Source organism: Cryptomeria japonica, chromosome 5 (genome assembly GCF_030272615.1).
Source record: "Cryptomeria japonica chromosome 5, Sugi_1.0, whole genome shotgun sequence".
Lineage (NCBI taxonomy): Eukaryota > Viridiplantae > Streptophyta > Pinopsida > Cupressales > Cupressaceae > Cryptomeria > Cryptomeria japonica.
Window position 1 is genome coordinate 325,386,864 of NC_081409.1, and position 144,179 is coordinate 325,531,042.

A 144,179-nucleotide genomic window follows, 5' to 3' on the forward strand; every position below is an offset into this window, starting at 1 on the left:
ATGATAATATTGTAATCCTATGATGTTTTTTTGTTCTTTATCTCCCATTTTCATAAAAAAAAAATTTGTGGGGGATTAGATCGTATCCATTGTTTGATTTTTTAAATACATCAATGAAATATTCACATTTTACCCCAAAAAAGTTGAATTTTGAATTTGTTCTTATAAGTTATTGGTTAGGTTACCGAAAATGTTGCAAAACCTAAGATAGAAAAAATTAAGTGTGAAAGATTATACTCAAGAAAATTAGAAGTTGATAATAAGAGTAGGTCATCACGAAGTTAATAAAGATAAGGTATCTAGATATCAATGACCTAAAACAATCTATTCAAGAAGAGCCAAGTATGCTAATCACCCAATGTGTTGATCAAACATATCAATTTTCTTTTAGATCAAAAAATAAACTAAACTGCACATTTTAGAATAGGAAAAGAAAGAGAGAAAGAAGTGAGATTTTTAAGAGGCAAAAAATGAAGGAGGTGGTAGAGGATCTTACAATGAGTGTACAAAAGTAAAACAATCCAATGAGATTTAGTATAGTAATAGATCTAATTGTCACAAAGGTAGTGGGATGCCATTTCAAGGAACTTATTTTACATGTGGTGGTGAAGGACATAAATAATTTAAATATATTCAATCACACAAAGGATATTATAGAAAATTTGGAAGGACCACGAAGAAGGTACATGTTGATGAAGTTTCTTTCAATGGTGAACAATAAGTATGCTAAAAAACAATGAGTCCTTATTGTTGATTAAATCGTGGAAGAGATATAAATGAACCAATGCAAAGGAAAAATTTATTTAAAATAATGTGCAAGTTTGAAGGTAAATATTGCAAGGTGATTGTAGTATTGATAACCTAGTTTCAAGTGAGATGGTGGAAATTTTGAATTTAAAGAGTTGAAAATCTCAATAATTTTAAAGTGTCCTAGTTAGAAAAATACTGTAAATTTTTTATTAGTGAACAATGCCTTTTAAAACTCAAAGTCAAAATTTATGATGATGAAATTTTGTGTGATATCATGCTAATGGATGTTTGCCATATTTTATGTTTCTAAACTCTTTTTACAGGAAATGATGTCTATATATAGATAAATTACAATGTTCACCTCAAATGATTATTTACACTTGTTATTTAACGGTATAATCTTGGAATGTGGCTAAATTACACATACTTTCATTCATACAAAAAAAAGAAAAGGTAAATATATAATTTGATTTAAAAACATTTTAGAGAAACCATTGAAGATAATATGCCTCTTGATGTGGAATATAGCAAATATGAATGAAAGAAATTGATGTTACATGGTCTAGAAGGGAAAATAATCTTCCCAAGACAATATCAATTCCCTTCAACTATGAGATTGATTTATCTATGAAGAGACCTCCTTACAAAATCCCCTTTTCTTTCCCTTTGATTTGAAGTGGCATAAACATTTATTAAAATTGTATCATCTTTAATAGAATCAACTTTGACACATGTCTAAGGCTCTTCATCTACCACACATTTTGATTTGATTATACTAGAGGTATTTTCCATTGAAATACTAAAAAAAAATTGTATTGAAACTTTGAACATGCCTATATTTCTCCTCTAGATCAAGATTCAAAACTCGACAATTGTAAAGTTGGCAATACTCTTTATCTCGACAATTGTAAAGTTGGCAATACTCTTTATCCACTCTTAATTTTTTATCTCCTAGAATGACCAAACCACCTTTGAAGGATTTATTCATCTTTTGAAGGCATGTTTGGGAATATGCTAATATTCTACCCCTTTTATGAGGTGGGCTAAAATATGTCCATGGTACCAACAAGTATGAATCATATACAAGAAGACCCATATGATCACCTTAAAATATGACATGTATTATCATTCTCATTTGTTAATGAACTCCCTCTATATTGTTATTTGTATAAAACCCATGTGATATCATCTATAAGTGCTTGATTACATCAATTTTAATTCATATTACTTTCAAACTAATGTATGGTCATATTTACTAGTCTATTGCTAAGTGCAGTCATGTCAACTGTATTTCATTATATTCATTAAGGTAAAAAGTAGGTTTTTGAAAGGATCTAAACCTTTTTATAATTTAAATGCTAATAGATAGTGTAGACACCTAAAATTGTTCTGTTTAGTTAAATAAATATTTTATTTATTTAATTATTTTATCCTAATCTTTCTATTAATTAAATAGATTTTTATTTAATTAATTAATTCACCTAACCTTTTCTAGCCTTTCCCTATTTAAATAAATATTTTTTATTTATTTAAATTATCATTTTCCCTAAATTGAATAAATATTTTATTTATTTAATTGGTCCCACTTCCTCTATTAATTAAATAAATCTTTATTTATTTAATTATTTCATTTTCCCTCTATGACACATGTCATTTATCTTTTAATTTTCTTCTTCCTACGCCCTTCATCTTTTATTATTTTTTTCTACCTAACTTTTAATCCTGGTTGACCATTTAACTTTTCACTTCTTAATCTTATCCCTCCATTTTCTAAAGTGTCTTCTATATAAGAGGATTCTTTCATCCTTTCAATTCTAATTAACTACCAAATCTTAATGCAGTCCAACCTTCAAGCGATCAGGCGACTTCACAACCACAATCCATTCTTTGTTGAACTCTTGTGCACATACAAAATTTGAGAACAAATTTATCAAACAAGATCAATGGAGATAGGAGACAATGGATATCAAACCCTACTTGGCATGTGAATGGTAATATTCTTTCATTTATTGATTTGCATGTTCTTAGGTTTCTTCGTTGGTGTATGGTGAATGCTTTGTTGTAGAACTAGGTTTTGTTGTGGTTGGATCTTTTGTAGTTTTGCAATAGTTTTTCATCATCATTTTTCTCCTCACATAGGTAGAAGAGATGGGATCCATAAAATGTGGGACTTAAACAAATCCTAAAGGCTACTAGGAACGTAAATCAATAAGAGAAACAACAAAAAAATATAATAAAAGAGAGAAAATCATAACACAAGATAAGCCTATTTATGATTAACCAAATTCTTATGACCTAAAGTTGTTGCCACTAGTCGGTTGTGAAATTGGCCTATTCTCCAAACAAGTTTTCTAAAATTTTATTTTAAATTCAATGATAATAGGCCGAGGGTTAGACAATTCAGTGCTAGTTTCATTGGTTGACATATCACTAGTTTCATTTATTTTCCTCTTGTCTAGTTTCATTTAGAGGACAATTAGGCTATTTGAGAAATTCTTAATTGTGTGTTTGTTGAACTTCACAATTTTGTAATATTTTTCTTCAAATCATCTTTGATTTTTTGGGGACACATTCATCCTTTGGGATTTTCCCAATCATCAAACATGATGGAGAACTTGTTTCCTTCATCACATAAATCTTGATCATAGGCCACTTTTCTATTTCACCTTCAGTATTCTCCTTCTAGTAAGAAAATTAAATATCTTACATTTCAGTTATGAGATTCTTGAGTTTCCAAATAACCAAATTCAAAATATTATTTTGGAGGTCACAACTATCCTCAAGGGCTTTAATCCTTATTTGATAAAATGATTGTAGCATTAGGGTTTACCTTTAAAATTATGATCATTTTTCTATGGCTATGTTTTCTTAGGAGCATCTTTTTACTTAACAGGTTTGTTGTAGTCCAATTGATTATCAAGTCTAGTGCTAGCATTATAGTTGGAAGAAGTCCCTTTTATCTTAATACATTTACCTTTTTCTCTCCCAAAACTAGAATTAATAATATGGGTTTTAATAGGTTTAGATGTCTTGTGGGTAACCATTGAATAACCCTAGATACATATTTGATATTGGGTTCTTGTGTCTACATGGTGACCTTGCTAGGGTTATCAATGACAACAATTATCAAATTATCATGGAGAGAATGAAAATAAATGGAGAGTATTGATCATAGTTGGAGAGATTTTAGAATCTAGAACAAAATGGTAAGCATCAGTGGAATGAGGAAGAAGGATTGGCCCACTTTAGGAGGAGATTTAGATGGGTTGACAATTTTGGGGTACAAGGTAAGGGTTGGGGTCTTCACAAGCTTACAGCTAAACAAACAATAAATTATCCCTCAATGGGTAGGCATAACATCCTTTCCCAACAATACATTAACCACCAATCCTTCTAAAGAACGTAAAAATAAAATAAAAATAAAAACTCATTCTAATTAGGTATCTAAGATTATTTAGCATTCAAAAGTGGTAGGAATAAACCCTCTTGTACCTTCCAATATAAATTATCTAATGGGAACACAAAATACTTCATCTCATGGTATGGGAAGTTCATCCTTGTTATAACCATTTAAAAATATACCATCCCCTTCTCCTTTCAAAGGAATATATTTCTATGCTCCTAGTTCCTTATTTTAATGTCCTTCTATAACTTTATGCATTCTTTCTTAAGACTCCTCAGTTGAGCTATTAGCTCTTTAGTAATGAAGAAAGAGATACTCCTAACACAAACTACTCTAGCCTTTTAGGACCTAACAAACACATTTAATAGTAGAGGTTCAAAAAATGTTGATGGATTCCAAACAAGAGGATAGATCATAGCTTCTTAAGATGTTCCAATTGGTGGTATTCTTGTGTATGAGGTCACAAGAGGAAGGATCAATTTTGGTTGAAATTTCATCCATTCTCATAAAATTCAATGAAACCTTGGTATTAATTTTTACAACCTAAACTTTAGTAATCAAACAAAAGACAAGACTATACCTATTATGAGAGTTAATAAAATATTTTAACTCTATCCCCTTATAAATACTAATAAAATTTTTGTGGTACTTTTATAATTTTAGCTCATGATATTCCATATCTTCCTCCATACAAAAGGTAGTTTGGGATCATGATTAATTATTCATTTCATGTATAATTAAATATTTTATATTAGGAGGAAGGGGTTCAACTTCTATCCAATTACTATAGTCATTACTAAAGAATCCCATGTTAGCTAAGAGGTCTGCCACTTGGTTTCCTTCTCTATAGGTATGCATAATTTTAATATTCCTATTTTTTAAAAAGGTATTAATGTCTTAAATAATATTATTAATGGCACAATAGTCTGAGGGTTTAGAATTTCAAAGAAGTAATATTATTCTATGAATCTCCTTCAATCACTAAGTTAGGAATGTTAATATCTTTTACTAACTCTATTTCAAGAAGATAAACATAGCTTTTTGCATTTTAGTTTTAACACTCATTGTTTTAGAAAAAAGTAATAATCAACTCCTCCTTGTTATTCATAAGCACTCCCTCTCCTCTTTCCTACCTAGGATTTCCTTTAGAAGAGCCATTAAAGTCGAGTTTAATCAATCTCATAACTATGGGGATCCAAATAATACTTCTTATTTTCTAAAATATAACAAAATTAATACCCAAAGTGAATTTGATTTTCCAATTCAAATCAACTTCATTTTCAATAGTCATAGGGAATATTTTGGGCCTTTTTATTTGGGAAATGTTAAACATTTTTCTGAATGGCTTGGAAAATTTTCATCATCACTACAATTTAGGGCCTGCATTTGTTTCTTAAGATATTTTTATTTCATTCCTTCCAAATTCCCTATAAGATATGTGGAAGGGCTTGTGACCAAATTTTTGTTTTAGTAGGATGAGTAAAGGGAGAGACCAAACTAGTCACCGAAAATTGAATATCTTGAGTCCAAATCGATTGAGGTTTGAACTTGTTTAAGATGGTTTGGCTAGTATTCTAGGTGAAAGGGAACTAAATTAATAATTGGTTGATGATTTTGTTATCCTCTACATAAAATGGACTTGTTGGCAAGGGAGAAACCCCTATTCTCAAGATTTTCAACAATGAGGATCTTGCCATGACATGAAGGCCATTGAAATAATTAATTTTGGGCATGAGATTGTGATTCCATATATGGAGTTATAGTTTAAATCTATTACGAGAACCCAATAATCATATTGATTCCAAATTTGATTGAATAATATCTTTTATCTAAGAAAGAGACTTGATAGTCTCATCCTTGCATACTTTATCATTACTTTTGATTGCTCTATATTGTTATTGTGATGACTATAACAAAGATAAGCCCTTTTACATGTGACTCTTATTTTTAGATACTTGATTGTACCTTTTTAGTTTGAAAAAATAATTAATTTAAAGAATAAAATAAAAAAATGTATGTTTTGGTGAATGATTATAGCCATTAGATACACCCTTAATCATAAAGTGTGCATAGAGTTATGAGTAGTCAACTTGTGGCTACCTTAGACCTTAAATAAGATAATTAATAATTATTGTACTCGTATTTAGATAATTAAGTCATAATAGATGTTATATTTAGGTATCTAAGTCACGTTGTGTTGCATCAAAAGCTTAAGTAGGGTATATATAGGAACTAGTGGTTCGTTTATTAGTTGTTAGTTTATCATCTTGATATTATGAATTTTTATATTCTTAGAAATATCTAGAGGTTTTAACCTTCAAAATGTCTTATTATTATCAATTATTTTCAATTATTTGTAACATGTTTCCTAATATACTTGTTTCTTTTCAAGATTGTTTCATTACAAGTGATATCAAAGCGTGGTCTTAGAATTTAGAGGGGAAGAATTAAGGCAAAAAAATTTAGCTCAAGAGGTCAAATTGGGAACTTTATATCTTTCTCAAATCGGTAAAAAAAAAAATTAAAGAATTTTATAAGTCCATGTTGAAGCTAATACAACTCATATTTGAGGTCACTTGTAGAAGAATTGAATGGGTTATTAGGCAATTAGGATTTCTACTCAATTTTCTCCCAAGACTACAAATTAGTAATTTTAATAATTTCTATAGGTCTGATCAAGGACTTGTTGAAGTTGATAGAGTCTATATTTAAGGTCATTTGGATTACATTTGAGAAAGTTATTATAAAAGTAGGGTAAATCCACTATTCTACAAATCAATAACTTCTTGAATTCTTTTTTACAAGGTGAGATCTAGATCTAAGAAATTTACAATAAAAATTTAGATCAATTAGATTTATTTTGTTTTATTTATTGTAAAATTATTTTTCCATAATGGCTCCACAAGAGGCAAAATAATACATTCACTCTTAGAAAAATCTTGGCAAAGAGAATCTTGTACTTGAGGAGAAGAATACCACAACTGATGAATACATGATCAAGATAGAGGAAATCAAGCAATAAACCAAGATGATGATGAGGGAAAATCGGGGAAGAAACTAACAAAATGAAGGAACAAATATTGTCAAAGATTAATGTGGAAATAGGAAATCTCATGGAAATGATTAGACAAATAGTTTCTAGCCATGGTTCTAGATATTCCAATTATATGGAGCCACAAAACAAGACATGGAAAGACAATGAGTCTTCCAAGGGGAATAATTCTTTTCATTTTGAATTAGATCTAAATATGAATCATTACCCAAGTAATTCTATGGCTATCCATTTTACACCAAATATGGATATGCAAAGTTTAATAGTAAGGACCTACCTAGTTGGAATTTTTAAATGAAGTAGTTCTTTGATATTCATCTTGTTCCTTGTCAACAAAAAATTACAATGGAATCCTTATATATTAGAACCAAACAAATTCATTTAGTATCTTTGGATATGTGAAAAGGAGAAAAAGAAGCATTTCTAAAGAGGAACTTACTAAACATTATGTTGATAATCTAAGGAATAACACTTTTCAACCAACTTACCAAAATAAGGTAAATAGGTATAGTCAATTTTTTTTTTTGATAGATAATAGGTCGTAGCCGAATATTTTTATTAATTTAAAAAATGTTTTACACCCTGGTTTAGTGTGGGCACTGGTAGGAAAGAACCGGGTAAAGAAAACCTTCAATCTTGCCCAAGGAATTTCTTCCTAGCAGAAATATTTACAGATGATACATGAATTTCTTTAGGCTTTATTGCCTAACACTAGTATAGATAATACATGGCTTTACCAAGGAGTTTCTCCTCGGATACAACATTAAAAATATATATATTACATTGTATTATGCTTTAAATACATCTCCTATTACAAAAGCAAATACTTCGTTGTCGGCCTCTAATTTCCTTTCATCCATCTTCTCCTATCCATGTTCCCCCATCTGTCCTCGAGTTAACACCCATGCGACTCATTCTTCAACCTGCAATGCTGCCCTAAAATGTTGAAGTCACTACACTACTCCAGAACTTGTTAGACAGATTAGAATGTAGTAAATAATAACTAGTGCCCTCTTTTCTATTACATATCTTAAGGAATTTATTCCCTTACTTAGACCTTAGAACAACAAGGAAACTCATTATTCAAAAGAATGCTACTTACAAGAGTTCAACTTCAAAAAGAACTAATCATTTGCCCCTTACTAGTGCATTTAAAATATAGAAGGAAGAAAGATCATAATCATGCTGATAGTGAGAGATTATGTTTCAAAAATGGATTGGTATCTATAGTCTTAAAATTCTCAAAAGAGAGGGAAGCTAAATTTAAAAGAGCTTCATATCCTCATCCTGAGGCCGAGGTATAGTCAAATATTATATTCATTATTTTTGAACATTTTTTCTAAGAGTGAATAATGTTGTAGAGGAAAATTTGAAGAAAGTATTCCTAAGGGGTAAAGGATCACATCAAATATGAGGTGTATACATATTTTATCCAAATTATATATCCCAAAGTAATGATTACAGAGGAAAATTATATGGACAATTAAGGAAAGTTCTTGTGAACATGAGAGATAGAAGCACTCATAGACATTCACTTCCTTAACTTTCTAGGTTGACTCCACAACAAATTAAAGAGAAGAAAGATGAAGGGTTGTGCTTTAACTATGATAGCAATAAAGTTGAGGACATAAATATACTAAAAAAGAAATTATTCTACATTAAAGGGATGAGTAAGGAAGTAGAGGAGGAATGAACAATGTTAGAGGAAGAAATTGATATAAATAAGGAATGAAGAGATATCAAACCAAATATTTCCTATCATGCAATTTTTGGAAGTATCTTGCCGTAAACTCTCAAGATATTAGGCTTCTTGAACAAAGAGAGGGTAATAATGCTAACAAACTCAAGAAGCATTCACACTTCATCAATAAGTGTTTTTTTAATAAAATTATTTATATATCCATCTTTAGAATTGTAGGTCGTAAGTATTGTAGATACCTAAAATTGTCCTAGCCTAATTAAATAAATAAATCTTTATTTATTTAATTAATTCACTTAATCCTCTTCTAGCCTTTCCCCATTTAAATAAATATTTTATTTATTTAATTGGCTCCACCTCTTCTATTAATTAAATAATATGTATTTAGTTAATTATTTCATTAGCTTTTTCCCTCCATGACAAGTGTCATTCATCTCTAATTTACCTTTAACCACCTCTCTAATATTTTCTTATTTCCTATACCTACACTCTAATTTGAGTCGACCATTTATCCTTCCACCTCTTTGGAATGGTGTAATTTGGAACTAGGGTTTCACCAAGTAGGATAAGACCACTAATTAACCAAATTAGGCAATACATTGAAAGAGGGTTGAATCTAATAGATCTAGCCTCAATCCAAATAAGTCCAAATAAGGAAAGGGCTAAAATTTTGATTAAACTCACTGGTAAGGGTTTTGTTCCCTCTTTCTAGATTGAAATGGATTGTAAATTGTTAAATTAGGGTAAAATAAGGGATTATTGAGGTAAATCAATAGAAGCAGTAAGCTATAGATTTGTTTCTAATTCTTTTGGATTTGACCGTGTAGTTTTTTTATGTTGCCAATGTTTCGGATCAAACACCATGATCCATCATCAGGGCAAGAGAGCAAGTGAGAGAGCAAGAGATCCTACTTTCTGATCTCCTTCTCTCTCACTTGCTCTCTTATCATGGTGTTTGATCCAAAACATTGGCAACATCAAAAAGCTACACGGTCAAATCTAGAAGAATTAGAAACAAATCACTATGGATTGTGGAATTTTGATTAATTTAAGCTATAGATGTCCCACAAAGCCACCAACTGAGATCTGAGCAAAAAAAAAAGTTTAGAATAGGTCCTCTGAATTTCTCTGTCAAAAGTTGACCTTTTCATCACTATTGACTCTGTCGAAATTCCTGAGTACAACTCCTAAACTGGTTTCGTGCACATAGAAAGAGAAGGAGAGATGTTGGGGATAGGTGTTTGCCTAAGTCAAACCTCGGTTTAGGAATTAACCTTGAATGAAATAACGCAAATACTAGAATAAATGTTAAGGAGATATACCTTAGATCTACAATTATTGATGATGATGCAATTCTCTTTGAATGTAATCACAAATGTTAAATGTAATGGCATGACAAACACATGAACATGAAAAACCCTAATCACACACATCTGCTTGCATGAATATTGATGTAACTTTTCTCCATAATGCTTGAAGGATGAAATGCAACCTTGAATATCTGAGAATGCTTGATGATGAATGCTTCACGATTGCACAAATAATAGGGTATATGATTGATATCAAATAATAGGGCTCCCTAGGTAAATTATCGATTGGTCTGACTTCCAATGTTCAAGTGTAGCCCCGAGAATCGAATGCTATCGGGGAGATATAGATCCTACCCCATTTCAAATTGGGACCCTTTTGAGAGGGACCCAGGAGTTTTGAGCTGCATTGGTCCCATGTTGTCACAACCCTTAATTATTTATATTTATTTAATTGATTTATTATATATATATATATATATATATATATGTTTATTTAATTGATTTATTAAAAATAAAATAAAATATTGACACATAATTATCTAGAGATTTTAAATGAATATTTATTTCAATGGGTACTAGACAACTGATTTTTATCAAAAGCTATAGTTGAATTTTTTTGTAATAGACAAGTATGTTAAATATGGAAATATACACAAGGGCGTGGACTATTGATAGAACATTTCTCTAAGATGATTCTACCTCTAATTCAAACTTTCATGCCCAAACTAAGCAAGATCTAACTTACCTAGAACACCCATCAAGGTAATGACCATTGCATCGATAATAATTGGTCTTAAGATCTATACATATATTTATGACAATACAGATAAGTTCACTTATGAAGAAAGTATAGTCTTTTTGTTACATCCCACTTGTGCCCTATTTGTTAATATGCAGTATTCATGCCCTGATATATGTTTGCCCTAGTGCATTTATGCTATACTTATTGGAGTTGAGAAAATACAACACCACATGAGCCCAAATGATCTCTGCAAGCTGAAAAACCTATTACAAGGAGAAGCAAGGAAGCAAATCACAGAAGAAAGAAATACACATAAAATATGCTAAAAAAGAGAGAGCTCAATATTCACAAAATGTGTAATGTAAAAAACCTTCTTCTTCATACAATGAAAAGAAAGAACTTAACCTTTAATAGGTCAAGAAACCCTAAAAAGGGAAAACCTAGGTTTGCACATAATAATTAATAAAAGAATTAATTATTATGCACCTAAAGTTAGCTTAAGTGTAAAAGAGATAAAGGGAACTTAAATAATTAAACAAATATTGTTTAATTAATCAAGTAAATACCCGAATACTCTAACACCCCCCTTAAGCTAGACTTAGGAAGAAGCTAAAACCTAGAATAACTACTAAAAGCAGAAAAGATGGGTCCCAGCAACAAGGCCTGATCAGGTACCCAAATACAATGAAATTTCTATGAACTGGAGAAATAGAGAAAACCACGTGGGAACAAAACTCTACTCCAAAAAGAGATGGAAAAGAACACCATTGAAGCATGAAGAACCTACAAACTCTGTCGAAGAATAACTGCTGATCTGAAGAACCTCCACTGAAATAGAACATGACCAGGTAGAGAAGACTATAATCTGCATGAGTGCCCTCAAATGACACTACTCGAATCAGAAGGCAAACAAGGCAAACAACTGAAATTGAAGATATAGATGGCATGAAAACACCAAAGCTTGAAGAGCTGATCAATTGAACCACAGAAGCATTAGAACCAATAGGACAAACCTCCCAATAATGTGGAAGTGGGAGAGGGACAGGAACACTGAAAAGAACAACCAAGAAGAACTATATGACGAAGAATCATGAACATCAAAGGTGCTGAGAAAAGTACAGGTGTCGTGGAAGGAACACTCACTTGACACACATCATGAGGCGAATGTTGTGGAAGGAACACTCATTGGACAAAGGAAGATGGCAAACAACAGGCAAACATCAACCCCCTCATGGCACTTTATAAGTAGTGCATGTACAACAAAGCACAAGATATGCAATATTCCAAGTAAACAATGCATGATGGCACTTTATCTCAATGCGTTTGCATAAATACAAGCTACAATGATAAGAAGACTGGAAATAGAAACGTGAACCAAAATAGAGACATCCTACTCAGAGAAGAGGTCCCAGGACCTGAAACAACCATGATATCCACCAGAGTGCTGAAAAGCAAAAAACTGAATAAAATATGCATGGAGCAGAATCTGGAAATAAAACTCAGATGGCTGGAAAGTAAATAGCACATGCTTTCTAAAAAATATAAACTTTTTGAAAAACGGAGGTTGGATGCTCATTCTATGGCTCCCAGAGTGCAAAAACTAGACCTCACTTTGACTGGAAAAAAACATAGTCAAACAACAAAATTGGAAAAAAATACCATCATGACGAGGTCCAACTCGGAACCAGCTTTCCGACGCCTATTTGTTTTGGAAAAAACGACTCCGTATGCCCAAGATATGGCCAAAAAATCAAACCCCCCCTAAAAGAGGCAAAAAAGGTAGTTTGGTGGCTGGGTGGTGCTCCGGTGGCCAGTGGGTGGCGCTCCGGTGGAGGCCTGGTGGTGGTCCGGTGGCCGAGAGGAGCTCCGGCGGTGGGGGCCAGGGAGGAGGCCGACGGCGGGAGTAGAGCTGGCGGCTGGCGGCGCGGGGGCTGAGCACTGCGGCAGGCGGCGTGGGAGCTGCTGGGCCGCAAGCAGGAAGGCCGGGGGCCAGCAAGGAGCTGGGGCCAGCAAGGAGCCGGAGGCTGGAAAGGAGTTGTAGACGAGGCCGATTCTGACAGGGCGACAGGAGCAGCAAGTGGGCAAGGGGGCCCACGGTACCCTGCGTACCGTGGGGATCCCCCCCCAAAAAAAACTTTTGCAAAAAAAAAATAAAAAATTTCAAACCCTATTCTTTTCTTTTGATTTTTTTTTAAGATTTTTTTTGATAAAAAATCAAAATCCGGCCTGCATGCCGTAAAAAGGCAAAATATTTTTATTTTATTTTTTTGAATTTTTTTTCTCGAATTCTGTGCCAGGGTCGTATGACCTGGATCTGAGAAAAAATACTCCCAGAGGCTCAGGAACCAAAATAGGTCAAATTTTATATGACCATAGGGGTTTTCGGGCCTTTTGAGCACGATGGTGAGGTTCATTTAGGCCCAAAGTGCTATGAAAAAAAGGTCAAACCCTAGGTACATAAAAAAAATTCCTGAAACCCCAAATTTACTTCCAAAGCAAAAAAATATCAAAACAAGAACAAGTAGCTCCAGATATGACACTCTAATACCATATAGGAGTTGAGAAAATACAACACCACAGGAGCCCAAATGATCTCTGCAAGCTAAAAAAACCTGTTACAAGGAGAAGCAAGGAAGCAAATCATAGAAGAAAGAAATACACAGAAAATATGCTCAAAAAGAGAGAGCTCAATATTCACAAAATGTGTAATGTAAAAAAATTTCTTCTTCATACAATGAAAAGAAAGAACTTAACCTTTAATAGGTCAAGAAACCCTAAAAAGGGAAAACCTAAGTTTGCACATAATAATTAATAAAAGAATTAATTATTATGCACCTAAAGTTAGCTTAAGTGTAAAAGAGATAAAGGAAACTTAAATAATTAAACAAATATTGTTTAATTAATCAAGTAAATACCCGAATACTCTAACAATACTTGCAAGATGTTTAACGTGCCCTAGTTTTCATGTTTAATTTGAATGAATGTGCCCTAGTTTTCATGTTTAAATGGAATCAATGTGCCCTATTTTTTCATACTTTAATTGAATGGATATGCTAAGATGTTCATGCATATCTGAATGATGTCAACTATGCTTATAATGATGATTTGATAAATCTTAATTGGTAAATTGATGAATTGATAGTTAACATTGTGACATGATGTTTTACCTTTGTCAATGAATTATGAAATGTCAGAATAGGACAAGATTTTGGATCTAACTAGTTTAATTGGCCAAGTGTGTGCAGGAGATCGTCGTCCTCTGCGAAGGGAGGGAAAGTATCATTAGGCCGAGAGGTAAAGGGAAGAAAGAACTCGTGCTTTTTGGAACTCTAACCTTGAGCCAGGTAGACTTATGATTCACCTTGTCGAACCTTGTTGGTCATCGTGTCAAGTAACCCTAGATGGTCCGCGCAAATATTTTAGGGTTCACAACCCTAGGTTTTTGTTTACATTTCCAGGTAACTTGTTATTATTATTTTTACGAATTTTTAATTAATTAGTTATTATTATTTTAAGGAATTTTTAATTAATTATTACTTAAATCTTGCAGAGGCTCATGTTTCATCGGGTAAATATATTTATGTATGTATATATATCAATATATACATCTTAGGCATAACATGAATATGAGAGTATGTACACCGACAATATACGTGCCCCATAGGCATGCATACCTAAGGCGTATATATTCATAAATGTAAATAAATGAATATATTATGCAAAATTCTTGAAAGGTTAGGTAACCTTAAAAAAAAATAATAATAAAGGAAATGGTAAATATTATGTTATTTATTTAATTATAAAGTGACCCATCGTATTGTCGCTAAAGGTATTAGTGACTTAAAAGGAAGGACTAGTGAACAAGACATTTTCACCCCCCTTATTCCTAGTGCTATGCTCATTTACACTAATATTATTTGTTGAGCAAGTTATAATTTTTACTAGGCAATTGAATAAAGGGACAATAATATATTATCAAACACTTCATTATTTTTATCAATATGAAAGGAAGTTTTCTTTAAAGAAAAACGTAATGCATATTTAACAATTATTATCGCATAACCTTAATATATTTTGGGGCATAAATGAAATTGAATATATTCATTTATCGATATGAATAGAAGATATTTTCTATCGGGTATTTTAGCGTGAGCCCAAGAAGCTTCTCCAGGAAGCTTGAGATGTAAAAAAAAAACACATGAAGAGAATGAGGGATTTTTGTGTGACTCTTGGGGGCGGATTTGAGGAAATCTGCCTGGTATTAGGGTGTATGGCAGGAGGAAAGATGTTTTTCGAAATGCTTAAGCCAATGTGGAAAAAGAACGATTCATTATTCTTACTCTGGTAGCCATGGAACTAAGGTTTTATGCTCTACGAATTTTATTTTCTGCTTGGCGTTTCCAGGACAGAGGGTTTGTAGTGTGGAACGACTCTAGGAAGAATTTACCAGACATTTCATCTTCTATAAATCAAACCAGGTCATGTTAAGGCTTAAACCCTAACACTATAGTGTTATTATGCCATTACATTCAACATTGAGAAATTAGAAAATGGGGTTTCTAAATTATAAGCAGTTACTGTTCTTCTATTTTTTTTACTTGAGTTTTTGTTAAAGGAAAATAGGAAGTTAATTTTATTCTTTCAAATATACTCATAATCAATGAAGAAGGGTTTATATAGTTTTGACTGTGTTTTTTATCTTACCATGTGGAGATGTAATAGGCATACATACATACATACATACATACATATATATATATATGTATATGTATGTATATGTATATGTATATGTATGTATATGTATATGTATATGTATGTATATCTATGTATATGTATATATATATATATATATATATATATATATATATATAAAGATATAAAGATATATATAAATATATATGTATAAATGCATATACATCAGAGGATAACTTAACTGTCTTTGCAAGTCTAATTTAGAATGAGAAAGTATAAAAGACCCTGTACTTCTGATTTTGGGTAAGGGTTTGAATAGTTTGCAAATTAGAAGGAAATTTATATCTTATTTTCTGCTATGACTCTGTTGTGTTGGTAAACAGATTTGTCACTATGATTGTTTACTTGAAATTGACCCTGTTTGCCCAAAGTGCAGTGACAATCATGCCAACAGTTGGAGAGATTGTGGTGAGGCCACAATCTTCCTCTGTGTTTGGTAGGAGCAACTCCCTCGTATGATGGGGGATTTTTGTGTACTTTTGACCTAAAAGTACAAAAAGGAAGGAAAACACAAAACTAAAGAAAGATTAAAGATATAAACCCCCACAATAGACATATAGACATCAGCTGAGATTTCTCAACATACGTAACAAATTGCAAGGGGAGTTTATAACATAATATGTTTAGCCATGAGATGATGATAAAGAAGAATGACAAATCTCGACATACACAGAGATAAGATACTTTAACACATTCAAACTAATATACCAAAGGTTGCTTGTGTATCATCACATCAATTGTACACATCACATATGCATAAAAAGACTACCAATTTGACATACTAGAAATCAACAATGATAACACATGAATGCATTTAGAACACACGAACTAATATGTATTCTTCATTGTCTTTTTGGAAATATACAAGTCCAAAATCCTTTCTATACATAGTGCAAATCAAAATGTCATTACAAGTTTCTCCTAGAATTTCAACAGAGTTTCCCTTTGTAAAAAGACTCTTTTACAATGCAAAATCCTTGTATTTATAGGCATCCCGCAATAACTAATTCATATCCACTTTTGGTAACCACTTAGTCTAACCACCTTGTGTAACTACTTAGAATAACTTCCTAAATAGCCACTTAGGATAACCACCTAGTGCAATCATTTAGGATAACTACCTAAGAGAATCACTTAAAATAAGTACCTAAGTTAATCACCTAGGATAACTATCCTTTACAAATAAGTTAGGATTTACCTAACTTTTACAAAAATGAAGCCCATTATCTAACTTTAAGTGACAACAAGTGACATAAACCACTTTTATAAAGAGACAAATTAAAATCTATACCCTTGGAAGAACAATTTGTCATTAGGAGATTTCCATCATAGAACAACTTTGACTTTCATGGTTACTTGATCTGTCGGATGATGCTCGAGATAATATCTCTTTGAGGCATTTTATCAAACGATTTGGGTGTGAGTATATGATTCTAGATTTTTGCATGTATATTGACGAAAGCACTGCAACTACAAAATCTGATAAAAATCTGTTATTTCTTTGTGCTTTGATGTTGTTCGAAGTCTCTCACTTCTTCACATTCGCGTAGGGAAGGATTTTGACAGAATTTGGCTCTACACCCACCAATTGCATTTGTTTGAAGGTTTCTGAAACCGTCTTAACTCGTCCATTATCGACAAACCCTCATACTCCAAAAGGCGACATTTCTCTAAAATAGTCGGGTAGAATTTTCACGTGCACTATCTATGATTCCATAACTTGAATGTATGGTGCTCGAACAATCACCATTATATCAACCATTATCTGGCTCCCCTCTACTTCATTGGTGCATTATGTGAAACAATTCGACTATGATTTGACATTTCACAAACATGCCTATAAGAGCATTGCAAACAATAATATCTGACAAAGAAATTTCTACCACCCTGGCCGTTGCGTTTGCTACATATTTTCTAAAGCATTTTCAACAAATTCACTTTGTGTGTAGCCTACGATTATTACATTCCACGAGATGGAATCATATGGAACGGTTTATAAATCTTGTCTTGATTCCCCATTTCATACATATCTAACTTGAACATCTGACAAAAATCCTTTGTTTGTAATGCTTTGCTAGGCATGTCCATAAACTATACCAAAGCTTCCATTTTAGCATTGATAAAGGAGGTATGGGAAAAGGTGATGAATTTAGCTTTCACACCTGCACTTGAAAGTTTTTGAAGCCTTTTCGACACCTCCATTTTATGCTTAATCTGCAATCATGGCATGTTATGGGATGATCTCCCTTCGTAGCATTTTGTCACAAAGATCCTACATTGGCGTGGGCTGGTATGATGTTGGTAAGAACCGTGTAGATGAACTTTTGAAACAATTCAAGAATTAGTTATAATAACTAACTCTATGAAGAAGCATCAATGTTTTTGCCATCATGAACAACTCACGATAAGAAAGTAAAACTCAAACAAGTTGCTTCAAATAAAATGAATCAGTCTTTTAAAACTCGCCCAAGTTGCCGATAAGAATGGATGGTGGAGTAAATTGATCCTTATTCCCCTTAATATCTTTATCGGTCCCTTTCAAAACTAGAGTAACTCACAGTGGTCACTTTGAAAGTGGAACAACTTGATAAGTTAATATACATCGACCTCTTTATAAAGTTAACCAACTTGTCAATGTATCCAAACTATTGATGAAGTCTTCCACATAGGTAGTTTTAGGTATGCTTGTGAGTTGATTAAATCGGCTTCTTTTATTCTTTATTCAACTCAGCAGTAGGCCGATTGGAGTTAACCTTCTCTTGCTAACAACATTTGATGAAGTTTCCACAACTTTCGTTAGAAACTCGAGCCACTTTGGCAACAAAGTTTAAAGACCAATCCAACATACCTTTGTCCACGTTTGGAATTGACTTCGCAAGTACTTGGAGTGGAACATTGTCTTGAATGAGATGGATACTCATCACCTCAATTTATACCAAAATAAAAGTGTTTATTTTTGGCAATTATTTATATCAGTATCATTCCATTCTAGAACGACAGGAAACTAAGCATTTTAGGATGATAGGAAACCTTCTAAACCAACGATTATCGCACACAAGATGCAAATATTTTAAAATTTGTCGAATTCAAAAATAGGGGCTATCGTGTTGTTAGCTCCTTCTTGAACAACAGAACCCCTGTTTCCTTCATAAAAATTTGTAGGCAATCTATAGTTATCTGAGTTCTTTAATAGAACTCCTGGCTCTACATTTATATCTATGTCTAGTTGTAAAATATATTCTCACTGTTATGAAACCTTAAATCGTGGCAACAACCTTTGTGAAATTTAAGTAAATTTATACGAAACCTCTGCATAAGAATAGTTTGTCACGTTTCTTTTAAGTAAATATAATCTAAAATCTAAAGTATCTAGTAATAATTAACATATATGTGAAGGTATGGATACTCGTGTATACTTGTATATGTACATTGACATATATCGGTAAGTGTATATCAGTATGGTTTATAACTAGTAATATTTAATGTGTATGTGAAGGTATTTGTACATGTGTATACTTGTAGATATACATTAACATATACTAGTAAGCATATATTAGTATGGTTTATAACTAGTAATCAACAGAGTAATCTAGTTAAAGATTTTTAACCATACCTCTCAGTTTAGAGAGGATGCTCTTCCTAAGACTTGAAGTAAGAATATTTATTACCTCCTTATGAGCATTTTCAGATTTATCTAAGTATGAAACACATCAAGACAATAGCATAAAACAACCTAACTAATTGAGATTATCATCTCTGGACTATGCAATAAACTAATGCCCCAATTCACACTAGACTCATAATGTCCTCATATCATTGGACAAGTCATAGCATTACTAAGAGACAATCCACAGACAACAAAATAATAGGAGGTGAATCATATCCCATCCTCACCTTTCTAGTGAAAGACATCCTGGAGATAGAATCTCTAGTCAGAGACATCCCGGAAAAGCTAAAAAACATGTCACCAAAAGATAAAATCAAAAGAAAACTAAGACTTGACACCAACATCCACTGTAGTCCTTAGGTTTAGTGTCTCTTGTCACTTGTATAAGTCTATTTGATTGTGGTTACAAAGTTTTCGTTCACAAAAGGATAGATAGCACTCAACCATAAAGTTGTCTGAGTTTGTTGAAAGATTTGATTTTTTGAAGCCCATTGCTGTTGTTACATCTCATTTGAAGCTAACTGAATCCATGAAATTGATATCTTATTGCGGAGAAGACGAAACTTAATTGCAGATATGTGATGCAAGTGTTGCTTTATTGTGGATTGTGCACGGATAGACTGTAGAAAACTGAAAGAAACTGTACTCCTCGAAATGTGTGATGCTCTCAGTTCCACACCCATTACTAGATGTAGGATTTACCTTAGCCACAGATAGGAGCTGATTTATTATGGATGGAAAGGGTGAAAAGGAGGGATTATTATGAATGGCAAAGCAATCTTAGGTAGATCAATAACAAGCCATGATGGGATTGGGAAAGTTTATTATGAATGGATAGGTTGTGAGTGTGTGCAAGAGTGAAAGGATGAGATTCAATCCTGAAGGAGGGAGGAGCAATGTCTCTACACATGGCGCCGATAACCCGGTTTTCACCATGGTACTTGCCCAGGGCGCCACCGAAGTGGTTTTCACCGTTGGACGAATTTATCTCTTTACTTTTTTTCGATTTTTCAATTTTTTTTGTGTCACAAGGCGCCTGTTTGCCAGGTTTTCACCAAATAACGATTTTTTATGTTTATGATTTTTTGTATTTTTTATATTTTTGATTTTTTTTGTATTTTTGATATTTTATTTTTTTTGTATTTTGAATTAGGATATGCTGAAGAGCTATGTGTAAAACCTGCGGAGGTGCATGATGTTGATTGGATCTTCCAAAGGTTCTCCATCTGGTGTTGAGAGCTGATATGCACCTGATCCATAGACTACTGTAATGATGTAAGGACCAAGCCAATTTGGTTCAAACTTGCCCTTCTTCTCTCTCTTACTGATTTTTAGGATTTTCCTTGAGAACTAGGTCACTCACCTCAAATGTGTGAGGCTTTACCTTGTGATTGTAACTGCGACTCATTCATTGTTGATAAGCCTTGAGATGATTAAAAGCAATTTGTCTTCGTTCATCAATAGTTCTAGTTCTTGTAAGCGAGAGACCCTGTAGTCTTCATCACTGATAATGTTGTGCAAAGAGACTCATAAAGATGGTAACTCAACCTCAATAGGCAGGATAGCTTCGACGCCATAGACAAGTGAATAAGGTGTGGCTCTTGTAGGTGTGTGAACACTTGTACGATAAGCCCAAAGTGCGGGATTAAGTTGGATATGCCAATTTCGGCCAGCGTCATCGACTATCTTTTTGAGGATTTTGAGAATGGTTTTATTAGATGCCTCAACTTGACCATTACCTTGGGGGTAATAGGGAATGGAGAAGCAATGGGTAATATGCGATCACAAAGTTCACTAATATCCTGGTTTTTGAAGGGACGTCCGTTATCGGTGATGATGGAAAGAGGAATACCGTATCGACAAATGATATAGTTAAGAATGAATGTAGCAATCTGTTTTCCAGTGACTTGTGTAAGACGCATGACTTAAATCTATTTTGTGAAATACTATGTGCTAGTGATAATGAATTTGTGGCCATCGGAAGGAGGGTGAATCTTGCCTATGAGATCGAGTCCCCACTAACAAAAGGGCCAAGGAGTCGCAATCGATTGAAGTTCTTGTGCTGGCACATGAATAAGGTCTCAATGAATTTGACATTGCTTACATTTATTGACAAATTGATATGAATCTTTTTCCATACTGGGCCAGTCATATTGAGTTCTGATGAGTTTCTTGGCTAAGGTAGGACCACTAGAACGTGGACCACATATACCTTCATGAACTCCGCATAACACAATTTGAGATTCGTCCCCTTCTAAACATCTAAGAAGAGTGCCATCTAGACCTCGACGGTATAGGATATCGGCTAAAATGACGTATCAGGAAGATTGGTGAATGAAAGTGCGACGTTGGTTGTTGGATAAGTCAGGAGGAAGGGTGTTGTTATGAAGGTATGTGAAAATGGAACCGTACAACTAGGAATCAGGACCAACGATACATATCATCTCAGTAGGAGTGATCTCATATGAGGGAACCAAAAGGTTATCCACCAAGAACTCATAGCAGGCTTCATTCTGCGGTAGATCAATCAGTGAGGCAATAGTAGCCATGGCATCTGTGACTCGATTCTGCTCTCTTGGTATCTACTCAAAGGTTATCTTTATGAAATATTGCTTGAAGTCATCTACCATTTTCTTATAAGGCATTAATTTTTCATCCTTTGTTTGGTAGTCATCAGTTGCTTGACAAATTACAAGTTGAGAGTCCCCCAAAACATGAAGTTCCTGGATCTTCCACTGAACTGCAATTCATAATCCAGTTGTTAATGCCTCGTATTCTACTATGTTATTAGTGCAAGGAAATGACAATCGGTATGATTTGGGAATGGAATCCCCTTGAGGTGTGATAAAGAGGATCCCAGCTCCTGCAGCATGCTACGTGTATGAGCCATCAAAGTATAGTTGCCAAGGCTTTGTGTGTGATACCGCTAAGATGGATTCATTTGGAAATTTTGAAATTAGAGGAGCATCATCTATCATGGGTGCATCTGCTAACTGATCTGCGATAGCTTGTCCCTTTATTGATTTTCTATCCACATATTCAATGTCAAATTCACTCAAGATCATCACCCATTTGGCTAGTCTGCCAGTAAGCATCACCTTATTGAGAAGATACTTCAATGGATCGATCCTTGCGACCAACTTAGTTTTATGAGTTAGCATGTAATGTCGTATTTTCTACGAAGCAAAAAATACAGTGAGACACGCACGCTCAATTGGTGTGTAGTTTATCTCATAACCGACCAAAGTAAGACTGATGCAATATATTGCCTTTTCTTTGCCTTCAGCATCTTGTTGTGCCAAGAGTGCCCCCAATGCTATTGGTGTAGCTGATATGTAGAGTAACAGGGGTTGTTCTGGGACCAATGGCATCAAGACTAGTGGATTCAAAAGATAATCTTTGAGTATTTGAAAAGCCTGCTGACAGTTATCATCCCATTTGAATTTGATGTTTTTGTGTAGCAAATGTTAAAAAGGATGACATTTATCCGCAAGTTGTGCTATGAATCTTCGTATGGACTGGAGTCTTCCTTGTAAGATTGAAGTTGACTGATATTTCTTGGTGGTGGCATTTCTAAGATTGCTTTGACTTTTGCTGGATCGACTTCAATTCCTCTTTTTGAAACAATGTATCCAAGGAGCTTCCTGAAGGTTACTCCAAAGACACATTTCTTGGGATTTAGTCTTACTTTGTATTTTTCCAACCTATCAAAAATGACTGAAAGGATGTCCAAATGTGTGTCTCTGTCTAATGATTTTCCCAAGAGGTCATCAACATAATCTTCTATAGTTACGTGCATAAGATCATGAAAGATAGTAGTCATGGCTCGTTGGTATGTAGCGCCTGCATTCTTTAGCCCAAAGGGTATGACATTCCAACAGAAAGTTCCCCAGGGACAAGTAAAAGTTGTTTTGTGTTGATCCTCGGATGCGATTTTTATTTGATCGTAGCCAGAGAATCCATCCATCAAAGATAACATTGCATGACCTGCTGTGAGATCTACGATCAGGTCGATGTTTTGCAATGGAAAGTCATCCTTAGGACAAGCTTTGTTGATGTCTTTGAAATCTGTACATATTTTGATGGTGCGATCTGACTTACTGACTGGTACTAAGTTGGAGATCCATTCAGGATAATCAATTGGTCGTATGAATCCAACATCCAACAATTTTTCAAGCTCCACCTTTACTAATAATGTCACTTGTGGATGCATCTTTCTTAATTTTTGTTTCATTGGCTTTGCTCCTGGTTTAACCATCAAATGATGCATTACTAAAACCGGATCCAGTCCAGGCATATCAAAATATGACCATGCAAAATTGATTTGTCACTCTGTGAAGAAACTTATGAAGTTAGGTCTTTCTCTCTCTATCAAAGATTGTGCCAGGAATATGTTTTGCGAAATCTCTTCTGTACCGATGTTTGTTTTAATGGTCTCCTCTACTAACATGGATGATTTTTATTCATATGATGCCAGGAGAATGTCGAGCCTTCCTGTTAAAATGTGGTGACTGATTAGAAAAGTATTGTACACTCAACACGTATCCTCGCTGGGGTCCGGGGCCGGGTTGGGCCTCGGGCAGGGGTTCGGGGGCGGGAGCCCTCGAGAAAAAAAAAATTTGGTTTTTTTTTTTTGATGAAAACCGACATTGTAATAAAACCCTAAAAAGGCAGACTTTGTTTTTGCCCTAAAAACGCATGTTATAAGCGGCTGGGATGCTTAAGGCATTGCAAGGTTGATGTATTATTTTTGCTGGATAATAAGAAAGATTGGACGGGTGTGTATGGTGGACGTAACCCATTCTGGGTGAACCACATTAAATATCTATGTTATCTGTGTCCTCTTTTATTTCTTTATCTTTTGTATTTAAATCTGCATATAGTTGTTAGTTCATATTTGCTTCGGATCTACTTGAAACCCTAACAATTGGTATCAGAGCGAGGTTTTCTGTAAATTGGCAGGACTTTCAGATTTGAGTGGGAGCAATGGAGGATTCCAAATTCAAGGTCGAAAAGTTTAACGGCCAAAATTATCAGTTATGGAAAATGCAGATGGAGGATTACCTGTATCAAAAGGATTTGTGGCGGCCATTGGAAGGAAAGGCAAAGAAAGCGACCATAATGTCAGATGAAGAGTGGGACATTTTAGATAGAAAGGCACTAGGATCCATTCGATTGTGTCTTGCACCGTCTATAGCATTCAATATAACAGAAGCAAAAATGACTGTAGATTTGATGGCGACATTGGCTAAGTTGTATGAGAAACCCTCGGCTTCGAATAAGGTATTTCTTATGAAGCGTCTGTTTAATTTGAAAATGAGTGATGAAGAATCTGTAGCAGAGCACTTAAATGAATTTAATACAATTACCAGTCAATTGTCTTCGGTAAAAATTACTTTTGCAGAAGAGGTTAGGGCTCTCTTAATTTTATGTTCTTTGCTAGAAAGTTGGAATAGCTTGGTTATGGCTGTAAGTAACTCTATCTTTGGTAAAAATACTTTGGTATTTGATGATATTGTTGGTGTTATTCTAAGTGAGGAAATGCGAAGGAAAAGCACAGGAGAGACTCCAACATCCTCAGGTAGTGTTTTGAATGTGGAGAACAGAGGAAGATCAAAGGAAAGAGAAAAAGGCCCTGGGAATGAGAAGTCACGAGGGAAGTCAAAGAAATGATGCTCTCAATCTAGAGGAAAGAAAGATTGTTGGTACTGTGGAAAGCCTGGTCATCTAAAGAAAGACTGTTGGTCTCGGAAAAACAAAGAAGGAGACAAAAATGAAAATGATAGTAAGGAAGCTAATATTGCAAGTAATACTTTACAAGATGTTTTAATCTTATGTTTGGATAATGTTAATGATTCTTGGGTAATAGATTCTGGGGCTTCATTTCATGCTACACCCCATAGAAAATATTTTCTAGATTATGTTCAAGGTGATTTTGGATAGGTATATTTGGGTGATGATGAGCCCTGTCAAATTATTGGAAAAGGAAAGATAAAGATCAAGTTGCAGAATGGAAATGACTGGTTTCTGCAGGAGGTAAGACATGCTCCTAACTTAAGAAGAAATTTAATTTCTGCAGGGCAACTAGGTAGTGAAGGTTGCATAGTTACCTTCTCAGACAGTATCTGGAAGGTCAGTAAAGGATCATTAGTAGTAGCTAAAGGTGCGAAGGTAGGCACATTATATCTGTGTACTGGTAACACTTACTCTACCTTAGCTGCTACAGATAAAGTTACTGCAGGGACAACCAATAGATGTTACAAGAACGGATTCGATAATGTGGCACCATAGGCTTGGGCACATGAGTGAGAAAGGGATGAAAATCCGTCACTCCAAAAATCTATTGCCAGGACTAAAGAAGATTGATTCAGAATTCTGTGAAAACTGTGTTTATGGCAAACAAAAAAGAGTCAGATTTCTCAAGGTTGGGAAAGAGAAGAAGAGTGAGAAGTTAGAGCTTGTGCATTCAGATGTATGGAGATCGGCTCAAGTATCATCTCTTGGTGGCTCTTGTTATTATGTTATTTTTATTGATGACTCAACTAGAAAAAACATGGGTATATTTCCTAAAACAAAAATTAGATATTTTTGAAACTTTTAAGAAATGGAAAGCTTTGGTTGAGAATGAGATAGGAAAAAAGTTGAAGTGTCTCAGATCGGATAATGGAGGTGAATATTGCAGCAAAGCATTTGAAGATTACTGCTCCTTAAATGGGATTCGAAAGCAGAAGACAGTTCCAGAACTCCACAGGAAAATGGTGTGTCAGAGAGAATGAATAGGACTATCATAGAATATGCGAGGAGCATGAGATTGCATGTTGAATTGCCCTTACATTTTTGGTAGATGTTGTACATACTGTTGTCTATTTGATAAATAGAGGACCTTCAACCCCTTTGGATGGTGGTATTCTAGAGGAGGCATGGACTGGTAAAAAGGTAAATTATTCTTTTCTAAAAAATTTTGGTTGTAAAGCTTTTGTCCATGTTGATAAAGAAAATAGAACCAAGCTTGATGCTAAATCTCAGAAATGTACCTTTATTGGATATGGGATAGATGAATATGGCTATCGGTTATGGGATTTTGAAAATAAGAAAATAATTAGAAGTAGAGATGTTATATTCAATGAGAAGGTTATGTATAAAGAACAGATGCAAAAAAAGAAGCATGAACAGGACAAACAAGAATATGTGGTGTTGGATGAGATTCCTGAAAATAAAATGCCACAGGTATCTGATGCTCAGCAACAACAGATTGTCCCACAAACTCCTGTAAATGTTAGACGTTCTACGAGGACAAGTAGACCCCGTGAAATATTTTCTCCTTCTTTGTATTCTATTTTATTAACGGATTCTGAGGAACCAGAAGAATATGAAGAAGCAATGCAGGTAGATGCCAAACAATAGTGGGAGCTAGGCATGAAAGAGGAGATGGACTCCTTGATGAAAAATAAGACTTGGGACTTAGTCCCTTTACCTGCAAAAAAAAAGAGCCTTGCCTAACAAATGGGTTTATCGACTAAAGGAGGAGAAAGGAGGTCATAAAAGATATAAGACCAGACTTGTGGTAAAAGGTTTTGCACAGAAAAAAGGGTATAGATTATGATGAAATATTTTCTCCAGTTGTAAAAATGACTTCAATTAGAACTGTACTTAGTCTTGTGGCTGCAGATGATTTACATCTTGAACAATTAGATGTCAAAACAGCTTTTCTCCATGGAGATTTGGAGGAGGAAATTTACATGTTGCAACCACAGGGATATGAGGTCAAAGGTAAGGAGAACTTGGTGTGCAGGTTGAAGAAAAGTCTGTATGGCCTAAAGCAAGCACCCCGACAATGGTATTTAAAATTTGATAGTTTCATGGCTGAACACGGTTATCATAGATGTCATTCTGATCATTGTGTATATTTTAAGAGGTTTGATAATGGAAGTTATATTATCCTGTTGCTTTATGTTGATGACATGCTTGTTGCTGGGTCTAACATGCAACATATAAATGATCTTAAACAAAAATTAGCCATGTCATTTGTTATGAAGGATTTGGGTGCAGCTAAGCAAATTCTCGGTATGAGGATTACATGGGACAGGAAAAATAGAACCTTGAATTTGTCCCAAAGTGAGTATATAAAGAAGGTGTTGAAAAGATTTAACATGCAGGATGCAAAAGCAGTTAGTACACCTTTGGCTAGTCATTTCAAATTGACTAAGGAGATGTGCTCAAAGGCACAGGAAGAGGTTAATAAAATGTCTAACATCCCGTATTCATCCGCTGTTGGCAGTCTGATGTATGCAATGGTATGCACAAGGCCAGATATTGCACATGCAGTGGGAATTGTGAGCAGGTTTATGAATAATCCGGGTATGGACCATTGGAATGCTGTGAAATGGATTCTTCGGTATTTGAAAGGAACTACTACGAAGGCATTATGTTTCAAAGGATCTAATGCTGCTCTGAGTGGATTTGTTGACTCTGATCTGGCGGGTGATATTGATTCACGGAGGAGTACTACAGGGTATGTTTTTACTATAGGGGGAACTGCAGTCAGTTGGATTTCTAGGCTACAAAAGGTTGTTGCACTTTCAACCACTAAAGCTGAGTATGTTGCTGCTATAGAAGCCAGCAAGAAGATGATTTGGTTACAATGTTTTCTGGAGGAATTGGGTTAGACACAAGAGGATAGCCCATTGTATACTGATAGCCAGAGTGTCATTCATCTTGCGAAGAACTTTGCTTTTCCTTCAAGGACAAAGCACATTCAGCTCAGGTACCACTTCATCCGGACTATTTTGGAGGAGGGTCAGTTACGGCTTGAGAAGATTCACACAAGTGAGAATCCTGTCGATATGTTCACGAAGGCAGTTCCACAGGAGAAGCTGATTTATTCATCAATTTCTGTTGGTCTTCTTGATTGATAATTGTGGAATTTATACCAGTCAAGTCCAAGTGTTTTATCCAGCGGATGTTGCATGTACAATGGTGTCATGTAGTATCAGTCTCCAAGTGGGAGATTGTTCAGTGTGGAGCCTGATCAGTCTCCAAGTGGGAGATTGTTGAAATGTGGCGACTGATCAGAAAAGTACTGTACACTCAACACGTATCCTCGCCGGGGGTTTTTTTTTTATGAAAATCGACATTGTAATAAAACCCTAAAAAGGCTGACTTTGTTTTTGCCCTAAAAACGCATGTTATAAGCGGCTGGGATGCTTAAGGCATTGTAAGGTTGATGTACTATTTTTGCTGGATAATAAGAAAGATTGGACGACTGTGTATGGTGGACGTAACCCATTCTGGGTGAACCACGTTAAATCTCTGTGTTATCTGTGTCCTGTTTTATTTCTTTATCTTTTGTATTTAAATCTGCATATAATTGTTAGTTCATATTTGCTTCAGATCTTCTTGAAACCCTAACACTTCCATCTTCGAGTGCCTCAGAGAGGTTTTCACCCTCAAATATGTCCTTTCTTTTTACTTTTTTGGGGTCAGACAGTGCCACAATGTGGTTTTCACCGTAAAACCCATGATTTGTTTTTATTTTTACATTTTTGCGACTGGAAGGAGCAACATCCTTACCAAAATATGCCATGCTGTTGAGTTCTATAGTGTATCTCGCCTTATGATCGCCAAGCGGAAGATCATCTCGTATGCCTAAATAGTCGATGAAGGCCTCATCGTTTTGGAATGTGTCGAATTGTAGAGGTCCTTCATGGTCCCAATCAATGAGTTGGTGGTGAACAAGGGGAAGGCCTTCAATGTTTTCAAAGTCAGCGGGAGTAAGGGTGAAGATATAGTTATATTCAGTTATGTCAAGGTAGTTGTCGAGGTCATCAGTGACACTCTCCTCATCTGTCTCAATCGTGAACGAGTCCAAATTGTCATCACTAAAAGCGCATTCCGGAATGGGTGTCCTCATTCTTCGCGATTTCGACCTAGAACCTAAAAACAAAGACCATGTGGGATCCCTAGGGGTTGTTTCTTGACCAACTCTGAATTTTCTATGAAATTCCTCTTCTTCTGTGGGTTCACCTGGTTCTCGGAATGTCTCGGTGAGTTCATAATCACTAGAGGATTTGTTCAAACCCCATTCCCATTTATTAGAGTCGGTGGAATAGCGGTTCTCTTGTTGATCATTGGAAATCATGATTTGCAATGCTTCTTCTGATTTGTGAGTGTTTACCCTGGAAGATATGAAACCAAGCCCTTTTGAGCGCTGATTTTTAAATGTCAATTCTGGTTGCAAAGGTTGAGTGATACCTTCTTTTCTTAAGCCAAGAGGACTGTTACCATCGTACCCAAAATTTTGTAGGATCTTGAATCCTTTACCATATTTTTCACATGGTATCTTGATGTGATCTTGTGTATCATCTTTAGGGTCTTTTTAAAGCATTTTGTATAAGTCTTCTTCTTCCATTTCATCCCACTTTTGGAATATAGTAGGATCCCATTTTAGCGTAATGATAGATACCCGTTTAGAAGGATGTGGTCGTCCATATTCTTTTGGTGAACTCATAACTTGTCGTAAGCACATGGTTTGATTTATAGTGTATTCACCGATGCCTTTGTCCTGATATTTCCCTTTAAGATCATCTTGCTTTGATGTTGAAGGTTTTAATGATTCAGGGTCAATATATGCATAAGATGGGATAGCCTCTCTATTAATTGGAATTATTGTCTCGGCTTTTGGCCTCAAATTATTGCAGTATATAAATGGACTAGGATCACCATTAACTGTTACTTCAACTCCATTGTGAGGAAACTTAATGCATTGATGGTATGTAGATGGGAGTACTCTCATCTCATGAATCCATGGACATCTTAGCAATATGTTGTATGTGAGATCGAGGTCTAGGACTTGACAAACCACATCCTTTGTAACCGGCCCTACTCTGAGAGGTAAAGTGACTGTGCCTTTGGATGAATGCTCTTTATCATCATATGCCTTGATGGTAATTTTGTTTGTAGCATTCACAACTTTATCTGAATATCCCAATTGTATTATTGTGTTCAAAGTACATATATTGAGACCAACTCCTCCATCTATCAGGACTCGTTTTATTCGATGTTTGTGCAGGAAGGCTTCAATGTGTAAAGGTGCATTATACGGTTGGCTTACAGATGCGTTGTCAGCTTCAGTGAATGTAAGAGAATGTGGAGCGAAAAGGTATCCCACCATGGCTTGAAACTGGTCCACGTTCAGATCAGTGGGGACAAAAGTTTCTCTCAAAGTTTTATCAAGGATGGCTTTATGTGCAAAGGATATGTGTAAAAGCTCAAGGATGGAGATAAGTGTTGGCATCCTCCGTAACTATTCTAATAGGCCGTATTTAGGTTTGGTTGTTGAGGAAGTGGTGGTTTTAGCTGGAGCACCTTGCAGGGTGACTTTACCTCAACAAGTTGTGATATTACATTCAAAGGTAGATTCAGAAGAAGGTCCAATGCCTTTTAGGGCAACTTTGGGTCTTTGGGTAGAATTTTCAGGCATTTTGTCCTTTATGATAATGGTAGAGACATAATTGTCCATCGAAATGTGATTAACAATTGAATCATAGTTATAGGATGTTTTGGTATAGTTGACTTGTTCATCTGTGGCTTTGGTTTGACTTTTGGTTCATAAGGAGGATTGTCTGGAATTGTTATTATCTTGTTTGCCACTAGCTTCTTAAAAGCTGATTCAAGTGGTTCTCCCAATGGGGTGTATTTCCTTCATGGTTTTGAAGTTGCTTGAGTATTCACTTGGTTGTTTGTAGAACTTGATCCAGAAAGAATGATTTTTGGTCTCACTGTGTTAGAATCGACAACGCCATCATTTACTGTGTTCTTGTTCTTGTTCCAAAATCGTGGCTTTTTTTCCTTTAAAGTCCTCTTTGTTTTCTTTGAATATCTTGATGACTCCTTGCTCAATTAAGACCTTCTTTGTTGCTAAGCCTTTCTCAATGACATCATTGAAAGTGGACAAACAAGCTTTCCTCAAGTCATAACCAATTTCTCTGTTGACATTCTGTGTAAACATCTTTACCATTTGTTTTTGTGGAATTTCACAAGAGCATCTGCTGGCTAAATTCCTCCATCTTCGTAAGAATGATGAAAATGACTCCCCATCCTTTTGCTTGGTGTTGCACAAAGTGGTAACTAATATATCTGTCTCTATGTTATATGATAAATGTTGTATGAAAGCTTCTACTAGATCACCCCATGACTTAATTCCAGGTGGAAGTTGGGAGAACCATTCCATAGCTTGATCACCTAAGCTTTGTGGGAACAATATCATCAAGTATGTTTGTTCTGCTGCTACCTCAATGCAAGCTGTGAAAAATTGTCTTATGTGTGCCTTAGGGTCTCCTTTTCCTCTGTATTTATCAAACTTTGGTGTCACAAAGTGTGTAGGAAATGGAGGCATTGGAACGCTTTTATCAAATGGATAGGGACATATATCTCTCATTGTGTAAGATGGCTTTGGTGTATTTATGTCCTCCAATTTCTTTTGTAAATTCCTTATCTGTTGTTCCAAATTATTTTTGGGTGGAGATCGACTTCTTGGACCATATCCCATGCCTGAGCCACCAGGTGGTGGAGGAGGATACTGCATATATGGATGGTATTGATCGTAAACATGTTCATATGGAGGAGGTCTATAATGATACTGTATATAGGGACCACTTGGTATAGAGGCATAATGAGGAATGGAATATCTGCTTTGTCCATGCATATCATATTCTACGGGCATGTCCTGAGTTTGTTCTTGTGTATTGCCCCCAAATTTTACATGGGGTTTCCTTGTGTCCAAATTTTGAGCATGCCTCTGTTGATCCAATTACTTTTGAGGTTGGTCCTTAGCATTGGTATGCGATTGAGTGTATTTATCTGCATAAGACTTCCATAAAGGTCTGTGTAGATGGAGTTGTTCATGAGATGATTTTTCATGAGTATCATAAACTTGACCATGTGTATTTGGGACCTCGAGTTTTTGAAACAAGGATGATGGTGAATCAGGCACGAAACGTGGTCCTCTAGTACCTCCACTATTAGGTCTCCGTTGATCAGTGTTGAGTTGAGTTTCTTGCATAGGTCATTTGAGACATGTCAAAATCATGAGGTATCTTAGTTCCACTTTGTGCCATCACTTGTAGAAAATATTGTCTATCTCTTCTCATGATCTCTTCAACCAATCTATTACAATGGGGATCCATGATAGAGTCCTCCACTTCTGCTGAATGTACTGAAATGTTGTCAACATTGTCATTTTGTGTATCATTGTTGCTTGTATTATCCAAGTTCTCAACATTTTGAATGTTTTTATAAATGTCCATGTCAGGTAATGTGGTATGATCACAATAAAAAAAGATATTGTTGTCGTACTCATAGCCACTCATGTTTACAGACTCTTGAGCCTCTTTAGCTTCCCTCCTAGATTTTTGGGAACGGGTTTCAACCATGAACTAGGGCTTGATCAAGATGTGTGAGACTAGATGAAAATGGAAAGAGTATGGAAGACCAAGAGTTGGATGGAATGTAAATGAATCTGAGGTGTACTTGCAATGTCCAAAGTGTAAGACCAAGTATGTATGTAGTAGAGTAGGTGTGGCTTCCAAAGAGATGATAGATCTGTTGATGAGGTAAGTTGACCTTGACTCCAAGTAAAACCAAATGAGACCCAAAGGTGATAGACCTTGATGAGGAACCACTTAGCAAAATGTTTTTGTATGTATTGTGTTGACAAAGCAAGATGAGGACAAGCAAGTGATATTTTGACTCAAGTTTAGACAAACGTTAGTGTAATGCAAGGTGTAAGGCAATGATGAACTTTGTGAGACCTAGAAATAGGCTGAATGCTAGATGAAAACCCGGAGAAATAACCTAGGAAGCTCAAGAATTCTGAAACTGATTGCTCTTGTTTTTTGAATTGTAAGTTTTCTCAATATTGAACACGGATGTGTCTGTATACTTCACAGATGCAGTTGCTTAACACAGATGTGATTAAATATTGCACAAACACGTTTTTGAGAATTTGTGAATGCAGTTTTGCTTATGATAACACAAACGTGTTTCTGTCCTATACAGATGCGGTTATAGGACACAGACGTGTTTCTTTCAAACATAAACGCATTTTCAGAATCTGAGTGCAATTTTTCCAATTTGTGAAGTTGTTTGTGGTGACCAAATCTGAATTTTTTACTATTTTCGTGACAAGAGGACACAATATTTGTAGGTGTTTAGACTCAAAATGACTCGAAGAAAAGTGTGTTGTTTGATGTAAAAAACGTTTTGCATACACTTGAAGACACAAAAGACACAATGTTTTGATGTTTGATCTTGAATGTTTGAATGTTTAAAAGAAGGCAAACACAATTCTTATGGTTGGCCAGAACAATAGTTGATCCCACATGGGGTTTCCCCTGAGGCTACGCTATTCAAAGCGGATACTTAGATGCTTGACCCCATTGGCTCCACCCTCGACACTCACTTCTCCGAGGCAACCAAGCACCAGTCCCCATGAAAACTCCCTATGGCGAACTTTGTATATCTACTAAGAACTATATGTGTGTGGGTCGCTCCAGAGGTCCGACCTCCTACCCCAACAACTAGAAGGATTTTGGCATTCTAAAACAAAAAGGTGTTAGTAAGGGCATTCGCTTGTGTGGCCATACATGCAACACTTTCAGCTATGTAAATACAGAAGGCTCCCAACTGGTAGGGGTTACGCCCTACTACTGATTAAATAAATTTGATCAAACAGGTTTATGGGGAGACATAGTGTAGGTATGAACTAATCAACACACATTACCCATGGATTTCACCATGGATACAATTATTTATAGTGGTTCAGAAGAGGTGGGTTTTCCTCGCTACCACTTGAGTCGTTCTCTCCTCAATAGTAGTCCTAGTGACCACACGGGGAGACATACCCTCTAAAGATTAAACACAAAGAGCCTATTGCTCAAGACACAAAAGACACTGGTTCAATTTTAGTGCACCAATTGAAGTGTTTGCTAGTCTATGAAAACAAGGTACACAATGAAGATCAAAAGCAAACCCTTACCAAAATTCTGCAACAAAAATTTGTCAGTAGTTTTTGCAATAATACCCCTCCTGTAAGCACACAAGTTAGTTAAATTTTAGATCCAAAAGACTTTGTGAAAAAAGGGGCCTTCGATAATGTGATTCACTTCAAGGACAAGCTACACCAATTTGTTAGCTAGATCACAAGATATTAGCTCGAATAAACCAGATCTGAAATCAAAATGACGAAATAAAGCCTTAAAAATTGAAACAAAAACCAAAACTGCAAGAACCAAACACAGACGCGATTAGATCCCACATAGACGCGGTTCTGCGACATTGACGCAACTTTAAACCCCACAAACGCGGTTCCGAAATACAGACACGAATCTGCAACACAAATGTGGTTAAAAGGTTCACAAACGCGATTCAGGAACACATACGTGGCTCTGTAATCTGGAAAATGTAAAATACTGTCGGCAACACAGCTGCGATTTCAGAGGTCACAGAAGCAACAGAAAAACAAAAACGCGGTTCCAGAAAATGCAGACGCAAAAATGTCGAAATGATGTCGGAAATGTCAGATCTGCAACTTCAAAAGCATAAAATCTGCAACCAAGATGTTAAATGCAAAAGGGACAAGAGTCCCATCGGGCGTGCCAAAATGTTTATGGTAAAAATAGATAACAACAATATTGAAAGACTAAATGAGTTCAACCACAAAACCCTAGCCTAACAACAACAAAGATCCACCATAACATATGAAGATTACCTAAGACAATAAAATCAACAAAATCACAAAGATTATACCATCACATGTCCACTAGGGTTTGAATCTCCATTGATCTTTCTTGATATATTTGCTCTTAGATTTTATGTGTGCACAAGAGCTCAACAAAGAACGGAAATGTGGTTGATAGCTAGATCGCATATGAAAGTTTGAAAGCATAGTTGAGTGCTAGGAGGATTGATAATGAAGTATCTCCTTATATAGAAGACACTATAAGAAATGGAGGGATAAGATTGAGAGGTGTAAAAGATAGATGGCCGGCTAGGATTAGAGGGTAGGTAGAGGAAATAATAAAATAATAAGAGGGTAGGTAGTGTAAGAATTAAGAGATGAATGACATGTGTCATGGGTAGAAAAGGCTAATGAATTAATTAAATAAATAAAGATTTATTTAATTAATAGAAGAAGTGGGATCAATTAAATAAATAAAATATTTATTTAATTTAAAAAAATGAAAATTTAAACGTATTTATTTAAATGAGAAATAAGGCTAGAAGACGATAAATGAATTAATTAAATAAATAAAGATTTATTCAATTAATAGAAGAATTAGGCTTAAATAATTAAATAAATAAAAATATTTATTTAACTAGACATGACAATATTAGGTGTCTACAACAGGTTTAACAAGGAAACTATAACATGTCTCAACACCAAGAACAAACTCATCCGACTAGTTGAAAACACGCAAAACAAGCTCCAAGTCTTGGAGCAGAGGGCAAGTGGTCACACAAAAACCCCAAGTGTTGAATATGACTCTGAATTTAGAGACAACCATACTAAGCAGGAGCACACTCATTAGAGTGGGTTCCTAGGGACACAAACCAACCCCAGAACCGTAAGGATAAACAACTTATGGGGGTCATATCGGATGATATGAAGAAATTTAAACCTCCACAGTATGATGTGTTTGAAGGAGGAGATGTCGCCGAATCTTGTCTTACGGGCATGGAAAAATACTTTGAAATCAGAGATTACACCGAGAACATGAAGGTTGTTTGGGGAGCCTAACAACTAACCAAAGAAGTTATCGGTTGGTGGGAGAACAAAAAGGCCAAACTTGGACTGAAATCAGATAACATAACTTGGAGTAAGTTTGTAGAGGTGTTTAGGAAGAGGTGGCTGCCACAATTATTTTTTGAGAAAAAACTGACAGACTTTCAGGACTTAAAGCAAGGGGAACTTTCAATTCATGCATATTGGGAAAAATTCACTCGTCTTCTGAAGTATGTACCTCACTTCCAAGTAGAAAAGAAATATAAGATCAATAAGTTCATCTTGGGTTTAAATAACCGTATAGGAGGATCAGTACATGTCCTAGCTCCTATAACCACAGATGAAGCCTATGAAAAGGCTAATAGGGAAGAGCAAAAACTCAGTAAGGATGATTCCATAAAAGATAGAAATAGGAAAAAGAACAATTAGGTACAGTCTTCTCGAAACTTCAAAAAGAAGGGAGATAAATACGGATCCAACAATAAAAACAACAAAGGGTATAAAGGAGGTCAACAAAACAACTGAGGAGATAGAAAAGGCTTTGATAAACCTTTCAAACACTTCATTATTTTTATCAATATGAAATGAAGTTTGCTTTAAAGAAAAATGTAATGCATATTTAACAATTATTATTGCATAACCTTAATATATTTTGGGGCATAAATGAATTTGAATATATTCATATAATGATATGAATAGAAGATATTTTATATTGGGCATTTTAGCGTGAGCCCAAGAAGCTTCTCCACGAAGCTTGAGATGTAAAAAAAAACCACATGAAGAGAATGAAGGATTTCCGCGCGACTCTTGGAGATGGATTTGAGGAAATCCGTTTGGTATTAGGGCGTACGGTAGGAGGAAAAATGTTTTTCAAAATACTTAAGTCAATGTGGAAAAAGAACGATTCATTATTCTTACTCCTGGCAGCCGTGGAAATAAGGTTTTATGCTCTGCGAATTTCATTTTCTGCTAAGCGTTTCCAGAATAGAGGGTTTGCAGTGTGAACCGACGACTCTAGGAAGTATTTACCAAATATTTCATCTTCTATAAATAAAAAAAGGTCATGTTAAGGCTTAAAGCCTAATGCCTTAGTGTTATTCTGCCATTACATTCAACATTGAGAAATTAGAAAATGGGGTTTCTAAAATATAAGCAGTTACTATTCTTCTATTTTTTTTACTTGAGTTTTTGTTAAAGGAAAATAGGAAGTTAATTTCATTCTTCCAAATCTGCTCATAATCAATGAAGAAGGGTTTATATAGTTTTGACTGTGTTTATTCTCTTACCATGAGAAGATGTAATAGGTATATATACGTATATATTTATATATATATAAAGATATATATAAATATGTATGTATAAATACATATACATTAGAGGATAACTAAATTGTCTCTGCAAGTTTGATTTAGAATGAGAAAGTATAAAAGAACCTGTACTTCTGATTTTGGGTAAGGGTTTTGAATAGTTTGCAAATTATAAGGAAATTTATATCTTATTTTCTGCTATGGCTCTACTATTAGCTCTTTCTTGAATAGCAGAACCCATGTTTCCTTCATAAAAAAATGTAGGCAATCTATAGTTATCTGGGTTCTTTAATAGAACTTCTGGCTCTGCATTTATATTTGTCTGGTTGTAAAATATATTCTCACTATTATGAAACCTTAAATTGTGGCAGCAACCTTTGTGAAATTTAAGTAAATTTATACAAAACCTCTGCATACGAACAATTTGTCATGTTTGTTTTAAGTAAATATAATCTAAAATATGAAGTATCTGGTAATACTTAATGTATATGTTAAGGTATGAATACTTGTGTATACTTGTATATGTACATTGACATATACCAATAAGTGTATATCAATATTGTTTATATCTGGTAATACTTAATGTGTATGTGAAGGTATTTGTACATGTGTATACTTGTAGATGTACATTAGCATATTTTGGTAAGGATATATCAATATGGTTTATAATTGGTAATCAACAGAGTAATCTAGTTAAAGATTTTTAACCATGCCTCTCAGTTTAGAGAGGATGCTCTTCCTAAGACTTGAAATAAGAAGATTTCTTACCTCCTTATGAGCATTTTCAGATTTATCTAAGTCTGAAACACATCAAGTCAACAACATCAGACAATCTAACTAATTGAGATTATCATCTTTGGACTATTAAATAAACTAATACCCTAGCCTGGGAAGGTAGTGGGTAGAAGGGCACTGTTGTACTTCGATGTAGATAGCATCACCATTGAGAGATTGCTCTCAAGATGTCAAGACAACAAAGACATGTCAGGCATGGTTTATATTCCATCCTTATGAGTTGGATGTATAGCTGGCGGCTCTTATGCCCCCTATTTTCCCATTCTAGGGATTTAGTTGAACCATCACAAATCATTGCAATCTTTAATGAGAAGAAATAAACAGTAACTGTAAGAGTATTAGAGTTGTTAACAAATGAAAGTTAAACATATATTTGGTCATAGTTCCTATATGAGTTTAGTCGAACCCATTTGACCTTAGATCCATGCCAAGAAGGGTGGTGATCATTGACAACACGTTAATTCATGCTTGCAGTGTTAAACCTGGGCCAAGGTGGTGATGTCTAATGCATGCAACCATCTAACCATTAGTACCAAATACACCTCTAGTTAGGCGCGTCATACTAGTAGGGAGTTACCCTTAGTGTATGACTGACTAGTGCGTGCAAGTCCTAAACACCAAGTCTCAGATGTCATTGAGTTCTACTTCCCATTACCTCCCTACGAAGGGTCAAGTCAATCTAGTTGGATATGGCACAGGGGACTAGTAAGATCGTGGTTGGGCGAAAAAGCGCCCTGATGATACTTTCCCTTCTCACTGGTATCTTGATAAAGTTATGAAGTTCAAAATGTTAGCATCAGATGAATGTACTTTCTAAACCCTATCTCTCTTTCATTTAATGCAATGTTTAGTTATTTTCTTATCTTATGTTTACGTTTGGTTTAGTTCAATATAATTACTTTCAGATATTGTTATCTCAAAAAATAAAATAAAAATCTCTTCCTTTATATGTTAAGTTGCAATGATCATGTTAACAACTATATTCATTTCGGCATGTTATATTTATGTTTAATTTTAATTGCTTTATTTCATTTTAGCTTGTTACACTTTTAGTGGTAAAAGGTGATATTATACTTTTCTAACCATTCAATCGAGACCCAAACTATTCACTTTAAACAAATTAATAATACGTATGACCCGAATCATTACAAATGAATGCCAATTTCATATTCTAAATCAATCTCTACCTCGTACTTGGGACTGGTATTGTTGTCTTTTTCAAACTTACAGGATTGAGGATCCCCAAGGCACCCTCCCTCAACATTTTTCTAACAAACCATTATCCTCTCCCTCGCTACCATTTGAATGCCAGTCACTTCGAGAATTACCAACCGCTAAAAGAATATAAAAAAAAATATGCATGGATGAACTGAACACTCTATCCTGTGTGTTTTGAAGCTTGGGCATGAAGCTCTAATTACTGCGAGTCTTCCATTTATGATCTCAACTTTTCTACAGGTCTCTTCCATTCTCCTTTTTGCAAAAGTGGCACTTGTGGTTCTCATGCAAGAGCTCCGATCATATCAAAATAAAATATCATTAAAGAAGGATATGTATTCTACTAATGAAGAGTAGTATATCTTTTTAAACACCACTCCCTATGAACGGTTTTTTGATTAATCTCTCCTTGACATATGTAGTGTCCTTCTGCGCATGCAAATCCACCTCTACCACTATAACCACTAAATGACATAAAACGTTTTGTTAGCAAAGGCTTTCTTTATTTTTTAATAATCGACTTCTCCTTACAAGGAAATAAATTCTTCAAAAGAGTCTTAAGTAATAGAATAAGTATTAATATGAAAAATATTAAGTTAGAATAACTAAATTGGTGGATTAGTTTATTGAGACAATAAAATAAATATTCATTTAAAATCTCTAGATAATTATGTGTCGATATTTTATTTCATTTTTAATAAATCAATTAAATAAACATATATTTTATTGTATTTTTAATAAATCAATTAAATAAATATAGATTATTAAGGGTTGTGACAAGGAAGCTCGCTACTCTTGATTTGGACTTGCAGGTTAAGGCACACAACCTTAAGGCATGATATAATGGACTTGCAAAACAATGAAGATCAATTCTTTAGGGAAAGATACAATGGACTTGTAAAAAATTGAAGATTACTTCTTCAGGGCAAGATATGATTGGTTTGATTACAAAAGATGATTATGGCAAAATTGCGTAGAAGCACATCCTCTAAAATGCTGATTATAGTTCACTGTTATAAACATCTAAAACTGACTCCATTACTTCTAATCTACAATTGTGCACCTTTGTACTTATTTGACACACCATATACCACTTCTTATACAACTCATTCAATCCTCCAAAAGATCTCATCCTTTGTATATCATCCACACAAAGAACGTACATCAATTAGGCCGACATAATTAGATGTGATGTGGAGAGTATAAATAGCTATGTCGAAACACCTTCCTATCACTCCCAAATCATCACCTTCAACTCTGCATGCTACCACATGGACCAAAAACATTCAAGTTAGCTCCAGAGGATAGAACCGATAATGCAACCTAGTCAAACATACTCAAAATGCAATGCAAACCTCCACAACACTTGCAAATACACAACATAGCATCACCTAACACTAACAATACTATATCAAAGAACTACAAAACTAAAAACATTAGAAGGTGAAGGAATGCAACACATTCCTGCAAATAGGTACACTATCTACCAAAGGGGCATCCTTATGCAATCCTATAGTCATCTCCAAAGAATCATGTTGACATATAACATCAACCAAACTACTGAGATCAAGAGGCTAATAATCAATATCAACTAGAGGCGTATTTGACTTCTTCTTCATTCCCTTTGTCTTTTTCCTTCTTCTCTTTTTCGATTTTCTTTTCTTTCTTCCTTTCTACTTCATTCTCCTTCTTCTTCTTAGTGGGGATCTCTATTAGGGAGATCATCATTTTCCTTTTCCAGGTGAGAGGGACAATATCCTCTTCATCCTCATCATGTTCCTCTCCATCTCCTATCATTTTTGACCTCTCCCTTATCACAAACTTCTCCTTTTGTTCCCCTTCATCAATGTTGTTGCCCAATTCCTCAATAATTGTCTTTAAGCTTGATTTTTCTCTCGTGGCCTTCTATTTTGGTCTTTATCCCTTCTTCTCTCCTGATGCAACTCTCATAGGGGTTCTGGAGGAACCAATCTTCACAAGAGGAGAAGTAGATGCATACCTTGTTCTCCTGTAAGCTTGTTTACCAAAAGCCTTAGACATCGGGTGCAAATTAATCTTCTTATACAAATTTTCCATTCTCTTAACATGACTTTGCTCAGACTTCTTCTAGATCATCTTATTTAAGATCTTAGTAGTAGTTTCAAACCTTTCTACCTTCAGATGTACCGACAAATGCAACAATGTCTTAATGTCATATAGTGCTCCAGTGGCCAAGCAATCCTTAGATTTACAACTTCTATCTAACAATGATCCTCGTCGACCAGAAAAGTGATTTCATTTTTGTACTTCCAGACCACTCTCTCTCTCTCTCTCTCTCTCTCTCTCTCTCTCTCTCTCTCTCTCTCTCTCTCTCTCTCTCTCTCTCTCTCTCTCTCTCTCTCTCTCTCTATTTAGTGTCGTATGCCTTTGTATCCTTATTGAAACTCCTAATGTGTTGTTTTATTTGTATTGCTATAGGGGTGAACTTGTTCTAGAATTTATTCCTAAGTCCTAAAAGCTCATCCATGGACATAAATGCTAAATAGATTATTAGTTACCCATACTTGAATGGATATTTTGGTGTTATTTGTCCTCTCCAGATTGTCCAATAGTTGTTGTCTCAGAAGCTCACAAAGATCAAACTTCTCTCCTTTGACCACTATTTAAAAAGTAGAGTATCGTGGCAACAGTGGCCAAACCCTTATGATTTTGATAGTATATCTTGTATGCCAAACCTTTGGTCACATAATGGACACGCAAATTAGTGATGTCCTCAATAGTCATTGCCCTCCTATTAGATTTCACATTGGTTAGCTGAGTTACTATATCATTCTTCACCATTGTTAGGACAAGAAGAGTGTAGAAGGTACAGAAACCTATCAAAGCCCTAATTGTATCCTTTGTGATTTTATGTAGGCAATCTAGAAATATAGTATCTCCATGGATCTAGCTTAGGATGATTTGAATCTATGCATGCTCATAGTTGAAATCAAGAAACTCCTTTCAAATATTTAACCCCATCTCTGGAATACGCTTGTACTACTTCTTGAAAGATGTTAGGTAATCTTCTACCAACTTCACCCACAAATCATTGAACTTTGCATTACTGACCTTACTTAGGGGCACATGACTATAAGCACTAACATCCTTCTACCTTTGTGTATACTACATTTAACCATAATTTCAAAAAATCTCTTTCCTTGTCATTCTTTGTCACCACAAATGGGTAAGGCTTGAACTGGAGTTGTGACTTCAAGGACAAGTACAAAAAAAGGTGTAGCCATTTGAATCAACAAGAAGAACTGATAGGACAAAATTGCAAAATACCTTTGATCGCATTGTTGCTAAGGTTTGCACACTAAGAGATTCAGACTCAAAACAAACTTGATCGACTGATGACCTCATTGAACCAATGTACATATGAACCTTTGAACCTAATAGATTGGTTCAACGAAGGAAAGGTTCAACTATCAATTTTTTGTGACTTACAGAATAGGGTCAGAAGACTATGGCGATTATGACCATGATCGCGAGAGAATTTAGAGCGACATAAAGCCCATACAAATAACATTCACAAAAAGGAACCAAATATAAAATTTGAGGGTAACAACCACACAATATAACCTTAATATGAATTGACATTTATCCAACCGACTTGTATACATATTCTTGTTTATATAAAACTTATGTTGTGATTACATCACATGAGTTAATTGAATTTATATTGTGTATGTCAAATACAAATCAATCACATATAATTCAATGATACAAATGCCATTCAACCCTAATGCACACAAGCACACAACACACACATATGAATTCAATTTAAACATGTTATGTAATTATACCATAAAGTTTATATAAAAAAAGAAATAAATGTCAAAACCTAATTCACATTAGGTCATGTTACAATTTTAATAAAAAGAGGCTTTATGTACAAGTCTAATTTACTTTAGGTCACCACATAACTTTAATAAAAAAGCAACTTTATGTACACACTTGATGCAATGCCAACATAAGAGCATTATGAACAAATAAAAATTGGCCACACAATACAACCTTAATATGAATTGACATTTATGTGATTGAATTGTATACATTTTCTCTTGTTTTTATAAAATCATGTTGACTATATTACAATATAAATAGAATTTGTATGGTGTATGTTGTGTACTTGTGCACATTCAGATTGAATGGTATATATGTCATCAAGTTGTGTACACAACACTCTTTGGCATGATACATCATTGTTTAAATGGAAGTTATGTTATAATTGCATCTTATTTGTGAATTAAATTTGTATGGTGTACATTGTGTTCTCATGTGCATTAGGATTGAATGGTATTTATATCATTGAGTTATATGTGATTATATCATGTATATGAGGATAATTCATTTTAAGATTAATTTTGTGTGCCCAATGTGTATAAGTTCATAATGTCTATATTATGTATGGTGTGTAAATAAAGCTACTTTTTATTAAAGTATATCATTTATGCATTAGACTTAAATATATTGTTTATATAGAATTTATGTTTTGATTACATACCATGTGTAAATTAAATGTGTATGTTGTATGGCATGTGCATTAGGATTGGTTGGTATTTATATAATAGATTTGTATTCTATATCCACCACACAAATTCAATTTACATGTTGTATAATCATAACAAAAAAATTATATAAACAAGAATATGTATACAAGTCAATTACATAAATGTCAACTCATAATTAGGTTGTATTGTGTGGTCAATGCTTTTATGTTTGGGTTGCATCAAGTGTGTAGATAATACTACTTTTAATTAAAATTGTATAGTGACCTAAAATGAATTAGTCTTTGACATATGTGTAATTGTATACATATTTGTGTTTATATAAAATTCATTTTATGATTACATCACATGTATTAATAATTGAATGAGTATGGTGTATATGCAATACAAATCATATGTTTGTACTGCATCAAGTGTGTACATAAAGCTATTTTTTTATTAAAGTTGTATGTCAACCTAATATGAATTAGACTTTGACATTTATGCAATTGACATGTATACATATTCTTGTTTATGTAAAATTTATGTTGATTGCATCACATGTAAATTAAATTTTTATGGCACATATGGAATACAAATCAATCACATATAAATACCACTCAATCCTAATGCACAAGCACACAACACATACCATACAAATTCTATTTGCACATCTAATATAATCATAACATAAATTGTATTTTAAACAAGAAAATGTATACAAGTCAATTGCATGAATGCCAATTCATTTTTAGGTTGTATTGTGTAGCCAATTTGTATATGTGCGTAATGCTTTATGATGGTGTTGCATCAAGTGTGTACATAATGCTACTTTTTATTAAAGTTCTATGGTGACCTAATGTGAATTAGGCTTTTACATAAAGGTAATTTTTATTAAAGTTGTATGGTGACCTAATGTGAATTAAGGTTTAACATTTATGAAATCTATTTGTATATATATTCCTCTTTATGTAAAATTTATGTTATGACTGCATCATATGTTTAAATTAAATTTGTATGGTGTATACCATATGCTTGTGTGCATTAAGTTTGAATGGTATTTATATCATTGAGTTACATGTGATTGATTTGTATTACATATGCACCATAAAAATTCAATTTATACATGTGATGTAATCAATATAAATTGTATATAAACAAGAATGTATAAAAGTCAATTGCATAAATGTCAAAGCCTAATTCACATTAGGTCACCATACAACTTTAATAAAAAGTAGCTTTATGTACACACTTGATGCAACAACATACGATTTGTATTTCACATATACCATACTCATTAAATTTACACATGATGCAATCATAGCATAAATTTTATACAAACAAGAATATGTATACAAGTCAATTGCATAAATGTTAGCTACTAATTCACATTAGGTCACCATACATTTTTACTAAAAAGTGGTGTTATGTATACACTTGATGCAACACCACCATAAAAGGATAATGCACATATACACATTAGCCACACAATATAACCTTAATAGGAATTGATATTTATGAAATTGACTTGTATACATATTTGTGTCTATATAAAATTTATATTATGATTATATCAGGTGTAAATTGAATTTGTATGTTGTATATGGAATACAAATCAATCACATCCAACTCAATGATATAAAGACCATTCAATCTCAATGCACAAAAGCACACGACATACACCATACAAATGTAATGCAATCTTTACATAACTTCTATTTAAACAAGGACGTATCATGCCAAAGATTGTTATGAACACAACATAAAGCTACATTAGCACTCCATATAAATTCAATGAAAATTAACCCTATTACCCATCATGTTAAGTGTTATGCACACAACTCAATGGTATACATAACATTCAACCATAACATGTAAATTGAATATATATGATGTATTAAAGACAAGTCAATAACATATAAAATCAATGATGTAAATACCACCCAATCCTAATACACAAGCACACTACATATACCATACAACTTTCATTTGCACATGCAATGTAATCATAATATAAATTTTATACACACAAGAGAATGTATGTCACAACCCTCATTTATCACTTTTGGATTTAAAATACAATTCTATTATGTTTTTGGTTAAGCTATTTAAAATGATTGAATAAATGTTATAAAAGAATAATAATAAACACACACACACACTTGGAGAATTTAATTCAAAAGTATTATTTTTATTTTATTTATTTCCACTCCCAATTATGGCACATGTTGTAAGAGGAAATAGAAGCTTCTAGAGGAATCTCCACCACCTTGCATGTAACTCCCCCACTAAGTTTTTAATCAATTTGCATGAGCCCAATATTGGAAAAGAATCTCTTTTTTTAATTAAATTCTCTAAATAGTGGAATTGAGGGATTTTCCTTATAAAATTGTATGCAAGTTTCAAAGAAGGGAGTTGATTTTGTTTTGAAGAAAATTTCCCAAGTTTTTAGTAATAGGATCTTCTTTGGTAGTCTCATTTTCGTTGCAGGATTTTAAGTTGTTTGAAAGATTTCTCTCAAGTTGCAAGGAAGGATCAAAAGGATAGCTAGAGGATTCAACATCAAGCTTCGATAAGCCAGGTTCTCTTCTTGTTATTTCACATTCCCATATGAGAAAATTGTATTATCCAAAATATAGCTTTTAGATCTTCCTTATAAAATTTTCTTTTGTGATAATATTGAAAGGATAGCTTATTTATTTGTTTTTTTTTTAAAAGAAATATTAGATCTTGCTTGCATGTGAAAGATAGCTATTATTTGTTTAAATTTCTTAGAAAATATCAGATCTTGCTGGATTGAAAATTTAAATGTAATTCTTTTTTTTTTTTTTTTAAATCTTACTTCCCTTTGAACAGAAAATGCCTGATAATAAGATATAAATCTCTCTGTGAATAATCCTCTGTGTTATTCATTCTTGTGAATAAATCCTTATTCTCATTGTTTACATTAATATATTTTTTATTTCATATATTTGGTTATATAAATCTCTCTGTGCAAAAAGGAGTATAAATCTCTCTCTGTGTTATTCATTCCTGTGAATAAATCTTTATTCTCATTGTTTACATTAATATTATTTTTTATTTCATATATCTAGTTATATAAATCTCTCTGTGCAAAAAGGAGTATAAATCTCACTCTGTGTTATTCATTCCTGTGAATAAATCTTTATTCTCATTGTTTACATTAATATTATTTTTTATTTCATATATCTGGTTATATAAATCTCTCTGTGCAAAAAGGAGTATAAATCTCTCTCTCTGTTATTCATTCCTGTAAATAAATCTTTATTCTCATTTGATTACATAATTATTCTTTTTACATATATATCTGGTTATATATTATCTCTGTGAATATTAGTTGAAATTGAAGAATATTTTTCCATGTGAATAATCCTCTGTGTGTTATTCATCCTGTGAATGCTGGAAATAAATTCTTTCCTTGTGAATGCTGGAAATAAATTTTTTCCCTGTGAATGCTGGAAATAAACTCTTTCCTTGTGAATACTCTCTCTCTCTCTGTAAATATTAATCCCCTATTTACTATTAAAACAAAACAAAAAAATCGCTTATTTTATTTTTGTAGTTAGTTTCTTTTATATATTCTTTTTAAATTGCAATTTGGAATTTTTAGTAATTACTTTGGGTTAAATTTTAAGTTAATTGCTAAAAAAAAATTTTGTTTAAATTTTAAGTTTAATTGTTAATAATTGCAATTTAGGAAATGTTAATTCTTTCCTTAGTATAAATTTTAAGTTATTGAATTTAACTTAGAAAAATTTATAAGTATTGGGGATTATTGTGTAGTAAATTCATAATTAATTTATCCTTAGTAAATTTTATATTTGTAAATTATATTATATCAAATTCTTTTAATTAGAGTTATTCAATCCATTTAAGATCCATTGGGGCACTTAGTTGGCCTTTAGCAATTAATTCACATTAATATGATTTGAATCGAATGTCTAAATTATCACTATTTTTGGATTGCTTAATCATGCACGCAAGTTACACTATTCTTATATCATGCAAATTACTTATAGATTAATTACATTTATTGACGTTATCATCTCCATGCAAGTACACATGTAATTATTAATATGCAAGTTTTCATATGCAAGTTATATTTCAAGTCATGGTTTTTATTCTACGTAATTCATCAAGTAGTTATTTCAATCAATTAAAATTATGCATGTTCAATTTGTAATTGTTTTCAAGCATGATGTTTTCATAGCTTCTTAGTTAGAAAACTAAATAAAGGAAGATGGAAACCAAAACCTAATAGCGTTCGATATATACAGTGCCTTTGGGTCACGCTTACGGGTAATGTCGTCATGTTGAACTACTGCACTTAACGCCTAATAAAGCTACATCAACGACGTATGTGGCATCGTCCCTATAAATCGTCGGGGAGTAATAAAGGACACTTGCAAGTTAAAATCCAAGGGGCGGGTAATCCCCCTTGGATCGATAATCTAATAAGATAATTTTTAAATGATTTTACATCCGTTGAGATAAACCATAGTAAACCCCCTTTAGGGTTGGTTAAGTAAAATGTTTTTATGAAATTGATTTAATCTTGAAGAGATATTGGTGATTGACAATTTGGTCAAGGGTGACCCTCATGATAGGTGTTAGGATGTAGTTGTTAGGCCACAAACAATAGGCCATCTTGAGCCTTTGTTTAAGTGCTACCACTGTGGATAGCAACCGTAGAGAAACTATCTGAGACATTGACCTTAGAAAGGGTTGCGTACCCACTAATCAATTTAAATCAAACCATAGAGTAAAAAATAAAACTACATACTTTATGTCTTGATCCCGTGCCGAAGCGGGTATGTAGGCAGTTTTGGGACGGAGTTGTCCCTCGTACTCAGGCGTTCGTGGGTGGGGTCTAGGCTTGGTAAAGGAAGGATTGAGTAAGAACCCTATTTTGAAAGATAAAAATAATTAAATTGGAAAAAGTAATTCAATGCATACTCGGAAGGAATCCCGTACAGATTCGCTTGACTTCCCAAGGCTTTAAGCCAAATTCTGAGGCGGAATTCAAGCTTGTATTATGTTATTTAATTACTCCTAAGGACAATGACCTCGGTGCACTTCTATTAGAAGAGTGTAGTACTTAGTGAGTGGCTCAGGACCCGAATGGTCCCGATGAGTCTAAGTCTTTGGCCAGAGCACCTCCTATCCCGATTGGGTAGATGCCTACCCCGTATAGGTAGATGCCTATCCCATATTGGATAGATGAAATGTTATGTCCCGTATGGACAAATGCCTAACCCATATGGTTAGATGCTCATCCCGGATGGATGAATGCCTAATCCAAATGGATGGATGCCCAGAGTATGCAATTGAATCAAACATAATAATTAAATTAAACACAAAAAAAAAAATGGTCAATTTTGTTGAGTTAATTATGGTGGGTTATTACAATGTATATGAGACAATTGCATAAATTTCAATTGATAAAGGTTATATTGTGTAGCCAATTTGTATATGTGCACAATGCTTTTATGTTTTTTATTAAGGCAAAAATAGGTTTTGAATGGATCTAGAACCGTCAAATAGAAAGTTGTCCTAACAAAAGGAGCATGAAAGCACTAGACAACCATTGGTAAAGATAACACCCATTGCCAAATACATGGATTTTAAAAATAGGCTCCCAAAACCTAAAACAAAGCTGCAAAAAGAACAACCAACAACCAGCCTAAAACCAGCCCCCAACCAAGGCCCATCAAGATTTACATTTAGAGCTACTCTTGTGGGACCAGAGAGTCATGCCAAAAGAAGGCTTAGAGAACTTAGCTTTCTTGCCCTTAACAAAATTCCATTTCTCTTCTACTTATGTTGCCTTATCATGCCAAGCCAGTGCACCATTATCCTGAGAATGAATACTTGCAACCACTATCTTAGAGATATAATCAGTATTCCTCTCTGCAGGCTCGACTTTATTAGAAAATCCACCAGATTTGATAGTTGAAACGCTATCACCAGAAATTGCAACTTGAGGCCCATTCCCTCTCTCTTTAGGGGTTTGAACATGATAATCTTGCACAACTTCAACAACCCCACCATTCATGACATCCGGAGAGGATGCCCCAAGACCCTATGATTCCATCACAACCACCTCAAAAAAACTCCTATGTTGATTAAATTTCTTCTCAACTGTATAATGTTGTTGAGAAGCACCTTTCCACCATGTTGCCTTCATTGTCTTTTATTCTCAAATCCACATTGTGCAGCCACATGACCCGTTTTAAAACATCTTCTACATCAAAAGGGAATCCCTTCATAGTCTAAAGATTGAACCCAAGAACCCTTAGAAGATTTGAGTAAAATCTCAGTAGGAAGCCCTTTTGAAACATCCATTTCAACCAAAATGCAGGCAAATGTGGAATGAAAAATATCAAAGGATTTATTATCCACCATCTAAAAATCTCCACGGGCATCACCCACTTCCTCTAAAAGAGGATCAACCCATAAATGAAGGGGGAGATTAGGAAGTCGAACCCAAATCGAGATCTTATTAAACGTTTCAGAAGAAGGGTTGAAATCAAAGTGTCAAGGCTTAATCATCAACAACAATCTATCCTCCCAACTAAAATAATGATCACATAAGATTTTGTTTCTATCCCGAGCATTATCAAACTTAGCAAAAAAAAAACCCTTAGCCATGGGGAAAATATGAACTTTACCACCAATAAGAGGATCCACTATTCTAAGATCCAAGTGTGCACAATGCTTTTATGTTGGTGTTGCATGAAGTGTGTACATAAAACTACTTTTTATTAAATTTCTATGGTGACCTATTGCAAAATAGGCTTGTACATAAAAATGCTTTGTTAATATTAAAGTTGTATAGTGACCTAATGTGAATTAAGCCTTGACATTTATGCAATTGAACGTGTACATGTTCTTATTTATATATAATTTAAGGTATGACTATATCATGTGTAAATTGAATTTGTATGGTGTGTACATTAGGATTGAAAGACATTTATATCATCGAGTTATATGTGATTGATTTGTATTTCATACACACCATACAAATTCAATTTACACGTGACAAGTCAATTGCATAAATGCTAGTTCATATTAAGGTTATATTGCATGACCAATGTGTACATGTGCATAATATTTTATGTTGGTGTTGCATCAATGTATACATAAAGCTACCTTTTATCAAAGTTGTATAGTGACCTAATGTGAATTAGGCCTTGACATTTATGTAATTAACTTCTATAAATATTCTTCTTTATATTAAATTTATGTTATGATTACATCATTTGTGAAAATTGAATTTGAATGGTCCATGTCATATGTTTGTGTGAAATAGGTTTGGATGGTATTTATATCATTGTTATATATGATTGATTTGTATTCCATATGCACCATACGAATTCAATTTATACATGTGATGTAATCGACATAAATTGTATATAAACAATAATATATATAAAAGTCAATTACATAAATGTCAAACCTTAATTCACATTGAGTCACCATACAACTTTAATAAATTTACACGTGATGCAATTGCACAAATGTTAGACTAATTCACATGTTAGGTCAACATACAATTTTACTAAAAAGTACTGACATGTATACACTTGATGAAACGCCAAAATAAAAGCATTATGCACATGCATACTAGCCATGTATAATATAACCTTAATATGAATTTATATTTATGTAATTGACTTTTAAACATATTCTTGTTGATATAAAATTTATGTTATGATCATATCATACGTGTAAATTGAATTTATATGGTGTATATGAAATACAAACTAATCGCATCCAACTCTATATAAATACCATCCAATCCTAATGCACAAAAGCACATGTACATACACCATACAAATTCAATTTTCACATAACATAATCATAACATAAACTTTTGTATAAACAAAAAAAAGTATACAATTCAATTGCAACAAAAACATAAAAGTATTATGCACAGACACATTGGCCACACAATACAACTTTAATAAAAAGTATCTATATGTACACATTCGATGCAACAAAAACATAAAAGCATTATGCACATACACATTGGCCACACAATACAACCTTAATATGAATTGACTTGTATACACATTCTTGTTTATATTAAATTTATTTTATGATTACATTGCATGTGTAAATTGAATTTGTATGGTGTATATGGAATACAAATCAATCACATACAACTCAATGATATAAATACCATTCAATCCTAATGCACACAATCACACGAGATACACCATACAAATTCAATTTACAAATGTGATATAATCATAATATAATTTTATATAAATATGAATATGTATACAAGTCAATCGCATAAATGTCAAAGCCTAATTCATATTAGGTCACTATACAACATTAATAAAAAGTAGCTTCATGTACACACAATAAAGAGTAGACATTGTAAACATATACATATTGGACACACAAAATAACCTTACTATGAATTATCCTCATATACATGACAAACAAATGCACATATGACTCAATGATATAAATAATATTCAATCATAATGCACATCATGCAAATACAATTCACAAATGTGATGCAATCAAACATAAATTCTATTTACATAAGGTTGTACCATGCCAAATGTAAGGAAGCAAAGGTGTGCGGAAACGCTTCCTACGCTAATCTTGAGAGGACGGTTATGCAACTTCCAACTTAAATATTACTAAGATATCAAGAAATGCACAATAAAGCATAAACAAAATAGCAATGAACACATAACACAGTGATTACCGTGGGGAGACCCTTCTAGGAGAAAAACCCCACCCTCCAAAACTCGCACAATGTATTATCAAATCAAGCTGATTACAATACACTTGCAATGCAAGTTCTTACAGGAGCGCATCACCACAACTCAAACTCAGAGAGACTCCTTCTAGCATCCAGTCTTGCAAAAAACTCAATGATCAAACTCCTCCCCAAGCCCTCCTTTTATAGTGATTTTACAACCTGGAAACCACATGTGGTTTTACAAAACCATGGGCTTAACCACCATGGCACATGGTGCCCATTTTTAACATTTACATTTCCAAAATGGAAAAACAACCAGGTTAAAATAGTAATCCCGTCCATAATTTTGTCCCCTAGCTTAGACCCTCTTAAAAGTCACAAAATGAGTCATTAAGGCTCTAAAAATGGCCCACTTATATTCTACTATGGACAAGACTCATTTTTAACAACTCACTAACCATTTTCCAATGCATAAACATGTGGAAAACTACCTCAAACAAATTCTGAAATTTTCCTGAAAAAAACTGCAAGGTTGAGACACATGTTTCTCAACATTCTCCCACTTGTCGAACACCTTGCAAGAGTCAGGGGATCCAAAATATCATGGACTTAATTGCTAGGGGCCGAGAGGCCCATAGACTCTGAACACCATCTGAATTTCTCTGTGCTCACGGGCTTAGTTAATGCATCAACAACATTCACCAAAGTTTCTACCTTTTCAGCTTCACCTTGCCATCCTCAATCATATCTCTCACAAAATGATATTGTACATCAATGTGCTTGGTCCTGGCATGAAAACTAGGGTTCTTCGCTAGGCAGATTGCACTCTGATTGTCACTGTAAATTGTCACTACACCCTGTTTGAACTCTATATCTGAACACAATCTCTTTAGCCAGATGGCTTCCTTACAGGCATGAGTAGCTGCCATATATTTTGCCTCAGTAGTGGACAAAGCGACCACAGCCTGTCGCTTGCTCATCCAACTGATTGCACCATCGAATAATATAAACACATATGCACTGGTGGATCTTCTTCTATCAACATCACCGGCCTAGTCTGAATCCACATAGCCTCGAATATCTAAGGAATACTCATTTCCTGTTCCATGAAAACATATCGAGTACTCTGAAGTACCCCTCAAGTATCTGAAAACTCTTTTTACTGCATCCCAATGTGCTCTTCCTGGATTAGACATATAACGAGAAAGAACTCCCACTGCTTGGACAATGTCTCGTCTTGTACAGACCATAGCATACATCAAACTTCCAACAACACTCTGATATGGTACTCGACTCATCTCTTCCATCTCCAATGGGGATGTAGGACACTGTGAACTAGAAAGCTTTGTTCCCATTGTAATAGGAACACTCAATGGTCTTGAATCCTGCATATTGAATCTTTTCAAAATAGTACCAACATACTTGCTCTGGCCTAGCCAAAGCTTTCTGTTTTGTCTATCTCTTACAATCTCCATTCCCAGAATGTGCCTAGCTGCACCAAGATCTTTCATTTCAAACTTTATCGAGAGCTGAGATTTTAACTCTGCAATCAAACCTTTTCCTTTGCCAATAAACAACATGTCATCAACATACAAGGCAATAACCAGGAAACAATCACCATCAGATTTGAAATATATACAGTGATAAGATTTAGACCGCACAAATCCCAAACTCAACACATATGTATCAAACTTCTGGTACCACATCCTAAGACTCTGTTTTAAACCATAAAAGGATTTCTTCAACTTACAGACCAAATGACTTTTACCTTTCATCACATAGTGCTCTGGCTGTGTCATGTAAATTTCTTCCTCCAAATCTCCATGAAAGAAACTTGTTTTCACATCCATTTGCTCGACCTCTAGACTGCTGCAATAGAAAGCAAAAAACGAATGGATGTCACTTTGGCTACAGGAGAAAAAATCTCACCATAATCTACTCCCTCAACCTAAGAGTAACCTTTTGCAACCAAACGTGCTTTGTACTTCTCAATTCTTCCATCTGAACCCATCTTCTTCTTGAACACCCATTTACAACCAACAGGCTTTCGTCCTTCAGGCAATGGTACAAGGTCCCATGTTTCATTCCTCTTAAGAACTGCCATTTCTTCATCCATGGCTATTTTCCAGGACTCTGAATCATTCATACCAAGAGCCTCTTCTACAGATCTCGGTTCATCAATGTTAGCATTCAATGCAAATATGCATCTCCAATCATCAGGAGAATACCCATACCTTTCAGGTGGTTTCCTTTGTCTAGTAGACCTTCGAGCAAGATCTGGTTCAGGTTCAGCTTCAGGTACCTCTTCTTCCTCTAATGATTCAGAACTCATAGAGCTCTCCTCGACTTCTTGTCTTTCTAAGGGCCTCGATTCAACTTTCTCCGGTGTAGAAGGTAGTTGAATCACATCTTTCTTTTGTTCTGTTTGTTCTGGCTGCACTGTAACAGAAGAAGGCTTAGTTTCTCTAAAAATAACACTTCTTGAATAAAATACCTTTTGTTCAATAGGATTCCAAAGCTTGTATCCTTTTACACCATAACTGTATCCGATGAAAATACATTTAACAGCTTTGTTGTCCAATTTTGTCCGCTTCTCCTTTGGCACATGAGCATATGCTTCGCAACCGAACACTCTCAGATGTCTAAGTGAAGGCTTGTGGCCCGACCACGCTTCCATTGGCGTCTTATCAACAAAAGCTGATGTAGGAGACCTGTTTATCAGGTAGCAGGCAGTGGCTACAACTTTAGCCCAGAACTTTTGTTCTAGTCCAGCTCCACTCAGCATACTCCTAGCCTTCTCCATCAAGGTCATGTTCATTCTTTCTGCAACTCCATTCTGTTGTGGAGAATACGGAGTTGTCTTCTCTCTTTTAATACCACAATCATTACAAAATGTGTCAAAATCATTGGAGAAAAATTCACCACCGTTATCAGTTCTCAAACATTTTATTTTCTTTCCAGTCTGCAACTCAACCATTGCTTTAAATTCTTTGAAACAACTGAAAACTTCAGTTTTACTCCTAAGAAAATAAACCCATGTTCTTCTACTGAAATCATCAATGAAAGAAACATAATAAACTGATCTACCAATAGAAGGAACAGCAACTGGACCAAATACATCCGAATGGATTAGATCCAAAATACATGAAGACTTATGAGAACTCGAGTAAAACTGAATGCGGTTTTGTTTACCTTAGATACAATGCTCACAAAAATCAAATTCAAGATCGCAATCATTCAACCCATCAACAAGGTTCTTATTTTTCAAGGTCCGTAGACCCTTCTCACCTATGTGGCCAAGTCTCTGGTGCCATAACATGGTCTTCTCTGCAGGCAACTTTGATTCGGTAGACAAAGCACCCTTGGGTACCCAAAAACCACGACCATCTGTTGAAAGAGAAACCCTCGCCTTTTCCAACTGAGTAGTCTTTTTTAAAATCTTATCAGAAGTACTATTGCACTCAACTGTGCATGCATCAAGCTGGTACAGTGTACCCAATCTGCTTCCTCTTGCTATCACCATAGCACCTCTTACCATTTTCACACCTGCTTCAGAAAACTGTACATGCACACCCGCATCTATTACCTTGCTAACAGATAACAAATTCCTTGCTAGTCCCGGGATATGCAAGACACCATCAAATCTTCTAATTCTACCATCAGAAAATTTCACACGAATACTTCCACGACCAACAATATCAAGTACTCAGTTATCACCCAAATACACCTTACCACCATCAAAATTTTCATACTTACTAAACCAGTTTCTAATAGGAGTGTGTGGAAAGATGCACCTGAGTCTATCAACCATGCATTGTCACCTGCACGAGTGGCCAAGGCTGCGATGAAAGCATCTCCATCTTCCTTCTCGGACTCAGAATCAGAATCTTGCTTCTTCTTCTTCTTTTTCTTCTCCTCTTTGTAGTCCTTTCGAAAGTGTCCAGGTTTGCCACAGTTCCAGCAGATTGCCTTGGACTTCGTAGGAGATTTTGATCTCCCCTTATTCTTGGACTTAGAACGGCCATGCTGCTTTTCGTTCTTGCCTCTTTCTTTTGGTCTTCCTCGAACACTCAAAGCCTCTTTGGCATTCAGAGAGACCTTCCTTCTCATCTCCTCAGAAAGTAGAGAGCCAACAACATCCTCCATCTTCAAGACAACTGCAGTGCTCCCTATGGCCATCACAAGGCTGTCCCATGTGTCTGGCAACGAACATAGCAGGATTTGGCACCTTTCTTCTTCATCCATTGGTACCCCAACTGAGGTCAACTGAGTCACCAACATATTAAAACTTTCCAGATGCTCAGAAATTCATCCACCTTCTTCCATTCTCAAAGAATACAATTTCTTCCTTAAGAAGATCTTGTTCACAAGTGATTTCGCTTGGTAGATCTCACTTAGCTTCTTCCAAAGCTTCTTCGCAGTAGATTCTTCGTGGACATTAATCAGAATTGAGTCTGCAAGGCACAATCTTATGAGACCTTTAGCTTTTCTATCAGTCACATCATATTGTGCAGCTAAAGTCGGATCTGCGGGCCTATGCTTATTCTCATCAATCGCATCCCATAGATCTCGATCAATCAACAGATCTTCCATCTTCAGCTTCCACATCTCAAAGTTTGTGCCAGAAAACTTCTCTACATGAATCCTCCCTGAAATGCTTGCCATCTTTTCAATCCTGCAACACAGAAATGAAATACTTTGCACAAGCTTCCACTCAAACCTTGATTAGCTCAAAAAACCCTGTACCCAACAAATAGAACCAAAAATGGCCAGGCTCTGATACCACTTGTAAGGAAGCAAAGGTGTGTGGAAACGCTTCCTACGCTAATCTTGAGAGGACAATTTTGCAAATTTCAACTTAACTATCACAGAGATCACAAGAAGCAAATAGAGTAGAAGTAAAACAAGAAACACATAACACAACGATTATCGTGGGGAAAACCCATACGGGTGAAAAACCCCACACTCTAAAACCTGCATAGTATATTAACAAATCAACAAGAGATTACAATACACTTGCAATGCAAGTTCTTACAAGAGCATCACCTCAACTCAAGCTCAGAGAGACTTCATTAGCATCCAGTCTTGCAAAAAACTCAATTATCAAACTTCTCCCCAAGCCCTCCTTTTATAGTGATTTTACAACCTGGAAACCACTTGTGGTTTTACAAAACCATGGGCTTAACCACCATGCCACATGGTGCCCATTTTTGACATTTACATTTCCAAAATGGAAAAACAACCAGGTTAAAATAGTAATCCCGTCCATAATTTTGTCCCCTAGCTTAAACCCTCTTAAAAGTCACAAAATGAGTCATTAAGGCTCTAAAAATAACCTTAATATGAATTATCCTCATATACATGACAAACAAATGCACATATGACTCAATGATATAAATACTATTCAATCATAATGCACATCATGCAAATTCAATTCACAAATGTGATGCAATCAAACATAAATTCTATTTACATAAGGTTGTACCATGCCAAAGAGTGTCATACACACAACATAAAGTCACATTAGCACACCATACAACTTCAATATAAATTAGCCCTATTTACCCATAGTGGAGAGTGATATGTACACAACTCAATGACATTCATAATTTCAACCATAATATGAACTAGAACAATTTATGTTTCATATAAATCAGTCGCATGTATATGACTTAATGACATATATAATACCAATACTAATGCACACAAGCACTCTAAGAATGCATAAAAATTTAGTTCACACTTAATGCAATACCATACATGTATGTGATGCAACCTTGGCACACCCTTTTTTCAATCCTAAAGTGCACAAGATCATTAAGCATGCCATGCAATTTTACCACATGTTGCACATACACATTATGCAACTCAAAAGGATAACACAATTTAAATACAATAAATAAATAAACTCTATATTTATAATAAAATATGCAATTTAAAAAGACTAACTATAATTGAAAGGATATAATATTTCTATTTCTAAGTATATTATATCTTAATAAAATTTACATAAAAATACTATATCATCATCATATTTTACAAGAACAATGTGGCTAAGAACACATTAAATTTAATTAGTTATTCATCTCTTGTTGTCATTTATTTTCCTAATTATTCACCTCTATAAATTTTAACTTAGCGTAAGCTATAATAGAAGAAAGAGTATTTATACTTTTTTTTAAATGATTACTTTATGGTGTAGTGTCATATATTACTAAAGGAATAAACTACCATCCATGAGAACTATTTGACAATTATAAAATTTTATAATTATTAAATTGGCTATGAGCTAATTAATTTAATTAAACTCAATTTAAAATAAATATATATAATATTAAGAAAGATATATGAATTAATTACAAAGTACAATTAAATTTGATGAGCATTTAATGTTAAAATAATTTCAATTGGAAATTAACAATTTATTTTCATTAGCTTTTAACGCATGCATTTAGTTAACATAAAACTTACTATCATTTAAATAAACTTAAAATAAAACAAAAAAAACAAAATAATAGTAGTAGAGAAACAAGAGACACTCTCAAAGATGTCCATGGCCATCTTTGAGAGCTTTTGGAGGGATATTTCTACCCCTCCTAAAAAATAATTGTATATCTTTATTAATTATAATTGTTGAGGAATGTTAACAATAAATAAAAATAATCAATTTCAATTTCACTGTTACATATTTTGTACTTTGATTTCACTATTAGACAATACCATAAGTTGAACCCTTCTTTGAAGTCTTCATGTTCAAGTTCTTGTTGCCTTGCACAATCCTCCAATGAATTCTCTATGTTCAAGTTCTCATTTGTCCAAACTACTTTTTAAATTGTCATTGTCATGCAAAACAAATGTAAATTAAGAGATGGAAATCTTCTCAAGTCTAAATTTTACTTCACAAAACACAAACAAAATCCTACATATTGTGCCGATTTTCAAAAGCCAAATAAACCTCTAAAATTTCTCACTAGTGCAAACACTGTTTCTTTAAATGTTGTATAAAAAAATGTAGGTTTAAGAGATGGAAAACTTCCAAATGGTGAATTTTTACTTATATGATCTAAATACAATCACACATTGAAAATTTCACTGACCACCAATAAAACGCTAAAATTTCTTATTATTGTGCAAACTCTCTTTTGAACATTGTAGAGGATGAATGTAAATTAACAGACAAAAAACTTAAAAGAGAAAATTTTCATTTCACAAAATCCAATTAAATCATGCACATCGAAAATTCCACTTTAACTCCACTATAATAAAAAAAATTCTAAACATAGAAAAAATAATATTCATTAAAAAAATGTTATGAAGTTTCTCTAACTTGAAAATAGAAATAGTTGACAACGATTGTTGAGGGGGGTTAAGACAATTGGTATTATTTGACCACCAATTAATAAGGGTAAAAAGGCATCAAATATAAAAGTGAATGATGGCTTTTCAAAAAGGCTGTTAGTTTATGTCCTAATTGATGATACTACACATACTCCTCAAATCTTAAAAGAAAAAGATACTACATTTCAAAATACTCACTCAAAAAGGGAGGTAGATGCCAATTAAAACAGAGAGGTGGGTGCTGGTTCAAGAGACTCACCTAGATCTACATTCTTACAGATCATAATCAGATCATAGCTATCTCCTTCCTTTAAAAGAAGCCCAAAAAAAAATATTATAGAAAATAGATCATAACATAAATCATCACAATCATCAAGTGTAATAAGACTGATCAGTATGGTAGAAAAGGAGAAACACCTGGTAAGGTTAGAAAATTCAGAATGAGGTTAGAAAATTCAGAATGAGGTAAGAGAAAGATGAGCCCAAAAAGAACTAAAGCACTACCATGGATCAGAGATAAGTGAAGTGCAAGAAATAAAATTTAGCAATTTAATTATGTAAACCCTTAAGTATTTAAAGCTCTAGTTATAATATAATTAGATTTTACATCATAGTAGGACATTCAATAGAGGGTAGTGACCTTATTTTGACAAGTTATTTAACAAAGTAGTAAAAATATAAAATCAAACTAATAAGTTTTGTCTTATTTAAGAGAGGAAAGAACTATTTAAATTTATAAAGCACAAAAAAATAACAGTAGCTAAATTATGAAAAAAAAAGTCTACATTCTGCATACCTGATTGATCACAACTAGCTCACTGTCAAGCCCTTTAACCAAGAACCAAGAACTTCATTGCATGTTTAGATCAGATCATCAGGTGGGACTGTAAATCAAAACAAGGAACATTTTATTCAAACAAGACAGAGAGAGGGGGGATGAAAAAAAGAAAAAACTACAAAACTATGGCTGACCAACATTCAAAGAACGTACGTAAATTATGTCTTACTATATGAAAGGAAAATGTTGCCGGAAATAATCATTATGTTATGTATATGTTGTCGTCGGTAATAATGAGTTACGGCGGTCAGTTAGTTAGCCGACGGGTAGGTAGTTGGAGTCGTGACGGTTGTGTCGCACCCCTTCGGCTGTTATATATTGCACTACCTTTCCTTCTTAGAGAATGATCATGATAGTCGTGTCAAATGTAATGTTATAAGCACTTGATGTACATGGACTGTTGAATTAATATGGAGACTGGTTATTTAATGTATTTCCATTATGTTTTGTGCATTTACTTTCTGCATTTAACCGTTTACCCGAGAGGGTAAACATTTGGCGCCGTTGCCTAGACGTACTCGGGAACGGAAGACGTGGATGGCGCACGGACGCGATGGGCCTACCCGTCGGTGAGATGAACCCAGAGACCGACGATGCGCACATGGAACAAGAGACGAAGGGGAAATTGAACCCTATAATAATCCCGGCACATCTAGGTTCCAACGCTAGTGTCCCAACTAGTCTAGCTTTGGGTATTCATTACTGCTCTAGGAGAAATCCCTGGATAATGATAATGAATACCTTGCTGCTGCACCTAGAGCAGTAACGAATTCCTCCAATGGGGAGAAATTCTCTTTTGGCAGAACTGCTGTATCAGTTAATATCTACCAACTGTAACTAGTATGTATGGGGGGTATGAATTTCATTTGTCAATCCCATTACTTACATGGCTTGTACATAATGTTATTAACTATGGAACCACTTAGAAGTTGCAGTCCATATTTCATCCAGTATGCCTTTTCTGATTTTTTTCAGACAACACAATTATCTATAACAGATCCATAATGAACTCCACAATAAATAAAAATATGGGACCTGAGACTTTAAAGTTGGACAAGGCATACCCAAAACATACTAGCATTGCTAAGCAGACATCCTTGCTATGTATGTAACAATGCACACCATTAGCTACCCCAAACTGGAGTCATCTTGGAGGGAAAGAACAGATGTACAAAACAACATTATAATTAATGACCATCAACAGGTAAACCATTATCATGTAGATTGAAAACATCAACGGTGTGCCCATCTTACTCGGCTGACAATTCCACCCCAAGTAGTGAAATAACAGGAATCATGAAGTGAGGAATACCACACTAAAATGTGATAATTCCTGATTAACCAAAGCTATCCACAATCTTGAGGAACACAGATGGTAGCATGGACCATACCACAAGCTGAATGTTGACTATAGATTTGTTGGTGTAGCGTGAACCCCTCAACTAAAATTAGAACCATCCATTGAAAATACTATGTATTTAATATAAAAGAATATGCTGTATATTTAAAACAAACAAATATACCATGCAGTCAACTACTTATACTCGAGATGCCTGAGACAAATTGTATCCTGAAATATGAGTGAGTCTTTGTACAGTAATACGTATCAGTCTTGAACATTTACAGCATAAATAAAACTATCAATACAATAACGAAGTGTGTCTGCCTATAGAGTCTTCATATGCCTTGAGAAAGATTTCATCATCAAACTATATACTAGACCAAATCCATTGTAAATATAAGTATGTTCAGAGAAGTAAACAGATGAGAACAGAATGGAAAGGACCCAATACATTATAACATTGGAGAATGACTTGCCATGGAGTCATTGAATGCTTTGAGATGCATCCATCATCAAACCATATGTGGGATTAAATCAATCACATTGATGACCATTGATGTAAACAGATGAGACAAGAATGGAAAATCCAAACTGATCTCATATACCCTCATAGTGGCACCTCTTATCCATTAGATCTGACGGGTTATGGTTGCAATTGATGCACATAGAAGCCACTGACTCAGTACTAACAAAAGCTAATGATAGGATCGAGGCACACTGTTAATTTGGAAACCAATTAGAAATCCCATGAGTGGCCAGAGATACATGTAAGTAGTTGTTATCAATAGGATAGAGATAACAGATCTTTAGAAAACCAATACGAACACTACCTGGCTGAAGTTGAAAGTTCTTAGCCAATGCCTATAAACTCAGCAGGCTGCATGAATATCATTTATAAGTAAAATGAAGCGGACAAGTAACTCGAATGAAGCGGACAAGTAACTAGAACTAAATGCCATCCACAGGAAGTTGTATCGTGCCCATAGTAACTCTGCTCTTAATTTGTTTGGCAGCAAGAAACCCCAGACATACTAGTTACAATTGGTATATATTAACTAATACATCAGTTCTGCCAAAAGAGAATTTCTCTTCATTGGAGGAATTCGTTACTGCTCTAGGTGCAGCAGCAAGGTATTCAAGGTATTCATTATCATTATCCAAGTATTTCTCCTTGAGCAGCAACAAATACCCAAAGCTAGGGAGATTGCATCAAAGTTTCAGCTCATTAGCTCCAGGGTAAATTAGATTTCATTCTCCTCCATTGGAAGAACAGAAATGAAAGATTGGGATGGCCTTGTACTCCTTATCCAAGCTGACTTGAATTCCATAAAGGTCCATAAAGGTCCATAAAGGATCAAATTAGCTTTGAATGTTGGTTGCTCGTGCGGGTTTGACAGCCATGAAGACCTACTGCTCTGTTGACTATAAGGTTTGTGTTATCATCCATGTAAAGTGCATTTTGTCCTCTCATATTGAGATAGACGGTCTCTCTCACCTGCCAATCTTATCATTTTCATTGATTAGAGCTGCATCAACAACAAAATAGATTGGATATTGTGGTTTTCGGTGTAGGTAAGAGATAGAAAATTGTTTTGGGAAGCCATATTTATATTTATTTCATTCATGAATTCAAATGCCATGCAGCAACATGAGACACCTAAGCACCTGGGTAGGACTCCCTGCTGCTCCAAAATTGGTCTCAACAGAGGGCCCTGGACTCCAGATGAAGATTTCTTTCTTACCAGATACATTCAGGCTTTTGGTGAAGGCCAATGGAGAACTTTACCCAAGAAAGCAGGTAATATAAACTTCACACTCATCCATCCCATCTATTGCACTCGATTCATCAATTGAGATTTCACCTATAAATATTTTTGAAATATATGTTTAGATACCAGTGTCTTGCAATTTTCTTCCAACTTTTAGTCTCCTAAGAGACCCATATTCTAGAAAACAATGGAGATGGATCCGGAAGAAATTGGAAGAAAAGTCAGAGAATGAACTGATTATTTATAAAACAATAGATCATATATGTGGCCTCTTTGAGCCCATTTATTAGCTCATTTGCTTTGTCTTGTAAGACTGAAGTTGTCTAGTTTACAAATTACATTCTGGAACTTTGGGGGTTCACTAAATCTTTCCATTCTCATCATTTGAAGGATTGACAAAAAGATTTTATTAGAACTAATAGGAAATTTATGTTATTGTTTTCTGGATTCGATTGTATGACAGTTTTGATGCAAAAACTGTCACACAATTGAATCCAGAAAATAATAACATAAACAATATGGATTGTTGAAATCTAATATCGTTATCCCTTCCCACCCATGACACACAACAGCTCACCATAATGGTGTTCAAGGATTTAAAGAAGTCGTATCATTCGTTTGTGACACTTGCTACGTAAATACATTGTGCAATCTCTATGCAATCGACTCTCTAATTCTGAGGTCTACCCTAGAATCTTCACCATAATGGTGTTCAAGGCTTTTAAGAAGTTTCATCTCATTCATTTGTGACGCTTGTTACGTAAATACACTCTACAATCTCCATGCAATCGACTCTCTAATTCTGAGGTCTGCCCTAGAATTTTCACCATGTCATTCCTTATGGATTTATCCTAATTATATGGCTACTAATCTGTAAATCTAAAACATATATATTTGGTATAATTCAGCAACCACAAAATTGTTGTTCTCCTTGAATTCACATCAAATCACAGTTAAAGAATATTGACTAGAATGTTTAGATAGCATAATTATTGTTGTATTGCACAGGAAACTTGAATAGTACTTGCAGCAACATTTAAGAGTGAAAAAAAGAAAGGAAAAGAAAGCATAAAGAAGTTTGAGGTCTCTATGCCATCGACTCTCTAATTCGGAGGCCTCCCCTAGAATTTTCACCATGTCATTCTTCATGATTCTATCCTCATTCTATGGCTACTATTCTGTAAAATCTAACGCACACATATCTGGTACAATTCAGAGACAAACTAAGACTAGTAGAAAAGGAGACGCAAACTAAAAAACATAAGGGAGAGACGAGCCCAAAAACAATTAAAGCACTACCATTGATAAGAGATAAGTGACGCCCAGGACAATAGGGCTCATTTAAATCAGATACAACAAAAATATAAAATAGAATGTAGCAATTTAATTACTTAAACCCTTAAGTTCTTTAAAGCCCTAGTTATAAATAATAAGATTTTACAACACAGTAGAGCATTCAATAGAGTAGAGTGACCTTATTTTGGTAACAGAAAAAATAATTATTTATATTTATAAAGCAAAAAATAATAATAGGTCATACACAATAGCTAAATTTTGATAAAGAAGAAGTCTGGATTCTTGAGGCATACCTGATCAATCACGACCAGCTCACCGTCAAGCCCTTAACTGCGAACCAAGAATGCCATTGCATGTTTAGATCATCAGCTGGGACTGTGAATCAAAACAAGGAATATTTTATTCAAACAAAAGAGAGACAGTGGATGGAAAAAATAAAAACCTAGAAAACTATAAAGCAGGAAACCTATGCCTTATTATATGAAAGGAAAATGTTCAACAAATTGAGGAAGAGGAGAGAGCCAAAAAAAACTCCTACCACACCTTAGTTTCTAAATCTTTCAAAGAGATAAATCCATTTGATGGTGTAATTCCATCAGCTGTAAGCACCTTCTGTCCAATGATAGAACACTCTAATGCAAATGCAAATCTGAGTCCCTACCACAAATCTTCTTCTAGCCAATGTTTTACAATGACATAACACTCCGATGCAAATCCAAATCCCAGTCCCTCTGCCACAAATCCTCTTCCCTCTCTTGCCCTGATTTTATTCACCCCTTCTTTTTCCTTCAGTTGGAGGCTTTAAATACATGAATTTCCCAATTGCCTCTAATTATAGCTCTTTGTATGAATCTTCCAATGGCTAAAGATTATTGCATGAATTTCCCAACGGCTAGCCTACTGGTATTAGGCTCCAACGTCCCGCTCCAAGCTCTGTAATAAAGCAAGAACGTTCAAGTTGATTCAAGCACGTTTTTATTTAAAAAATTCAAGCGTTCGTTTTATATAAGGAAAACCTCCTATATTTTCAGATGTCAATGGTTTGATACTTCCAAAGATCCAAAAATCACAATAAAATGGTAAGATTTTCGAAGAAATTGCAAATGGAAGTTTGGTTAAAATTAAAATTGTATGTTTTGGAGTGATAAGATTAGTGTGTTTTATAAATTAAATAGTATGTTAAAGAATTTTTTCTATGTTTATATGACATTATAAAAGGTTCATTGTTTGTAGATATTGATATCTTAAAATTTGATATTGTTTAATTACACTATTAAATATTTATATTCTTCCAGTCATTCACATTATGTTTGGCAAAGATATCATGGAATAATTCAATGAGATATAAAATGGATAATGTTTAACAAAGAGATTTATTGGAGGTTGGAGGCATTGAAGCTTGGAGGAATATTATCATCTTGAGCTAGATTCTCACTTAGACATGATACCTTGCATGAGAAGCACTAACGTCTTGTGTGTTCCTTCATAGAGAAAGGGGAAGCTTGAAATTTTTATGTTTTGTGTGTCCCTTCACAAAGCAAAGGGGATCTTGGTAGTTTTATGATTTGTGGATAGTTGAAGTGATTTTATAGATAGTTGAATTTGTCTCCAATAATAAACTTGCATGTATGTATTTATGAATAATTGAGTGTCAATCTACCAAGAAAGGAGTGTTATATGGATTGTGGAATAAGTGTTGATTCATAGTTGGTTTGTGTTTCAGTTGGTTGATACTTTTTCTTGTAGAAAATTGAGTGTCTCAATTCACGATATACTTTTGAATAGTCAAGTATGTCTCAATTAACAAGTATCATTGAATAATTGGCATATTTTCTTGGACACAAGCAATATGCGGTGTTCTAGGGAAGTTAGATAATTATTTAGCACATTTGCCTAGACATGAGCATTTTTTGGTGTTCTAAAGAGATTGGTAGTCAATTAGGACATTTTCCTAGACATGAGTAATTTAAGGTGTTCTAGATGAGTTAGAAGAAATGGTGGGTTGCTATAGTTAGTCATGTTTTAGTATTTATGTTCTTTCCTTTCTTTGTTTTGTATTTTAATATAAAGCTTAGGGTGGGTGTTGAAAAAAACAATCTTTACATGTTTAATAAAGTCACCTTAGTGAAATAGTTTTAGCATTAAAATATCAATTAGTCGGGACTCAGTTTCTCATAGCTATTTTAGAGATTTTTTGGAAAGTTATGAGACTGCAATGCTTTATATAAGAAATTGCACATGTTTTTTCTTGTTGTGCAAATGTAAATGCTCTTGATTTTTTCAATATAGTCAAACCTAGGACCTCTTATTTGCTATGGGTGTGCTCTACCATAGACCTATTAGCCCTCTTAGTGATAAGTCTATCTTTTATTCAATTGTGGCTCATTTTCTAAGACTCCCATTGAGCCACACTATAAGTGCCCAAGGATCCTAGTTTCACCCGTCTCTACTAACCTGAGCTCTAAATACCATGATAATTTTTGCATGGACCAACTTAGAGTCAAATCTAGGACCTCTTATTTGTTGTTTAGGTGCTCTATGATTGAGATACCAACCCTCTTGGTGTTAGTTTCATCTTTGGTTCATGTTTGGTTTATCTTCCAACATTTTTCAAGTTTACAACCAAGGTCAATTTTTGGCTTCATACAAATAATCAACAACCATAAAAACTAAATCAATATCATCATACATTCTAGAGCAATACAATATCTCATATAATTCTATGACCCTCAAGTCTAATTAACCTCTATTATTCTCAAACTTCACACTAGTTAAAGGGATTTATAGCAAGTTGTGAGGGATATTGTAGGTAGATCATGATTATAACTTCAAACTCTTCCTCCTTTTACATGATTTACTAAATTCATTTCTTATCATTTATGGATGCAAAAAAGTGGAGATATTTTTTAATACAAAGCATGTGTAGGGAAAAAATCATAGGTTGATGTGTGCAAGTAGAGCAACAACAATGTGTTTAATTTTATAAGACATATAATATGGAACCTATTTGAAAAATGTCTTACTTGTATTTTGAGAACTTTCTGGTTTAAAATTTTGTGTAATAATCACCCTTGGTTACTAACAAATTTTTATTTTAAACCAATTTCATTGCATCTTAAGTACCTTCTTTATTGATCAAACAATTTCTCTTCAATTAGAAGTGCTACAACCCTCATCAAAACAATACCAATTGTAGAAACTCTATGCCACGACCTTATATTCTTGTACTACATATGATAAGCTCTCATATCATGACAAAATCTTATACTAAATCTTATTCCTTAGGGGCTTCATTCAAAACAACTCTATCTACTATTCATTTATGTGAACCAAAGAATATATAGTTTATACACCAAGCATAGAATGACTTATTCCACACATTTAGGAGATCTTTGACCTCTCTTTTAAATAACAATCAATAATTGATATTATGTTTCTAATTCAATCCCTACATAATACTATGGTGTCAAGCATATCGCAAATAGATATTAGTAAAAAATCAATAAATATGTAGACATAAAAAATATCTCCAACATACATCACATATAGACATAGTGACTACCTCATACATACATCACATATACACAATGTGACTAGCTCATACCTACACTGAATATACATCAGTATGCATAGTGATTAGCATATGTATTCATCACATGTACACATAGTGAACATCTCTTACATGCATCAGATTCACATAAACATGTATTTTCCATCCATTCTCCAGTTCATTGTCATAGGAAAATGCATTCTCATAGTCATTTGCATCTTCTTTGAATGGTATGATTATTAATTTCTTGAATAACTATTATAATTTCTTATTTTTCATACTTGATTGTACTATATTTTTCAATTTATTTTACCTTAAAGGATAATACAATATTTTACCTTCACATGCCGACCCTGAGATTTATTATTCTTATACTGATAATATACTCCAAACATCTAACTTTAATTAATTTATCCTAATATATTCAAAATTAACAATCATATTTTTTTTAAAAATCCTCAAAGAATCATTCCAAGATATTTCTTTTTTGTGAGGTCAAAACATAATCTATTGATCTACTGAGTAGAAATACTCAATAATGAATCTCCACCTCTATCCTTTTTACAATTGCAGCTGTCTTTATAGACTGTATCTCATATATGATTGAAGTGGGGTTGGAAAACCTTTACACATGAGGTCAATTAGTTTAATTATAAGTAATGCTTTTTTTTTCAATGAAAACATTTCAGCATACATAAATGTCAACATCTCTGTCTTTATATAATAGATTACAACAATTTGAATAAATATACATCTAAACTACAAATACATTTTGATTTTACTACACATCACATTCATTCAACCCATTACATAATTCTAACTACTGGTCCAACCTATTTAAACCATGGTCATGTGTTCCACAATTCCATTACTAAATAACCCATTTGTCTATTCATTTGTTTCAGACAAAAGATGTAAGACACCTTGTAGCGTCCTAAAATTGCGACACTTGCAATTTTGACTGCATTTGGGTCTTCACGATGGCGGTGCAACGTTGAACCTGAATGGAGACCCCGAAACCTGTTTACAACACCAAAAACTGCATTTTTCTGCACCTTGGCCTGATCCCTCCTTGCACCCTGCTGTCCCGGGAGATGGGACCATGGCGCCCAGCGCCGTGGTCCCTGGCCCTATTTTGGGCCCGGTCTCTTTTGGGCATCGGGTCTTTAAGTTCGCAATTCAGGAAATATTGTTTCCTGGTCGGCCTAAGATCGGAAAAATCAGTCTATCAACCCTAATTGATAAGTATATAAACTACTTTTCCTCTCCTAGAAAGGGAGGAAGGAAATGAGCAAGAGCAAGATGCGGAAGCGATATTTAAACATTCAAACATTCAAGCATTCAAGCATTCCTTCAAGCAATTGAGCATTCTAAGTCTCCATTCAAGGCTAGGTGTTGTATTCAAGACAAGGATTCAACTATTGAAGAGGAGATCACATACAACATACAACATACTACATACATTACACCTTCGCATGTAAGAATACAAACATTCTTACAACAAGGTATCAGTACTTGTTTACATTACAAACATTTACATTTACAGCATTCTCATTTCTTGGTTAATTCCAAAACTGGGGTTTGACCTAAAGGCAAACCCCTAATCCCTAACCCCCCAATCATCCTCTCTTTTCTGTGTGTAGGTTGCAGGTACGCGGTTGTAATTGAAGATCTGGAATCCTTGTGCAGAGACGAACAGATCCACCTTCGTTTCGCGGATTTTTCGGAGGACGATGTGCACGTCGGGCGCCATCGTCCCGTCAACTTTCGCTCAAACTTGCAGAACAGCACCGTCTCAACATTTTACTACTAATTCCAGGTCCGCAACTTCATCCTGTATCCCTATCTCTGTTTATAAGTGAATCTTTCCTACTTTACATGCATTCCTAGTTCAATCTTTCTATCTACATTCTTTACAAAAGAGGGTATCCTTGATGTCTTAACCCTTGAAACTCATTTAGAATCAAATCCTGCATTGTGTGGGATTGGGTCTTGTGGGTTTCAACCCCTCTTTTGAATGTAAAGTCTCTCCTAAGTGAAAACCATCAACCCTAGTGACTCTCCCTTCTCTCTCCTTGGAGTTGGGGAGGGGAGAACAACTAGGGTTTGATTTTTCCGCTTTACATTTTGGTGAACCCGACGTGAACATCCTCATTCTGATTATTCATGGTTAGATCTGAAAAATTTGCTCCCTTAATTACATTTCCATGTTTGATCTTTTGCAAATTTTAGAGGCTAATTGCATAAAAACCCTAAAATTTTCTTTTTAGTAATTAAACTTGTGGAATGTTTAATTGTCAATGCTTGTTTCAGATCTACCCTTCTATTGCAAATTGTCAATTCATATTTGTGCTTTAATTCTGAAAATTAAGTGGTTAAGTGTCAAAACCCTAATTTTTAAAACCTTCTTGATTCAATCTTTGACTGATAATTTCACTGATCAAAACACCTCCAAATCGGCTGTAACTTTGGATTCCGCAACAAAATCACAATATCTCTCATCCCTGAAAATTTGGAAAAAAGTTGCAAGGACCGTGTGCACCCCGAGCGCCATTGTCCCCGACATTTTTTTCGAAATTTCGGGAGTTAGATCTTACTATATTTTTCTGCTAAAATCCAGAATTTTGGCTGATTTTATCAATTCTAATACTTTCAAAATTAAAGTCAAAGTTGGTCTAGTGATTGCTTGGATTAAGGCTTCTAATCATTCAAAAAATTGTTGAAATTAAAACTCCTATCAAAATTGTGTTTCTTACAGTCCTAAATCTGAAAAGTGTGTTGGCATTCATTCGAAATTTCAGTGTTTTATTCAAATTTTTACAATTTGTGACTTTTGAAATTAAGTGTTTAATTGCAACAACTTTGATTTCCGCTTTCAAATTTGAATTTTGCATGAAATCAAGTCAACTTTTAAATTTCAAAGCTTGCATTGCTTTTAGTATTCCCTCTAAAATCATAAAATTCAAAATTTCAGTTTCCCCCTCTTTTTCAAAATTCAAATTTTTCATTTTTCAACAATCTTGGTAGGGTTCAATTTTGAGATTGCAACTTCAATTTGGCCTATCTACAGATCGTAAAATCACTCAATTTTTTCAGATTAGCTTTAAAATCATCATAACTTTCATCCTTGAAAATTTTGAAAAAAGTTGCGAGGACCGTGTGCACTCCGTTCGCCACGGTCCCTGACATTTTTTCTGAAATTTCGGGAGATTGTCCTGATTGCATTTAACAGTTTAAATCTAGGAGATTGGCTGATTTTATTGAAATTTGCTACCTCTAAAATTCAAAATCTTCTCTCTCTCTTTAGTGCATGAGTTTTACAACAATAAGCCCTACTTACACTATTCCCGTTAGACGAAGCCTTAGAATTAAGTCCTTCCAAGGTTTAATTACCGAGGAGATGGAACCTAATTTGAATGGCCTTTTTAACGAGGACACGGGTAATTCCTCTAATCCTCTTAATGATGAAGAAGCCCTCCATGAGGTTTCTGTAGAACAACTTTCGAAATTGGATAACCAATTTGATGTTTTTCGACAATGGATGTCTCAAGAATATCCCGATAGTCAAGCTCTTTCATTAATTGAGGGTCTAAAACGTATGGTTCAAAGTGATAAGAATGGAATTGATATTTTGTGTGGTATTGCACACATCGTGGATTCGAATGTGATGCCTATGAAGAGTTGTGCCGAAACTTTAGGTTATACACAACCTCCTACTCAAGTCAATCATTCTATCCCTTTGACAACTTCTATTGCTAGTATACCTACTTTTACATCAAACATAATGACTACTTCAATACAAAACATTCCACCTATGATCACCAATCATGGGGGCAATCCTTCTTCTTCAATCAACCCTCTTCCTTCATTCAATCCAACTTCTTCATTCATTCCTTCAATGAGTGTTCCTATTTCACCTCCACAAATAAACACGACGCAAGGGGGCAATTCGTTTAATCATTCCATTCCTCCTTGTAGTGTTCCTCCTTTCCAATCATCTCCTATGACTAACTATCATAGTGTCCCACCACCTTACTCTCAATCAATACCTTCTTTCAATAACATAATACCTCCATCACAATCTAACACGTCTAATATGAACTCTTCGACTGAAGCGACCATTAACAATCTTGCACAAACTGTCTCTTCTTTCCAGCAACAAATTGCCTCTATGAATCAATCTAAGTTTAGTGTGCCCACATTTGATGTTGCGAGCCCACTTTCTCTTGACATTGTTCGAGCTATCCCCCCTAAACATGTTGAAATTCCGCATTTGGAGCTTTATAATGGTAAGGGTGATCCTCTAACACATGTTAAGACCTTTCAAACAATATGTACCGATTTTGCTTATGACCAAAGATTGCTTGCAAAACTGTTTACTAGAACATTAAGAGATAAAACCCTACAATGGTATTGCTCGTTGCCTTCTTATTCTATTACTTCTTTCGAACAACTTGCAAATGCTTTTATTCAACAATTTCAAAACAATATAAGTCCTAAAGTTACTTTGATTGATTTAATGCATTGTAAACAAGGTGTTAAAGAAAAAGTGACTGATTTCATTGGTAGATATAAGCATTTGTATGCTCAAATTTCCTTTCCAGTACCTGACAATGATATTCAAAGAATCTTTATTTCTAATTTACAAAAAGATATTAGAGAAAAACTTCTGTTTTCTGAGTTTACTTCTTTCCAACAGTTGTGCGCAACTCTTCACAATTATCAACTGACTGTGAGTCAAATGGAACAAGCAAATCCTATGGCTCCGAGTGATAAGGGTGATAGTAGTCAACAACTATTTGGGAAGTTTAAACCGAACAGAGAGTCCATTAAGTTCAATGAAAACATCATCAACAACAATGTGAATGCAACATCAGGTGTGCCTCCTATTTCTAAGTTTATCAAGAAAGAAAGAAAGTTTACTCCTTTGAATGAATCATTGCATAGTATTATGAATAAGTTATTGGAACAAAATGTGCTTACTCTTCCTCCTATAAGGCAAATAGATCCTGCAAAGATTAACTCACCCTATTTTGATAACAAATCTTTTTGTCAATTTCATCGTCAACCTGGGCATGATACTGAAAAATGTTTTGCTTTAAAGGGTAAAATTCAAGATTTGATTGATAATAATACTATCTATGTTTCTAGTGTGAATGATAAAGGCAACACATCTATAGCTCCTCCTAACCAAAATCTTAAGATTTTTACGGATCCATTGCCTTCTCATACCTCTAATGTGATTGATACTAATGATTCCTCTGTCTCACCTGATGATCTTGTGTCTATGACTCCGAATGTGATTAACTTTATAGAGCAGCAGAAAATCCCTAAAGAACCTTCTATCACATTTGATTCCAGTGAAACTATCAGGGCACCTGATGGTCCTTTATATATAGTTGCAAAAGTCAAGAATACACCTTGTCGTGGAGTGCTTATTGATCCTTCTTGTATGGTTAATGTCATTACTGAAGAATTTCTTTTTACTTTGCAATTGAATCAAGTGATCTATGACGAAACAAATGTGGTTGTGAAATTATTTGATGCATTTTCTTCTCTTGCAATTGGTTCTATTACATTACCTATTGAGGTCCATAACAAATCCCTTAATGTGAGCTTTGCTATTATTCCATCATCCGAACAATTTCGTGTGAAGCTAGGCTATCCTTGGCTATCTTCCATGAAAGCTATTGCTTCTCCTATTCACAAGTGCTTGAAATTTCCCCATAATGGTGAAGTTGTTACTATCAATCATAGCCTCTTTAAACCTGCTGAAAGAACTTCTAGCGTTCCTATTGATTATTTTTGGCCTAAACAATTCCAATCTCTTCCACCACGAAGTGATCATCTTTTCAAATCTTATCAAAAGTGGAGAAAAGATATGATCCTTTCTTTAAGTGAACCTAGAACACCCAAACTTGACATTCCTATCGTTCTTGAGAAGGAAGTTCTTCCTTTGAAAGATAAAACCAATGTCTTTCCTCAAGAAGATTCCCAACCCATCCCTATGAATGTGACTATGCCTATATCTAATAAACTTCCTAAAAGTAGACCTATGCCTCCTCGTCATGATGGGCTTGGTCTCCTTCCTAAACCAAATATTCCTCCCTTATATGGAGCAGTTCCTCCTCCTTCCTCTTATGGAGAGAAGAGACCTTCCTCTTCTCCTATTGTTCAACCTAAGAGACCACAACCTAAACACCCAAGTGCTAAGGATGAGAAAATTCCTCCTCCTCAATCTCCTCAACTTCCTACTAAGACTAGACGAAATCGTTCTGCATGTGAACGCCGACGAAAGCGTCATCTTAAAGCTCAGGCAACTGCTTCTCAAACTTTGCAATCCCCAAAAACACCTTCAGCCAGTATTATTCCATTTTCTCCTCAGCCGACGATTGAGCCGAAATCTCCTAAACATAAGATGCATGATGGTCTTGATCCTGTGCGAGTTAAAGATCCTATTTTTATAAATCTTGATGATGATATAAATGAAAATGTTATTCATGATGAAAATGTTACTCCTCTTCATTCTGATAGTGAATATGAATATGTTGATGTTGATAACCATTTATCTAACGAATTTTCTAAAGCACTTATCCTAGCTCCTAGACAAGAACAACGTGGCTCGGAACATGAACATAGCCCTTGTTTGGATCTTGTGATAGCTCCATCTGCTGTGTTGGATGTTCCTCCTCTAGCGTGTTTCCTACCTTCCCGAAATATTGATCAGCAAGATCGGGGGGTAGATGACGTGCTAGACTAGTTCATTAGCATAGCAGACTCTCTCCTCCTCTCTTGATCTCTTTTGTTACTTCTTCTATGTGTTACTCTCATTCTTCTATTTGTTTTCCTTAGTGTTGTCTACTTGAGGACGATGCAAAGCATTGAGATCTCTTGGTCTCTCTCATGTTGACTCAAAAGACACATGTGTTCCCTTCTTCTAGGTGACCTTCCTTGATTGGGGAATGAAGAACAATTATGCATACATACATATGATATACATGAATTATCATACAGCATCCTGACCCCGAGGAAAGCGAAGTCACCTCGTGCTTTGTGTTTTGTGTCTATTATCCTTGGGCTTATCTCACACTTGGGGGCTAAATCCTTGTGGTAACGTGATCCTTTCTCATTTCTTATATGTATCACTACCTTAAAGCAATCCCCCCGGTGAGGCGTGTGCGATCGCTTTAACGTAGGGGGGCATACATCCTGTTCATATCTCTTCAAGATACTTGAAAATTTCTTGACAAATTTAGCTTTGCCTTGAAAATTTTTGATATCTTTCTTGCATGACTCATAGAGAGGGAACCTTACTACTGACAGTCATGGTTCTCCCTCGTGATCTTCCCTTTTACTTTGTCAATCGAAGTCGTAAGATCCTTAGTCCACTGGGGGCTTGGTGTATCTTGCCTCCTTGACGTGGTGAAAGTTTTTCAATGTTGTTTCCTTGTACTTTACCGGAAGTATGAGCATACGCTTATACTCCCGCTAAAGTGGGGGCTAAATGTAGCGTCCTAAAATTGTGACACTTGCAATTTCGACTACATTTGGGTCTTCATGATGGCGGCGCAACGTTGAACCTGAATGGAGACCCCGAAACCTGTTTACAACACCAAAAACTGCATTTTTCTGCACCTTGGCCTGATCCCTCCTTGCACCCTGCTGTCCCGGAAGGTGGGACCATGGCGCCCAGTGCCCTGGTCCCTAGCCCTATTTTGGGCCCGGTCTCTTTTGGGCATCGGGTCTTTAAGTTCGCAATTTGGGAAATATTGTTTCCTGGTCGGCCTAAGGTCAGAAAAATCAGTCTATCAACCCTAATTGGCAAGTATATAAACTACTTTTCCTCTCCTAGAAAGGGAGGAAGGAAATGAGCAAGAGCAAGACGCGGAAGCGATATTCAAACATTCAAACATTCAAGCATTCAAGCATTCCTTCAAGCAATTGAGCATTCTAAGTTTCCATTCAAGGCTAGGTGTTGCATTCAAGACAAGGATTCAACCATTGAAGAGGAGATCACATACAACATACAACATACTACATACATTACACCTTCGCATGTAATAATACAAACATTCTTACAACAAGGTATCAGTACTTGTTTACATTACAAACATTTACATTTACAGCATTCTCATTTCTTGGTTAATTCCAAAACTGGGGTTTGACCTAAAGGCAAACCCCTAATCCCTAACCCCCCAATCGTCCTCTCTTTTCTGTGTGTAGGTTGCAGGTATGCGGCTGTAATTGAAGATCTGGAATCCTTGTGCAGAGACGAACAGATCCACCTTTGTTTCGCGGATTTTTCGGAGGACCGTGTGCACGCCGGGCGCCATCGTCCCGTCAACTTTCGCTCAAACTTGCAGAACAACACCGTCTCGACATTTTACTGCTAATTCCAGGTCCGCAGCTTCATCCCGTATCCCTATCTCTGTTTATAAGTGAATCTTTCCTACTTTACATGCATTCCTAGTTCAATCTTTCTATCTACATTCTTTACAAAAGAGGGTATCCTTGATGTCTTAACCCTTGAAACTCATTTAGAATCCAATCCTGCATTGTGTGGGATTGGATCTTGTGGGTTTCAACCCCTCTTTTGAATGTAAAGTCTCTCCTAAGTGAAAACCATCAACCCTAGTGACTCCCTTCTCTCTCCTTGGAGTTGGGGAGGGGAGAACAACTAGGGTTCGATTTTTCCGTTTTACACACCTGTAAATTTTAATATATGGATATCCTTTGCTCTAGGTGAATAACAGTCTACGCCTGAAGCCTTAAACACTCCCAACTTTGAAAAAGAAAGCTCTAATGTGATACTGCTGAACTCTTCTACAATGCATGTGTTGTTTATTTTACAGATGAAGATGGTTTACTTGGCTAATTTAAACTGGTAAGTAATTTTGGGAACTTGCTGGAATGGTGCAGATGTTCATTTAGCTGAAGCAGCACACATTGGGAGATCTTTCTCGGTCATTGGTGTGGTCCTCATGATAGGATTGCTTTCGAAGAAATTTACAGGTTTGAGATCAAAGCTAGCTGAGACTGTTGGCATGATTGGATAGTCCTCTTGGCAGGGAAGATGATGGAAGCCCAATGTGTACCAAAGCACAATGTCTTTTTTCTCAATTGGGCAGTTCCTGAGACATAAAAACAAGTTTCATATGAGCTTTATAACAGCATAATTGATGAATTTAGTTCATCTTCTACTCTAAGAAACTAAGAGATGTTTAGAGATCTAAGAAAAGGAGTATTCTATATTCCTGAAGCAAGTTCAATGTATAAAACCAATACAAACATAATTCTCCTGAACAAATTGATTTATAGAAACTTTTAAGGGATTCCTACTCACCTGTTAGACCATACAGCCAGTGTGTCATCTCCTTTGCTTTGATATGTATACAGCCCACCGGCCCACTGTTCACTTGTATTATATGAAGCGACCCATATATGATGGGAGGAAGAAATTTGTTCATTAAAATGCATGAAAATTTTATACGAATTGTAATGCTTTGATATATATATAGTACCCCTATGTGTTATACAAAGTTTTCAGGGAATTTTTAACCAACGATCTATAATCACAGCAGTAAATGTATAGTTTCATGAAGTTTCTTGATAGGGGCCACGGGGAAGGGTTTCGGTATGTGGATATCAAGGGTCTAAATTTGGGGACGGCAAAGGGATGGTACATAATGACAACAGAGCAGCGGTGGAAGGCAGTGTTAATATACAAATTGAGGTGAACTGAAATCTTTAAGGGAAAACTGCAATAAAACATCTCTATGAGTGCCCCTAAAGTGAAAAAAATAGTTTTCACGAAGCTAAAGGTTGCAATCAATATGTAATGGCATGTGCCATATTGCAAGTGATTTGACGAGATCCCTAATGGAAATGGCAGAGGTGGGGGTATTGTGAGGGATGTTCTCCAAGTCCCCTAAATCTCAAAAATTTCACCATACTAAGGACATGAGGTTTTTTGGGGGGATGCGTCTCTGTGGAATAGTGTAAATGTCATGTAAAGCTAAGATTCTAGATTCTAGAATGCCCAAAGAAGGAATGACTTGTTACAAATGGGTATAGGAAATTTTTAGCGATGAATTTGGAATTGACATGTTTGGAAAACTACATTCAACCTTGACTTTAGAAAATAAGAGAAATTCAATCCAAAGCCTTGCTATAAAGTTTTGTTCAAGATTGATTCACTCCCTCCCCCACCCCCCATCTTAGTCTTGGGGCGTGTTCAACATAACTGATTCATCTTTTAATGGTCTAAGAACTTAATTTATAAAATACTATAGTTGAACCTTCTAAACTATTATATTTCATCCATATATGGTGAAAAACTAGCGTGGGAAGCTGGTTTGAATGGAATGGATATTCACGAGCATACAATGCATTTAAAAGATGATTTGTTTTAGCTCTAGTTGTCTTTGTGACTGCCAATCCATTTGAGAAACCTTCAGCTTCAACAATAAAGACATCTCATTTCAACTAACACTAGAAGATGGAGTGTCCTTGATTAATTGAGACTTTGATTTCTGGTAAGAGTATTACATCATTTTTTTTTCAATCTAGTTGATGACTTATTAAATGTCACTTATTAAGAGCATTTATGTCCATAACATTCCAAAAGAGGACATTCAATGTCCCCAAGGAGAGTAGCACACTCTCCTCATTCTTAGATATTTATCTAAGGTAGGTTGAATCCCAACTACTATCTCCTTTTGTCTTTAGGTCTTTAGGTTTCCTTCCTTTTTGTGTTAAAGAGGACTGTTGATCTCACACTTATCTTCTAACTTCATTTGAGTAATTGACACTCTTTTTGACATGTCATGTTCCAAGTCTTCCTAAAGCACTTCCTTAGCTAGGTTTTCAACCATATTTCCCTAAACATTTATGAGAATTTCACTCATAGGATTAATGATGTTTTCCTTTGATTCTTCTTTATTTGAATCTACAAGAGAGACTATGTTGCTTATTGGATTTTTTTGTGTTGTAGTTATCCAAAGTAATTGCTCCCAGACCATGACTTAGTTAATGATATTTTCCTTATGAGGATTAACAAATTTGATGAATCCTTCTCTTAAGAGAAAGAAAATGGTTTAACTTTATCAAAAGTGATTGCAAAGGACTCTAAACCTTCATTGTGATGACCATATCTAGGTCTTCCTTGTTTAGTGTGTTCTAGGGGCTTGAGGAGGTATTTCTAGGTAGAGTTACTATTGGTTCAATGTGTTTTTTGCATTGACCACTTAAATGACCATACAAGTGACAATTCAAGAAGAAAACGTCAAGTCCTAAGCAAAAACAAAATAGTTTGTTTCCATAGTCCAAACCCAGTTAAATAAGGGTTACAAATTTTGGTATTCTTCTAGATAGGTCTACCTGAACACATAATCTAGTATGTTCTTTAGGACTGTGGAAAATATTAAGATTATGTGCAATGAAAATACCTATTATGTTTTCCATAATTTTTGTAATATTTGTAGATCTATATTTGAAAAATAATTTTTTTTAAATGAACCCATACTGTAAGTAAATTTAATGCCGACAATGAAAGATTCAAAATTCTGACACCAAAGTTAAAAAAAGGCTTTACCAATTAAAAAAACCATCTTTCTTTTTATAAATAATGCCTATGTCTGCTTTATTGGTGAAGGCAACAAGAAAGAAACCAGTTTCTAACCAGATGATTTATTTTACTGATTTCCATTTTTCATTAGTCCATTTACACCAATCGGGTGAAAATTGTAAATATTTGATTTTATGAATGTAGTCTGGGATGATTATATAAAATGTCTCACCCAAAATCTCTCCCGGATTGCAAGGAAAGGTAGTGAAGTCAGATTTTGGAGAGACAAATGATAGAAATTTAGAAAAAATAATCTCCAATCTCCAACCATTTTTCAAAACCTCTCTACAACAGATACGTCATGCTTTGTTCTACGTGTGATAAGCTAAATTGATATTACTAATCTCAGAAAAATTCATCAGCAAAATTCAACGTTATTGTAGGTGTAATAATAGGATATGGTCATCCATATTTTACAGAAAAAAATATATCACCATGACAAATAAAAACTTAATATCGTCAATTTTTCCAAATGGGTCCGTGCTGATATTGCTATTCCTGTACCCCAACAAATGATCTTTGTCATTCATGGGTTGATAACATTTAAGTCCATTAATCTTTACATTGTCAAATTCAATCTTCAGATTGTTAAATTTAACCAATATCATAGATATGAGGATTAAAAAAAAAGCAGAAAATCCAATTCAATCATAAACTCTTGTAAATATCTATCAATAATCAACCACAATCTTTTTAATGTCAATTTTTTAAATAAAAAATGAATTTTGATCGTATCTCCGATATCGAATTAGTCAGGATTGAAGGAATGACTCACATCTTATAAGACATTTTTCTTTGGGCATACTCTAAGGCAATCAATGTCCATTCAAATAATATGACTGAAATTTTAGTGTATCTTAAAGGGATTGTCATTGCCAACAAGCTAAATATTGATATTAGGACTCTTAGTTGGAACTCTGTCTTATTCAACACGTTACGTCAATGGATTTTAGCGGTAGGTTTTTACTGGTCTTGGTTGGCCTTATCTTGTTCTTGAACTTTTCAATTTTAAAGGGTTTTAAAGAAGTTTAAGTTCAAATTCAAGATGGGTATTGTATTTGTTGGATAATCATGACATATGGTTATCAATAAGGTTGCATTCAATGTTTGGAAGTCTATTCAAATTTATTTTAGTCAAATATTACATTGTCTCTTTCGAGAAATACAAGATCAAATTTGATAATTCTTGTTTTCTTATTATCTATATTTTATTTTATTTTTTGGTTAGAAAGTTGAATGTTCTATTTGCATCTTCATTTATGAAAGTAAATAATTTTTTTATAATTTATAATTAAAGAAATTTGGACATCAAAAAAGGTTATAAATAATTATTAGATAATTACACAAAATTTATGTATAAACAAGATAGAGATCATTTGTCAAGACTTGAAACAACAATTATATTAAAAGACAAAACAAGTCTCTCCATTAAAAAAAAGTCATGAATAGTTATTCGATTATCCTATAAAATTTATGTTTAGACAAGATATAATTTCCTTGTCAATTTTTTTTTAATAAAAGATACAACATAATTCCCTTGTCAAAAAAATCTCAATAAAAGACAAAACAAGTCTTTCCATCAAAATACAAACACCTTGGAACAGCCTTTATAGATCATTAATACTGAAATTATCAAACAAATAATAATTTATCTATGATACATAAATAAATCTAAAACAACAACAAAGTTTGGGTTAGCACATCTAACCTCCTTTTAGCCATAATTTGTAGCATCTACACCCTTTAAAACTTGAACCTACATGTCTATAAAAGAGGTATGCATTTAGAGGAGTATACATGTATTTTTCAACTTCACATTCTATAATGATTTTAATCTCCTTTCCTATCACAATTTGGTCACCCTCGCCACCTCAATTATTTTAACAACTCTCACTTTCTATATGAACATATTAATTCCAAGCACTCCTTTGACTTTAGACACTATTATACAAATAATTATAAAAAAACTGGTCTTAGCTTGAAGCACTTCCTTAGCTATGTTTTCAACCATATTTCCACATACATTATGAGAATTTCATTCACAACATTAATTATGTTTTCCTTTGAGTCTTATTCAAGTGAATCTACAAGAGAGACCATGTTTCTAATAGGGTTTTTTGTGCTGTAATTCTTCAAAGGAATTACACCTAGGGTCACAACTTAGTAATTTTTCCTAATGGAGAATATAAAAATTGGTTAATTCTTATCTAAAGAGAAAGAAAGTGGTTTAACTTTGGCAAATACCAATTGAAAATGGTCCTAAATCTTCATCATAAAGACCATATCTAGGTCTTCCTTCTTTAGTGTGGACTAGGTGCTTAAGGATATATTTTTGGGTAGAGTTAATAGCAATTCAATGTATTTTTTTGCATTGAACGTTCAAATGATAATATAAGTGACAACTCAAGAAGGAAATTTCAAGACTCGGGCAACAAAAATAGGTTGTTTCCATGGTCCAAATCCAATTTTTAAGGATTAAAAATTTTGGTATTTTCCTAGATAGATCCATTTCAACACATAATCTAGTATGCTCATTAAGGGTGTGCAAAATATTAAGATCATGTGCAAAAATATTCAACAAACAAGTTTTTTAGATGGACCCATATTAGAGTGGATTGTATGTAGACAATAGAAGGTTCATAATTTTGATACTAAGGTTGAAAAAAAGGCATGACCCATTAAATAACCGATCTTTCTTTTTAAAATTAATGTGTGACTTCACTTTATTGGTGAAGGCAACAATAACAAAACCATTTTCTAACAAGAGACATATTGCGTCAAGTTCTTGCCAATAGTGTGATTGTTTGTGTTAGTTTGAAGATTTAATTGGTGCTACTAAACAACACACCTAATTTACATTGTTTTGCAATATGGACCAAGATATCAAAAACTCAAGGACTTCAAAATATATCTTCAAAAGATTTGGGTTAAGACTGAAGAGAAGGATTTGCTTACCAATTTGTTAGAAATCGCTCTTTTTTTCAAATAGTCTTAATAGTAAGATTTTTTTAAAAGTTTTTAACTTTTGAGGATCAAAATACCAAAAGATGATATATCAACAAAAGTATACAAATATGAAAAAAAATAGAATACAAATATAATCAAAATAATTTATTATATTAAAAAACCTATTGGAGAAATTCATATGTATGTGGATAAATTGAAATGAACAAAACAATTGCAAATTGTAAAATTGTAGGTGAAATAACTTTAAAATTAAATTATTTTTCCACCATGTTATATCTATAATACTATACACTCTGCATTCAAAAAAATAATAAGGTTGACAATCTAACCACAAAATTTAAAGCATTACAACTTAAAAATAAATATTGAGTGACATTATTTTTGCAACTAAAATCAACCAATAAAAAATGCACAATAAAGTGAAGATATGACATATACAATAGTGATCATGTCATTCAAGCCATTTATAATACCATGGCATCAATATAATTAACAATAGTGATCATGTCATTCAAGCCATTCATAAAATAATGCCATCATTATAATTGACATTTGATTTGATGAATTAAATGCCTTGAGACATCAATTTTTGAGAAAGAGAATTTTTTTTATTTTTGTCAATTTATAATATAGACCAATAGAAAGACAAATGAGTGACATTTTTATTATCATTTAAAATAGAGAATTTCATATGATGATAAGAATTTTGTTCAAAATTTTTAATTTTATGCAATGATGGACTAGATAGTTAATAAAAATTGAATGCAATAAATGCATAAATATTTGTATTTTTTTTAACTGATTTCCAATTTTCATTAATCCATTTACACTTAAAAAAGTTTTTCTAGAGATATTCCAAAACATGTCAATCAAAGTAGCATCCTTGAGGAATGTAGTCTAGGATGATTACATGATTTTGTGAAAGAATGTTTTTTTTTAATCTAAATCTATTTTGTTACAAGCAAAAACAAGGCAATGAAGTCAAATTTTAGAAAGAAAAATGACATGAATTTAGTCAATTACAGAGCCCAAGATTTTGGAATTTAAAAAAAAAAACAATAAACAATCTCCAATAAATTTTCAAGCACGAGGTATATTTAAATTTGCAAATTATCAGGACAAGGAATTTTTTTTTAAGTCTTTGTAGAACAGATACACCATGGTTCGCTCTATGTGTGATGAGTTGAATTGGCATTACTAAAGTCTAATCCCAAGAAATTGTACACTAAATCATCAACAAAACTCAACCATACCTTATTGTAGGTGTAATAATAAGATATGGTCATCCATATCTTATGGAAAAAGAATATATAAGCATGACAAATAGAAACCAAATATTGTCTATTTTTTCAAATGGGTCCATGTTGATATTGATATGCCTCTACTTTAACAAAACATCTTTTTCATTCATGGTTTGATAACATTTAAGTCAATTATTTCTCACATTGTCAAATTCAATCAATCAATATTGTAGATATCATGATAAAAAATAGTTTAAAAACTCTTTTTAATCATAAATTCTTCTACATATCTATCAATCAATTGCAATCCTTTCAATGTGAATTTTGAGGATAATCATAAACTCTTCTAAATATCTATCAATCAATCACAATCCTTTCAATGTATACTTTTTCATTTAAAAACTAAATAAAAAGTAAATTTTGATGGTACCTCCAATAATATACATATGAACCAGGATTGAAGGAATGAGTCACAAGTCATAGGCATTTTCCTTTTGGCATACTCTAAGGCAATTAAAGTCCACTCAAATAATATGGTTGAAGTTTTTGCCTATCCTAAAGAGAGTGCCATTGTTAACAATTGAAAATTAATAATATATTAATTAAATATATAACTCTTAACTGGAATTTTGTCTTATTCAACATGTTGTGTCATTGGATTTTAGTTATATTTCAACTAATATTCATTGGTTCTTTTAGGAAATTGTTCTTGAACTCTTCAATTTTAAAGGGTTTTAAGGAAGTTTAAGTTCAATTGAAGATGTGTATTGTAATTTGGCTATGTGTTTGTTGGATAATCATGGCATATGGTCATCAATAAAGTTACATTCAAAGTTTGGAAGTCTACTCAAACTTCTTTTAATCAAATATAGTGTTGTCTCTTTCGAGAAACAAAAAACCAAACTTGATAATTCTTGTTTTCTTATAATCTATATTTTATTTTATTTTTTGGCTAGAAAGTTGAATGTTCTATTTGGATCTTCATATATGAAAGTAAATATTTTTTTTATAATTTATAAATAAATAAATTTGAACATTAGAAAAAGGTTATAAATAATTATTAGACAATTATACAAAATTTATCTATAAAAAAGATAGAGTTCAATTGTCAAACAATAGTGCTATTAAAAGTCTATCCACAAAAAAAAAGTCACGAGTAGTTATTAGATTATCCTACAAAATTTATGTGTAGACAAGATACAATTCCCTTGTCAAAAAAATCTCACTAAAAGACAAACAAATCTTTGCATCAAAATCCAAACACCTTGGGACAACCTTATAGGTTATCAATACTAAAATTATCAAACAAATACTAATTTATCCATGGTACACCAATGGACCTAAAACAACAACAAGGTTAAGGTTAGCACAACATCTAACCTCCTAGCCACAACCTTTAGCATCTAAACTCATTAAAACTCAAACCTTCTAAAGAGGTATGCATCTAGAAAAGTGTACATGTATTTCTTAACTGGAAATTTTATAATGATTTTGTTGCCTTTCCTATCACAATTTGATCACCCTCACCACCTCAATTATTTTAACAGCTCTCATTTTGAATTTAGTTTTTATTTATACAATTTACTTAAAATTTCCTAGAACCCACTTCAAACGTTACTACAACACCTTTCTATATTAAGAGTAGACCACAATTTCTATTCTTATCATATATGTGACCCTTACCTTATTCTTTTTTCTTTTTAATACACATCCTACTAATTTTTTTACTTTATCAATGCTTTATTTTCTTATGTGAATTAATATTCTTATAAATAATTTTGTTATAACTACTCTGTATATCCTCCTTATACACACCGCCTCTCTAAGTATGTTATGTCTTCTCTCCAAACACTAGTTACAAAACTATGACATAATTGACTTCTTAAATGGTACAATGTCAATGTTTGTATCATACATACACTAAAATTTCTCCTTAATTTATTCTTACAACTACACATTTATAATGTTGTTCCACAAGATTTCTATTTAAAAGGTATATTAATATTATTATTATTTTATATTAATATTTTAAGATCTAGAATTTTAGTGGCCATTACAATAACAAATAAATATGTTTTTTAAAAATATTTTAGTATTCTTTCTAAATCAACATCTTCATTAAAGGTAGTCGTAATTCATAGTATAATTATTTATATAATATTTTTTTGAAATTTTTGATGATAACTTCCACAAGCATTAGAAATTGAAGCAATAAATGTTGGAGCCCTTCCATACTATTAGACCTTCTTAATCTTTCCACAACAATTTAGCCCAATAAATCTCTTTCAATAGGAAGAAACACCCTTGGAAGGTAGCTTACAAGTTCATATTGTAAATATTTGAGGTATCACAAACCTATTGACCCACATGACATCACCCTAATCATTGTCTTCTTTTAGTATTTTTATGACTAAGTGCTATGAGTCATTAAAGACATGAATTTTTTCGTAGTTCATTACATAAATTGTAAAGTTTATAAAAACAACAATGTACAAAGTTTTTTGCATCAATACTTTAGAGCATAGTTGGACTACTTGCCGAAAATTTGGCGAGTAGTAACGCCATTGACTCGCAGAAGAAACTCATCAATTTTTTCACAAAATACTTGACGAGTTTCTAGAAAAAACTTAGCTACATTAAAAGAAGAGGCCCAAACATGTCAAAAAATTATTGTTTTTTTTTCAAGTCAGTCTCATTCTCTTCATCAAAATATATACCTGAAATATAACATTTAAGTATTGTTTGAGAGTGGTTTAAGATCTCTAGGAGTTATAATGCAAATTCTAGGTTTTAGAAGATATTTTAAATTTTCAAAAGTCAAATTTTAGTAATAAGTAGGCTTCTAACAACATTCTCTCGCTCTCTACCTCACTCACTTTATCTACCCTGAAATTTAGACCTATCTATCTCCCTAACACTATATTCCTCTATCCCCCTCTCTACCACTCTCCATCTCACTCTCTCCTCTCTCCCCCAAGATCTAGACCTCTCTCTACCCCTCTTTCGCACCCTCAAACCCCCTTGAGGGATACTACCCTTAACCTAATTTTATTTTGCAGATGCTTGGTGGCAAAGTTGGGGTGAAAATACCCCAAATCTCAAAAAAATTGCCCCTAGAATCCTATGTCAACCTTGTAGTTTATCTAGTTGTGAATGCAATTGGAGCTTGTTTGAGGCCATCCACATGAAGAAGAGGATCGAGTTAGCTCAAAAATGCCTCAATGACCTTGTCTTTGTGCAATATAATCTTTGGTTGTGCATAAGGAAGGTAGATATAGATCCTTATAGTGATTGGACATAGATGAACTATATTGATTTGGATGATATAGATTCTTACAGTGATTGGACATCATAGGAGTAGCCTCCATTGTTTACAAAGGATGACATCAATGATTTGGAGAGGCAGGCTATAGAGGAGGGGTGGATTTGGTTTCACATTGGATGGCATTGAGGAGGATGATGAGTCATTACCAATGTCGGGTACAACTAGAGGCAGAGCTACACCCAGGATGGAGGATGAGCCACAACCTAAGCTAGTCATACCGAGTGAGGAGGCACAATCATGCCCACAACAAACTTTTAGGACTAGACCCTCTAGTTCTACCTCTCCCTTAGTTTTTACTAGAGCTGGGAAGAGGGAGATGTAATTGTATTGATTTATTTACTTTTAGTTCTACAAAAACTATTTACTATTGTTCTTCCAGCCATCATCATTCCTCACGAGGATGCGATTTTGTGCCCACTTTGCTTTTAAATATATCTAGACTCAACTTGTTTCTTTTGTGTTTTCATTTATTGACTCATGGGATGCATCTTCTCATTGAATTTTGCAAATAAAATACATTTTTAATTGAATTTAAGCAATTTTTTTAAGTTCTCGAGTGTTTTGCCGAGTTTTTACTGAGTATTGGCCGAGATTTTTATGAGTTTTTTTTTCAGGCCTTGGCGAGTTTTTTTTGTTTTGGCAAGTCATTGTCATAAAAACAATTCATTATTTTCTTATGATGAATCATGAAGTGCAATACAAAATGTTTCAATGCTACATATATTATTTAAAAAAACTTTACAATTTGAGCTTTAAGTCATCCCAAAAATTTGTTGCATTATTATTGTACCTTTATTTGCCTAAATTTGTGACACAATACTTTTAAAATCCATATACCTTAAAAATGATCACATATTTATATCTAGAAGTATTCTTATTCCTGATTTTTTTACAATTATTTTTTACTTTTTACAAGAGAATAACTAAATAGTGGATATATAGTAAAGAAAATAACTAAATTGTAAATAAATAGTCAATAAAATAACTAAATATTGGATAAATAATATATTGAATTGTAGACACTAAAAATTGTCTAATGCTTGCTAGCAACACTTTTATCATTTTTTCAATTAAATTAATTAAATAATTATAATTATTTAATTAATCTAACTCCATTCCTCTATTTCAATTTTTATAATTAAATTTTCCCTCTCATCGTATAATTAAACATTTAATTATTATTTAATTATCTAATTATATTATAATCTTAATTAAATATTATTCATTATTTAATTAATCCCCACTCACTCAAATAATTAAAATTATCTTTATTATCTTATTACTTTTCCCCTATCATTCACTTTAATTAAACATTTTTTTATTATTTAATTAAATCTATTTCTATTTCTTCCTCTTAATTAAATAATTATTATAATTATTTGATTAACTAAGTCTTCCATTATCAAATAAATTATTTAATTTATTTATTATTCACTTTTCAAAATCAAATTCCTCTAAAATAAATAATTTTTTTATTTTATTATTATTTTTCTTATGCACATGTTTAAATAATTTTTATTATTTAAATAGCTAATTAAGTTTTCCTGTTAACTGCCACTATCTTCGAGTTCCTCTCACAATCACCTTTTCTAACAATTTTATCAATTCACTTAACAACCCAATCAATTCTCTTAACAAATCAATTAAATCAATTGACAGATCAATCAATCCCAATCACGAAGTCAGTTAACTCCCAATCAATTCCGCTCAACAAATCTCATCCATGGATCATTCAACCTTCTCCTTAGATTAGAACTGTTGATCGATATCCCCAAAATCTATAAATACAACCTTAATTATCATTTGGAAACAACAACAATATTCGAGCTTTTGTGTGATTGTGCTATCAAACAAAGTGCTACAATTCTGAGAGCCAATTCATATATCAAAAAAGTGAGAAGAACAATTGGGTTCACTAATGTGATTGAGATCTTTTGTAATTGATTTGAGTTTTGTGGTTACTCTTATAATCTCTTACAATTGTTAATTATCTGGACATACATTTTGGTGAACCCGATGTGAATTCATGTCTTGATTTGATCAATTTGTGAGTGTTTGGATTCTATAGATTTTTTGTTACATAATGATGCAATTGCTAAATGTGTAAAACAATCATCTGTATTCTTACCACAATTGCTTCGATCCATCATGCATTTTCTTGATTTCTAACGCATGTGTTTTGGAAATTATTATCGATCTCCAAGTGAAAATTTATAGGTTAATCATGAAACAATTGTGAAATTTGTGACATGCTTGCCTGCATTCCTACCACAATTGTCTCAAAATGTCACACATTTGTTGAATCTATAATGTATTTGTTTGATCTTTGTTGCATTCATATAGTAAGAAACATAAGGTAAATTGAGTGTTTCAACAAATTTAAATTTCTATTTTCAATTACTCGATTCATTGGAGCAGAAATTGCTTGACTACTAATCATTTTTGCATCATAGTGGCAAATAAGGAACAAGGATCTTAGGCTAAAATTCCAAACACCTTTCCTATAAGATGTGGGCAAAGAATTTTTTTTAAAACTTGATTGTTATGTTATTGTTTCTTAAATTCGATTGTGTGACACTTTTGATGCAAAAACTGTCACATAATTGAATACAGAAAACAATAACATAAACAATATGAATTGTAAAAATCTAATATTATTAATTAATAAAAAAATTTCAAAAAATAAAAATCATAGAGTGGTCCCCCTTCCCAACCATTACACACAACTCACCACAATAGTGTTCAAGGCTTTGAAGAAGATTCATCTCATTCATTTGTGACACTTGCTACGTAAATACAATGAAATTTCTATGCAGTCGACTCTCTAATTCTGAAATCTGCCCTAGAATCTTCACCATAATGGTGTTCAAGGTTTTATAAGAAGTTTCATCTCATTCATTTGTGACACTTGCTACGTAAATAGACTCTACAATCTCTATGCAAATCGACTTTCTAATTCTAAGGTCTGTTCAATCACAACCAGCTCACTGTGAAGCCCTTTAACTACGAACCAATAATGTCATTGAATGTTTGGATCATCAACTGGGACTGTCAATCAAAACAAGGAACATATTATTCAAACAAAAGAAAGATAGGATGGAAAAAATAAAAACCTAGAAAACTATGGCTGACAAACATTTAAAGAAAGCAGGAAACCTATGCCGTATTATATGAAAGGAAAATGTTCAGCAAATTGAGAGAGAGGAGAGAGCCAAAAAAAATCTCTAACACACCTTAGTTTCTAAATCTTTCAAAGAGATGAATCATTTGATAGTGCAATCCATCAACTGTAAGCACATTATGTCCAATGACACAACACTCTAATGCAAATGCAAAGCTCAGTTCCTACCACAGATCCCCTTCTGGCCAATGTTTTGGAATGACACAACATTCCAATGCAAATCCAAAGCTCAGTCCCACTACCAGTCTCTGCCACAAATCCTCTTCCCTCTCTTGCCCTGATTTTATTCGCCCTTTCTATTGCCTTCAGTTGGAGGCTTCAAATGAACGAATCTCCCAATTGCCTCTAATTTTAGCTTTATATGAATCTCCCAACAGCTAGCCTACTGGTATTAGGCTCCAACGTTCCTGCTCCAAGCCCTGTAAAAAAGCAACAACGTTCAAGCCGATTCAAGTGTTTTTATTTAAAAAATTCAAGCATTCGTTTTAAATATATAAGGGAAACATCCTATTTTTTCAGATGTCAATGGTTTGATATTTCCAAAGATATTTACAATTATTAATTCATTTATCTGACTGATAAAGAAGAAAAACCACAATAAAATTGAAGTTAAATTTTTATATAATTTTTTTAAGAAATAGCAAAAGGAAGCTTTGTTAAAATTAAAATTGTATGTTTTTGAGCGATAAGATTAATGTGTTTTATAAATCAAAATAAAATGTTAAATAGATTTTTCTTGTTTATATGATATTATAAAAGGTTGATTGTTGGTAGAAACTGATACCTTCAAATTTGATATTGTTTTATTACTTCAATGAATATTTATAGTCTTTGAGCCATTCACATTATGTTTGGCATGCTTGTAATATTGGAGAATTTAATAAGATTATAAAATGGATAAAGTTTAACAAAGAGATTTATTGGAGGTTAGAGATATTGAAGGTTGGAGGAATATTATCATCTTGGGCTAGCTTCTCACTTAAGACATGATGCCTTGCATGAGAAGCACTAGCGTCTTGTGTGTTCCTTCGTAGAGAAAGGGGGAGCTTGAAAGTTTTATGTTTTATGTTCCCTTTCATGAAGCAAAGGGAATCTTGGTAGTTTTATGATTTGTAGATAATTGAAGTGATTTTATAGATGTTGATTGTGTCTCAAATCATAAACTTCCATGTGTGCATTTATGGATAATTGAGTCTCTCAATCTACCAAGAAAGGAGTGTTCTATGTATTGTGGAATAAGTGTTGATTCATAGTTGGTTTGTGTTTAAGTGGGTTGATACTTTTTCTTGTAGAAAATTGAGTGTCGCAATTCACAAAAGGCAATATACTTCTAAATAGTCGATTATGTCTCAATTAACAAGTATCATTGAATAATTGACATATTTTCTTGGACACAAGCAATATGGGGTGTTTAGAGGATGTTAGATGATCATTAGGACATTTGCCTAAACATGAGCATATTTAGGCGTTCTAAAGAGTTGTGGTAGTCAATTAGGACATGTTCCTAGACATGAGTAGTTTAAGGTTTTCTAAATGAGTGAGAATATATGGTGGAGATGCTTCTACAAATTTCCAATGGGTTGCTATAGTTAGCAATGTTTTAATATTTATGTTGTTTCCTTTTTTTGTTTTGTTTTTTTAATATAAACCTTAACGAGGGTGTTGAAAAAATTAAGCCTTACATGTTTAATAAAGTCACCTTAGTGAATTAGTTTTAGCATTAAAATATCAATTAGTTGGGACTTAGTTTCTCATAAGTAGTTTAGAGATTTTTTGGGAAGTCATAAGAATGCAATGCTTTATATAAGAAATTGCACGTGTTTTTCTTATTGTGCAAATGTAAATGTTATTGAATTTTCCAATATAGTCAAACCTAGGACCTCTTATTTGCTATGGGTGTGCTCTACCATAGACCAATTGGCCCTCTTAGTGATAAGTCTATCTTTTATTCAATTATGGCTCATTTTCTAAGACTCCCTTTGAGCCACACTATAAGCGCCTAGGGATCCTAGCTTCACCTAGCTCTACTAACCTAAGCTCTAAATACCATGATAATTTTTGCATGAACCAACTAGGAGTCAAGTCTAGGACCTCTTATTTGTTGCTTAGGTTCTTTATGATTGAGTTGCCAACCCTCTAGGCATTAGTTTCATCTTTGGTTCATGTTTGGTTTATTTTCCAACATTTTTCAAGTTTACAACCAAGGTCAATTTTTGGCTTCATACAAATAATTAACAATTATAAAAACTAAATCAATATCATCATACATTCTAGAGCAATACAATATCTCATATAAGTCTATGACCCTCAAGACTAAAAAACCTATATTATTCTCAAACTTCACACTGCTTAAAGGGATTTATAGCAAGTTGTAAGGGATATTGTAGGTAGATCATGATAATAACTTCAAACTCTTCCTCCTTTTACAAGATTTATTAGATTCATTTCTTATCATTTATGGGTGCAAAAAAGTGGAGATATTTGTGAGCACAAAGCATGTGTAGGGAAAAAATCATAGGTTGATTTGTGCAGGTAGAGCAACAACAATGTGTTTGATTTTATAAGACATTATATAAAGCCTATCTGAAAAATGTCTTTCTTGTATTTTGAAAACTTTTTGGTTTAAAATTTCGTGTAATAATAACCCTTGGTTACTACCATTTTTTTTATTTTAAACCAATTTCATTGCATCTTAAGTACCTTCTTTATTGATCGAGCAATTTCTCTTCATTTAGAAGTGCTACAACCCTCATCAAACAATACCAATGGTAGAAACTCTATTCCACAACCTTGCATTCTTGTACTACATATGATATGCTCTCATATCATGACAAAATCTTATACCAAATCTTATTCCTTGAGGGTTTTCATTCAAAACAACTCTATCTACTATTCATTTACATGAATCAAAGAATAGATAGTTTATACACCAAGCATAGAATGACTTATTCCAACATTTAGGAGATCTTTGACCTCTCTTTTAAATAACAGCCAATAATGGATGTTATGTTTCTAATTCAATCCATACATAATACTATGGTGTCAAGCATATCCCAAATAGATATTAGTAGATTATCAATAAGTATGTAGAATAGAAATCATCTCAAGCATGCATCACATACAAACATTGTGTTGCCTCAAACATACATCACATATACACAATATGACTAGCTCATGCCTACATTGCATCAACATCGGTATGCATAGTAATTAGCATATGTGTTCACCACATGTACACATAGTGAACATCTCTTACATGCATCACATTCACATAACCATGTATCCCCCTTTCCATTCTCCATTCTCCAGTACATTGTCATAGGAAAATGCATTCTCATAGTCATTTGCATCCTATTTGAATGGTTTGACCATTAAGTTCTTGAATAACTATTACATTTCTTATTTTTCATATTTGGTTGTACTATATTTTTCTATTTATTTCACCTTAAGGGATAATACAATACTTTACCTTCACATGCCCACCCTCACGTTTTTTTGCAATTTCTTATGCCTTGTCCAATTTCTTAGACTGATAATATACTCCAAACATTGAACATTAATTAATTTATCCTAACATATTGAAAATTAATAATTAAAAATTAAATTAAAAAATCCTCAAAGAATCATTCCAAGATATTTCCTCTTTGTGAGGTCTAAACATAATCTATTGATCTACTCAATGGAAATAGTCAATAATGAATCTCCATCTCTCTCTCCTTTTCACAATTGTAGCTGTCTTTATAGTCGATATCTCATATATGATTAAAGTGGGGTTGGAAACCCTTTACACATAAGGCAACTAGTTTAATTACAAGTAACAATTATTCAGCATACATAGATGTCAGCATCTCTGCCTTTAGCAGATTACAACGATTTGAGTAGACATACATCTAAACTACAAATAACATTTGATTTTACTGCACATTCGTTCTACCCAATACATAATTCTAACTACTGGTCAAATCTATTTAAACACTGGTCTTGTGTTCCACAACTCCATTGCTGAATGACTCATTTGTTTATTCATTTGTTTTAGGCAAGAGGTGTAAGACACCTGTAAATTTTTATATGTTGATAACTTTTGCTCCAGGTGAATAACAGTCTACTCCTGATGCCTTAAACATTCCCAACTTTTAAAAAGAAAGCTCTAATGCGATACTGCTGAACTCTTCTACAATGCATGTGTTGTTTATTTTACAGATGAAGATGATTTACTTGGCCAATTTCAACTGGTAAGTAATTTTGGGAACTTGTTGGAATGGTGCAGATGTTCATTCAGCTGAAGCAGAACACATTGGGAGATCTTTCTCGGTCATTGGTGCAGTCCTCATGATAGGATTGCTTTCGAAGAAATTTACTGGTTTGAGATCAAAGCTGGCTGAGACTGTTGGCATGATTGGATAGTCCTCTTGGCAGGGAAGATGATGGAAGCCCAATGTGTACCAAAGCACAATGTCTTTTTTCTCAATTGGGCGGTCCCTGAGACATAAAAACAAGTTTCATATGAGCTTTATAACAGCATAATTGATGAATTTAGTTCATCTTCTACTCTGAGAAACCAAGAGATGTTTAGAGATCTAAGAAAAGGAGTATTCTATATTCCTGAAGCAAGTTCAATGTATAAAACCAATACAAACATAATTCTCCTGAACAAATTGATTTATAGAAACTTTTAAGGGATTCCTACTCACCTGTTAGACCATACAGCCAGTGTGTCATCTCCTTTGCTTTGATATGTATACAGCCCACCAGCCCACTGTTCACTTCTATTGTATGGAGTAACCCATATCTGATGGAAGGAAGAAATTTGTTCATTAAAATGCATGAAAAGTTTATAAGAATTGCAATGCTTTGATATATATAGTACTCCTGTGTGCTGTACAAAGATTTCAGGGACCTTTTAACCAACGATCTATAATCACAGCAGTACAAATGCATAGTTCCACAGAGTTTCCTGATGAGGGAATGTGGGGGTGGGTTTCGGGGACGAGGAGACCAAGGGTCTAAATTTGGGGACAGCAAGGGGATGGCGGTAGAGTGGCGGTGGGGGCAGTACTGAAATACAAATTGAGGTGAATTGAAATCTTTAACGATAAAACTGTAATATAACATCTCTGTGAGTGACCCGTGACCCATAAAAAGAAAACTAGATTTCACAAAATTAAAGGTTACAATCAGAATGTAATGGTATGTACCATATAACAAGCAACCTGACGGCATCCCCAAAGGAAGTGGCAGAGGTGGCGGTGCTGTGAAGGATGTTTCCCCAAATCCCCAAGTATCAAAAATGTCACCATACTGACGGCGTGGAGTTTTTTTTTGGGGGGATGCATCCCCGTGGAATAGTGAGTAAATGTCATGTACAGCAATGATTCTAGATTCTAGAAGGTCCAAAAAAAGTAAGACTTGTTACAAATGGGTATAGGAAAATTCAGCAGTGAATAATTGACATGTTTGGAAAACTGCATTCAACCTTGACTTCAGCAAAGAAGAGAAATTCAATCCAAAGCCTTTGCTACCCACCAGGGTTCATTCTACGGATTACCAGAGAAGTCGCTAAGGCTTCACATGGTTCACCAATGTTCCACTCTATATATGGTTTAGCCCATCCAAATGGCAAGAAAATCAAAGGGATGAGACCAGGTTCCAATCTCAAGTGAGTTTCAAACTTCAAAGATAGACAACGGTCAAACAGGGCATCTAAGTTGAAGGAAGTCTGTGGTATGCTGTGTAGCCCCTTGGTGTGAGTTTAAAGAAGCTTCTAACAAAAAAAAAGGTCATCAAATTTCAAACCTGGTTGTTGGTGAAGGCCCCTCGAAGTTGTGGAGGATCGTTGTGATCAAGCAAGCTTGCAGCTGTGCCTCCAGGGACAACTTTGTATCCTACTGGATTGCCAATCTTTGTCTTCTTTGATGGATTAATCATATGAAACTCAGATGGGTTGTAGAGGCTCAACTGGATCTGGGCATCCTTCTCTGTTTGGGCAATGTGTCTCTCTCCTGTCCAGAAACTTTTCCGTGGTGTTGGTCCATTCTCCACTGTTTTCTTGGCCATCTTAACCTGAACAAACGAGTTTTCTGTGCCATCAATATCCATGTCTAAGTGGAATGTGACATAATGGTCATGGATGACACCAATCACATTTTCTGCAAGCAAAGTTCCATGGAGTTCAGCATTAGAGTCAATCTGGTCCACGTTCTCATATTTTGTTCCTTTGACCATCAGAATTCCACTTAGTCCAACCTGTATCACAAATTACATTGCACTTTGCAGTCAGAACCTTGTCTTCTTACTTCCAGATGACAAAGGTTTCATAAGAAATACTGATCAGAACCATCTTGTCAATAGGCTTCTCTGAAGAAAGATTCCACATTTACAAACCTTGATTCGGATAAGACCATCAGTCTGAAATTCCCAATCCACAATATAATCATAATTTGCAACAGATGCTGACATGCGGACTACCAATGTCACCTTTGGTCTCGCTTCTCTGATCTACAGATAATGAAATTGCATAAGAAAATCAATTTTCAGTACAAAACAAAATAAAAAATCTTTTTCTCTGACAATCTCTTACTTACCAAGCACCAAAGAAGTTAATTTCTGATTATCAACTTCCAAGCAACAACCTTCATACACTTAGTTTTTTTCTCTTTCTAGATTTGAGCAACATATATGAATAAGACATAAGGTAGTTTAAAACAAGTAACCATTTTCAGTGCATATATTTGAAAAACCTTAAATGCCTTCTAATCACGTGAAGATCCAAAAACCGAGACTGTCCTAAAACAAGTAAGCCTCCTACATAAAAGAAAAATATAATCAACAGACTGATGCCCTAAACAAGATGGAATCCTGAAAATTCTGCGTGCACTTACATTTTGTGAGGTACATATCACATGTGGCTGAGAAAAAGCAGAGAACTGGTGGATAAGACAAGACTCAATATTGATCCCTTTATTCCAGACTGTCCTAAAACAAGTAAGACTCCTATATAAAAGAAAACTATAATCAACAGACTGATGCACTAAACAAGATAAAAATATATGAAAAACCCAAAATGCCTTGAAAAGTAAGACTCCTAAATAAAAGAAAACTATAATCAACAGACTGATGCCCTAAACAAGATGAATATACATGAAAAACCTAAAATCCCTTAAAAAGTAAGACTCCTATATAAAAGAAACTATAATCAACAGACTGATGCCCTAAACAAGATGGGATCCTGAAAATTCTGCGTGCAATTAACATTTTGTGAGGTACATATTACATGTGGCTGGGAAAAAGCAGAGAACTGGTGGATAGAATCCTGAGAATTCTGCGTGCACTTAACATTTTGTGAGGTACATATCACATGTGGCTGAGAAAAAGCAGAGAACTGTTGATAAGACAAGACTCAATATTGATCCCTTTTAATCAAGACTGTCCTAAAACAAGTAAGTTGAAACTGATTGACACTTTATCTTTGAATGTGCTTCTTACAAGGATATTCATAATCAATATGAGGACAACTTGAAGGTGGGTTGTCTAAACCAACTTTTCAAGAAAGCAAGGCTTCACAATACTGCTGGTTTCTTGATAAAGATTCATAATCATAGAGCTGACATCAAGAAGAACTTGAAGATAGATTAGGATGTGATTCTTAGTCCATTAGACTACCGGTCTTGTGGACATCATTAAAATTCCTTCAACTCAATTTTGAAAACCTTCACCATTTTTTTTAAAGCATATAAATGGTAGATAAAACATAACTGGAGATTGATCCCCTTTGAACCTTAACCAACAGGTAAAACTAAAAATAGATTGAATTATTTTCACTACAGTCGTTTAAAAAAGTTGGAAAGGAAAAACTGACTGAATACCATGAAGGCCCTTTTAGAAATCTCAGATAAGGAATACCAGGGTAAGACAATGGGATTTTTCACCTCTGCACATTGCCTAGAAGATGCAATCCGCATCTGCATGATCTCAATGAATTCCCTGGGCTTTCAAGTCCATCTGACTAAGAAAACTAGATTGTTTTCATGGAAACTAAAATTGTATTGATTTTAACTCTTCCTGAACCTTAATTATAGACACAAAACCTAACGACGATAGGGCACAGTGCAACTTATTCTTAGCAGTATTGCTTAGCAGAATGCAGTGCAAACTAGCAAATAAAAACAATATAGACAAGAAAACCTACCTCCATGCCTGAGATTGGGCATTCCGTGTGACGCCAAGAAATATCCCCAGCATATCTTTCAAATATGCAGATCATGTTAGGCCTTACATAAGGTGTCCCATCTGCACTAGCAAACACTCCATCCATGTAGTAAGCATTCCTTGGACAATCATTAAGGGGCTCAAGTGACATGGTATTCAATCCAAATCCATATTCCCCTGCATCCATATAGGTTTTAAAGTACCAAGCATCACTAGGATCCATGTAAGGCACAAATAGCTCAGAGGTAAAACCCTTGTACAAAACCCTTCTCATCTTTCCTGTGTCAGGATCCTTAACCTTTGCTTCTGATATTATCACTCCTGCACGAGGATCAGGTTTGACATGGAATTCCCAACTTCCCCACTTGACCTGATGCCCATCAACCTTAAAACTTGGACCTTTGGGCTGTTCAATGGAGATAGGATTCAGAGGGGGTAACAAAGGCTGCTTTTGGACAGAAAGTCTGTAGTCTGTATTCTCTCCTTTTGGCAGGGGTATATCTTTCCCATTGTTTGTGATCTTCAAAATCTTTTTCATATCCATATCAACAAGAACTGTAAGACCCTCAATTGGTCTCATATAGAAGTTCACAGTTCCTGCCATTGAATAACACTGGACTTTAACCAGCCTCCTGCCCTCTTCGGCCTCACCAAACCATCCCAAGGAAATGGGCACACAGGAAACATCGCTCACATTGACTCCCCTCTTTTTGACAATATCTGCAAACTCTTTGTTCTTCAGAGGCACCCTAACACTTGATACCATGTCCTCTACTGTCATAGTAGGATACCCAGCTTCATGACTGATATCATTAGTTACAATCTGACCTAACACTAGGTCTACAACCATTTTATGGAAATACCCACCGACCTGAGCAATAACTGAAGCCTTCCTGCTAGGAAAGTTTTTGCCTGCCTTCCAAGCCAGGACTTCTTCTTTCAGCGGCTCTTCTAAGACCAGTGAGTTTAGTGAAAACTCACCATGATTAAAATCTGACGACTTACTGATAATCTCTCGGACTTTCTTGATCTCCTGAATGGTAAGAGGATCTAGAGGATGCTTTACAACCTCATTCTCATGGTCAATTTTCTGGTACTTGGGGGGCTTGTTTTTCTCTATGAAACCACCAGTTCTACCCAATTGGATTCTTTGCTTTAACGTACAAGGAGACCCAAATTCAGAGCAATCCTCAGGACTAAGAGAAGGCAAACGAACCCATGTCCTAACAAATACCAGCAGCAGAAGAGCTGCCATGAGAAGAAACGAGAGTCTAAGATAGGAGGTAGCTTCCATTGCTCAGAAGCTAGTCAATTACAGGCCAAATATGAATGTGAGGATTGTTGAATTTATAGCTACTAGAACTGGTATCTACAACACCCAATGATCTTAAAACCAAAGAAAAGGAAGGCTTATAACTAGTCTGGATTCCAGACCAACATAAAAGATTCTTGGCAGAATCTAAGGGAAGCAAGCAATACAAATCTCAAGAAGGTTGCTGATCCACTCTAAAACATGGGCTCTAAAGACTAGGTGGCTACATGGTTTTTAACGCAGGATATTCTCCTTTACTGTGTGCTGGAATCCACTATATGGGTTTTAGAATCTTGCCTTATAAATATATGTGGTTAAATTTATTCGTGCTTTGGAATCCATTATCTTCATTTATAAAAAAATATTGTTAATAAATTGGATTTTAAAAGTCTTTATTTCTTGGTGCTTTCAATGTAATCTTCAACCTTCAACCAGTACATTGTGATTTATATGGACTTCACTCTATTGTAGGGTAAATTAAAATGAAGTTGATGGTGAAGGAGACAAAAGATCCAAAATATCTATTATTAAATAAATTGAGTTGAGAAATAGAGTTATAGATTATTTGGATTTCTAATGTCTATTTAGTTTTTTTTAATGGTTTATGTTTTCTAATTGAACACTAAAAGCTAAGATCTAATTTACAAACAAAAGATAGGAAGTTAAGAAAAAATATTTAGAAGTTTATGTTGTTGGAGATAAAATTGTACTAAACAATTTTGTTTCGATTATTTGGCCTAATATGACTAATGTTGTCTACTCTAAGAATTGACCTTTTGCAACATACTTATCTACTTTATACTTATCATCAAATAAGAGGTTATAAGTATTGTGAAACCCCTTATTTAATAATAGTTAAGTCCCTTAGTTCAATGAATTTTATACAATCAAACAAAGAATGAAAAATGATGAAAAGAATTATGCCAAAAATCATATATATATATATATCACAAAGAATATGAAACACAATAGAGAAAAAATAAATAAGAAGATGATTCAAAAATTTAAAATTAGATTATATATTAATGAGATAATAAAAAATAAAACAAAATGAGAAAAGCAAAATCATAATAGAAATAATAATAATAAAAACACACAAAAATAAAAAATAGTATGTAAGAAAATATACTATTTTTGTGTCTTTCTATTATGATTTGCTTCCTTCACTTTATTATTATTTCATTAATATTAAAATAGTTTTAAATGTATTACATCATCTTATGATAAATTTATTACGCGTGTGGATGTTTAAACTTGAGTTGAAATATCAAGACTCTAAGTTTGTTGATTTTATGGTTTGATACATTAAAAGGAATCAGATCATTTCCCTATCTTATTTTCTATTCTTGAGGATGGGGCCTCTAGGAAGTTTCCTTTCAAATTCGAGTCGATGTGGTTTAGGGACCAATCTTTTTTGCCCCTGTTGAAAATGTGGTGGTTGTCTGCCCCACATGTCAATGGATCTAGGATGTTTCAGATAGTTAATAAATTGGCTTTTCTTAAAGGCAAGATTAGAGATTGGATTACTTTGCATTTTAAGAATATTTTGGGGAAAAGGCTAGGATTCAGGAGGAAATTGAGCAGATTAATGAGGTTAGTTTGGTTTCAGGTATGGATCCTTTGTCCTATGATAGGCTTAAATGTTTGAAAGCCCAATTTGAGGAAGCTTTGGCTAGGGAAGAATCTTATTGGAGGCAGAAATCTAGGGATCTTTGATTATCAAAAGGTGATAGGAATACTAAGTTTTTTCACTCTTCAACTAAGCTAAAGAGGCAGCGTAATAGAATATCTTGTATTCATGATTCCAATAAGAATTGTATGTCTGATGATGGTGAAATTGCTTCAGAGGCTGTTAAATTTTTTAAGTCTTTGTTGTCTGCTGAGTCGGTCTCTTTAAATAACAATTTTGTTAATTCAGTCCCTCCACTTGTTAATAAGGATGATAATAAGATGCTTATGACTCCTTTTACTATTGATGAATTAAGAGAGGTGGTCTTTTCCATGCATCCAGAAAAGGCTTCGAGGCCAGATGGGTTCACGGCTTTGTTTTTTTAGAAATGTTGGGACTTTGTGTGGAATGATGTTTTATTAGCCCTTGAAGAGTCTAGGCATAACATATCTAATTTGAAAGAACTAAACACTACTCTTATTGCCATTATTCCTAAGGTGGACAATCCTAACTCTTTTTCTGATTTTCGTCCTATTGATATTTGTAATATTTTGTATAAAATCATTACTAAGGCAATTTCAGTTAGGTTGGCTAAGCTCCTTCCTAGGATTGTGTCTATCGATTAGGGTGGTTTTGATCCTGGAAGGGAAACTTCGAAGGGTGTAATTGTTGCACATGAGATTCTGCATTCCATTTCACTTCAGAAGACTTTGACTATGATTCTTAAACTTGATATGCTTAAAGCGTATGATCGGGTTGACTGACATTCCTTAGTTTCTGTTTTGAATCGCTTTGGGTTCGCTCATAGTTGGGTTAAATGGGTCCTTTCCTACATTTCTTCTGCTCATTTTTCAGTTTTGCTTAATGGTTCTCCCACTGATTTTTTCTCTTCCTCTTGAGGAGTTAGGCAAGGGGATCCTCTTTCCCCCTTTTTGTTTATCATTCTGGTTGAGGCTTTAAGTAGGGCCATTTCTGATGCTAGATATTCAGGTATGTGGAGTGGTATTAAAATTGATGGGTATCCTTCTTCGCAATCCCATTGTCTTTTTTCAGATGATACTCTCTTATTTGGTTCAGCCTCTCTAGCAGAGGCCAGAGTTATAAAAAATATTATAGATGACTACTCTTCCTTTTCTGGGCAGAAAGTTAATAGTCTAAAATCAAAGGTGTTTTTTCTAAATGTTTCCCCTCTGGTTAAGAAACAATTGACTCATTTTTGGGGTTTTCAAGTGGGTTCCTTCCCTTGTAAGTATTTAGGCATTCCTTTTTTCGTTGTTTCATATAAGGCAATGTTTTGGGATAAAGTGGTTCATGCGATATCTTCCAGAATTTCTTCTTGGAATCATAAATGGCTCACTTTAGCTAGTAAAATTCTTCTGATTAAATCAATGCTTAATGTCATTCCTATTTATTTGATGTCTATTTTGAAAACTCCTCCCAAGGTTGTTCATGATCTCAAGGTGTCTTTAAGATCCTATTTTGAAAACTCCTCCCAAGGTTGTTCATGATCTCAAGGTGTCTTTAAGATCCTTTCTTTGGAATGATAACATTGGGGGTAAAAAGAAGATTCCTCTTTTAGCTTGGGATAGGGTGTGCCTTCCTAAGGAATTGGGGGGTTTGGGTATCAGAGACTTAGTTTCTCATAACAAAGCATTGGGGGCTAAACTTGTCTGGAAACTATATATGGACCCTTCTAGTAAATGGGCTTCCATTATGTTTGCTAAGTATTTGAGGGGGGCTCCTAGAGAATGGATTTTCACAACCTCATCTCTCCCGAAAGGATCAACTTTTTGGAATTTTATTGTTAGTTGCAAATCAGTTATCCTTCCTCACCTCTCTTGGGTAGTTCATAATGGGAAGAAGGCTCGGTTTTGGGATGAATTTTGGAATGGTCATGTTGCCTTATCTTCCATTCAGGGTTGGTCTCCTTTATCCGATATCCTTTTTGGTCTTTGGGGTGTTTTTTTTGCTGACTAGTGTGATATTGATACTTCAGGTCCTTATCCTGTGTCTCGATGGAAATCTATTAATTTTCTGCCCATTAGTAAAGACCTCAAATTTTCTTATGAATAGGAGCTTGAAAAAAGATTTCTTGTATTTAAAGATCGGGATTATGCTTTGGTTTGGACTAAGAGTGCTTCAGGTTCTTATTCTATAAAGGAGGGGTACAAGACCTTGTCTCATTCCTCTTCTTCCTCCCCTTGGCCTTCTCAGCTCTTTTGGCATTCGACTTGTCTTCCTAAAGCTGGTTCTTTTGTTTGGCTTGCAGTTCAAGATAAAGTTTTCGCTGAGATGAGATTAGATAGGCTTGGGATTACTGCGGTCTTTCCTTGTGTGTTTTGTGGTTTCTTTATGGAATCCATGGATCATGTTTTTTCTGCATTGCCCGTTTACTTTGGATTGTTGGTACTAGTTGTTTGGTATGCTTGGATGGTCTTCTGCCATTGGTCCTAATTTATTGTCTTATTTTTTGGCTTGACCTTTGTTGTATTCGTCATCTTTTCACTCTTCTCTTTGGGTTGTTGCTTCTTCTATTGTCATTTGGAACATTTGGCTTGAGAGGAACTCTAGGATTTTCAAGCATAAATCAACTTCATTGTGGGATGTGCTTGATAGGATTCAATCCTCCATTTTTGAGGTGGTGCTTTCTTACGTTTATAAAAAAATGGATCATTTGTGCTCCTTTTCTCATTGGGATAATTGGGTGACATGGAAATGGAAATTGCTTTGCGTCATCCCATCTCATGGGATTGTAGCATTAGGCTTATCCTCTCTTTCCAAGCGTAGGCTTGCTAAATGGTCTCCTCCCCCGCAATTCTCATTTAAATTAAATTTTGATGGGGCTACTAAGGGCAATCCGGGAAAGTTGGGGATTGGAGCTGTCCTTTTTTTATCATAATTCTAAGATTGTCAAAGCTGTGTGTAAATTTATTAGTGTTGGTTCCAACAATTTTGCTAAATTTCATTCTTTATCTTTTGGTCTAGATTTAGCCATCTCTTTGGGCATTAAAGATATTATCATTGAAGGGGATTCAATGCTGGTCTTTCAATCGGTCTCTAATAAGAAATGTGTTTCCTGGCACTTACAATACCTTTTAGATCGAATTCTTGCTCAATTGAAGTGTTTTACTACCTTACTATATCTCATTGCTATAGGGAAATAAATTGTATTGTTGGTTATCTTGCTAATAAGGTTGTAGTTGAAAGTGTTGAGTATTTGGAAGTCTCCCCTCAAAATATTCCCTCTTCTTGCATTAGTGTCCTTTTTTAAGTTTTCCTTTGGTTGAAGTTTGGATTCAAGGGTCTCTTGTTTGATTTAGTATGTCAAGTGTACTCTGATCTTTGTTGGGTTGATCTTTTCTTTTTGCGGTCTGTGGCTTCCATCACATTCCTTGTTGGTTGTGGATTTTCTTTTGTGTATTATATTAGGGGAGGGTGTTGTCTGGCCTTATGGCAACATTTCTACTGATGGCATACTCGGTAAGTATTTCCTCAATGAGTAAGGAGGTTCATGGAGCTTCAACTGTACGGTTTTTATTTTGTTTGTTAGGTTGGATTTTGTTGATCTTTTTCAGGCTTTGATGCCCTCACACACTTGGTTATTATTATTAGTAGGCATTTTGTTCAGCAAGTTGGCTGTTTTTGTTTTGGTTATCATGGTGGGAAGCTTTCCTTATCTTCATTACATTAAGGAGGATGGTAACTTTATTTGATGATGACATTTTTGGTAAGTTTTGCTTTTTTTTAATGTGGTGGGTGCTTGAACTTCATCCATGTGGTGTTATCTATCGGGCAGATTGAGTTTAGTTGGTTAATCATAGATTTGATTCTCGGGTTTTATCTGGTTAATCATTGATTTTTTGCTCCTTCACTATTATGAGTTGGCATTTATTTAGCTTGATTCACAGTGTTTGATTTGGTAATCATGTTGTGATGAGATTGGGTAAGGTGGCTTGTGGCAGCTTCTTCGTGATGTTGCATTGGTTAATCTTTTTTTTGGCAGCTATCTTTAGCATGGCTTGCAGTCTGCTTGCTTGATTAAGTAATTATGTTTGGTGGTGCTTTGTTCACTCCCTTGGCAAGTGGGTTTGATAATTATGCTTCGATATGTTGGTTCCTACACTTTCTTTGTTGTATCGTGCTTTTCCATGGTTGCATTCATGATGATCTCTCACTTGGTTTGGCTTATATACGGGATTTGGTTTTTCTTTCTCCATGCTTTTCGCTCCTTTATTCTGATGGTTCTTCTCATTTGTTAAGATTATCTATTTCATTTGAATGATTTTGTTAAGGCTTGGAAGATGGTGGTTGTCTTCGGGGCCTTGGAAATTGCAGGTGGTTTGGTATATGTGGTGGTTTCTCATCTCTCTTTTGCTAACTTGGCTATTTCTATGGTCTATTCTTTGGCTTGGCCTCATTTTGGTTCCATCGGGTTTACAACATCCCCTCCTTCTTATATAGATTATTCTATGTTTGCTTACGGTTTTTGTCTTGGAAGGCTCACTTGTAGTGGTTTCTCTTCTTGTTCTTTGTCTCATGCTAATCAATGGATTGGAGACTTGTTCTTTATAGGCAGGGGTGGTTTGTGGTCGACTTTTTTGCTAATCTTTCAGTTTTTTGGTGGATGTTGATCTTCTTGATGATTCGAATGGTAGTTTATACTCGTATGCCTCTCATAGCAGCTTCTTTTGTGTCTAATGAAAAGATTATGTAATATGGGGAGGGTTTTTGGTGGAATGTGCCCAGGAGGCTTTTGTAATGGGTAGGTAGGCTTTGTGAATTTTGAGCAATATTGAAGGTTTTCTTATTGGTTTTTTCCCTTTAGTGCTCATTGAACCAGACATCTTGTAAAAAAAAATATTATATATTAATATAATTAAGTGGTATATCCACTTTTATCAAAAAAAAAAAATAAATTATTTTTAATATAGAATCAAGAGAGAAATTATGCTAATTAAAATTTAAAAAATTATTTAAGAATTAAAAAATTAAATTAAATTAAATAATTTAAATGTATTAAATTAAATAAGTAAAATTAAATTAAATTAAATAAAATAAAATAAGTGAAATTAAATTAAATTAAATTAAATAAGTGAAATTAAATTAAATTAAATTAAATAAGTGAAATTAAATTAAATTAAATAGCCAAAATATTAGGCATTTAAACTGAAGTTGAAATATCAAGACTTAAGTTTGTTGATTTCATGGTTTGATACATTAAAAAGAATATCATAATTCTATTTTTAATATAGCATTAAGAGAAGAAATAGGCTAATTAAAAAACTAAATAAAATAGCTTAACTTAACTAAAAGTAAATTAAATAACTAAAATATTGGTCATTTAGAAGTAAAATTTTGTGATTGTCTCTTTTTGCTTTGCAATTTCTCAGTGATCAACGAAATTTAAATGTTGTCGATTATATATACTAGTCTTATCTGTAACCTCTATCATGCACCTCACAGTATTTTCTCCTCTCAAAGGGAAGCCAACTAGGAGTGAAGCAGACGAGGTATGGTAGTTGGTGGAGGGGGAAAAAACTAAGCGTCAGAGGAAAGCCTCTCAAATTCCCACCGGCTCTAATTTGATCCCTCTTAGGGCTCAGAATTGTTCTACAAACACATTCAGTCTACTACTCAGTGGCACTAAATACACTCGCTTTCCCCCATCCTCTCCCCATCCCTTAGGCCATTTCAATAAATCGGTAGGACAAGCTAGGGAATACAAAAAGGTGTTAAATCAAAGATGGCTTAAGGCTAATCCTGCAAACCATGAAATATCAAGGCAAACTACGAAGGACATTTCTAGGGTTAACAGATTCAGAAAAGAAATTCCCACTCATATCGTGAAGCAGGGTGAGCAGTCGCGACCTTCCCCATCAAACCCAACAGTTTCAAAATCGGAGATTAAGTTGGATTTAGAAATTCTCCAGTAGAACACCAGTTTTCATCAAAGAAAGAGATTCATTTCTCATTGGTGAGGCTCTCATTACTCTTTCGAAGATGTGAAAGGTTGGTGCGAAACTAAATTTTACAACCTAGTAAGCACCTATAATCTGGGTTTTCATTGTATTCTAATTACATGCATAAATTCAAGTGTTAAGCAGGATATTCTTAGAAGTAAGGCGAAATTGTTCAATGGTTGTATCTTTCATTGTATTGATTGGGCCCCTAATTTTAACCCTAAAGATTTTGATTTCAATAGCAACTTGCATTGGGTCAACATTGGTCCCCCTCCTGTTGAGTTTCATGCTCTAGAAATAATAGAATCAATTGTGGTAGGGTTAGGAGAATTCCTGGCTATTGAAGGCATTCAGGATAGAAACTTTGATAAAGACATTAAATTACTTATTGATTTCAAAACTAATTGCCCTAAATTGAACCCTTTATTATTAATTACCTCAACAGGGAAGTGGGATATTAATCCTTCAATCTATAAAAAAATTATTGATGCTTTAGATATTGTTATTTGCCATAAGAGCAATGCTAATAAGGAAACAATAATCAATCATAGCTCTGCAATTCATACCCAAATCACCCACAACCGCCAGTCTGCCAATGCATTTGAGTTTCGCCCCAACCCTACCCCCCGTGCCCATAGCCAGTCAGTCTCTCTCCCAAAAAATCAAGGATGGTTTGCCCTCCTCTGCCTCATCCTTCTATTCTTCAGAGCTTGCAACAAAGAAGGATAAACCCTCGCTGTCTACCCCAAAGAGCCTAGGAAAATGCATTCCCCCTTATAGAAATACCCACCCAGACTTAACCCATACTTCCATGGACAAAAGAAAATCGAGCCCTCTACCCATAGTTACTCAGTATTCTCCCAACTCTATACAAGTTAACAAAAATATGGACAAACAATCTATTTCTCTTAACAAAGAAGCCCTTAACGACTTACTTGAATTTACCAATGCCTTGAAGGCTAATATAGTGGAACAAGTAGAAATAGTGGAGCACAACTTGGTTGATGATGATGAAATGAGGGACAAAGACCTCACCACAGTTCTAGGAGGATCAAGGGAGTTGGACCACAGGGAGGCTCAGATGGATTTGATAGACAACACTCATTTGCTCCCTCCAATATCAAACTTTTTGAAAGGATCAGATAATATAGAGGTACATGGGGGGGCTTCTCCTGCCCCTGCATTGATACTCATGTGGAGGAAGGCCCGTTGCTTTTATCTCTTAATATGGTAGGCAAGCCTAAGATAGATTATGGATCTTCTTAGAAGAGAAGGGGGAGAAGATCCAATTTGGAACTTAGACTTAAGGATGAGGAAGCTTTGGACCAAACCAAGATAACATACACCTTTAATGCAGGGAGGGGAAAGTTCCATCCCACATCGCCATGAAGTTAATAACATGGAATGTTAGGGGCATTAATGCCCCTAACAAGCAACACATTCTCAAGTGTTGTATCTTCAAGGTTAAAGTTGAGATAACTATTATTTAGGAAACTAAGTTAGATAGTGCTGGAGGAGATCTTTTTGGTAAGCGTCTAGGTAGATTCAATTGGATAGGAGCTCCTGCGGAAGGGGCATCTGGGGGTCTAGGCATCATATGGGACCCCAGATGAATCTCATTAGTAAATCTAGAGAATGATAGATTCTGGATGAGAACAGAAGTTAGGTGTGTGAATAATAATCTAAAATTTATACTAATCAATATTTATGGCCCCACCCCTAACAAATTGAAGCAAAGAGTTTGGAAGGAACTCTCCACTTTCATGAGAAAATTTAAGAATAAGAATTGCATTATAGGCGAAGATTTTAATGTCATTTGCAACCTTGCTGAGAAATCAAGGGTTGCTCCCAAGAACCTTAGTCCCTAGTAGACTTCAGGAATTGGTCCTTCTAGAACAACTTAAGGGATATACTAACAGATAATGGAATTTTCACCTGGACCAATAGGAGATCTGGCTTCAATATGATAGCATAAAGATTAGATAGATTTTTTATTAAAGATAACTTAGGCACCCTTAATAACAACTTAGTCAAGGTATCCATACTACCTATCTCAGGTTCTGATCACTTCTTGATTCAACTGACGTTAGCTAAAGATAATAAGCCTTTAAATTGTCCCTTCAAATTTGAGCTTATGTGGCTGAAGGAAGAAATCTTAATAAACATGTTAGAAAAATGGTGGCTATCATATAAGGTCTCTGGATCCAAGCTATTTTGTTTTGTATCTAAGTTAAAAATGATCAAACAATCTCTCTTAAACATGGAATCACGAAAAATTTGGTAATATCTTTGATACTAAATCCCTAATTGAACTAGAGTTAAGCAGAGTAAATGACACAGTAATTAAATATGGGATGGATCAAGATTGATATATGCAAGAAAAATCACTAATGAAAAAATATGAAGATATTCTGTCAAAAGAGGAAACTTTTTGGAAACAAAATTCGAGAGAGACTTGGCTTGTTGAGGGGGACAGGAACACAAATTTTTTTCATGCTAGTACCAAAGTTAGGAGAAGCATAAATAAAATAACCAGTATCAAAGATAGTAATGGCTTCCTAATAGAAGATCCCGAAGGTATAGCTAAAACAATTGTGAACTTCTTTCAACTCTTGCTTAACTCTGACTCTTCCAACCTCTTAGCCCAGGAAAGTCTTCTGTAGAGTATTCCTAAATTAATCACTCAAGAGTATAATCAGTCTTTAAATAGGAGTTTCACAATAGAAGAAATTGAGGTTGCAGTTAAAGAACTACACCCGGAAAAAGCGCCTAGGCCGGATGGCTTTCCAACAACCTTCTTCCACTTGTGTTGGCACTTTTTGGGAAATGAGTTAGCGAATGCTTTAGAAGGTGCAAGAAAATTAGGTAGGATTCTTTGAGAGATCAATAACACCTTCATTGCCCTCATTTCAAAAAAAGCCTTCGTAACAAGTTTGGAAGAGTTTAGACCCATCACCCTCTACAATACACTCTACAAAATTCTCACTAAAGCATTAGCTAACAGGCTAAAAAAATTTCTCCCTATTATTATCTCGGAAGAACAAACTAGTTTTGTCCCTGGTAGATCTATTTTGGATGGGGTTATCCTCACTCACGAGGCAATCCATTCCTCCCAAACTAATTCTCGCCCCTCAATGCTTATTAAGTTAGACATTAGGAAAGCTTACGATAGAGTTGACTGGAGATTCCTTTGCAAATGTATGGTAACCTTTGGTTTTAACAAAAGTTGGGTTAACATGATATTCAAATGCATCTCAACTCCTCATTTTTTAATTTTGGTGAACAAGACCCCCCAAGGTTTTTTTACAAGCTCCCAAGGATTGAGGCAAGGGGTTCTTATTTCCCCTTTCCTCTATATTGTCATGGCAGAATCCTTAGGTAGGACAATCTAGAAGTCTCAAGAGATAAGCAACATAGAAGGAATAAGAGTCACTAGCAATGTCTATCCAGTTACTCATCAATAATTCATGGACGATACGCTATTGCTAGGAAACAACACCCTTTGTCAAGCTAGGAGCTTTAAATTGATTTTAGATTGGTATGCGAATGCCTCTAGACAGAAGGTCAACAAAGACAAGACCAAGGTTTTTTTCCTCAATACTAATGAGAGGAGAGAAAAGGAGATAATAAATCTCTTAGGATTCCAATCAAGAACCCTCCCATGTAAATACTTAGGTCTCCCAATGGACAGAGGGGTTAGAGAAAATAAAATCTGGGATGGAGTCTTGTCAAAATTGGATTTAAGGTTGCAATCATGGAAAGGTAAATGGTTATTGTTAGCTGGAAGAATTGTCTTGATTCGTTATGTCCTCTCTGCAATCCCACAATATTGTATGTCTTGCCTTCAACTTTCAGGAGGTATCGGGGACAGACTCAATAGGATCTTAAGAACCTTCTTCTAGCATGGCCTTGAGAAAAAGAAAAAGTTTGCATTAATTGCATGGGATAATCTTTGTCTCCCAAAAATTAATGGAGGATTAGGTTTAAGAAATTTGGAGAGTCAAAATAGGGCACTTGGAGCAAAATTAGTTTCGAGAATTTATAAAGAACCACAACTAAAATGGGTGAAGATAATAAGGAATAATTATTTGAGTAACCCAGACCCAACCAATATTTTTAGAATTCCCTCCCTCCCTAAAGGATCTAAAATTTGGGGTTTCCTTGCCAACTGCATAGGATTCCTCTCTGATCAACTCTCCTGGAATATTGGGCAAGGGGATAAAGCCCTATTTTGGGATGATTCTTGGGGTGGGTATCTCCCTATTAGCAATATTATCCACAATGATTCCTTAAAACTAGAATTGGAAAACTCCGTAGGGAAGTATGTCAGAGACTACATCACCTTTTCCAACTGAGATCGTACTCTAGGTTGGAGTTGGAAACCCTTAACCGTATCTTCTTCTAATCAAAGAGAATGCTCCCTTCTCTTTTCTATTCTCCAGAACATGAAGCTCCCATTTAACTCCTGCCAGGACAACTTAATTTGGTTAGGATCCCCCAATGGAGAATACAGTGTAAAATGGGGCTACAGGATCACTCATAAGCTAGAGTCCAGGATGATTTCCAATCTCCCCTTGTCCCTCTGCTAGCATAAATCTTTCTCTCCAAAAGCAAGGACCTTCCTCTGGGCTGCTCTTCAAAAGAGAATCCTCACCATGGACTGGTTCAGGAAATTGGGATATGCTGGCCCCTCTAGATGTCCATTATGTTGCAAGATGGAGGAATATGTAGACCACCTACTACTTAACTGCAAATTTGCTGCCTCTTGTTGGTAGTGGATTTTTGGTAAACTTAACTTGAGTTTGGCTTGCCAAAATGACCTACTTTCCTTCCTGCAGAGCTAGCCCATCTACCAAAATTATGGTCACTACGGGCATATTTGGATTAATTCCCCCTCTATCCTCCTTTGGGAAGTTTGGAAAGAAATGAATGGAAGAATATTTAAAGAGAAATCCCTCAACTCTGCAACTCTCCTTATTAAAATCGAAGCTTCCATTATAGAGGTTGCCAATAACTATATTAGGAATTGTCCTATGAAGAACTCTAAATTTTCTCTTAGGGATGAATCCTTTAGGAAACGCTAGGAGGGTCTTATTCTTCCCACTTATGTTGGCACAGGGGAGAATCTCAATTTGATGGTTAGGAAACAGTGTGTTTGGGCTCCTCCACCTCTAGGATGCCACAAACTCAACTTTGATGGAGCTTCTCGGGGCAACCCAGGCACACCAGTTATAGGTTGTGCTATTCACTCTTGGGACGGGACAGAGGTTGTTGCACTTGCAAAGCCTCTAGGGATAGCCACTAACAATGTAGCAGAAGCTAATGCAGTAGTAGAAGGCTTGTTGCTTTGTCACAAGCTAGGTATTGAAAATTTTGAAATTGAAGGGGATTCCACGATCATTATAAATTCTCTTAGTTAAGGCAAGTCCTTCAATTGGAAAATAAACAATTAATTAGAAGGTTTAGGGATCTCTTGTCCTACTTTAGCTCCGTCATCATCAATCATATTTACAGGGAAGGGAACAAAAGAGTAGATGAGCTAGCCAATGAGGGAGCTGATGGCAGAGAGTTTGTGAGTCGAGGCATAGGATAGGGATATGGCCTGTTTAGTGGGGTAAACTTAGTAGAGATTTAGATACCTATTTTCAATATCTGAAACTTAACATAAAATATAAATATATTGCTCTCCATTTACATTTGAATGTTTACCCCTTCATCCCTATATATATATATCCGTGTATAAACATTTATATTTATATATAGATACATATATGTATATATAAACATATATATGGGTAGGTATATGTGTGTGTGTGTGTGTGTGTGTGTGTATTCACATATTCACACACACACACACACACACACACACACACACACACACACACACACACACATATATATATATATATATATATATATATATATATATATATATATATATATTTATGTCCAACTTTTTAGATACAAGTATATTAATTTATACATACGCCAACATGAATATGTGTATATACATATATACATATTAATTTTCATTTATTTTCTTCATTTTCTGTTTTTGTTGTATCTCTCATATTTTAGTATAAATAACTACGCATCCTCATTATTTGCTTCTCTTCCTTTTTCTTGTTTCTTTATTTCCCTTTCTCACCCACTTATTTGACTACTCTTCCTTTCTCTGTCAGGTTATATCTTGTGTGATTCTCCCTTCTCTCCTTTATTCTTCCCTTCTTTCATCCTTTCTTTTGTCCACTGATATTTTCATATACATATAGTCTGATAGGTTAAGTAGGTACTTATATATATATATAAACTCTTATTCTCGCATATCTACATCTATATTCTTATACAATTTTGTCGTCCTTTCTCCAGTCGCTATCTCTTGCAATTACATCATTACTTTCATTGATATACTTTTGTACACGTATAGATTTCATAAGTAGCATCGGTACCTATCCAGATTTTGTAAATCTTCTTATCCAAAATTCCTTTATTTCCCATGGCCTTCAGGTATTTAGGTATTTAGGGTCTTATTGTTAATAAAAAAGACTCCCACAAGCCACGTTCTCATTAAGCCCCCCTCCGCTTTCTTCTTTTCTATCTCTGGCCATAAGGTTTTGATCATTCCCTTCACACTTGTCATTTATGCAAGGTCCTTATTTACTCCCTTGGTTTGTGCGGTGTCAGATTGTTGTTATCATGTTTAGATGGTGGAAATCATTTCTAAGTGAGTTGGTACCTTGGCTCTGCTGTCAAGTACCTCAATCCAGCACACTGAAATGATGGAAAATTAATACCGGCTTAGATGATCTATCCATTATTCATGATATGATTTGCATATCTTTTGGTCAGTTTTTTAGGCCATTCATCTATGCTCTTTTCTCCATTTGTAGGGTGTAGTTTTGACAAAGAGCTCAGTAGTGTTTAAAATATACACAATCCTTAAGCTCAAGTGCTTGAAGAGACAAATGGTTGTTTCTGGTGAGATTAAGGCAACTCGTTTGAAAGGTATTGTCAATTCTCCTCATGACTTGGTTATTAATGCCATAATGCAAATCCTCGAGGAGGATTTTATTTACAATGAGGATAGAACCAGAGTGAATTTTGATATTTCCTCTATGTTTTTAGCAATAGTGTTTCATTTTGAGCCCAACATGGAGATTATTAAACAATTATGCTTAAAGGTCTTTAAGCGCATTATCCTAGGAGAACTAGACCGAGTAATGGCAAATATCACCAATGACCTTTTGGCCCCTAGACCAAGGCATTATGATATCCTAATGTGGAATAATTGACAGGTCCCCTGTTTCCCAATTCTGGTAATTGTTGACTCAACAAAATTCTCAAATAAGCGTCCTATCATACCGAGGAATATAAATTTCCTTATGTGGTGGCTTCATTTGAAACTGCCTCCCTATAAGCACTGGCTGGTTGTTTATCTGAGGGATGAGGGACTGAGCATAGATTTGGCAAAAACACTTGCAACGGAGGAGCCTAATCTGGAGATTACAGCCTCTTCGAAGGCCCCACCTTTAGATCATGCAAGGAACAAAGGAAAGGGGTTAGCTACTCTTAGTTAAGCTTATGTGAAGTGGTTTGTGGATTGACTTGGTTAAGACTTGTTGTCACTTTCAGTCTCTTCTGTTTAATATCCAGACTTAGGAATTTTTGTTTATACCTTTTGAGATACTTTGGTGAATAGCTGTAGTAGCCTAAGGACTCTCATATCTTGAAGTTTAGTAATCTATCTAGTGTTCCTCGTAACTACATGTATGCTTTTATTAAGTTTAAAACTTTATCTCGCATGGGTTCTCTGCTCTAGTTTAGTTGCTTTATATTTTTAATTGATCACATTTTCCTCTTCTGTTTCTCTCTTGTCTACACTAATATTCGGATTCATAATAGATATATATATGTCTGATTAAATATTTTGTCTTATTTCATTGATTTTAATTATTAATAGTTATATTTATATGTATATAGAAATATTTACATAAATACTCATCTTCTTACAATCACAATATGTATATGTATACATATATATATATGTGTGTGTGTGTGTGTGTGTGTGTGTGTGTGTGTGTGTGTAAGTATAGTTACAGATATATATATATATATATATATATATATATATATATATATATATATATATATATATATATATTTGGTCTCTGCCTTTTGTCCTTATATAGTTTCTATTCTCCTACTATATACTAAGTTGGCTTTTACCATGATATGACTGGATTCTGCTCTTTTGTAATTTAATCTATGGTGGTACACGACTGTCATGGCCTTGGCTCGGTTGGTTATGGATTTTCCTTTTCTTTCCCAATGTTTTCTTTAACAAGTTGTTGATGCAGGTATTAATCTTTATCAGCTCATTTATGTGTTACCGGACTGGCTTAAATTTTGGTCAGTTCTGGGCACTCATGAAGCATTAATGTTACACGGTCTCACATTTGAGGTTTGCTATTAGAAGTTGGTTAGGCAATTGTTAATCATTATCCCTTGATTGATAATGTTCATTCTTTATGATACTTTCGGTTAAATTCTTTCAAGATTAACATGGATTATCAGTTTGCAGGAGAAATATTTTTCAGTGATTTGCAGGATCCTTAGGCAATCGAGGAAGCCTATACTCTCTGATTTTTGTAATTGGGTAGACAAGGTACTTGCTTTTCAGGGTTATTGCAGAACTGGCTCTCTACCATAGACAGAAAGGCTTTCCTATATGTAAATATAATCTCAACATAGAAGGATAATATTGTCCATGCAGTATCTTTAGCATTGGGGGAAAATGTTATGTACCATGTAATCACCCTCTGTAGTCAGCCAATGGCTCACTTGGGTTCGGATTTAACCCTCACAGGATAAGATGTTATTTTCTAGGATTTTATCCTTGGGAAAGACCAAAGGTTTTCTTTGTTTGGTTCTTTCCTACCAGTGCCCACACTGGACCAAACTTGTAATAAACTATGTAGACATTTTTCTTTTAAATTAATAAAACTTTATTACGGCTATGACCCATTATTGATAAAAAAAAAATAAAAAAATATTGGTCATTTAAACTCAAGTTGAAATATCAATTTTATAAGTTTGTTGATTTCATGACTTGATACATTAAAATAAATATCATACTTTTATTTTTAATATAAAATTAAGAGAAACAATAATTTAATTAAAATCTAAGAATTATTTAAATATTAGAAATTGAATAAAATAACTTAAATTAAATTTAATTAAATAACTTATATTAAATTAAATGAATTAAATAAAATAATTAAGATGAAATTAAATAAAAAACTAAAATATTAGTCATTTAAATTCAAGTTGAAATATCAAGACTCTACGTTTGTTGATTTCATAGTTTGACATATTAAAAGGAATGTCATAATTTTGTTTTTAATATAAAATTAAGAGACAAAATAAGCTAATTAAAATTTAAGAATTATTTGAGAATCAAAAAATTAAATAAAATATTTTAACTTAAACTAAACTAAATTAAATTAAATAACTTGAATTAAATTAAATAACTTAAATGAATTAAATTAAATTAAATAACTAAAATTAAATTAAATATTTTAAAGACATACATTTTTTTTTTTGATAGGTAATAGGCCGTAGCCGTAATATTTTGAATTATTATTATTATTATTATTATTATTATTATTATTATTATTATTATTATGTTTGATTAGATTGACCCAAGACCTTCCCCATCCTATGGACGGCCAAGAGTCACAACTTAGAATTCCACTTTAGATGTCCCTATTGAGAATTGAACTTGGGTCTCCACAGTGAGAACCCAGTGTTTTAACCAGTTAAGCTCAACCCCTTGGACAAAGACATACATTTTCACTAGACTCATAATGACTCTTTTTTCTTTAGCTTCTTTCAATTTAAGTTTTAGTTCTATTTGAATATGTATCCAATAGGTAGTGCATGGTCCAATCAACTTATAGATCTAATAGGTAGTGCATGGTCTAATCAACTTATTGTTAGTCCAATAAGCTTGCAATAGTGTAGGAATTTATTTTATGAAAATTGCAAGTTTTCCTTATTAATATTATTCTTAACTAGAAGAGAAAGTACACATTGCATAATTCACAAGTTTTTCTTATTTATAATTTGTCAGGGTGTCACTTTGCGCCTTGGGTTTGGGGAATCCAAATCAGAGGTCATGTTTCCTTAAGAATATAGAAATTGGATGTTTGTTGTGAAACAAAGATCAAGGTATGTGTTTAGGATTTTTAAATATCTTGAGTTTCTTTTAGTTGAAAAATAAATTCTGAAATTTAAACAAATGACAGTGAAATCCACATAAAATAATTTATGAAATATTTGATTATAGTTGTCTAGGTTATTTGAATCATATTTATATCTTGGTGAGAATAGTTTGATTTTGATATATAATTTTAAATAAGAATGTAGCTTCTTCAGAAAGGATTATTGCTTTTTAGGAGTACTATATTTTTCAAATTGTTGCAAGATACTATTTTTTTGTGACTATTGTGGCCTTTATTCTATATCGCACTCTTGGAGAAAAGGCTAGTGAGGATATTTATAAGCTGAGTGATAAAGGAGACAAAATCAGACATATGTATTCAAGGATAAAGTTTATCTCTAAGTAATTTCTTTTCAAAAATAAATTTCAAAGGATAATTGTAAATGAACAATAAAAATAAAATCCCTTTCATATTAGATATTGTAATTAACTTACTAGAATTGCCATTTTTTAGATCTATGATATTACTTTAATATAGAGCCTTGATCACTTTAATCATGGATTCATTTGTTACTTGTTTTTCCTTATTTCATGGATGACAATTGAAGAAAAGAAACCGTGACCAACGAATTTCAAATTATGAAAGAGGATTTAGGCTCACTACTGTGTTTCAATGTTTGGTTTGCAGTTATTCATTGTACTATTTAATTAATAGAAATTGCCTTAAAAACAAAATTTTAATTGATTTTGTTGAACTTCAAAATTATACTATTTAATTTAATTAGGACATGCATAGAGATATTATAATCTTTAATTTTAGATATTTTTAGAAAACATATATTTAATTCAAGTTTAAATTTTATTTTATATGACTATCTTTAATTTAATTTCTTTATACAAACTACTTTTTCTTTTAAACAAAATAAATTTTCATGTAGTACACATTAGTTAGTTACTCATTATACTATTCAATTAATAGAAATTGCCTTTAAAAAACTAATTTTGTTGAACTTCAAAATTATACTATCTAATTTAATTGAGACACGCATAGAGATATTATCTTTAATTTTAGATATTAAAAAAAATAAAACTTTAATTTAAGTTTAGATTTTATGTTTGGTGGCTATCTTTAATAATTTCTATAAAGGAAATCATGTTTTCTTAAAAAAAAAAATATATCGAGTACACATTAGGTAGTTATTCATTACATTGTTCAATTAATAGAAATTGCTTTAAAAATGGATTATTAACTATTTTTTTTGAACTTAAAAAACTATACTATCTAATTTTAATTGGGACATGCATAAAGACATTATATTTAATTTTAGATATTCTTCAAAAAAAAAAAATTAAATGTTTTTTTAATTGGTGATATGTTGTTTTTTATTATATTATAAAATAAAAGCACTACATTAACAAAGAGTCATTTAACAACCATCCACCCAAAACCACGCATTTAAACCCCCAAACCACCCAAAACAAAACCAAGTATAAAAAAACCACCATCTAACCACCTGCCAAACCAGCTTCCCACACCCAAGTACCAGTTAACCGAGCAAAAAAGACGCTCATTACATCATTGCCATAATAAAAAATTCACTAGCAATTCAATTTTAATAGACAACTACTAAGAGAATAAAAGTTTTTGAGCTAAAAACTAAACTATACACATGGCGAGCTAAAAACAAGGGTACCTAGGAACTCTTCTTGATCATTGACGAGCTCTTCCTCCTCCTTCAGCACCACGACATTAGAATCTCCACCCGTTCCTTTTGACATATCTCCACCTTCTTTTAGAAATAATGTCAGAGGTGCATTTCTCACTATCATAGTCTTGGACATACATCTAGTTCGTGGCCTCAACCTCCCCTACTTCCATCGTTCCTGCCAGATAATCTCCTCCAACTCCAAGATTTGAACATATAGCTTCAATGCCTCCCATCCGCGCTTCACTATCTCTCGGAACTGAGCCTTCAATTCTTCTCTCTTCCTAAGAAAGGGGATGTTCATACATTTGTTTCTGATTTCTACCTGCTCATCCAGAATTCCTTCTGACACATCAAAACCCCGCCCCGATACCACCCGGTCAAGTAGTGAATCAATGTTCTGCAAATAATCATCTAACACAATTGCCCACATAACTTTCCTAACATCCTCACATGGGGTGCCCAAATCTAACCCCCACGCCATAATGAGTGAATAAACATCCACCCTTGATTGATACCAATGGCCGATAACTGCCACCTCCTCTCCTAGCACCGGCTGCATGACTTTTAAAAACAAGGGCTCCCTTGACTTAAACATGGTCTTCAATCTTCTCTCTAGGATCGGCCCCCAAAATATCGACATCAATTTGTTGGTTTTAAGCGTGAAATTAGCCTCCATATCATTCACCACTTGCAAAACCACTCTCTCAACCTCCCGCAGTCACAAATCATTTGCATTGATTCTCAAACTTTCCATAAATGCATCCTCCACTGCCCCTGTAGATTTCATTGACATTAATTGCCAATGTCAGTGAAATTTTCCTAGGCTCAGGCGTAGGGGATGGGAAATTAATCTCACACACTTCATCCGGGCAGCAGTACTATACGAAATTGAGCATTCAAATCATACCAATGGAATATGTCATCATCCTTGTCCCACCACTTTGTCATTCCTTTATCCAGATCACATGCCACGTTGGATAAAGCATCTGCTAACTCATTGCCACCTCTTCTGCTATGGGTTATGCGAAAATCTTGAAACTTGCATAATTTCGAAACAATCAAGGCTATGAGCTTATTTAATCTCCAACTCGAGGTTACCCCTTTCATAATTGCATTCACTACAACATTCAAATCTCCTTCAAGGTGCACCTTCAAAATCTTCATATTAACTGCTAACTCCACTACTAATAAAGTGACCTACGCCTCTGCATCATTATTGGTTCCATCTTGTAGTCTATTTGCACCCTTAAAGAGGATCATCCCAGTTTCATCACGAGCAACACATCCGGCCCCTGAGATGCCCGAATTACCCCTAGATACCCCATCAAAATTTATTTTGATCCACCCCTGCTTCGGCTTACTCCATGATTCCTTCTCCTTTATCTACTCTTCACCCAAAGATGAACCCTTTGAAACCCATGAACGGGTTTGAGTTGGATCAATGGCCATCTTGCTTGGATAAAACTGTATGTCATACTATACAAATGCTTTACAAAATTATGACTAGCAGTCGTTGTTGACAAAACTTCAGAGATATCCCTTTCTACTCTATCACACAGTTTTTCCAACAATTCTTATTTGCCCTGAAAGATTCTCTTGTTTTGTTCTTTCCATAATCCTCATATCACTAATGAAGGCGACACAATCCATATGCTAGATAGGGATGAATTTTTGTCCTCTGTGAACCAAGTCCTAAACAAATCCAATATATTTTTCGGGAGGGGAATTTCCCATCCTAGCTTACTTAGCAAAAATTTCCAAACACCTTGAGCTATTTCACAGTGTAGCAATAAGTGTTCCAGTGATTCTTTTGTTTCTTTGCACAAAACACACTGAAATGGCCCATTGAAACCCAATCACTTCAATCTATCTCTCATCAAAATCCTCCTTTTCAGGACTAGCCAGGAAAACATCCTTGCCTTTGGAAGACATTTGGAGCTCCAACAAAGCTTAGATGGCCACTCCATATTTAGCTCTGCATTTTCAATAAGTTTATACCCCACTTTGACTGAGTAACTCCTAGATTTTGAACCACACCATTTTAAAACATCTTCTCTCAGTCCAAGATGTTGTATATACTCTTCTAATATCTCAATAAATGCGGATTCAAGACAAGGGGATAACGACAACCCATCAACATCATTCCAGACCCACTCATCTACTCTGTTCAGTCTTACTTTGATCATATAATCCTTCACTTTAGAACCCTAATGGGCTTCCACCACCTGTCTGATGTGACCTACATCCCTTTGCAAGGCCAAGGATGGTCTGCCCTCTCACGAATCAGTCCAGAAATTTGCTTTCTCCCCATTCCCCAACTGCCATGTGAGATGCTTTGTGATCACCTTTCGACAAGTCATTAGAAAATTCCAAATCGTCGATCCTCTCGACAGGTCCCTGACTGTGAATATTCTTTCCCTGATATTTGAGTCTAAGTATTTGTGTTTCAGGATTTGCACCCACTTTTATTCTGGTTTTTCATACATCTGCCAAATTAAAATCACACCCATTGCTTCGTTCAACAAGGTCCAGTTTCTTAAGCCTGCACCCCTTGATCCTTTAAGTTGACAAATCTTATCCTGCTCACTCTTACCATTCCATAAGAACTTTTTGCATGAACCGATTAATGCTTCTAACAATTTTCTCTAGGATTTTTAAGCACATCATAGAATAAATAGGCATTGCAGATAAAACTGATTTTAACAATAGTAATCTCCTTGCTGAAGTAAGCCACTTACTCTTCCATCCTTCCAGCTTATTTACACAACTGTCCATCAACCGGTGCCACAGTCCTTGTTGGATTGATGATAATTTTTGTAATGAATGACTTCATGTGTTGTCATTGATGGCACATGTACACACACACATATGTTCACATTGTCATAGTCATCTTAGTTAAGACAAACTGGTACTACTCCTAAGTCTTAGTATTACAAACCGGTATTATATTTATAGAGAAGTTTAATCAGTTTGAGGGTGTCTAACCAGTATATGTAGACAACCGATATATGCAAGAATGGCATGACACTAGCTTGGAGATACTGCGGAGATCATAAAAAATGCAAATGGAGGACAATCGGTCTATGAGTTGGAAGAGGTTAACTCTTAACCGGTATCGGTGTTCCAACTGGTTTCACTGATTGTGTGATGATTTATCACTGGTCGTGATGAGTTATCCCTAACCGACAGATTTGGCAGCAATCTGTGATGTGTTATGTTAGATTGTCTAGATACACTGCACCTAGGAAATTGTGATGAGGTTCCTGAGTCGACATGAAATCTAATGTCTATATAATGACATTATGATGAAATATTTTCATGATGAGAGATACAAGTGTTAAGTTGTTGTGATTTACTGAAGGCATTGCAGAGTATGTCAATGATGCAGTTTTGAGTGAGTGGAAGAGGATCTATTCAAGCAAGATGTGATATTTCTAGATCACACCACCTATTGTTTTCTAATCACTACAATAGTCAAATCCCCTAACCGGGTAAGCTATAACAAGCTTCATTATACAAATCCTCTAACTAGGTGATCCATTAATTTGGGTTTGAAATCCTCTACCAAGGTTACTCCTAACAAGGTACTACCTTTAATAGGGTATAGCTCCTAACAGAGCTTTGGGATCTTTATCAGGATTCGCTCCTAGTAGAGAACTTTGTAGACCTTAATCGGTCAGTTACCTATTACTATAGATAGTTAACTTGTGAGTCCCACCGTGGTTTTTACCAGTTGGGTTTTCCATGTATAAACACTTGTGTTATGGTGGATGTTTTACTTGTTGTGGATGCTTTAATATTACTTTGGATTGCATGCATAGTATTAAGTAAACTGGTTAACTGTCTTTATGGGTCTGTGTTTGAAGTGGTATTGTTTTTGCTGTCACTGATTCACCCCCCCTCTTAGTGCTTTATAAGTCTATCAGTCCCATTTGATTCGGTCCCCCCAAAAGAGGGGTTCCAAGGGACCTTCCTGGTAAGTTCCTAGTCTTAACACCCAATATTCTGATGATCTCTCTTTGTTTCCTCATATCTGTATTGAAGAAAAATATTTCTGATTTAGACCAATTCACCTATTGCCTAGATGCTCTACAAAAGATGTCAAGTGATTTTTTGATGATGCGAGCTTCACAAAGCGAACCATCCCCAAACAAGATTGTGTCATCAAAAAATTGCTGATGAATAACCAGGTCAACCCGAACAAAAACTTGTATCTCTTTCCATAGGCCCCCACTTCGTAGATGTCTAATAAATCTTCCCAAATTTTTTGCTAAAATAATAAACAAGAAGGGAGATAATGGATTACCTTGCCTCAAGCCTCAGGACGTTTGGAAAAATCCCTGCGGACTCCCATTCACCAATACAGATACCCACGGTCTGTCTATGCATGGCTGCACCCAATTAATCCAATGGGAGGAGAAGCCAAACCTTTCTATAACTTAGACTAGAAAGTCTCAATCAACCATGTCATAAGCCTTCCTAATATCCAACTTGATCAGCGTCTGTTCAACCTTCGCTTTTCAAATTGTGTGTATTGCTTCATGGGCTATAACAATACCTTCCATGATCGATCTCCCTAGAACAAAACCACTCAGCTCTTCTGATATGATTAGCTTCAAGAGAGGTTTCAGTCTAATCATTATAAATTTTGCAATTAATTTATACAAAACATGACATAAATAAATTGGTCCGAAGTCACCAAAAGAGCCTGGATTCTCAACTTAGGAATTAGGGCTAAGAAAGTGTAGTTTAATGCTTTAGCTAGCTATGCATTTTCTCTAGCCTCTTCCACAACCGACCAGAGATCATGACCAATGATATCCCAAAACCGTTGATAGAAAAAGGTAGGGAAACCATCTAGCCCTGGAGCCTTATCTCCCACCATCAAAAAAACCACATGTCAAACTTCTTCGATGAGAATCGGTCTGCACAAAGTATGATTCTAACTATCTGAGATGATGCATGGGATATGTTCCAATAATTGATCTTGTTGTAGGATGTTCAAGCTTGGATCCTTTGTCAAAAGTCCACTAAAAAACTCAACTCCCTCCATGTTAATGTCTTTTGCCTTATCCAACAACACATTCACCCTGCTTCTAATAGATGTCACTTTGTTCCAGGATCTCCTAACCTTCACCGAGTTGTGAAAATATTTCGTGTTTCTATCCCCTTCCTTCAACCATCCTTCCTGAGACTTTTGTTTCCAATACACCTCCTATCTAACTAATATTTCATTATATCTAGATTTTAGGTTCTTTTCCCTATTGTAAGTGTCCAATGTCATGCCATGATCATGATATCTTTTTGGATTTTTTCTAGTTCCACTTATAATGTATCTTTGTCAACAAAGATGTTTCCAAACTTCACCCAATTCCATTCTTTTAATTTCCCTTTGAGGAACTACAATTTCTTAAAAAACTAGAATGCCTTTGAACTAAAAACCAACGGAGCTTCCTCCCACCAAGCTTTAATCAAATCTTTCAACCCATAATGCCTTAACCACATTTTATCAAATTTAAAGGAGCATCTAATCGGGACCCTATCTAAACATACCAGGAGTTTGACTGGAAAATGATCCGATGCGGCAAACAGTTTGACCCCGACCTCAAAGATTAGCAGTCTAGCGACCCAATTGCCTCCTAATAGAAATCTGTCTATTTTTTTAGTGATATAATTGCTCCCAATTCTACGATTGGACCAAGTGAAGGTTCCTTTATTAGTTCTTACTTCTCTTAGACCATTCTCAGATACAAAGTTCTGGAAGCCAACTTGAGATGCAGTAACACCCACATTTCCTCCTTTCTTGTTTGAAAAGTCAAAAATTGCATTAAAAGCCCCCGCAAGAATCACCAATTCCTGTGACAGATTACTCAAGACTACCGTCAACTGTTTCCATTTCTCTTGCTATAGATTAGCTTTCACTAGACCATAGACATTAATAAGAAAGAAATCACAATTAAAGCAGTTAGCATGGATTTTGCATAACTGCCAAGCTTGATTTTTGATGGATTCCTCCACATTAACAAGAGTAGGGTTCCAAAAAATACCAAGTCCACTTGAGGCACCAACAACTCTTGAAAAAACTCCTATCCATGACTGTCAGGCTCTCAACAACCCCTCTACCTCCTCCAAATTCAATTTTGTCTCTTGTAAGCATATCAGATCCAGTTTCATCTGTTCAAGACCCCGCTTGATCAAACGATGTTTGTGTTCACATTACACACTCCAATGAGAATGATAGGTGATTGAAGGTATTGTCATTTATGGCAACCTTGCAATCTTATGTCACTGGCCCTAGCAAACTCTACACCAACAAATAGTTCACCGACAACAACAATAATGTTTACCGACACCTCAACCAACAAGATTTTATTTATTATATATTGTATTTAATTGAAATATCTTTTTATAAGCTGACATGACATATTGTAATAAGACTCATATATAAGTATGAGATCTTGTAGATCATTTTGTGTGACAACATAGAGGATAGATAGGATGGATATGTAGAGCGAATACTAAGGCAGATCTTGCAGAAAGGTTTATGGTTGTTGTATGAGCTTACATTGGTACTGAATCTGACATTGTAGATGTTGTTTTGTAGCAGTACACTATATTGAATTTTCATAATCCATTTTGTAAGTCAGTGAGACTTCCTTTGTAATTAAGCAGTGAGCTTTAGGCAGTTGGCCTTCTTGCATGTGCAGACCCCTCTTGTAAGTAATATCCATTCATTGGCTAGTGAGTGAATATTGTGGGTCACAAATCCCACTGAGGTTTTTCCCACATTGGGTTTCCTCATTAACCATCTTGTGTTATGGTGTGCTTTCTATGTTGTCTTAGCTATTCTTATTTATTACATTAATTCTTGTTTATTGGTACATTGTTTTGGAATGCAAAATATTTAATAAGGTCAGAAAATCTGTTAATCGGTTAGATATTGATTCACACCCCCCCCTCTCTTAGTATCTTTGGGAATCCTAACAATTGGTATTAGAGCGTGGTCCTCTATTTTCAAAAGTCTAACAACTTGAGGGAGATCTTGACACTGGTAGAGATGGAAAAATTGAGGAAGCAATTGGAAACAACTCTTGCAAACTTTGATGCAGAAAATTTGAAAAATATCAAACTTGAAGATGATCTGAAGACTGCACAAGAATTCATTCAAGGACTTTAGGAGAATCTCACTATTGCTAGAAAAAAAAGAAGAGAGCTTCGTGAGAAGATACAGAATGATGATGATGATGATGAAAATGAAACTCTTAATGATCTGGTAAGAAAGATGAGGCAAGAAAACATGACTTTGAGGAATGAGATGCAAGACATGACTATGAGATTTTGTAAAGACATTGAAGACATAAAGAAGAATGAAGATGACTTGACTAGGAGACTCAATGATGCTAGAAATGAAAATCTAAGACTCAGTCATGAAAATGATATGTTGAAGATAGATTTGATTCACATGGAACATGATAAAATTGAACTTATGAGACAGAAGGATTTTTTGGAAAATGAGTTGGCTACTGCAAATCAACGCAAAGAGAAATTCAAGAAAAGTTCAGAAGAACTTGATGATATGCTGAAAAGTCAAAAACCTAATGGAGACACTAATGGACTTGGATTTTAAGTTGGTGAAAGCTCCGATACTACAAACAATCATGATCACAACAAACCGGTAAGACAACCTAATGCCTACAAATTTAATGGGAAATGCTTTAACTGTAAAAAGTATGGTCATAGAGAAAATTAGTGTAGATCTAGAAACTATTAGAACACCAATACACCCACCAGTCAATGTTCTAAATGCAACAAAATTGGTCACAATTCAGAAAATTGCAGAATGAATGTAAGATATTATGTTTGTGGAAGATTTGGACACTTATCTAATCAATGCAGAACACAAACTGACATAGGATATGGAAAGGCTATTTAGAAAAACAATGTGACTTGTTATGATTGTAACAAGATTGGACATATTGCAAAATTTTGTAGAAGCAAGACTTCACCGACAAATAATAAAGGACCCAGCTTGAAAGGTAAAGAGAAGGTTGCTGAGGTAAAGCAAGAATTTTCAAAACAATGGAGTAGAAAGAGAGATCAGAATGTTGATGAGACTATTTCTTCACCGGCAGAACATAGTATCACTCCACCAACAGGAGATTCTTCATCTAACTGAAAATAAACCTTTTGGGGGTATGGCATCAAATTGAAAATTATGCAATTTTACCCTCGGTTGATGGTGAGAAGATGAACTTCTTCTTTACCGGCAGATGAGTTAAGTTTCACTTAGCCGACAGGCATTTATTATGATAGATGAAGGAAAAGGTATTATAAATCAGTATTTTTCACTCTTTTTCACTTATCGAGCATTCAAATTTTTTAAGAGTGCGAAAAACCTGAGCGAAGGAATCCTTAGCGAGAAGTGAAGAAAAATCTTTCAAGCATCCAAACCTAAAAGGCAAATTAAGGTATTTATCAATGGCTTCCTCCTCTTCTCCTAAATTCATTGCAAACCCTACTATTATTAAAGTGGTCAAATGCCCTAGGCCTGTATTCAAGATTGTTCTCGAAGTAGCAAAACAGGATGATACCCTAGGTGCATTTTCTAAAATCCCTAAAGGAGTTGCATATGCAGAAGACCCAATAATTTACATACATTGCCATATTGAGGAACTAGGTTTACATGAAATCATGAAAATGTATAAGAATGTGATTTGTGATGAGAATGGAATTGTAAAACCCGAGAATAAGGTTATAGAAACCCTATGTTTTGAGGAAACCCTTGACATCCTGAAATTTCCTAAGGAAGTTGTGAGGATTGTACTCAGTAGAGTCCATGGAGAATTCTTTTGGTTAGAATCTATCCATAAGATCACTAGAGAAGCAGTTAAGGCTGTGACTGGCTTACCTTGCACCAGTAGCATGCTAGATAAGACCAAGAAAGTCCCAAACAACACAGTGATGACTTTAACTGGTGCAACCTATGATAGAAAATCCCTGAGAGTTAATGATGTGAAAGATGACAATGTTAGATTCATTAGCATGATATTAGGATACAAAACCACACATGCTAACCGACTGAACTTAGTTTCTAGTCTATGTATCAAGAGTGCATATGATATGGTTAACAACGATGCTAAAATAGATGTATGTGAATAGTTGAAAGATGAATTAATTGATAATTTGAAGAAAATCAAAGGAGATAAGAAAGGTACTTTCAAATTTGGAAATCTTCTTGTATGCCTGATGCTATTTATTACAAAACAAGTTCCCGGTATAGGCAGAAAAGACTTTGGTTATGACATACCAGTAGGTAAACAACTGTTGGATATCTTCATCGACATGGGTACAAACAAGGAAAACAAAATAACTGAGTATTTCCAAGCATTTAAAGCGAAAATGAAGACTAGGGAAAGGTTACCTCAGAGTATTGTAGACAAGTATCAAAAAGAAATTTGTTTTGTGATTAAGAAAGATGAGATTTGGATGGAAGCAATTATTCCTAGAACTGTTTGGGTGACAAAGATGGGATATGAGGCAGATGTGAACATTATTGAGACATATGCCAAATCCCTACTTGAAGCCCCTAGAGAACCAGAGGAAAAGGTGTTTGGTAATGCTGAAACCATTGAAAGTGATGTACAAACTCTGAAACAGAGGAAGAGAAGAGAAAAATATATCAGGAGTGCATTTAAGTAGGTTAAAGAGATAAAGGAAAATGTAATGAATATCACTGGTATCAAAGAAAGTGATTTGGAAGGTCTACAACCAGAAGCTCACCTTTCATCGGTTGGAACTTCATCAGAAAGTGAAATCCTAGCTGAATTTAAAAGAGTAGATAGGAAGAGAAAACCTTCACTGGTACCCTCTCCTCCTCCCAAGAAAACTAGGACAACAAGGCAAAAACAACAAGCGATAAGGCCCTCAGCTAAAAAGATGACACCAAGGAAGAAAAAGGAAAAACAGGTTATTCCTCCTCTTGAAAATCTATTGAATGAAATAACAGATGATGGAAATTTATTAAATGTTAGTAAATTGTATGATACATTTACCAATGAGGAAATGGAAAGAATAGAAAATAGTATCATTTTACACCTTGACATCTATAAGAAAGTTTTGATAGAGGTTGTAGATGATTTGCCTAGTGACCTATATAGGTGGCTTGATGCTAAAAGGTTAGCTATTATGGAGTTAGACAAGAAAATAAAAATTGAGAAGCTACTTGCTGTTCACCCTGTTAAATCAGTAGAAGAAATTGATGAGTTGATAAGTGAAGCTAACAAGACAATATTTTCTAGTGGTCACCGACATGTAAGTCTAATGGCTGACAGAGTTAATGAGATATCATAAGAGACATCAGATAAATGAGATATTTTCTCTATGGAGAAAGAGAAACAAGAAGAGCTCAAAAGACCTAAGGCTTTTAAGGTTTTCCAAAAGGATAAAGATAAGGGAAAAGGCAAGGTAGGTGGACTACCAAATATAAAAGTGATAGACAATTTGCCACCTCCTTCTCTTACTCCACCGATTCAGATAGATGCACCATCGAATACTGAGGATGTGGAGACTCCACATGAGGATACAAATCCTGAATCAGAAATCCTATACACAATGAACATTGATACTCAGTAGGTCAATATTATGGTTGATAAGGAGATCACCAATGAGAAGAAAGATGTGGCTACTGAGCCACCAATTGACAATGTTGCAGTTGAAACACTAGCTGATAACATTGAGATTGGAATTCAAGTTGAGCAACCGGCTGCAGAAAATAAAGAGAAACCTATTGAACCACTGGTAGTAGACAGTGCATAGGTGCAGACAGAAAAACCGGCAGAAGAGAGCACAGAGAAATAGGTTGAGAAAAAGGTTGAGTCACAGGTACATACAAAGGCAATGCCACCGACAACTGCTGAGAAACCTAAACCTTTGCTAGTTGAAATGCAGACACAAACTGACCCACCAGAGGTCGAAACAAGCAAAGTGGTTACTCACACCGACATCATGGAGATTGTTAAGGTAGTTGGACAATCATCTAGTACTTCCATGACTAAATTCATACCAACAAATGTAACTGAGGTATTATTGGATTCCATTAAGAAGATTATTGATTGTAATGCACTAGCATATAAGGCTATAGATGATTCCATCCCCATTCTTAAATTGATTGTACCCAAGTGCAATGTAGACAATAAAGATTATTTGAGTCAATTATACACATTGTCTAAGTATATCACCGACAACATATTGATTGTTGATCAAATAAATGAAGAGACATTTAAGAAGAAAATGGATAAGGAAAAAGAGAAATTATTTGATGAGACAATAAAGAAGTGCATGGGACACATTGACACCCTTTTACCGACAGTAAGTAAAACTATTATGGAGTTCAAGGAACTATACAAAGATACATGTACAACAAATCTTTTGACAGTGGATATTGATAAGGAGATCAACAAAGTACAAAAGGAAATTGATAACATAGTTGATAATATCATTGGCTCACTGGAACCAATATCAGTTATTGAGCAGGAAATTGCTAAATTTGAGGAGAAACTTGAGAAATTGGAGAAAGATAAGGAAAGAATAAAAGGAAAGGCAAAATATCTTAAATGCAGATTCAGTCCTAAATTGGCTATCCTCATCTCTTTAAGGAAAGAGATCTCAGAGGCACTTATTCCAGGATAGAAGACACTAGAAGAGCAAATGCATCACCTCACCGGTACAATTCAAAGAACAGAGGCAACATTGAAGGACAGTGACAAGTTCACTTAGAGCCTGAATTTGGTATTAGTAGACCTATTTTAGATTGTAACCAACCAGTTACAAGGATCTAGCTGAGCACTGCACTCATTTGACAATTTTGACAACCTTTGTCATTGATGTCAAAGGGGGAGTAATAGAGAAGAGAAAAATGATTGACAGAAGAGATCATCTTCTCAGAGGGAGCACACAGTTTTGGTAAGATTTTTGGACTTCAATTTTTGGATACAATTTTGAATTTTTCTCATGGGTGTTGCCATCAATGCCAAAGGGGGAGATTGTTGGCATTACACACTCCAATGAGAATTGTAGCTAATTGAAGGTATTGTCATTGATGGCAACCTTGCAATCTTATGGCATCGATGTAGGTCCTGGAGAAAACTAAGAGGGGGGGGGGGTGAATCAGTTTTCTAATAAATTCAAACCAAAAACTTATTAACCAACTTAATGCTTAATACCGACAAGATAGTTAATTATGCTGGTAGACAGTGTTAACAGAAAATTGCTGTACCGGTAAGAATTAATGCGTGAAACATAAGCACAAGGTCATCCACAACACATGACACCAATATTTGTACGTGGAAACCCTGTAAGGGGAAAAACCACGGTGGGAAACCTTACCCACAATCAGATGATACTACTGCAGATAGTAAGTGTACAAAGAGGGGTCTGCACATGCAGAAAGGCCAACAGCCTAGAGCTCACTGCTCAATCACAAATGGGAGTCACACTGACTACAGTTGGATGGTTAAATCCAATGAGAATGTACTGCAAAAAATAGCATCTTCATATGATAGATTCAGTACCAGTGTAATGTTGATATGCTTCTACAAAAACCTAACTTCACCTTCAAATGATGTCTTCGTGTATATCCTTACTTGATCTCGCATATACCCTTCCTTAAATCTTTTTCGCATTCCACACTTGATCTTACAAATAAGATCTTATATTTATACCATACCCTAAGACCAATTTTAGTAGGTCGGCTCTACAAGATATTACAATAAAAACATTTTACAAACAATACAATATCTGATGCAATAACCGATTGAACATGTCGGCTTAATGCATTTACAACAATAATAAATCATCTCCATAGCATGCCATGCTGATCTGGAAAAGATAAACCTGCCGGTGTAACCCTAGATAACTTGGACCTATTTGCCGGTAAAAGCAAATATGCAAATAAGAATATACCAATGATTATTACTTCAAAATAAAGTGTCCACATGATTTCTTCAACATTACCAAGTGTCTTCCATGTCATTGTAGGTACCGGTGAACATTATATCCTACCGGTGAACCATATACTGGTAACTGTTGCACAGTTTACTGTTTGCCGGTGAATGTTGCTAGATCTCCAAAGTAGGTGTATTTAGTAGGTGTTGACATCAATGACAAAACCATACAAAAATACCAACAATCGACACCGACAGACTCTACACCGGTAGCTAGTTCACTGTCAGCAGCAATAATGTTTACCGACACCTTAGCCGACAGGATTTTGTTTATTATATATTGTATTTAATTGAAATATCTTTTTGTAAGCCGACATGGCATATTGTAATAAGACTCATATATAAGTATGAGATCTTGTAGATCATTTTGTGCGACAACATAGAGGATAGATAAGATGGATATGTAGAGTGAATACTAAGGTAGATCTTGCAGAAAGGTTTATGGTTGTTGTATGAGCTTACACTGGTACTGAATCTGGCATTGTAGATGTTGTTTTGTAGCAGTAAACTATATTGGATTTTCATAATCCATTTTGTAAGTTAGTGAGACTTCCTTTGTAATTAAGCAGTGAGCTTTAGGCAGTTGGCCTTCCTGCATGTGCAGGCCCCTCTTGTAAGTAATATCCATTCATTGGCCAGTGAGTGAATATTGTGGGTTACAAATCCCACCGAGGTTTTTCCCACACCGGGTTTCCTTGTTAAACATCTTGTGTTATGGTGTGCTTTCTATGTTGTCTTTACTATTCTTATTTACTGCATTAATTCTTGTTTATCGGTATATTTTTTTGGAATGCAAAATATTTAATAAGGTCAGAAAATCTGTTAACTGGTTAGATACTGATTCATCCCCCCTCTCAGTATCTTTCAGAATCCTAACAGTTTGTCAAGGGCATTGCAGCCCCTGACATTCCAACTTATGAGTTTCATTTCTCTTCAGGAAGGGCCCCCCCTTTCCCTACTGAGAGTTTTCTCTGACCCTTAGCATTTCATGCCATTGCAATCCAAACCCTATTGGGTTTTCTTCCTCTAGACTTCTTTTCTCCTAGAGATGCTTTCACAAGATGAGAGTCTGTTTGATTAATGGTGTGGCTCTTAGTAATATCTTCTTCATCAAAGGATCCCTAATCCTCCTCCTCATCCTCCTAGAACATATTGTCCACCTCCTCTTCCCCAACTATCCTTTCACCATTATTTATGTTAACACCTTGAGACTTTTCCAACTACCTAACTTCCTCTGCACTCGGCTCTAGCTAGGGCCCAACCACTCCTGCATCCAATACCCCCATAGAAGCTTCCACTTTGTTTAGGGCTTCTTCCACTAGGTTAACAACTTCAATCTGGCTTGCTATTATATCCACATCACTAGAAGCTGCCATATGATCCATCCTTGTATTTATCTCATTTTCCTTACTGTCTTCCATGGTTGTGGAAGAGGAAGCCCCATTGTCCACATATTTAGTTTACCTCTTCTCCTTCTCCTCTTACGCATGTTGCACCACTGTAGCCTCCAATGAAGAGACTACATTCTTACCCTTAGGGCCGATCATACACACCTCCTCCGAGTGGCCTTCCTTGCTACACACAGTGCATTTTTTCTAGTTGATCTTCAACCTTTATTTGTTGTGTCCAGCATCCTATATTTGTATTTATTTCTAGCCATGCAGGAAAAGGGAAGTGTGTTTTCCATCCTATGCATATTCTTGCATACATGTTGAAATATTTTTTCTCTATGGCTTCATTCGACTTGATACAGTACCCTAACTTGTTGCCAATCATCTAAAAATGTCTCTTCATTCCAGTACTCCCTCAGAAGGTTATAAAGGCGCAACCAAATGGGGACTTCTTCCAGAGGGGCCTTGATAGGGTTAAAGTTTGACTCCCAATCCCTGATATGCATGCCTCTACCTCCCATGAAAAAAGGACCATTGTTTAGAACCCATTGCTTGTCCTTACTATTATCCGTTATAACTAAGAAAAACTCGTTAGGCATTGTCTTAATGTCCGATTTGAAAGGCCATTCCTTCCCACACCATTTCTTATCACGGTAAAAGGCCAGCCAATCCCCAATCCATTTCATGAAAAAACCCTTTTCTCTGAAGAATGCTATCGAATCATTCCAACTTTTGTTATCTAGAAAAAATGATAATTTTTGGGCTTCCAATGGTTTAGGGTTTACCTTCTCCACCGCCTCCATTCTTGGGATCTTCTTTGGCCTCCATTCCTTTTCATGGACCTTCTGCCATTCCAATTTTGCCCCACTTTGGTTAGTATTGCGCTTGCTAAAGCTTCCTTGGTGATCGCTTCTGGGTCTCCAGTGATCCTTGATCTAGCCACCACTTTCCTTTCTACCCTTAAATGGTGTGGGGGCTATGTTCTGATCCTCCCAAACCCACTTTGGCTTTGTCCATGAGCGAAAGCCTAGATTTGCATAGTACCTTGGTTGATCATTTGGTTAGAAGTCCCTGAATTCCCTGGGTTGCAGACCCAATCTCCTGTGCGTCACCATCAATTCGAAAACAATTCTAAATGTTATGTTTGATGGCTACCTTTTAATAACTTTCTATAAAAAAATTAATTAATGTCTTACATCATTAGGTTAGGGTTAGGGTTAGTGTTAGTGTTAGTGTTAAAGTTATATTATAAAGTTTTTGATCAATGTTACCATTAACATTAAGGTTAAACTAGGGTTTAGGTTCAAGGTTAATTAAGATTAAAATTAGAATAAAGGTTGTCATTACAATTAGGGAAAGTGTTAGGGCTGAGCTTAGGTTATGGATAGGGTTAAAGAGGATGCAATGGACAAAAATTAGGAATTAGGGTTTATGTGAAATTAATAAAACCACTAACTAACCCAATTAACCCAATACATTCAAAGACGAGTGAATTTAATAAATCTAGCAACAATCCAAATTTAAGGAAAGGGCTGAAATTCTGATTAGATTCATTAGTTAGGAATGATTATCCCCCCTTTCTTAGTTGAATTGGAAGGTAATTGTGAAATAAGGGGAAAACAATGGATAATTGATTCAACTGTTGAAAATAGATTGCTATAGATATCTCATGGAGCCACAAACTAAGATATAAGGAAAAGAAGATGTTTAGAACTTGTTCTCAGAAGTTTAGCTTGATTTTTTGAGACTAGGTAGTACAGATTCACCCCGTTCCTCCGAATTTTCCTCTATTGAAAGTTGAACCTGTTTGTCACTGTTGACTTTGTTAGAATTCCCAAGTACAACTCCTAAACCTATTTCTTGCACACAAAAAGAGAGGTAAAGATGTTGGGGATAGGATTTTTCCTAGGTCAAATCTTGTTTTAGGAGTTAACCTTGAAATTGAAATGGAAATTACTACCAAATACTTTGGGTGCCTGTAAGAAGTTGAGTCCACTTTTTGGCCAAGAAGTGGAAGAGTTTTCCCTGTTTTTCATAATTCATCCCATTTGACCTAAAAATTTGAAGCACTTAAGAATGAATCTTGAAAAAAGTTAGTAATAGAAAACGTAGTGCTCAAAGTCTAATTTCCAAATATATAATTTATTTTAATACTTGGATGATAGAAAATAGTTTTAAATAGGAATATCTAAAACCTATAGTTTAAAAGTCACTTTTTAAGGACCATACCATGCTCGTGTACGACAAGCATAATTTGACCTAAATGAAAGTATTTTTCTCAATCCTTTTGGGAAAAGATTTTTAACTCACTCACCTTTGATGAGGAATTTTTTGTATTTTTTTTTAATTTATTTTTTGTTAATTTTTCATTGGGCATAATTTCTGTTTTAAAAATACCTTGTGTATGACAAGCATAACTTGACCTAAAATCAACATTTTTTTTTTGAAACTATATAGAATTGTCTCTAGTTTGATTCCATATAATTTGTTTTTCAAAAAACTTAAAAACAAAAAAGGTTTTAAAAAAATATGAAACCCTATTATTTCAAGTTTATCGACCTCTTTCATTAGAAATTATTTTAAAAATAAAAAATATAATCAAATTTTAAAAAACATTATATATTTGGAATCTAGATAGTTTCTTCTGTAATGGGTTTTAATTTCTTCAAAAATTTTTGTAGAAAGGGTCTTCTAATATATGTCCAAAGTCAGTATTTTGTATGGACACTAACATGGCCTTCAAGTTGCAGGTCAAACTAGAGTCCAAGGCTAAGGGTTGGCTCTCCAAGCCTTTTTTTGAAGCAAAATTCGAAGCAAAAATCAATGTTTGAATTCAATTTTTTTGAAACGAGATCTCGTTCTAGAAACATGATCCCATTTCTTTTTTATATTATTATTTTTTATATTAAAAATGACATATATATACATGAAATATAATATGTGTATAATATTTAAGTATAAGTCAGAAATGTGACTTAAACTTTAAGTTATATTTCATGTATATATTGGTAAAAATTTTGAGAGTGGTTTTAGATCTCTAGAAGTTATAATGCAAATTCTAGATTTTAGAAGATCTTATAAATTTTCAAATAGTCAAATTTCAGTAATCAGGAGGCCTCTATCAATATTTTCTCAATCTCTCTATACTACTCTCTTTATCTCCCTCAATCTCTAGACCTATCTCTCTCTCTCTCTCTCCATATTACTATTTCTCTATGCCCTCTCTATCTCTCTCTGTCCCACTCTCTCCTCTCTCTCCAAAAATCTAGATCTATCTCTCTACCTCTCTCACATTCTTAACTCTCTACTCTTTGTCTCTTCTCTCCTTCTATACACCTTCTCTCACTCCTTCTCTCTCTCTCTCTCTCTCTATACATCTTGATCCCTCCCTCTTTTCCTCTCTCCCACTCTCTACTTATCCATCTCTCTAATTTCTATCTCTTCTCTCCCTCTCTCTATCCATCTAACTCCCCATAGGGAGGAAGAGGTGGGTAGAGTGTGTGAGAGGGGAGATAAAGAGATTGATTGAGGACATAGATGGATAGAAAGAGAGGGAGAGGGGAGATAGAAATTAGTAGGGAGAGATGGATAAGTAGAGTGGGGGAGAGTGGGAGGGGTGAAGAGGCGGAGAGAGGGTGGGAGGGAGAAATAGAGAGGGTGGAAGAGAGATGTATGCAGAGAAAGAGAAGTTGGTAGGGAAGGAGAGAAAGGTATGTAGAGAGAGATAGGTATATGTAGAGAAATAGAGGTATGCAGGGAGTGAAGGGAGGTGTGTAGATATAAAGAAGATAGAGTAGAGAGTTAGGGATGTTAGATAGAGGTAAAGGAGAGAGTGAGATAAATAGATAGAGAGGGGATAGAGGGGAGATAAAAGTAAAGAGGGAAGGAGGGGTAGGTAGAGAGAGTGAGAGGGAGATAAAGAGAGTGATTGGGAAGATAGATGGATAGAAAGAAAGGGAGAGGAGAGATAAAAAGTAGAGAGAGATGGATAGGTAGAGAGGGGGAGAGGGAAGGAGGGATGGGTGGAGAGGTAGAGATGGAGAGAGAGAGGGGGGGCACATAGAGTAGAGAGATAAGGATGTGAGAGAGAGGTAGAAAAATAGGTCTAGATTTTAGGAGAGAGAGGAGAGAGTGAGATAAAGAGGTAGAGAGGGGATAGAGGGAAGATAAAAGTAGAGACAGAGGGTGGGAGAGGTAGATAGAGAGAGTGAGAGGGGAGATAAAGTGTGATTACGAGATAGATGGGTAGAAAGAGAGGGAGAGGGGACATAGAAAGAAGTAGAGAGAGATGAATAGGTAAATAAAAAGAGAGAGGGAAGGAGGGAGGGGTGGAGAGGTTGAGATGGAGAGAGAGAGTGGAAGGGAGAAAGAGAGAGAGGATGGAAGAGAGATTTATGTAGAAAAAGATAAGTTGGTAGGGAGGGAGAGAAAGGTATGTAGAGAGTGATAGAGATGTATATTTAGAGAAATAGAGGTAGGTAGGGAGTGAGGGGAGGTGTGTAGAGAGAAAGGAAATTGTTGGCATTCTACACTCATATGAGAATAGTTGATGTTTTGATTGATGGCAACCAACTGACAACCAACTGATAATAGGTTTCTATCCAACACCAACATTTAGATTACATCGGCAATAAAGCATACCGACACTCAAGCTGACATGGGATGAACTTTTGTTTATTGTAATATAATTATCTTTTGTAAGCCGACTTGGTATATTGTAAAAGACTCATATATGTATGAGATCTTATAGATCATTTTGGGAAATGAAGAATACTAGAGATGTCTGGTAGAAGATAATTGTTTAGTGGTAGCGAAGGTTTTTGGTTAAGGTATCTATCTGAGCTTAAACCAGTACTGAACCTGGCATTAGAGATGTTGTTTTGAGCAGCACATTGTATTAGATTTAATTATCCATTTTGCAATCAATGAGACTCTTCATTGAGTAGTGAGCTCTAGGCTGTTGGCCTCCCTGCATGTGCAGACCCCTATTGTAAGTAGTATTTATTCATTGGCCAGTGGGTAAATATTGTTGGTCACAAATCCCATCGAGGTTTTTCCCACACTGGGTTTCCTCATTAAAATATCTTATGTTATGGTGTGTTTCTATGCTATCTCTATTATTTGTATTTACTGCATTAATTCTTGTTTACCGGTACACTGTTTTGGGTTGCAAAGTTATAAATAAGTCTAAATATTCATTCAACTAGTTAGACACTGATTCACCCCCCCTCTCAGTATCTTTGGGACTGTCATTGAATCTAACATAAATAGAGAGTAGAGTGTTAAGGATGTGAGACGGAGAGGAAGAGAGATAGGTCTAGATCTTGGGGCAGAGAGGAGAGAGTGAGATAGAGTGGGGATAGAGGGGAGATACAAGTAGAGGGGGAAGGAAGGAGGGGTGGTGTGTAAGAGAGAGACAAAGAGCATGAAAGGGGGACAAAAACAAAGGGTAGAAGAGAGATGTATGTAGAGAAAGATAAGTTGGTAGGGAGGGAGAGAAAGGTATGTAGAGAGAGATACAAATGTATATGTAGAGAAATAGAGATAGGTAGGGAGTGAGGGTAGGTGTGTAGAGAGAAAGTAGGAATAGAGTAGAGAGTTAAGGATGTGAGTGGGAGAGGTAGAGAGAGGAGAGAGTGAGATAAAGATGTAGAGGGGATAGAAGGGAGATAGAAGTAGAGAGGGAAGGAGGGAGGGGTGGTGAGAGAGAGAGTGGGAGGGTGAGAGGGAGAAAGAAAGAGAATGGAAGAGAGACATATGTAAAGAAAGATAAGTTAGTAGAGAGAGAGAGAGAGAGAGAGAGAGAGAGAGAGAGAGAGAGAGAGAGAGAGAGGGGTAAATGTAGAGAAATAGAGGTATGTAGGAAGTGAGGGGAGGTGTGTGGAGAAATAGGGGACAAAGAGTAGAGAGTTAAGGATGTGAGAGAGAGAGTTCTAGATTTTGGGAGAGAGAGAAGAAAGTGAGATCAAGAGGTAGAGAGGGGATAGAGGAAGAGTGATATGGAGAGAAATGAGTCTAGAGCTCAAGGAAGATAAAGAGAGCTATAAAATGCTGATAGGAGCTTGTTGATTACTGAAATTTAACTGTTTGAAAATTTATATGATCTTCTAAAATCTAGAATTTGCATTATAACTCCTAGAGATCTGAAACCACTCTCAAGCATCCTGCCAATATATACATGAAATATAACTTAGAGTATAAGTCATGCCTTATACTTAAATATTATATTTCATGTATATATAAGTCTTTTTTAAAATAAAAAATTTAACAATATAAAAAAATAAATAATATAAAAAGAAACGAGATCCTGTTTTATTTTTTAAACATCTATTTTGTTTTTGAAACAGGATCTTGTTTCATAGATTTAGGCTTGGGACCCTATCACAAAATGGGATCCCATTTCAAACTTTGGCTCGAGACCCCGAAGCATAATGAGATCTTGTTTCGTTCAAAACTTTTTCATTTTTTTGGCTGAGTACAAAACTTCCACTCTAAGTGGAGTCAACTTTGTGCATCTACCCCTTTCCTTTTGAGGGAAAGCCCAATTCTCTAGAGTAAATTTGTTGATAATTGAAATATACCTTAATAAAGTTTTGTTTGATCCTCATGAAATGGTACTAGGATGTCTTGTAGAATATCTTCAAAGAAGGTTGATCATGGATGCCATCTTGAATGCATAAAATTGACTTTACTTCTACTCCAATGCTTGATGAATGATTGATTGCTTTCTCCCTTGAAATTTCTAGTGTAATTTAGATGGCTTAGAGGATTAGTTTTCAAATGAGAGGGGTAGAGCTCCTTTTATACTTGACCACCCAAATTTTTAAAAAATTTTGGAGTAGGCTGATAAGGGATCAAATTTCCTACTCATTTGAGATGATCGTTGTGGGGACCCAAAATGGGTCCTGGTTAGGAGGACCAAGGTGCCTGACACCTTGGTCTTGAGAATCATGACTCTAGCATTGGGGGGGGGGGGACAATGGAGGTGATGAAAATGTGAGATTGATAGGTGGTGTGAGTATAATCAGGACAAACATTGTGCATCAAACGTCAAAGCACCAAAGTGAGCTTTAGGTGAGGATGAAATTATATGTGGATACAACTTATGATGCTATATTTAGCCCCTACTTTAGCAAGAGTATGAGACTAAGCATACTCATAGTAAAGTACAAAGTCACATTGAAAAAATTTCACCAAGATATCAAAGAGACAAGATACACCAAACCCCAAGGTACTTTAGGATCTTATTACTCTAATATCAAGATAAAAGGGGAAACACATGAAAATGGAAAAGAGAGAGAGAATAGCTAGACTAGCCTAGTAAGATTTTCTTACTATGAGTCATGAGAAAGAAAAATACCAAATTATAAAGAAAAAGGCTTAGTTTAAAAAGTAACTTAAGTATCAAAAACATGTCATGGTGTGTGCATAAAGTGTAACATGGAGCAGAGTGTATGCCCCACATTAAAGATATTGCATATGCCTTATTGGGAGAAATTTATTTAAGGTAGCATGTATCCAAAAAGACAAGGTCATTACCACAATGAAATTCCCCCAAGAAAGGACAAATCAAGGATATGGTCACAAAACATATAGGAAAAAGCACATAAGGGATCCACTAACTTTGGGGTCAGTATGCTCTTATGATAAACAATGTATATCAAGAATATTTATATTGAATTGACCTCATCCCCCATAAGTAGTGAAACTACAAACACAATGGAAGAAGAGAACAAGTGTCTTTTTAAGTCAACATGGAAGAGACCGAAAATAGATCTCAATGCTTTTCATCATCCCTAAGTAGACAAGGCACACCATATAAAAGAATTGAGATACAAATAGAGAAATGTCACTAAAGAATCAACCTATTTATTACCTTGCACCAATAGAGTAATAAGGGTCATCCAAAGAGAGCCTAAGATAATACAAAAACATATAAAGCAACACATAATGGGAGAATCAAATTATGAACAAAGAAACACACAAAAGAGAATCCACGGTACGAATGAAGCTAGTCAAGAAAATCATCCACCTCACAATCTTGTTGAAGATAACTTAGGGATGGTGGACAAGATGCAAGAGGAGCCACTTCAAGCACAATAAATGGAGCTACTACAAGTTACAAACAAGTATCATTCTCTAATGATGAGTCACTTTGTTTGTCACTAGGAGATAAGGTTAATGATTTTGAAAAATGTGAAGATAATTCATGATTAATCTCAACAAGCTCATACATATAATTAGAATCATTAGAATCAACATTGTTGGCATGAAAGACATTATCAACATCCATATCATTGTCTAGATTTAAAAAAATAGGATCTTTAACATGAAAATAAGTTGAACCATCATTTTTCTTAATCATTTTTAATTTAGGTGATTTGATGTGAACTTCCTCTCTAGGGTTATGCAAAGGTTGGACAAATGGGACCAAGTCAACATTTGGTGTCTTCAGGGAGGAAATGGTTTGGGAAGCAAGCTCATGAGCCTTAGCATGATGTCTTTGTCTACGTTCTCTCTTACAACTATTCCTTTTAATTTTAGTTGAAGCTTGTGGGGATTAAGGATCAATGGAAATAGGCCTCTTTTCTTCCCTTACAAGGGAAGGAACAAAAGAAACCCCAATAGGTTGAGGGAGATTATATGCCAAGTGCTTTCCTTTATAGCAAGTAGGAGGTGGAATTGAGGCATATATAGGAGGAATAGAAGGTGTAGGAAGAAGACTGAGTCCATTATGAGGAGGAGGAATATCCATGGGTGTAGGGTTTCTAGGTTTACTCAAGGACATGATCATCTCAGTTTTTCATTTTTGATAAGATAAGAATAGGATGTCATTCTAAGGCTTAAGAGGTTCAAGTTGTTTAGGCCAAAAGTAATCAAGGGTGAAATTTTTGTGCTTCACTATGGGCTGGTAGAGGCTATGATTAATTGTGATAATAGTGCCATTATGAGGAAATTTGAAACATTTATGGATTGTAGAAAGGATATCTTTCATTGAAGAGAGGCAAGCATGTCCCAAATTCACACAAAATTGATCTGATGTAGGAATAATAACAAAGGTGACATCTAAGGACTTAGTACCAATCTCAATGGGAAGAGTAATAGAACCAATAGTAGGAAAAGAGAAACCATCATACACCTTAACCATAACATCGGATTTATCACATGTTACTTGATGCATTTGTAAAATATAAAGATATTCTTCAGTGATCACATTCACCATACACATTGGATCAATGAGCACCCCTCGTGAGAGTTTGTCTTTGATCTTCATAGTGATATATAATGGGTCGTTAGGTTCAGTAATAGTCTCACTAAGATCAAAAGTAATGCATGTCTTTTGGATGTGTAGGTTTGTCAACAAGGTTAACAATATTATTAGACTCTAAACCAAGGTAATTAGGAGAGTAATCAAGGGACTTAGACTCAACAACATTGGTAGAAAGAGAAGGCAACATATTGGTAAAGATTTGGAGGTTTTGTTAAGGAGGAACTACAAACTTAT

The 144,179-nt window shown here is 34.6% G+C and overlaps 2 protein-coding genes and 1 long non-coding RNA gene across 6 annotated transcripts; all 3 read right to left on the reverse strand.

Moving 5' to 3' along the window:
- Window positions 1–7,791: 7,791 nt before the first annotated feature.
- Window positions 7,792–66,410, reverse strand: LOC131062384 (uncharacterized). Of its 4 annotated transcripts, none has more exons than XR_009110885.2 (4): window positions 65,859–66,410; window positions 65,609–65,690; window positions 60,867–60,954; window positions 7,792–8,141 (listed from the first exon to the last, which is right to left on the reverse strand). It is a non-coding gene; the product is annotated as an uncharacterized LOC131062384 (long non-coding RNA). The 4 variants fall into 4 exon arrangements; XR_009110884.2 differs by having other exon boundaries at window positions 7,792–8,136; window positions 65,859–66,409; XR_009110883.2 differs by lacking the exon at window positions 7,792–8,141 and adding an exon at window positions 59,324–59,555 and having other exon boundaries at window positions 65,859–66,409.
- An 11,223-nt stretch (window positions 66,411–77,633) lies between these two features.
- Window positions 77,634–78,342, reverse strand: LOC131063361 (amine oxidase [copper-containing] gamma 2-like). The gene is made up of 2 exons (XM_059220631.1): window positions 78,209–78,342; window positions 77,634–77,996 (listed from the first exon to the last, which is right to left on the reverse strand). Exons 1-2 carry the CDS (start codon window positions 78,340–78,342, stop codon window positions 77,789–77,791), a joined length of 342 nt encoding a protein of 113 aa, XP_059076614.1. The 3' UTR covers window positions 77,634–77,788.
- A 16,596-nt stretch (window positions 78,343–94,938) lies between these two features.
- LOC131062373 (amine oxidase [copper-containing] gamma 1) lies at window positions 94,939–101,010 on the reverse strand. Its single transcript, XM_057996009.2, has 5 exons — window positions 99,391–101,010; window positions 97,587–97,700; window positions 96,999–97,448; window positions 95,897–95,994; window positions 94,939–95,684 (listed from the first exon to the last, which is right to left on the reverse strand). The coding sequence occupies exons 1-5, from the start codon at window positions 100,702–100,704 to the stop codon at window positions 95,477–95,479; spliced, it is 2,184 nt and encodes a 727-aa protein (XP_057851992.1). The 5' UTR covers window positions 100,705–101,010; the 3' UTR covers window positions 94,939–95,476.
- Window positions 101,011–144,179: the final 43,169 nt, after the last annotated feature.

Bases quoted from the DNA above. Each gene is read 5' to 3' on its own strand.
- LOC131062373 (XM_057996009.2), bottom strand. From the start codon at position 100,704: ATGGAAGCTACCTCCTATCTTAGACTCTCGTTTCTTCTCATGGCAGCT. The intron at 97,449-97,586 runs GTTTGTAAATGT...TTTGTGATACAG, and splicing joins ATGGTCTTATCCGAATCAAG to GTTGGACTAAGTGGAATTCT. The intron at 95,995-96,998 runs GTTTGAAATTTG...TCCTTCCATCAG, and splicing joins GGGCCTTCACCAACAACCAG to ATATGGGTTACTCCATACAA.
- LOC131063361 (XM_059220631.1), bottom strand. From the start codon at position 78,342: ATGCATTTTAATGAACAAATTTCTTCCTCCCATCATATATGGGTCGCT. The intron at 77,997-78,208 runs GTGAGTAGGAAT...TTTATGTCTCAG, and splicing joins CTGGCTGTATGGTCTAACAG to GAACTGCCCAATTGAGAAAA.